At 39.5% G+C, this 141,377-nt stretch overlaps 1 protein-coding gene across 9 annotated transcripts; it reads right to left on the bottom strand.

Annotated features, from left to right (window-relative positions):
* Positions 1 to 34,357: 34,357 nt before the first annotated feature.
* Positions 34,358 to 124,140, bottom strand: PCNX1 (pecanex 1). 9 transcript variants are annotated; one of them, XR_011679224.1, is made up of 37 exons: positions 123,783 to 124,140; positions 116,009 to 116,217; positions 109,994 to 110,099; positions 107,295 to 107,340; positions 106,366 to 106,455; positions 103,032 to 104,732; positions 92,593 to 92,725; positions 87,919 to 88,103; positions 80,741 to 80,831; positions 79,013 to 79,070; positions 76,673 to 76,890; positions 75,435 to 75,588; positions 74,653 to 74,685; positions 73,446 to 73,617; positions 69,787 to 69,897; positions 69,226 to 69,317; positions 67,827 to 67,936; positions 66,009 to 66,114; positions 64,064 to 64,156; positions 62,396 to 62,546; positions 60,636 to 60,777; positions 59,061 to 59,238; positions 58,562 to 58,670; positions 57,833 to 57,962; positions 56,716 to 56,774; positions 55,720 to 55,935; positions 55,085 to 55,338; positions 53,844 to 54,074; positions 52,092 to 52,192; positions 50,872 to 51,022; positions 48,936 to 49,166; positions 48,289 to 48,563; positions 46,338 to 46,579; positions 44,869 to 45,305; positions 43,343 to 43,483; positions 38,073 to 39,962; positions 34,358 to 37,111 (listed from the first exon to the last, which is right to left on the bottom strand). XR_011679224.1 is itself a non-coding variant. In XM_071427202.1 (36 exons), exons 1-36 carry the CDS (start codon positions 123,933 to 123,935, stop codon positions 39,822 to 39,824), a joined length of 7,050 nt encoding a protein of 2,349 aa, XP_071283303.1. In that variant the 5' UTR covers positions 123,936 to 124,140; the 3' UTR covers positions 34,358 to 39,821. The 9 variants fall into 9 exon arrangements, 8 of the variants coding, with proteins under 8 accessions (XP_071283303.1, XP_071283305.1, XP_071283304.1 ...); XM_071427202.1 differs by having other exon boundaries at positions 34,358 to 39,962; XM_071427204.1 differs by having other exon boundaries at positions 34,358 to 39,962; positions 76,673 to 76,875.
* Positions 124,141 to 141,377: the final 17,237 nt, after the last annotated feature.

Raw genomic sequence — 141,377 nt, 5'->3', positions numbered from 1 at the left:
AAGGATGTCTCATACATCTCCATACAAGGCACCTGCTGCAGAGTCCAACAGCAGTATGGTTTTTTGCCAGTGATATGAAATATTACTATATAGCAAGCAGAAGATTTGCTTAGGACAATTTCTGTGCCTTAAAAATATACAGGGATATCAGCATATGCTATAGGAAAATATGAAACAAAGAGACTCCTGGATGTGTAGGATAAGATTCAGTTTACCTGGCTAGTCAGTATACAGCCCTGTGCTGCCTGTCAGTGTATGTCAGTATTTGTCAGGAATGTCAGTGCAGACATTCCTCTCCTCGTGACAAGGAAACAGGTATGGATACCAAAACAGTTGTGGGAAAAGAGAATTTTTTTAAAAATAAAGTACTACTTTGAGGTCCGAGGACACAGGACAGTTTTCAGAAGATTCAGTACAAAGGGTGGTTGGTTTCTGTGGGGTTTCTGTGATGGATTTCCCCAGGATCACTCCTGGCAGAGAGGGTGCAATCCATGGCACTAGTGGTGCTGCTCCCTGAGTGACTTTAAAATCTTAAGGACAGTGCAAAACTACCAGGGTTAGCTCACAAATAAATAATCTAAACACCAGCTGGGGCTTCTACACCATGGACAATGACAAATTCTGGAAGCAAGCAAGCTTCTTATGAAGTTCTGAATATTAAAATCCTCTTATAAAAGCAAATAGGCTTCAGAGAAAGCCCAAGGGCGTATTTCAGAGCACTTTGGATTTTAGCCTGTTTCAGCCTCTACTGCCAACTATCCATCTGTCCTGCTAATGTGCTTCATTATGCAGCTAGGTAATGAGCCTAGAGCTCCTTTACTGGTGGGATTATAATTGCAAGGGGACAGTGAGACAAACTTGTTATGTGGGCCGCAGGGGGAAAGGTCCAAAGGAGGGGTTTTCTTATTTTTCATTCAAACACAGTGGAGTACATATCATTCCAGTGAAGTTATCCCCATTAGTAAGAAATATGTCCCTTTTCCTCACCGCAGGGAAGCTAAACTCTGGTTCAAAGGACTTACCACAGGGACTATCAGAGGTGATGATTCACTGACATGAAGTGGTGTCTCTGGATCTGGCCATGCAGCCTCAACAAAGCTGCATGGGAATAAGTGGACTGATCAGGGCAAGAGGAACACACTTTTTCTGTTATGTTTTCCCTGCACATTGAAAGGCAAAGATTTCAGATACAGAGCTCAGAAATGCTCCAACTCCAGCTTGCCTTTTCTTCATGCCAGGAAACTACTCAGCTGGCTTCTTATGGTCCAACCACCATGGACAGGTACAGCAGGATCAAGCTTTGGCCAAGCATCTAGTCCTTTGCAACTCCCCTCACCTTTTACTGTTCCCCTTACTACCTGAAAAGATCTCTGAATGTCCCACTTAGCTTAACCTTCCTTAGCCAACCTTCCCTAGGTTGCTTTGTGACTATCCTGTTTTGCAAAGGAATGATGGCAGAAGACACTACTGACCTTTACCATACTCTACAACAGATAGAAACTGATCCTTGTAGTGCTTTATGGCTTTAAAAGCCATTGTGCTTTCAGTTAATTCCTTGATTTTAGCTGTCTGAGTCATTTATGACCTGACTGGTTTGATTTTAGTAGCTTTTGACTTCCTTGGAATGGCATTGCCCAGTGGTAGGTGGTTTACCATCTAAATGGGCTAAATATAAAAGAGTTGTTATATTTTGCAGTCCTGGTGGAGAAAGCGGATTTGTTTTATTTTGATGAGTGGTCTAAATATTATCATATCAGATTTTAGCATTTCAAATGCAGAAAGGGCTTCCTTTGAACTCTGCTTAGCTCCTGTGAAATGGCACTTCTGATTTATGTGGCCAAGGCATCATCTTCTATAGATTTGTAATAAGGTTTGGATTTGATCTACTGTGAAATCACAGTGTCAGAGTAAGTTGACTGTTTTCAAGTACGTGTGTCTCATTTAAGTGCTTACATTAGTTTAAAAATATGAGCTAAGCTGATATTTTAGTAATTTTACATTTCTCTTTGATTACAAGCTTCTTGTGATTAAAAAAGTCAATGGTAATATAGTCATGGGAGCACAATGATACAAAGCTGGTATAGCCAAAAATTAAAGAAATAAAAATTTTAAAATAAAAGGATTATACACATGCTCTATTTCTGGAAGCAACCACAAATAACAGAAGATGAAAACTGTCAGCAACATCTACAACAGAAATCAGAGTCTTCCAGAGAGGCATGCAAATAGTAAGACTTTCAAAATGAAAGGTTACTCAGAAAAGAGCTTGATCCCAATACTTTTCTCCTGGGCACAGGCAGGTTGACCCCACAGGCAGCTCAGGTCTCCTGACAGTCAGCAGCACTCCAGTTTCAAGGTAAGAGGTTCTTTCTCTTACACTATGGTACTTCAAATGGAATTGAGTTTCCTCAAAGCTTTATGCTTGATAGAGTGAAAGAATGTCCTAATTGTTGAAAGATTGGCTACTGGCCGTAGTAACTATAAAAAAAACTAAAGAGTCTGGATTATAAAATAGAAAAAATAAGTTTATACTCAGGCTGACTATGGTGCCACCAAACAGACAGTGTTAGCTGTGGCTCTGCCTTTAAATACCAGCTTGTACCCAGCATCATCAAAGAAATACCCCTTTGAGAGCACCCAGTTCTCCAGCAGGACTACTCTGCTGGGAAAATGTTGGAGAACAATGCTCAGATAGACATAAAAGGGCAAACTGCCTCATGTAGTCATCATAAGCCCTTTTAATTCAATAAATCTGATGTCTAATGACTATCACTTTTCAGGTGGATGTTGAGTACAAATGCCCAGGACATGTTGAGTAGTGACACAGGCACACGCATACCCTGCATTTCTACCCAGAAAGTGCTGTCACTCCTTCACCCCAGCTGGTGAAGCCTCAGAACCATAAACAGGTTGTTGACATCCCTGGGAGGTACTTTACATACAGCAGCATCTCAGCTTTGCCAGGCTGGTCTCTAGTACCATAGAGGGTCTAGGAGTCCCTGCCCAGCAGGGCAGCAGCTCCCACACACACTCACACAACCCCTTTTACAAGTAGTGTTTAAATTATTTCTCACCTGGATGGGACTTTGCAAATGGATGGGGTTTTAACAAATGTCTCAGAGCTTTTTCTCCCTTGTACATTAAGGGAGAATGATCTTCACCTGGAAGGGTAAAGCCTGGAACTCTAAACTTGAGATTTCCTTTTACATCTTCAGGCTAATCTTTGTAGGAAGAGTGAATGACACACACTCCCACCCTCCCGTCATTTCCCCCTCAGCTCAGGTTGTGTTTTGTCCTAAGCTAGAACCAGAATCAGCAAGCATGTCGAGGCACGTTCTACCACCATTTCCTTAATCCATTCAAGCAGAGTTTAGTCCTGCTGAGGACCACTGTAGACAAACCTCTTTAGACCTGTGGCGAGGGCACCAATCGCTCTCGGACAAAGCAGGAAGCCCCTCAGTGCCAGCACTGCTGAGGTCCGACCTGCCACAGATTTGCACCCTGTATCCTTTAGCCTTCCCCGCAATTTCCCCCGTGTCCTATGCCTGACCCCTCTCGGTCTTTTCCACACCCTGTGAGGTCATGCTGGCCGGGAGCCGCCTGTGACACACTCCGGGGCCGAGCTATTCCAGCCTACCTGCTGGCTGGTAAGCTGTGTGTGTGCCTGTGTGCCTCTCTCCTGCCCACATGCCAGCGCTGGGAGTTATCCTTCACAGCTCTGAGACCTCTGCTCCCTCTCAAATTTGTTTAAAATTAGCATATGAATGTAAAAGCTACGAGTGCTTGCGCGTGAGGGGCAGGGAGGGTAGGGCTGCAGAGACGTAGTTGTGTAAGCATAATTCACTTTGGAACACAGGCTAAAAATAATAAAGCTACATCATCACATTCTTTCACAATGCTTCAGAAGAACTGGAGTAGTGCTTACAGCTGCAACAAATCCCTATTAAAACCAAAGGGAAGTAGGTGAGGATGGAAAAGCAACCTCTGTGTGCTGCTTGCTCTGCCAGTTAACAATGGACCAGGATGCTGGAACCCCTCACCCATCCCACGGCGCACATCTCTGCTTGAATATTGGTGGCAGTACAGGTGCTGAGCAAAATCCTCACCTCTCTGCTCTCGGAGCATGCAGAGACTTTATTAAAACCTCCTTTCAGTGAAAGGCTCCCCTGCCTCCTAAACAGGTTTTTGAAGACAGCTCATCAGCAGACATGAAGCCAGGTGTTAATCTGTGTTCCCCCCAAGCAAGCTGACTAATTAGCTAAGTCCACAGGCTGGTTCTCTGGGAGCTCTGCTTGCATTTGTATGAAGGAGGATCATTCAGGATAGGAAAGACTCTAGGAATAGCAGGACTGGTCAGACTAAAGCTTTGTTAAAATTTAGGATAACTGAATACAAAATCATGTGTTTGTTCACCCCCTTTTTAAACACTGCTGCCCTAAGATGATTATCCCTGTTATTGCTAACTTTTAGTATTTTGTGATTAAGGAGACATTAATGAGGGAGGTGGCTGACAGCTACATGGAAGGTTCCTGCTGCAAACAGTTGTCACACTAGGGATAAGATAGGAAGAAGAGGAAGATACAGATATGAATGAGGCTGCAACAAACTGCTGAGACTGTACTGTCTGTACAGCAGACAGTGGTCTCAGCACACCAGGAGCTCAATCACTGTGAAGCACTCTGTAGCAGGGCGTAGGTACAGGCTAAGTAACATGTTCCTCAGCAGAGCCTGCAGAAAAAGAAGGGAGAAGCTTTGGCCATGAGGACCTGGCACAGCCTTACAAGAGAAACTGCTTAGCTGGATATAAATCCAGAGGTCAAGGGCTAATGGCTCTGTGGGCAGTTTGGATGTGCAAATCCAGCTCTCAGTCAGTGAGTGATGAGCAGGAAAAAAAAGGCCACTTGTGTTTCTGTACCCATTTTCTGACCCCTTCCTATGTGTGGAACTGCCCTTGCAGTGTAGAAAGGGATGGGAGCAGGGCTATGGTTGAGCAGCTCGAGCACCAGCTGAGGCATTTGTTCTTATTTTCCCTGTTGAACATTTACTGTACCTAATATGGATACAGTAAATGACAGACAGATGATTTTAGGACAGGTTACAGCTAATTCCTTTCCTGAAGCTATGTTTTTCTCTGGAGACTCTCATCTGGTCCCATCCCCTCAGCAATAAGGGACACTGCTGAAGCAGAGGCATTTATGTCCCTCATTTATATCCATCTCCTGGGGGTGTCTTTATGGCAGGTTGGTTGGTGCAGAGGAACTGAGCACCACGCTTGGGTGTCTGTGCTAGATGGGACATGAAAGAAAACAGGACAGATGCTTTCTGGTAAAAAGGGAAAGAAAAGGCTGACAATTCATGTGGTGCAGTGCTGTGGGGGCTGCAATAAAAAGAGGAATCAACACTTCTTTTTGACAGAGCCACGTTCCAATGGCTAAACAGGCTTTAAAGTCAAGAAAAAGCCACATTGACGCTGCAGTAGAAAATAGTGAGTGTATACTTTTATTATCTCATTAACACTCTCTCCCCTCCTCCCCAGGATCATTTGGCTCCAAGACTGGCAGCAGGGTACAATAATGTTCCCAGCAGAAACAGCTGGTATGGAGACGGGATGTTGTTTGAAATGGCCTGAGAGGCATCCTCAGCAGGTGGCATTTATCAGCTGTATGCAAACAGCCTGCTTCTGGGAGGCACTCTAAGAAAGTGCATATATCCAAAAAAATAAAAGCAAAGTGCAGCTTAGCAAAGGGAGGATTTGTAGCTGAAACCCCATTTTTGGTATAGATGGAAGGGGAGGGAGTAATAAACAGCCTTGTTAAGCTAGTCTGTTGACTTTAAACCAAGGTAATGAGGCATGTGGGTGCCTTGACAAGGAGCCAAAAACTGCATTTTGCCACCAATTTGACTTCTACCCTTTTTTGTCTCTCTTAATCTGACAGTAAATTCCTCACAGTCCGCTGAGCATATCAAAATGGGGCTCAGGCTAGGTCTAATGCCTTTTAAAGTACTACTAGGAAAGTAATTTGATTAATTAAATATTTCCAGTTGTGGAAACAACCCTCTGGGCAAATGGCACCATCTCTTCCCCCTTTGCACACACAAAACATAGAACAGCAATGGATATTCTCATTTTCACCCTAACATAGAGTCACTCACTCACTCACTCCCTCCCTCCTTCTCTCCTTCTGAGCTGTCCTTCCTGGAGGTTTTTCACCAGGAAGGAAGATTACTCTAGTGACTGGGTCAGAGTAGTGTGAGAGTCAGCTCCTAGCTCTACTGCCTACTTGTTTTGCAGCCTCAGATACATACCTTAACCTCTCTTTGAGACAGCTTCTGCATCTATATGGCCAGGAGACAAGCAGTGTCCTTCCACCCCATCACTCGTCTCACTGGTTAAGTGTTCACAGAGCAGTTTAGACTTCCTTTAGTAGGAGACATTAGATAGAAAAGGACTAAGTTTGTTCAGGCCAGAGCCCTGCCAGTCTGTTCCCTGGATAGGATAGCTCTGAAACCCCTGCCTTAGGGAAGCTGCAAACAGGATGACCCCACTACCTGATTGAAGGTGTAGGACCGTATCAGGAAGCCACTGGTGGCCTGCATTGGCAGAGTCTGTGTAGAAGAACAGGAGGCCACTGGAGAACAGACCCAGTGCTTTTGTACAAATTTGCCTGAGAATCTCACCATGAAAGAAAACTTGTGGTTTGGTTTGCACAGAGAAGCTTCTTGAAAGGAGAGCATCAAATCTTAAACATTCTTGCAGGAGTACTTTTTTTCTCTACATACAATACCATAACAACCAGACTGAAAATGTAACCACTGGGCCTGGATCTCTTTCATAAGATAAATGCAACCTTTCTACTGGAGAACAAAGCATGTTAGTGATCTTTTAATAACCATCTCTAACTAACTTGCAGTGCTTGCCCTGCAGTAAGATAAGCTCCTTGTATCTAAAAGGTGCCCTGCAGTGAAAAGATTGAATCGAAACATAACTGTGACTTTGTGCACAGTAGCTGTTCAGGGAATAACCTGTACCAGGTCCCCAGGCAGTTCCTAGTGCCTGTATTTTGTCCAAGGGCATGTCTATACTACCACTGATAGCTTCTTTATGACAGAAAAAAATTCCCTATCTCTGTGCATTTTGCCTGCCTCCTGCTAGATACCTCTACAAACATTTACAAATGATGGCTTGTAAGTGAGGAAGGCACAACAAGTCACACGTTAGATATGCTTGTACTGCTCCCAGGCTTGTCAGCTTGCTCTCCTCTGTAACTCTTCAAAGGTTGGGAGATGCTCTCTCCAGCATCCACCACAGCAGCAGCACAGCACAGAGATGATGCAAGCCCAGCTTGGGCACATGACATTACAAGCACAGCATTGCTCTGGGGGCTGCTGCAGATGCCAGGTTTGAAGGTAGCACCAAAACCATTTTGGGGCATCCTGCACTGTCAAAGGATTGTGTTCCTCAGCTGGAAGAAGATGCTCACCTTAGAGTCTGTTCACTCCTCAGGATGAGAGCACAGCCAGCTGCAGCAGAAAAACTGCATTTCATTTTTGCTTCCTTAAAACAAAGGAAGAAAGGCTTGAGGTTTTTTGTAACCGATAATGAAAACAAAGGGGAAGTGGGGAAGCCACATTTATTACCTGGGTCAACATTTTACTATCCACTCCAACAGGAAGAGTTTCCTCACAGGCTCTTTAGGACACCTGCTCTTCAGTGCAGCGCACCTCCCTGCAGTGCTGCCACTGTTGCTCACGGGTGTGTTTTGACAAGGAACCGTGTTCCTTCTGACAGTATAAACTCAAAAGAGGCCAGAATAATCTCTTTGCCTGACCTCCTGCCTCCTGCAGACCACACAAGAGATTGAGTTCTTTCATATCTGAATTTATTATACATGAAAAGTAGTCTGGACTAACCACTGCAAATTTTATCTTTTTTTGCCCTCAGAAGTAAAAAGCCTTCAGAAAGACACTGTTCTGCTGTTTCAGCGTAGGAGTAATTATTTGATCACATGGGACATTTCAGATCCTTGCATATGTAGCTGTTATGAGTTGTCCTACCTGTCCCTGTTTCTGAATGAGCTTCCATATGGAAAATGTGAGTCATTGGGCAAATCATCTAAAGCCAGTTGTGGGTCTCAGATCAGGCCACAGTGGAGAGATGTCAATGCCACAGATCACTCCCAAATGTTCATCCCACAGTCTAAAGGGCTGGGGAGCCCTCCTTTAAACAAGACCCTTTTACAGAGGTTTATGTAACATCTGGGTAGATGCCTCTGGTTCTTGGCCCTGTCACTGTGATGCCTTTCACTAGCAATCAGTTGAAACTATTTTAGGATTCAAGGGGGAAACAAACCTTCCAGTGGTCTCATTGCTTAATTTCTTTCTATTGCCTTAAGTACAATGGCTAATAGCTAAAGTGGACTTCAGGGTGCTGCCTACAGAGCTCTATAATGGTTTCCTGCATTTTTCTTCTACTTGGAAGCTATTTTAAGTTGTTCTACCTTCCCTGAACTGCCCAAGAGGAGCTGTGCTGCGCACTTTCATCAGCTGATTCTGGGAAATGTCAGTTATGCTGTTCTTCTGTTAGTAATATGTTTCTTGAACGATTTAAAAATAGCACAGTATGAAACATTTCCATCTCCTCTCTTCTGGATGAGAACTGAGGAGGAGTTAACTCTTTTCTGCTTCACTGGAGCAAGAAGTCGTGCAGTGTTCAGGTGCTCTGGGGCTGGAGCCAGTTACTGGTGCTGGAGAGGCAGCACTATGGGGCACCTGGTCAGAGCCTGAGCTAAAGAAGATCCCTGCTGTTGTCAGAGCTGCCAGCAGACCTGGCACATGTGGCAGCTGTGTCAGTGCAGGACACAGCAGGACTGGACATCCAGCTGCTGACCTGCCTCTGCCGCTTTTACAGCTTGCTTGGGGAGCTCCTCTCTGTGTACTGCTCCAACACACCCTAGAGACCAAATGTAAGCTGGGAACACCTCCCAGGCATCCACCTCAGTCCTATAGTGCCATTCCATTTTTACTCTCAGCTGGAGCACCTCACCACTGGCTACTTGGCTTATGTCTTGTGTTCATTGGCATCTCCTTCCTCAGCTGTTCAGTTTCCTGTTAATTTCCCCTCTATTTTCTTGAACCTTCCAGCATTTTTTCCTTTATTTTTTGGTTCTCCCCACCCCAGATTGTTTCTTTTTCTTCCTCCATTGCTGATATTTTCTCCAGTGGTATCTTCTCCTACACTCCCCATCTGAAGGCAGCTTCAGATGGGGAGTCACCTATGGTGCTGTCCTAGGGAGCTGCTTGGCAGCAGCCTGCTGTGACAACCCTGCATCTACATGTGTTAGACGCAGAAAAAGAAGAAAGATCCTTTTATCATCCAAGCAGCAGAAGCATACAATCATCAGACACAGGTTCCCCTACACATTTGCACTTGCCATGCACTTTTCCTCTGGTCTGTAGGCTCTCTGGGACTACTCTGGTAACCACAATGTTGGGAAATACTGTTTCAACCACAAAATACAGCTTCCTCTTTCAGATGAGGATTAACTTTCCCCCCTGTGGACAGCCTAGAAACACTTAAACAACAACTGGCCTTGTGTTGCCCACATCATCTGGAGCTGGAGGTGGAGTAGAGGCTGGCACATAGTGGCAGTGAAGGGGAGAAAGAGCGATGCAGTTAATTATGAATGACTTGTCTTGATTCTGGCCAAGGTTTAGTGCTGCAGGAAGGGCTACACAGGAGAGTGCTTGCTTTGGAGCCCATTCCATCAAAACAAATACAAATATTCCCATAAGTCTGGGGCTGTGGGGCATCTCGTTTCAGAATGATATCTAGAGGCACATCAGGGCTTTAAATTGCTTCCAGAATTGGTGTGATCTCATTCTAGTTTCTTCCTATTCTCATGAGCAAGTAATACTTGTGGGATGTCACCCTTGCTTTCTCTGCCCAAAGCTGCTTTAAAGTACTAATTAGATGGCTATAAATCACAAGGGATCTGTAGTGTTTTGAATGACTCCAAACTTTGGCATTATAGCTGAGGTCTTGAATGCATTTGCAAGCAAATCCACTCAACACTGGTTTTTGTTGATTCAGCAGTGATGTCGTATCAAACTTTCCTGAGCACTCTGACAGACTTAAGTTTATTAAAAGAAGTCCAGATAGCAGAGCCAAGTTTAGCTGCAGCCAAGTTACTCAGTAAGTTGAGTACAAAAGCAGAAGGACAACTCTCACCTCTGTGCTGGTGACTGGTGTGAGAGCCTGCAATTGCTTTGTCTGCAAATGCTGCCATGTCTCAGGGTCTGTCCTAAACAGGAATTTTCTATACCTACAGTAAACTAGGATTTCAACCTTAGGTCATGTTAAGAAGATACCTATGTGCTGTTTGTCTCCAGCTGAAAATAATGCTGGGCAAGATGCATTTTTCACCAAATAAAGGCCCTACAGACATAAGGGGAAACAGTAGTAAATTTTGCAAGAAAATGTTTTCCAGTGGAAAAATACTAAGTTGCTAATAACTCTCAAAGCTTATTTTCCATGGAATTTCAAACATGAAGGAAGATTTCCAAAGGTACTTGGCAAGCAGCATTGCATCAGTACCAGACATGGATTTTCCCCACAAGTTTCCTGGCTCCTCAGGAACCCACCAGAATTTACTGCACGTCTCCAGCCCTTCACTGAAAGAGATGTGATAGCTGGGAATGCAGGGCTTTTACACTCCCTGATAAAGTGTTTCCTGGGAGATATGGACTTAGGGAGCCCTTGACAACTGCTGACTAAAACTGGCATGGTCCTTGTCATCTCTACCACTCTCTGCAGCTGAATACGTGCACTCAGATCTCTCTACTACAACAGCAGAGATCCCATCACTTCAAAGCAGCAGCTACCCCAGATCTGTGAATTGTATCTCACCAAAGGGAATGCAAAAAATTAGCTATGTCTGCTATCATGTTTCTGGTTATTTCTGGTTCCTGGGGAATTGTGGAAAGAGTATCTTCATTTATGCATTGGACAAAACCCAAGAACAAGGGCTTAACACAAACAGTAATCCCCAAGTTTCAAGAAGCCCTTTGCCCATGAACATACATGTTCCCTGCTATGTTTGATGCTGCCTGCCTAGCCAGGCTGGAGGGGGATCTTCTTAATCCTGCTAAATCACTAGCACTTTTCCAGAGGGTTGGGAGCTATACAGAAAAGGGTAAAAGTAAAATATTTTCAATGACTTTCTAATGCACCTAAGACAAATGTACTAGGACTAATTCAGCTACATCTTTCTATGAGCACAGCATTGTTTTCCCAGTGGCTGTGAGTTGTGCTGCTCTAAGAGGGTGAGGTGTGCTTTAAAGGGCTTCATACTTGTTTGAAATCCCCTGAGAATGCCATGAACTGGTGTCCTTCCCGAGTGTCCGGGAGGGAGCCAGTGGCTACTACAGGGCCAGGGCACAGCCCCTGTTCAGAAGACCCTCCTTTTAGAGGGTTGTTGCACAACCCTAGCCAAAGCACTAAGATGTTGCCTGCCAGGCTCTCAGGCAGTGAATTAGCAACAGCACAAGTTGCCTTGCACAGGGAAGTCAGGTGAAATTCACTGTTTATAAAGAGCAAGCAGAATGTCCCTGGGCAGTATAAAATATTATCTTTTTTCCTTTATTGACACTTGCAGAAACAGTTAATGCTTGGTTTGGATAGAGCTGATGACACTGCTCTTGCTCATCATTTATCATCTCTAGATTATTGTGGTTGCAAATCATTTGGCAGATTCCTCTCTCTTTTTCCTGCTCCACAGATGGCAGGGTCCATGAAGCATGAGACCCTTCAGGCATCTGACTGTGAGGCTGGAAGCTTGAGGACCTTTGGGGGTAAAATGCCCCTCAGTATTATCTGACCTCTAATGTTCTTGGACTGATGTGCTGTAATCTGCACAGTTCTCTCTGACAAAAACTCCCTCTGCTGGGATCTTGGCTTGCAGACTGTGCTGCTTCTGAGAGGAGCCTATGTCTGTGAAGGTCCATCACACCTTAGAGTGTAATTTTATTGCTGTACCTCTAAATGTTCGTGTTTCATCTCCAGTTCAACCTCTTCCAGGGTGGGGGGTCTAAGGCACTTAAGCTGTAGCTAGACTAAGGGAGCATGGAATAAGCTCACCACTGTAATGTGCAGAAGCTGCACTTCTCCAGCTGATGTCCTGGTTTTTTTCCAGCTAACAGAACTGAGCAGCTCCTGCAGCTGCAAATGAGGGTATCCAGTCCCAAGATACACTGAATCAATCAATGTGCTGTTCTCCTCTGCTGGCTTATTAACAGTTAAAAACTAAGAAAACACCATGTCTTGCCCGAACACCTGCCTCATTTGCCTTCCCCTCAGCACAGCAACAACCCCCACCATGGACTAGCCCTCATTTGGCAGCTTGGGGGGAAGCACAGGTCAAATTCTTTTTCAACAATGAGCTGTAACCCTGTGATCTTTAATAGGATTTTACTGGGGGAAAGGACAGGACTCAGCCTTGAGATTGCAGAGCAACTTTTGATTCATGGACTGCGTGGGGTCATCTTGGACACGGCTGATGCCTTCTCCTCCTTGCATTTAGGTGTCTTTGCACTGAAACATGGGGTTTGTTCAGCTGTCCCTAACCTCAGTTCCTACATGCTGACCCTACATGGTCAGCACTGTCCAGCTGCCTGGGGCTGGGCCAAGTCCAGAGGAAGGATGGAGCAGCCAGTGAATAACAGAAGTGACCAGCCATGCTCTCTCTGGCTTTGTGCCCTGGGGTTAACTGACTTTCTAAATGAATCACAGTACAATTCACTCTTCCCTCCTAACCCTTCAGTTTTTTCTGCCTTACAGCTCTCCCCAGAATCATACTTTGGTGACAACATGCAAGCTGGCATGTGCTGCAGCACTGGTGACTCTCAGAGGAAATCCTGGGAACAATTTCTCTTTTCTCCTGCACGCAACTTTTTTTGGGAGAAATTTAGAGGACCGGTGCTATTTTTGGAGCCCCTTTCTGGCTGAAATTGGCTAACAAGTTTAATCATAAGGGTGACAAAGAGGGTAGCCCACAAGATTCCCATGGAAGTTCCATAAGAAACAGGTCTAAAACATACCTAAAATTAGGTGAAGTGTGATGTGTTAGGAAGCAGGGCAGGTTTACAAGACAGAGCATGTGCAGCAGAACATGCCCCTCTCCCAGGGGCATCCTTCAGGACCGCCTTCGCAGCCAGTCTATTCCAGCCCTCAGCTAGAAGCTCTTCCCACTGTTTATGATGGGCCTGTACTGAAGCATAAAGACCCAGGCACAGCTGAATCATGCATTTGCCACCTCCCACCATCACTAATGCACCATGCACCACTTAGGAACGAAGGTTTGGGGTTTCTAGAAATAGAGTGTAATAAAATATCATGTCATCTGCCTGAAGATTCAGCAGCCCACATGTTCTCCCACACACGCTGCTATGAAGGTACCATACCAGCGCTTTGGGCAGTCCTTGGGCTGTTGCTTTGGGAGCAGATTAGACTCAGGCTCCAGCTCCTGAGCACAAGTGTGCTGCAGAGAGACAAGCACTCACACCAGTAACATTTATCAGGGGTAGTGGTCCTTTCTGCATCAGGGCAACCCCTGCAGGAGATCAGGACAGAGGAGTGTCACCAGTAATATAACAAGTACAGCTTCTTTTTTCTCTCACAGAACAGGATGATCTTACTGTAACCAAGCCTGAATTCAAGCCCCTCTTCGCAATACACCCCATCCCATCATTGCAAAATACAAAAGCTGGTAAATAAAATTCCTAATATATCCTAGCAGGGAGAAGAGTTTCTTCAGAAAGTGTCTATTTAGATAATCTCTGCAACGCTCAGATACCATGGAAATTAGTAAAGAATAATATCATAGTGAGCCTGCTGCACTGCAGCTTTATATATCATTTGCTGTTGCCAAGATTAAAACTCTTTTGGGGTCTCTTCCCCCTGGCTTGGCCCAGTAAGTTGACATATTTTGTGATTATTTTGCACTTTCCACAAATTTCACCATCATATTGTTTCTTATCATCTTTCCTTTCCCTGAACCTACAGCTCCTTGCTGTCCAGTACTCTCCAGGAACAGTTTCCAGGTAATGCCTCTTCCCTCATTTGGTTCCTGCATGGGGATTTTTCTGAATACAGATTTCAGACTATTTAACATTGCATATCTCATCATCGCTCCCTGATTCCCTTGTGCTCTCCACTGGTACTTTGTTGCCAGCTATCCTATATTAGCAGAATCTTGGGCAGTTTTAAAAATGGCTAAGTCTATGTCAGAACCAAGGCAATTTGAATCATCTTTGATGAACTCTTTTTAAATGCTTTACTGAGACCCAAATATATTCCACCTTATCACATGCTCCTTGAATCTACTTTGCTTGCAATTCTACATGGTAGATTCATTTAAAATTCATTTTGCTGAAGCATATGCACATTTGCTAGACTGCTTATCCTATATTCAGAGGAAACTGCCTTTTGGGCAAGCTTTTGCTGCTGGGAAGTCTGTAGACCAAAATCCAAAAGGGTTTAGTTCACACCCAGCCCCTGCAATGGTTCACTCATTAGAAGCAATTTCATTTCAGTCTCCAAGTTTGTGCTGCCTTCTGATGGGTCACAGGCATGTTAGAGACTCTCATTTTCTTCTCCTTTTCTGTGATCAGTCAATTGTGATTGCAAGCTCCCAGCCCCAGTACTTCCCTTGCCAGAGTCATGCAGGAATATCTGATTTCTTCCCAGCCCTGGCAACTACTGTGGAGCTCAATTCAGGTAGATGGGCAGCATCCAGAGGACCTGCCTTGTGGGATAGAGACTAGGCTACAGACTTCCCTGGACAGTTTTCTAGCATGTTAATCTGATGACAAAGAAGTCATGCATTGTTTTCTTTAAGTGATTGAGGTAGGAAAAAACATCAGTCCAAGAACTTAGGAAAAAGCTTTGGACTGTCTGTAAATATGTGCAAAATATTAATTATTCAACCTTGCTGAAGATTTTGGGCTTTTTTTCTCTGTTTTTTTAATATCTGTTATTCAGGGAGTAGCCCAATTCAAAAACCTCTCTAGATGTAAAGAAATACCAGAACAGACAGAAATAATGGGTGACTTAGGCTTTATAAACAGTGCATTAGCAAAACACATGGTAGGTCCTAGCCCAAGGTGGCTGCCATGAGTACATGCATGTTGAAGTGGCAGCTGCATACCCTACAAGGTGAGAGGTATTTGCACTGTGCTTCCCTCACCTTGCAGATTCCTGATCAACCCAACTGTGTTTGATCCCTGACCTTTGTAATCTATTCCATGTGCCAGCATCCACAGTTGTAGATTTTCCTGAAGCAGGTATCTCTGTACCATGCAAGGTCAGGATTTGTCAAGAACATGGGTATCCTATTGGGAAGCAATAGAAAGACTGAGAGGGTTGCAGGTGGGAAGGTGTTTAATTGTAGAGAAGAGCAGATCAAAAATACTCAGATTCAGAACGGGGTAAGGGTGAACAATCAGTGACAAAAGGAATCTGCATCCATGCAGACAGCGACTGGTGATGTACCACAGTCAGTCATGGAAGATGACCTTTTAAATACCCCCAAGTACTCTGTTCTTCCCCTACAGCAATTCAGGGGATTCTGTTTGAATAAACAGATTTGTAAGTAAAGACCAACTCCCCCAACCAGCTACTGCAGTGAGTGTTTAACAGGAACTCCTGGATCCTGAGACCCCTGGTGCCCTTCACCCCTGCCCCAAGAAACATGGCACAGGCACCAATGCAGGGATGTGTCTTTCAACAGAGGCCAAAAGCGTGTCCTCAAAGTATTTTCCAATCATCTACTGTGGCTTCTAAAGCAATAAAAATGCAAAAGTAAGCATCTTCAAATGCTAGAGTATTTGGACTATTAACCTTCTTACTTTTGGATCTGCAAGCATTTAAAGATCTGCCTGGCTAAGCACCCTTTCATTAGCTAATGTAGCTGCAATTTAGTGGCGGTAGATGAGCAAACTAAACACAATGCAGTGAATGACTCCAAAAAAGGTCGAGGTGAACTGCTAAAAACAAAGCAGCTTTATTTTGCAATTTCTCATCAAAACTAACATTGATTACATGTGCTATTTCTCCAAAGAAAGAAAATTTCTCTGTTTGAGCTGACATGTTTCTTCTTTTTTTTTTTTTTTTTTTTTTTTTTTACTGGGGTGGTTCAAAAAATAATTTCCACCACTCTGCCTATGAGGCAGGTTTGAAGACTTGTGGTGTTGTCTCCTAAGCTGTTGGCAAAAATTGAATCACCTTCCCCAGAGCAACTCTGATAACATGACAGTGGATAGGACTATTTGCCAAGTTTGCTTCATCTTCTGCTTCTTGCTCAAATCCCTCTGAAGACAAACCATTCCCATCTGGGCTAAATATTAATCATGCACAGAAGCAGGGACTTCACTCAAATGTGGTCAGCAAAATCAAAGCCGACCATAGTGAGAATTTAATCTGAGTATTTAAACTCCTGAAGGCTAAAACAGCTCTTTTGCAAAGCTTCTCAGCCAGGTGCTGAGTTTCAGACAGTCTTAACATGGTGGTGAGCCAAGAAGTTGGGTGGGAGGCAGGGTCAACAGAAGCCTGCTGCAACCACTCACATCAGAATCTGACTGAAGGCATGATGTGATACACTGTGGGTCTGTACCTATTGCAGGTTTGGTGGATCCCTGACCCTGCATTACAATACAGAGACAACCCTCAGCAAAAAAGGAAATTGTTGAAAAAGCCTGCCATAACTCCTGAAGACAGCAGGCTTTTGAACAGGCACATAACAAAAGTAACCTACTCATTTCATGCACTTCAACAATAGCTGAGAACTTCAAGGCCAGGCTGTGCAGCAGCAGCACACCATCATACAGCCAAGGGATACTTAGAGATTGGACTCCAGCAAATTAGGCAGTTCATTTGCTGCCTGTTTCTGCTAAATACTGAGACTTGCACATGGGTAGGACATGATGGGAGGGAAAAGACACAGCAAGTTGGGTTTGTGCTGCTGCCAATGACTGTTATCACAGTAGGAGCATTGTTTAGATACTAGTCTGGGTCTTGAGATCTTGGTCAGAGTCATCCCAAAGCTGTGGGATAAAGCAGCAGCTTTTGATCAGCAGCAGGTCCCAGGGACCAGCCAGGCTGACAGCATCACTGGCTTTACAGGGAAAAGACTGGCAAAATGGAAGTATATTTTATGCATGACAAATGGTAACTACTAACAGTGATTGTCATCACTTTTTCCTCAATCCACACCTCCAAGTCTCAGGCTTACATTGCAATCTGGTTAATGCTCAGAAGGGAGAACCAGTCACACACACACACCCTCCCATGTACTTTTCTGGGAAAAGTCACACAGTTGTAACAGGAAAAATGGAACAGTACTGAAACATTTCTCAGCTACAAGCCCTGACCAAGCAGGGAGAACTGTGAAATTATGGGACAGTTTTCAGGCAGAAAGGACATATCCCAGTTTCATGCTTTGCTCAAAACTAGGTTACATAGAGCCTTGGAGAGCACACTGCAGGCAACAGTCTTGAAGGGAGTTCAGAGGACAAGCAAATAGAGCAACAAAAATTCACCATATATACCCTTCATTTAAATTTCCTCAAGTTCCACAAAACCATGTATGAGGAAACCTGGTTTATGCAGAGAGGCAATTTTGTCCATACCATATCTGTGCTTGTTCTCCTGGAAAACCATCTGGAAGTAGCTGGTACTGTGTTTTCCACTTGGCTTCTATGGCTGAAAAATTAGAAATACATATTTGTCATACATATTGGCATTCTTATTACCTCTGCAATTAATCTCACTACCTCCCCTGGCTAAGCAATTGCTTTCTAAAGCAGCTGACTGTACCCAATTAAGGAATAAGCTGGGTATATGAAATCACACATTCTCTCAGGAAAGGGGATTTTAAACTAAAGTTTATATTAAGTGAGGTTGGAAGGAAATCTATCCTGGCTTTTATCTTAATGGTCTTTTGAATGTCACCTTTCCATTTAGATCCTCTTGTGATAATCAGTGGCTTCCCACTTACACACAGAGGCTTTGGCAGCTCTTTTCATAATACCTGTCCCTTCAGGCAGCACTCTAATTCAGGCAGTTTGAGTGTCTATGCAAAGAAAAGCAGTGCTTATTAAAAAGAGCACACAAACTTCATCCACTCTGAGCCTTGTACATTAACCCCTGGTGAAAAGGATTTCCAGTTACTCTTCATGGAATTGGAGGCTCATGAATACAGAAAACCCAGTGGATCAGGCTGTTACTTATGCCATGTCCCCTAGCTTTCCTCTAGGACAATAGAAAGCCTCAATTAGGAACAAAATGAATCAGTAAAACATCAGAGAGTAAAATGATCAGACATCAAATATCTATGGGAGAATTATTAATGGTGCACGAATAATTTCAGAGTCACAGAATGAGTCAGGTTGCAAGGGATGATTTGGTCCAACCTTAATGCTCAAGTGGGGTCATCCTAGAGCATCCTAGAGCACACGGCATGGGATTGCATCCAGGTGGTTCTTAAATATCTCCAGTGAGCGAGATTCCACAACCTCTTTGACAACTGGTACAGTGCACACTCACCCACAGAATAAAGAAGTTTTTTTTTTCCTTTTGTTCTGCTGGAATTTGCAGTACATCAGTTTCTGCCCATTGCCTCTTGTCCTATTGCTTTCACAAAGAGCCTGGCTCCATCCTTTTGGTACCCTCCCTTCAGATACTTAAATACATTGATGAGGTCCTCCTCTCAGATGTCTCTTCTTGAGGCTAAACAGGCCCAGCTCTCTCAGTCTTTCCATGTAAGAGAGATGTCTCAATCCCCTCTTCCTCTTTGTAGCCCTTTGCTGGACTGACTCCAGGAGCTCCCTCTCCGTTTTTTACTGAACAGCCCAGAAGTGAACACAGCACTCTAGATACGGCCTCACCAGGGCTGAGCAGAGGGGCAGGATCACCTCCCTTGACCTGCTGGCAGTGCTCTTCCTAATGCAGCTCAGGATCCCATTGTCCTTCTTGGTCACAAGGGCACTACTGGCTCATGGACATCTTGTTGTCCACCAGGGCTCCCAGGTCCTTCTCTGCAGAGATGCTTTCCAGCAACCCTCCAGAATGAGGTGCTCTTTCCCTTTCCAGGGGCTCGTGTGAGGCTGAACGGCCAGTAGTTCCTTGGGTTCTTCTTCTTGCCATTTTTGAAGGCAGAGGTGACATTCACTTTCTTCCAGTCCTTTAGGCACCTCTCCTGATTGCCACAAAGATGATGCTGAGTGGCCTGGTATGGTATCTGCCAGCTCTCTCTGCACTCATGGATGCATCCTGTCTGGGCTTACGGCCTTGTGGATGGCCTCTAGCCCAATCCTCTTCAGCCAAGGAAAAGTCTTCCAACACTCCTTTACCCTGGGCTCACAGGTCAGGGTTTCCTGATGGCTGGTCTTGTCAGTGAAGACCAATGCAAAAAAGGCATTCAGTGCCTCTGTTTCAGGGCCCACCCTGATAACATTTGCCAACAGGCCTATGTTACCCTTAATTTTCTCTTTGTTATTGATGTATCTTTCCTGCTGTCCTTGACATCCATGGCCACAATTAATTCCACATGGACCTCAGCCTTCTTTGTCTTATTTCTACTTATTCTGTCACCCTTTCTATATTCACACTAAGTGGCCTGACCTATTTATTTTCATTTAGAAGGGTGCATCCATTATGGTTGCACAGACCAGTCCTGTCTGACGTAACCTCTCTGGACCATTAAAAATTCTACATTCAACTGTTCCTTGAAGGTAATTTTCTTCCTGTTCCTTCTACAAAGACAAAACAGCAGGTACTACCTTTTATTAATGTATCCATTTTAATATGTCTGCTACAAGATCCATTAAAAATGCACCCTCATTGGTAGAAACAGACATCTTTCTTCATCCCGTCTTAACACTCTTAACCATCACCTCCTTCTATGACTTCTGAAAAATACAGCAAGTAAGCAATGCAGGGTAGGCAGTAAATCTTTCTACACACCCTATCTAATTTTCTGCCATTACAAAAACAAGTTTCCAGGGATGAGTGCTTACCCCAAAAACAGCAGCAAGGCAAAGGTAGAAGCACACATGTTATTCCTTCAGGAAATGGTGTGGTCAGTGGCTTCCCCCTCTTTCTCTTCACAGACTCACCTGAGAGTGATTGCATTGATCATTGACAGCTGTGAGCAATTAATCTATCAGGGGCCTATTTTGGCAGTACTTTGAAGCACACGGTATTTGCAGGGCCCCTCACCCAGCACAAACTGATGTAGCTTTGTTGCAATGCGATGGTCTGGCCTAACACAAATGAAAAAGTAAGCATAGCTGCATGTTGAATGGAAAGATCAAGCTGAATTGCAATCTAATCCTTCTCTAATGTGGAAGCACAGTCCCAGCTTTACAGGGCACAGACACCAAGGGCACTGAGTTGCTGATTGAACAAATAAACCAGCTCTGATGAGCAGAGAAATGCTGAACTCTTCTATCAGCAGTTCACTGAAGCAAGCTCTCAGCACACAAATAAACAGATGCCAGATGCCCCCCAGAACTGTGCAATAATATCAAGAAAAATTCAGGTGATGGACAGATGGATGTCTAAAGCAGTAAAAAGAAAATAAAATCTATTTCCTTGCACCACTTTAGAGCAATAAAGGAAGTACATCTGACACAAAAACTGGCCAGCAGCACTGCAATGTTGCACTTCTGCCTGCTTCCTGCCCATTTTAGTTCATCAGCAAGATTGTCATGAAGGTCAATGCATTTTAATAATGACATCCAGAGAACAAACAGTTCCCAAATTTCAGTAATTGCTTTGTAAAATTTCAGGATAGGATTCCCATCCACTCACAGAATCATCATTTTGTGGGAGAACCTTAAATTGTGTGAGGGGTTCCATGATAAGCTTATGATGAAAACTCACTAGATGCAATGTTCATTGCTCTTTGCAAGGAGAGCAGAGCATTTCCTGCTATTCCTATACAAAAGGATACAGGGAGTGAAGCTCACCCTGCAGCACAGCAACCCTGCACTGCTGCTTTTACCTGCTGCCCCTCAGCCCCTGGCTTGCCTCATCCTGGGCTGTGCCTGTGCAGCTCCAGCTCACCTCTGCAGCTCCAGTGGGTTGTCTGTGTGGAGTGATGAATATATGGGCTTCAGTCTTGCACTTCTCACTGCACCTTGTGGCATAAATTATGGCAGCATGATACCACCCCTTCCTGTCTACTTGTGCCACGTCCTTTCCCAAAAGATTTATTGCCAAATGCTTTCCTTTTTTCTTGGTATTAACACGCTGTAAACATCAATTTATCAGAAACTGTCACCAGCATTTGATCTAGCCCTTGGCAACAGTGTCTCTCTAAGAGACCTGCACTGAGTATCAGCCTGACATGTTACTCTTTGGGGTTTTTGAAAGGGTTTTTATATTATTTGAGATATGAATCACACAGGTATGTGTGGTTACATCATTATGTCACCCACAAGTGGCATAAGTCACCAGTGAGAAGAAGCACAATCTCAGTTAGCAAACCTAGGAATTTTACAGGTGGAAATAAATCATCCCTTTCCAACCTCAGCTTTCAGGAGAGCACAGCTGTGAAATGACACCTTCAGCATTTATCCACATGGAAGTTGTTAGCCCAATTTTCCAAATAAGCTGTCACCCTGGAGCAAGAGAAAGAAAAACCTATCACACTCAGACTGACAGACATACAGACTTACTCATTGGAAGTGTTCATACCTGACATGTCCACATGGCCTCTGTTTTTCTTACTGATTGGCATTTTGTTTTAGTACAAAACATGACAACAAGGAAAAAATACCATTTAAAAGACCCTGGACATTTAAATAGGTATAAATCTTCCCATCAAATGAAACAAATGCATGCTTGCATACGTCTCATATACAGCCCAGACTGAGGGAACAGAGTCCTTATTCTTTTGATGAACAGCTTGCATTATGCTTACATCATGTTTGAGTTAGCCTTATGAAGCCTAATGACTTCACCTATAAGGTATTAGATATATATTTAGCTTAAATTGACAAAATGCATATGAATGATTTACAAATCCTAATACAACTACATGTCCAAGCTCATGGAAATCATTCTCCATCAGCAGAACAGTACAAGCATCCTCATGCACAGGAAGCACATTTTTTCTGTCTTTTGCCTTGTGATATAAGCACTTGATGCAAAATGTATGCAGATATAGGTATGTATGCAGATGCAGCATTGCTGACACAGCTTAGTTTACAGAGGTGCATGCATCTGAAAATTGCACAGGAATGAACTGACAGCTTTCTGTGGTGCCATAATTCATTCTCCTAGTGTATGTCTAGTGGGACTCTTAATGAAACAAAGATCTAATGGGGGAAAAAACCCCAAAACATCTCTAACTGTATCATTAAAAATGTGATATCTCAGTGCACAGACAAAATGTAGGATCCAGTCCTGACAGCTATCCAGCCTGGACTAACACCATGTGCCTTGTAAGACCAGCTGTGTTACCCAGCAGCCAAAAGCCCCTTCTCTAAGAGAGCCAGAGTTTGGATATGGTCACAGGAACGGAACCATTCTCATCTCCCTGTCTCCATCCTGCCGATGGCTGTCAAGATGCAGGTGGGTCCCTCCAACTGGATTGCAGAGAACTGCTGGGCAAGGCTCTGACTGATGAAATTGCTCATGTTGAGATGCTTTCTGTTCAGCATTGAGCTCACGGTCATTGAGCTGATCGTGGGTTGAGGTTTGAGCTACTGGTGCTCTGCTGCTCCAGAGAGAGGAGAAAGCTTTAACAATTGCATTAGGAAGCCTCTAGTTTTCCCTCCAGCATCTACAGCATTTGTTTTAGAGAGGATGTTTCCTTACCCTCAGAAAGCACATTTGGTCCTATAGGACACCATCATTTTTCTAAGATATGCAAAGAAAAGCAGGGAAGTAGTTAACAAGCTCAGTCTACAAAAGCAGAATTGCATGGGTCAGGTGAGGGCTTGTTCATACTTCCACAGCACAGCTGGGAGCTTCTCAAAGAGAGAAATTGCAAGAATGGTTTGTACTGAAAGTGAAGGCACCCTGAGCATGGAGGCTGTCATGACACTGAACACCCATCCTTCTGATATTCAGCTTAGTTAAAACTCATTAACAAGCCATCAAATAAAAAAGGGAAAGTATGTTACAGCACTACACTAAGGAAATATTGGTTATATTCCAAAAGTGCTAAAGGGTCATGGCAGCAAAGTACAACACGGCTCAGCAAACGCATATTCAACTAAATTGCATCTGTGGGAAGGTAAAGAAGATGATGCCTGAGGGGAAGGATGCCATCCAGAGGGACCTGGATAAGCTCAAGATGGGCCCCTGTCAACCTCATGAAGTTCAATAAGGCTGAATAATAAGGTTAAGTGCAAAGTCCTGCACTTGGACTGGGGACCCCCAGCATCAATACAGGCTGGGGGTGAAGGGTTGGAGAGCAGCCCTGTAGAGGAGGAGGTCTGGGTGCTGGTGGAAGAAAAGCTGGACATAATGGACAACAGTGTGTCCAGTATGACCAGGGCAGTGATCTCCTCCTGTACTCAGCACCAGTCAGGCTGCATCTCAAATCCTGCGTTGCGTTCTGGGCCCCTCCCAACAAGAAAGACATTGAGGTGCTGCAGTGTGGTGAAGACCCCACCTGCAGTGCTGCATCCAGCTCTGGGGCTCTCAGAACAGGAAGGACAAGGACCTGTTGCAATAGTTTCAGAAGACGCCCACAAAAATTATCAAAGGGGTGGAGAACTTTTCCTGTGAGGAAAGCCTGAGAAGACAAGGCTCTAGGGAGACCTCATAGTGGCCTTTCAGTGCTTCAACAGGGCTTATGAAAAAGATGGTGACACACTTAATACTAAAGCTTGTACCAATAGGAAGGACTAATGGCCTTACACCAAAGGAGGGTAGATTGAGGCTAGATGCAACAAAGAAGTTTTTTTACAATGAGAGTGCTAAGACACTGGAAGAGGTTGCCCAGAGACATGGTAGATGTCCTATCCCTGGAAAAATTCAGTCAGGTTGGACAGGTCTCTGAGCAATCTGATCTAGATGATGTTCCTGCTTATTGCAGGGCTGCTGGACTAGACGACCTTTAAAGGTCTCTCCTAACCCAAACTATTCTGTGCTTCTATGACTTTGTTCTGCTTGTCTCCCACCACTGACTGCAGAGGAACCCTACAGAACTACAGATCACTGCTCACTGCAGCAATCTAGTGGCTCATGCTGAGCTCTGAGCTTCATTGGGTAACCAGATAACCAGCTACTGCTACCCAGAAAAAACATGGTTGTGTGTGGGGGAAGATGGGTCGCTTTAAGGTCACTGGGGAAGAGCCTGCACTATTCAATGCAGTCACTGGCCTTTCTCCAGAAGGTTTGGGTTTTGAAAGCCTTCTGTTGCTGTCGCTCACTTGGGGAGAGAGGGGGCATTGAGGGAGAAACAACTGCCTGGTGAGCAGGTTTTTCTGCCCTTCATCAGTGCCGGTGAGTGTCTATCCTGCTGCCCCAGGACTGCACACAGAAGCCCTGTGGGCAAGTAATTCTCTCACCCAGAACAGGCCATGGTAAGCAGGGCAGTCCATTTTGCAGGCACTTCATTTTGTGCAGAAGAGAATTTGTGTGTTGTAGCTTGGGCAGTTAATTAAGAACTGAGAGCGCTTTTCCTGGGGCAATGTGCTTGTTCCTTAGAAAGGGTGGTTGATATTATTTATGGCTTGCATTGATCTAATAGCTTGCTGCCAAGGAGAGAAGTTCTACTTTACCCTCCCTGCATTGACACTAGCCCTGGCAGCCCTCTGAGCTGGCTCTGCCTCCTGAGCTGGCAGAGGCAACCTCTTTATGTCCCAGGGGAACAGAAACTGGGAGCAAGAGGACCCCTTGACTGGGAGCCATAGCAGTGGGAGCAGAGAGCTGTTGGATCACATTGGCTCCAAAGTGCAAATTTCCATTTGGTGCTAAAAGAGATGAGATGAAACCTGCTTAAAACATTGATCTGGCTTCTTGGCATACACAAATAACAATGAAGCTGTTTATGGCATTATTATCCTGCAGGACACCTGCCTCATTATCTAGGCAGAATGGGCTGTCCAACACTCTGTTTCATTCACTGCACAACATGAAGCATGTAAGGCAAGAAACGTGGGCCAAAGAGACATATAATTAAGTAATGAACCACCATTGTAGCAAACAGGCATTGACTGTCAAAGTTAAGGAGGAAACCACAACTTTATAAGTGCTTGAATTTGGAGTGCTTCCACTAGGAAATATGTCCTTTTGCATGTAGCTCTTAATGTAATTTTGATTTTACTATGAGAAACTGCCTCCAAAAAATGATTTACAAAACCAAACCAATGCCCAGTTATGCACAAGTTTATATGAGGGTGCATCATCGTGCCCCCCTTTGATAAACAGTCAGGTGTTTTAGCTAATTGATCTTGTGCTACCTGCACCACTTTAGGGCCAAGGAGTGGTGCCAGCACCTCCTGTAGCTCTGGTTAATGGATATGAATTTCTGCACATGTGCCAGCTAGCATCTTGGCACAGGTCTTGAGGCCTGAGACTTTGAACTGAAACACTTGTAGTGATCAGTAGTATCATGTAAGTACTTTTGTGGATCAGATCTCTGCTCCTGTTCCTATTTCCATGATCTGGAAAACATGAGTTTTGTGCACACACAGCATCACTGAGTATCAAGGTTCATTGGTTTTTTTCTGAATATTTGGTATTTTTCTTAAATCTCTTGCCTGTGAAGAATAGGAACATCTTAAATTCCATCAAACCCAAAAAAGTGTGGATTATTCCAAACCTAACTTAGTTTGGTTCTAAAGAAAAACTCACAGCCAGGGTGCAGCCTATGGGTGCAGTAGCAGAAGGCCCACTCTCCCTCTTCAGCCACTTGCCTCAGTACCAAATAACAAAAAGTGGTTTTAACACCTCTGCACAAGTCCAGGATCTAGAGACAGGAAATTGGCCAATGACAGGAATTACAGATTCGTGCAGGCACATTGTGCATGACAGTGCCAGGCAGAAAGTGGGTCTTCAGAGGCAATGAATGGCACCCAGCAAGGCACCTGTCCCACACCCTTGCCCTGAGGAATTGTCCTTCTGGAAGGCCCCATGGCCCCACCAGCTGGGCAGGACCTGCAGGCACTGGGAGTGGATGAGTTGGGCACCAGGCAGCTGCTACAGGCACCAGCAGGCTGTGCCCTGGGCGATGCTCCAGGCATATGCAGCAGCTCCAGATGTGTGGGGTGCAGGGGGCTGGGGTGCACTAATGCACCAGCGCACGCCTTTGCTGGGGGTGCTGCTGCAGAGGCTGCGAGCGACCTTCCAGCTTCATCCCATCACCAAGGACTACACTGCTGCTGGAAAGCTGCTGCTTTAAGGCTGACACTATAAAAATCCTGACAGGCATCACCTGTACTTTGGTGCAGCTTGTATTTAGAAAAGCCGGATAACAAGGAATCGTGGCTTCGCTTGTGATCCTGATTTCTTGCTGCAGTGATGCTGTGACTTGAGTCTGGGGGCAGCAGTCAGAGGCTCTCTGAGAGCATGCTGCCTGCACAGCCTGCTCCCAAAGTCTCTGCCTGGATCCTTGGCTGCACTGGCTTCCAACCAGCAAGGACAATACATGTCACTAGTTTTTAACACAGATGGAGTATTTATAGTTTAGGGCTTTTGTATTTTCTTCTATAGCTTAATTAGCAATATAATTTCCTGTAGCTCTCCCTGTACTTGTGGGAATGGAGGAGAATGGCAATTACTGTGGAAAGCCAGGGGCAGTGGGGGGAGAGGAAGAAAAACAGAGAGACACAGACACAGAGCCATTTCTTTGCAAGTGGCATAACAGGGAGATGGCTCTGAGCTGCTGCCAGTGGAGGGGACTGTCTGCAGTGGGTTTATGGAGGAGTAATGACTCATTTCTACTTCAGGAAGGTTCCTGTATCGCAGAGGCAGAAATCGCATACATTTTGAAATAAACTAGCTTCAGTCTGCATTGCCAGCACGGCCTGCATCAGCAGTACTTTCACATTTAAACAAAAAGGATCTAAACAATACTATAAAGGAAATCTGAACAGCTGTCAATGCCCTAAAATAATCATGTTACCGTAAGTGTTCAAAGGCCATATTGTCTAAGGAGCTCTACAAACATAAAAAAACAGATTTGTGTGCTGAATGTAGCCTATGGCAAAGTACAATAAGGGAGGAGAAGGAAAAATGAGAAGCAGCGATAGAGGAAAGGAGGTCCAGAGCAAAGAGTTCATGAGGCAGTGCTCCTGTGGTGAAAACAGCCTAAGTATCGCCCCTTCCCCCGGGCAGGTATTTCTCACAGAAAACCCTTTTCCTGTCTCCAGCCCTGTCACAAGCAACCTGACTTATGCTGGCACATGGGATGATTAAATCACTCAAAAGGCTTTTCTCCTGACCCCTGTGAAGTGCATGGGCTGCAAAGAGGCCTCCCCCTCAGAGGTGTGGCTCTGCTAGTGTAGGGAAAGGTGCTACTACTGCAGTTTGGATTTTCTTTGGACATGTTCATGGAGCTAGGCTGCTTTGCTGGTGGGCTTCTATCTCAGTGTTTACTGAGTTAATTCATAAATCCTGCCTCCCCCCAAAAATGAGAAAAATCTGAAGCCTCCATCTACATCAGTATTAGAAAAATCTTATAGCACAACATATATATACACACTTATATATATATATATGTGAATTGCCTCCCACAACACTTCTCTCTCATGAGGTGGATAAAACTGTTTTCATCTATGAGAAGGCACAAAAAGGGAGGTGGAAACAATTAAAATTAACCAAAAGTCACCATAGCAGGAGAGTTTTGACAGCAATCCTGCACCCTGTGCCTTGCTGCTCAGCTTCAACCTCTGCACAGGCACGTTCTCCCACAGCATTCCTGGCCCCTGCTACAGCAGCTGAGTTAGAATTCATATTTTAAGCTTTTCTTGCGCAGTTATGTGTTTTACTTGACTGTTTTGGAATTATCTACACAACGAAGGCACAGCTCCCTTCACTGCTGCCTTTCACATCCTCCCAAATGTCATTTAGAGCTGCAGGAAAACATTTAGAGAACAGTTTAGGAAAGGTGAGCCATCTGCATGTTTATGAAAGAAAGAGAGACCTGGTAAATCCATGCTTGTCCCCAGGCATTGTTTGCAAAACATTTTCAGGATGAAAAGGAAAAGGCAGTTTCAGCGAACATGTGAGCACCCTGTAGCAAATCCTCAAGCTGGGAAAGCTGGGCTCAGGCGGGAACACTGAGTTACAGCTACAATTTTCTTCCAGCTTCCTGCTCATGCAACCCACGTGCTTTGTGCCTAAATCTCTGTGTGATGCCTGGTTTGCTGCAGACATCCCAGGTCACAGCTCTGCAAGGCAGCCTTCATTTCAGGAGTGTCTGTATAGATACATATGCACACACTTACGCAGAACAGTAGGTCCTGGGAACACTTCAGCAAACCCAGGACTGCCCCTGCACTACTCTGAAAGGTCCAAGAGACAAACCACAAGGCTGAATGATTGTCCTGCCCCAAATGTTTTCTGCAGCTGGGCAAGCAAAGGCTCTCGGCTTGAACACACTGCCCAGATTATGTTTTTCATGGTGTGTGTAAACTTCCTCTCCTTGTCCTCCATCTCCCTACTCGTGACCATGGAAACACCTCAGCCTGTGACAAACTAGAGCCAGAGGCAGTTTCCCAAGGCACAGACAGGGACAGATGCGCCTTGGGCACATCATGCATGGAGATGGCACTTTGGCCATCTTTAAGCAGCAGCACTCAGGCTGCAGGTCCCTTTGTGGGGGCAGCTGGGCCATGGGCAGCCCACCCACCTGGAGGAGGGCAGGAGGTGCTGGGAGTGAGGGTGCCAGTGGTGGGAGCTAGGCAGCATTTTAGGCTTCCTTCAAGGCACTCTTTATATAGCTGGTTACATAAGGCTATGCAATTTGGCTCCTGTTGGGAAAGAAATGCAGGTGTAGGAGTACTGGTACACCAAACCTGACTGTAAAAGTCATCTGTGGGGTTTGGGTTTTCTTTCCCTGTCATTCTCCACCAATCTCTAGAACAGCCACTGCTAAATACCTAATAAAAAAAAGAATACCTTAGCAGTAAGTCATGGTGTGCCTCCAAAACCTGAGCTGGCAGCTGGAGAATATTCCCCATACAGTTTTCCAGACATGACCATGCCAAGGGCTCACATGGGCAGCACCACAGCGTTCACCCCCATTCCTGCAGTGGGGGCACCAGGCATGGAAGAGGGTGACAATGAGCTCAGGGGGGCCCATCTGCACCCACCCTTGAGGAGCTGTAGCAACCAGGGATGAGAGAAGCAAGGGGCCATTCCCCTCCCTCCTTTTCCCCCTGGTGCTGACAGTTCCTTGGCCACAGAAAAGGGTAAGCATGGGTTTTTGGGCTTAGAACAACAGTGGAAAAAACACCACTTCCCCCAGACTTGACACTGATATGTATTTACATGGTGTGTTTCATGCCCAAGATGAAGCCCAGCTCTGCTGAGCCACAGTGCATCACCGCTGCCGTCTCCTTCGGGGAACGCGTCTTCCATAATGGAAATCAATTGTGTTGAAAATAGTTAGGGAGCTGAGCAGTGTAACAGCACGCACAGACAAACTCGCCATCGCAGGCAGTGCCACGCTCCCAGCCAATTACTCATTCCACTCGCAGCGCTCATCGCGCGCTCGCAGCTCTCCTGATGTGCTGCACCACGCCAGGCGAGGCCGTGCAGTGGCTGGGTGCTCACAGGGATCATCCAGCACACACCCCAGGGCTCCAAGGGGCTACAGCAGCAAGGCTGAGGTGGTGGCAAGGCTCAGGCAGAGATGTACAGGGCTTTCATTTCACTGAATCACCCCTCAGGCAAATCCCACTTGGTTGTTTGAAATCAGGCTTAGTTGATGATCAGCTTTCTGATGTGTCGAGCCCCTGATTTCTCACACCCAGCAGGTACCTCATCTTTCATTGTATTAAGGGGCTAATGAGAAAGACAGAGACATTTTAACAAGGCCCCTAGTGAATGGAGGAAGAGCAGCAATTTAAAGCTAAAGGTCAATAGGTCTAGATTAGATATTAGGAAGAAATTCTTTACTATGAGGGTGGTGAGGGTGGGAACAGGTTGCCTAGAGAAGTTGCAGATGCCCCATCCCTGGCACTGTTCAGTGCCAGGCTGGACAGAGCTCTGAGCAACCCAGTCTTGTGGAAGGGGTGTTGGATTTGCTAATCTCTGAAGGTCCTTTTGCAACCCAAGCCATCCTATGATGCTAGCCCACAGAGGTACCCAACCAGTACAAGTTATCCAGGTGCAAGCTTTCAGGTGGCATCTAATCCTTACCTGGGCTGGAGGGTCCATACAACAAATGGAAGACCTGCCCATACACAGGGTGCCCATTTGACTCAAATATCACCAGTAGAGACACTTTCATAAGATGTAGTACTGTCTCTTCTCACAGGTGCTGGCTTCCTTGATCCTAATGCACTCTGCATAATGCCAAACTGAAAACTAAGGATGTCTCAGACCTCAGACATGGTTCCCTGTGAGCTGGCAGCAGGAAAATGGGCTGGCAGGCACTGTGGTCAAGTGTGTTGATGGGGTCTGGGGGGAGGTGCATACAGCATGTGCAGCAGTGGGGTGGGACAGCAGCAGGCTCCCTGGATGGCAGTGAGCTGTACCTTACCCAGGTACTTCCCTGACAGCAACTAACCTACTTTGAAGTACGAGGCATTTTTCAAATAATTTTTTTTTGAACCTCATGTAAGGTACCAGGAAAGCAGATCACCCAGGCTGCAGTCAAGAATCATTTTCAGGGATCATTTTCATAGATTCAGTGACAAAAGACAAGACTGCTGCAGGAAGCTACCACCCAGAGGTTTCCAAGCCTTAGGCAAAGGTAAGTGAAGAGCACTAAAATCAGGGTGCAGCAAGGAGGTTACCTTGTTATTCATAGGAAAGATCCTGAGAAGGTAAGAAATAGAAGCTCCAGGCTCTACCATGGCTGGGAAAGAGAGCTTGGGAGGGAGGCCTTTGCAGATCAAGGGGATGAAACAAGCCCAGTCTCACTGCAGATGTACACAACACTGATGGACCTAAACTCTCCATTAGTAACAAAAAATAGGGATAACAAGAAGCGTGAGGCTTTGGTATATAATTGCCCTAAATATATCTGAGCACTGCTTCTTCCAGAGACAGCTGCTGTCTTGCTGCCTGCAGAGGGACAAGCTACCAGTTTTGCTTTCCACACCTCTGAGTGATGGGCAGAACTTGCAAATGTGCCAGCAAAGACAGAGGATGCAAAAGGCACTAGCTTTCTCCCTCAGAGGAAGTCAGGGAGCACAGAGGGCTCACTGCTCCAGGTGCTGATAAACACAACAGTACAAGAGAGAAAAAGTTAATGTACCACAGCAATGACAGTGCAGGGAGGGGGAGCTGGTCTGTTCCAAACCTCTGATACTCCCACGATGAGGAAAGGAGGAGGGCTGGAACAGTTCCTGTTGCTGGGGAACATCGCTAAGGTCTCTCTGTTCTTGTCAGCCACTGCTGGGACATATAAAATGTGCTCCACTAGCAAGGTAAAAATTGTTTTCTACAAAGACAGCATTGACTTCCTGGCAACAACCTCCTGCCTGCCTTTTCTGGCACCTGCATCAGACAGCACAAGTAGGCTTGCAGGAGAGCTTCACAAGTGCCCAGGTCCCAAGCATTTGTTTCCACAGCTGAAGTAAAAAAGAGACACTGAATGCTGTGCAAGGTCACGGTACACTGCTCTGAGCCATCGTGTAATGCCTGCCACAGCAGAACAGATGTGGGGTCCAAACAAGCAGGAGAGGCTACTCAGAGCCTCAGCTGACATTTCTACTGCAGTTGCAGTGTGGATACTTATTTGGGTTGCAGGATTTAGACATGCATTCCTAAGAACCACATGTGGAACCAGCAGCTATTTCATTCCCAGCATCACAAAGGGGTAAGAACACTGTGCCCTTTAAACCAAGGTGTAATTTGTAATTTTACCTGAGTGTGACGATGCACCATAATATATACAACACACTGAGTAAAAGAAAGGTGCCCATTATGACTTTTTTTAGTAATTTCTAAGACTGATGTCTACTAAATCAAAATTACAATCAAAATTAATTTGCACTTTTGAGGAATTCACCTCTGGTTCACTTTGACATAGGGTAATTACTAGAAAGAGGATGAAAAATTATATTAGGTCTGCCTCCTCCATTTCCTTCAGCTTCTGGAGAGTCAAAAGTGGTCTTTCTCTTTCCTCATCTGTGTTTTCCCCAATATCTTTGTCTTCCTTTTTCTTGCTATTTGTTCCCCTCTTCTTCTTACCCTCCTGGTCATGGGATCACTGACGTGAAAGAAAAGAATTAGGCGGGTGGGTGTCTTCCTTTCTTTGTGATATCTTAATAGACATTATGAAACAGTGCAAAAGAAAAAAAAAAAATCAAACAGACAAATTCATTCATCCCTCGCTCCCTCCTGTGCAGAGGGAAGAACACAGGGCCGCGCAGGTTCCGGGGCGGCCCAGCAGCGCACTCACCGGTCGCTTTAGCGGGAACAGATGGATGCTGCGGTGAGAATGGGAATTGAAGCGGCATCTTTGGGAGCACAACCCCAAGGCAAGGCGGGAGCAGAGGAGCGGCCGGAAAGGCAGGTGCGACTCCCAGGGCGCCCGCTGCCCGCACAGGCCCAGTGCCCGCCGGCCCCGCGCCCTCACACCGGGCCCGCCGGCCTCCGGCGCCCCCTGCCGGCCGCAGCCGCCCCGCCGTGACCCGGCCGCACCGGTTCCGCGGCACAGCCCCCGGGACACGGCACGGCCCCCGGGACACGGCACGGCCCCCGCAGGAGCAGCTCCAAGGCGGCAGAGCAGCGCTCGGGTGCCGCGGATTCGCACCGGCAGCTCGGCGAGCCACGCCAGCAGCAGCGCTCTACCAAGTCATGGTGCTCTGCCCCAAGAGCTCGGAGAGAAACATAAACCACTTTCTGATGAACGGAGGAAAATCCACATAAACTGATTTAACCAAGGAGACCTATAAAGTGCCACTACCCAAGCACCATCTTTCTACATGAGAATTATGGGTCATAGAAAGTCCGGGTAAAAATAGGATAGAGGACCATCTCTGGCAATACAAGGAAGCCATGCAATAGGCTTCCAGTCACCCAGACCAAGTGTGTGTCGTAGAAGCAAACACACTGCTCCCAGGTCCTTGATAGGCTCACAAGGATACATTGTCTTGGAATAAGCGAACTGGATTTCTCTCAGGCCAAACTACCCTAAGAAATAGCCTCCAACCACTAAACAGGGCTCCAGTTCCCCAATTTTTACCAGTTGCAGGCCGTCTGCTGACACCAACAGCAAGAAACGGTGGACTACAGCAACAATCTTACCCCTTGCCAGCCCTACAGCAGTCTGGAAGTGCTGCTCCTCCTTTTTTTGATATTGTCAGCTGAAAGGTCAGCTGCCTCAAAAACACAGCAGTTACGAAACTTCTAATCTTTTCACTGAGACTCACTTGCTCACATTAAAAAATACAAGTTCTTTTTCCTTAGGAACACTTGCTCTATGTTCTTCTCTCTCATTCAGCTACGGGTTGTGTCACAGGCAAGCAGAAGTTCCAGATGCTTTGTTTAGGTTTTATACAAAGGAAACATCCAATCTTTAAAGACACAGAGTTCTCCAAATCACCATTGTTTATGTTAGAAGTGATCTTTTAAACTGTAAGGTGCAAGATACTGTTGTCTCTGTACAAGTGTGAAATATTTGAGGGAATGGACAGACAGCAGCTGGCTATTTTTGAACTAGCATCACTGTATCAAAGTGTTGAATGTAAACACAGTCAGCAGGAGGACTCCACCCAATGCCACACTTGGCTATCAGATCCAGGATGGCAGAAAATTAGAAATTACTGATTAAACCACTTTAGGTAAGGTGTTTCCCAGAAAAGTATGATGAGTGAAAAATTACTGAGGACAAAGACAGTACAAAGAGTGTTCTGGGCTTTGAAAAACATTCAAGAGAAGGGAAATCACTGATAGAGAAAATGCTTCAACAAAGACAAGACATTTTAACTGTAGAAGAGAGGGCATGTGGCACTTAGTTACGCAAAAGCATGAAAATAGGGATGATGCCAGCAGTAAAACAGCAATAGGTAAGGTTATTCTTTGCATAGCTACAAAAGACAATTTTTAAACAAGAGAATCCTTCATTAGAGGATTATTTGAGTAAACTTAAAACAGTCCTTATAGGGAATTTGTGAAAATGACATCTTAAGAGAATGTAATGGTGCAATAAATGACAACAAGTGAAAAAAGGTTCTTTTATTTCTCAGTGTTTCTCCACTGTCAATACTGTCCTTTTGCTGCAACATGTTGCAAAAAACTCTCTGCCTTTTCCATTTTAAACAGCTACAATATTTACAGGCTGTTTCCAATAACACACGCAGACACATACACACTCACAGACACGCAGGTACATATATCCCTATCCCTGGCAAGGTAACCTTTTGCTGGTAGAGGCAATACATATTTTCATTGTCCATTAAAAACCAAAGCCATCCTCTCATTTATGCTCTACTCCCCTCTCCATTTCCTAACCAGCAGCTATTGTCAGGCTTTCAAGGGCATCTGTGTAAGAAGTTACATATCCAGCTATTTGATTGCCATCTTTCAAAGTTGTGGCCTAAGTGTACTGGGCTTATCTATTCAAACTGTACATACCAGAAGTCATAAAAATTGCTCATATTCAAATGTTCATGACCAAGTGATAGAGGTACACTCCCAAAATCTTTTGGGGCAGCCATCTTAATCACCTTTTTAGAAATATGCATATCATGCTGGGGTGAAACAAGTCACATGCTTTACCTTCCACCAAGGTGTTATGTACCCACTTTTTTACTAAGGCACCAGGAATTACCAGTATAATTTCTGAAAGAGTCCAGCGCCACTGAATGTACTGCATTAGAATATCAAATAGCAAGCCAGACAAGAAAAGAATACATGCCTATATAATAGGTATAAAATTCCTTAATAAAATTAAGTACATAAAACCTGTGGTGGTACAACCCCAAATCCAATATAAGTTGAATAATATTGTTAATGGTAAGAAATGCAATTTATCCAGCTCCATTTTGTGAATTGAGAGTTCTGTAATTGAGAAAGGTCTTTAAAGCAGTGTCTTTCTTATTTACACTCCTAGGTTGCATGGTGATGTGTGCATTATCAGAGAAGGCGGAATCAATCATAAGGCATCTCTCCCCCCCTTGCCCAAATCCAAACAAAGCTTTATAGCCTCTTGCCAAAGGCATAGACCTGTGCCACGTCTTCATCTCACCAGTCATCCAGGCTTCTCAAAGAGTTCTTCAGTTCCCAAAGGAATCATGGGATGAGGAATGACTGGAAAACTGACATCACCACTCAGAAACATGTCAGATGTCCCATGCAAAGTGGCTGTAGAACCACTCAGCCTACATGGAATTACCTCAAGAAATAATCATCATCATCATCTTCCCCAAACTCTGAAACCATTTCACACATGCTGGATCATGAGAGATATCCCCAGAATCCAGCACTAGTATCATCCACTGCAAGTAGCACAGAAGTCTAGGTGTCATCAGTGGTGCCACATACACAGTTCTAGGTTTTTGGTTTTTTTAATCAGAACATTTTAAAAGATTTCACAGAGAAGTGAAATGAGAAAAGGTTTTAAAACATCATGTAGTAGCCATTTTTACTAATGACATTATCTGCTTAATGGGGTTTTCAAGCCCTTTTCTGCAACTGAATGTTTTAGGGAGAAATCCTTACATATGTACACATAGATACAATGTCCAAAGAAATCTGAGGAAGAAAATAGATTGGAGTCTACCTGGAAGCTACAACAGTAGGGCTTAAATGGAATGTTCTTATGGCAAGAGAATATCACAATGCAAGGGGACAGAGTAAAAGCAAACATCTGTAAGGGTTTTCATAAAAGTCTAGAAAGATCTAAAAAATTCTGCTCTATGGTAAGGTTCAATTTGGACTGACAGGACTAATTTGAAAACACCCATCTTTTCCATCCTTACAACAGCAGAAAAATATTACACATCAAGACAAAGGCCAAGAAAATAAAACAAAAGATGAAATAACTTTTATCTAGAACAGAGGCTTCCACAGATAGGTCTATCCTGTAGGGAGGTGTGCCTACATGGCCAAGAAGGCCAATGGTATCCTGGGCTGTGTGGCCAGCAGGACCAGGGTTGAGATCATCCCCCTGTACTCAGGAAGATTAGGTCCCACCCTGAGTGCTGTGTCCTGTTCTGGGCTCCCCAATTTAGGAAGGACATTGAGATGCTGAAATGCATCCAGACAAGAGCAACAAAGCTGGTGAAGGGTCTGGAATACAAATCCTAGGAGGCTGAGGGAGCTGGAGTTGTGCAGCCTGGAGAAGAGCAGGTGCAGGGGAAACCCTACCACTCTCAACTCCCTGAAAGGAGGGTGTAGCCAGGTGGGGATTGATCTCTTCTCCCAGGTAACCAGTGCCAGGACAAGAAGACCCAGTCTTAAGCTGTGCCAGGGGAAGTTTAGGCTGGGCATTAGAAAGAAATTCTTCACAGAAAGAGTGATTGGGCATTGCAATGGGCTGCCCAGGGAGGTGGTGGAGTCACCATCCCTGGAGGTATTTAAAAGACTGGATGTGGCACTTCGTACGTACCATGGTCTAATAGTTGACAAAGTGGTGTTCAGTTATAGGTTGGACTCTATAACCTCAAAGGTCATTTTCAACCTAGTTAATTCTGTGTGATTCTGCGTTAGAAAAAAAACATTTTTGTGTCACTTGCACAGTGACACAAAAGAAGAAAAACATTTGTGTCACTTGCACAGTAGAAACCAAAGATAAACTCTGTACAAACGAACATACAATTGTATGAATCTTAATGAGTTCAGGAAAATCTTTAGAGTTAATTTTCCAAAGCCTTATGGAAGAGTGAAATTTCAACTAGGTGGCTTCTGTTGAGCAGATCTGGAATAGGTACGAGCACTATGTGAATGGCTTCACAAAAGATGTTAGCCGAGTACCTGAAAGGAAATGTTAACCTGTTAGCTGTGCACATTAAAATCCATCTCCTGAAGTCAACATACCAAAAGTCTTATGTTTTATAAAAAATAGAAATATTCATTAATTCTCTTTGCCTTTAAAAAAAGTCTCTTTCTTTCCCTATCTGCTGTTTGCCCATCTAATTCCAGGCAGATACACATATGCACTAAAATTTCCACATTAACAAGCCGTTAATTCCTATCACATCTTTTACCAGCAATGGACATTGTCCGTACCTTACCCCAAAGAGAGTGAGAGATTGTTCAGTCAGGGTTAACATAATGAAAGTTTTTTCAGTCAGCTTCAAAAAAAAAAAAAAAACAACAAAGCAAAAAAATCTAACCTATATATTTTGGTTTTCAGTCATTTGTTTACCTCAAGGCTTCAGTCCAAGGGAAAAAAAAACCAATCCTGTGCAACTAAAGTCAAACAGGGGCTTATTTTCAAACAAACTTCTCCCTTTTAAATGAAGCAATGTTCCTAGTGATACAGAAAACCTGTATTAATTATTTAAAGGTATCAATTAATTAGAAGTATTTACCTGAAGGGAAGGACTTAGAATAAAATCTTCACTAAAAGGCCTTCAATTCAAAACATACACATTTTCTTTGATCCTGATAGCAGCATTACCAGACCGCTACAGAAGTTTCATCTTCTGTAGTACATTTTCATATATGCAGGAGATTAATTCAACTACTCTATAATGTGATACATACGATAAGCAATTTTGCTGTTCCACATAGTTTCAAGGGTGGCAGATCTGTGCATTTATACCATGATTAAATGGGACCATGTATGAATAAAGAGAAAAGTAATAAGCAACTTTAAGATACACAGCATTTCGAGAACCAGTTTGCATGGTCTACGATGCAAGCAAGGTCCCAGTATCATTCACTGGGAACAGTAGCTGGAATTGAGTAGCTACCAGGCACACAGACTTACCCTTTCATGGCCAGATGGCATACAGCGACTTGAGCTGGAATACCAGTGTTTCTTAGTAGCCGTTTCTTCCTTTTTTCTTATGCCATGTGATTTCACTCTTGCATTAGGTACATAATGGACAATGTTTCTCTGATGTCAGAGAATTAATTATAATAACCTCTGTGGTATATCAGAAATCTCTTCTAATTACAACACATATAAAGAAGTGGAGGTGACTGGGAAGAAGATGGCTGCTCCCAAAAGCTAGAACTGTATGCAAATTCCCCACAGAGTCCTATATAATTACAGGTCAGAAACAGGAAACAATCACAACAGGTACATTTCTTTCTTACAGATTAAGAAAAGTGAGTCATAGGAACTGCAAGTCAAGAACAAACCAGTTTCCCTCTCACACTCCCATGATAGTTCTGAGTTACTTGTTTCCCTGAATACACACTTTTAAAAAAATACAATAAAACCTAAGATATGTAACACAAGAATAATTCAACTTCACAGTTATAAATACTCAAATTACACTTACATAGAATATATAATCACAGAAAATAAAATTCAAGTCATAGAAAAGAATGAAGACTAAAGGGAAAGAAAAGGCAAGGTGGTAAAAGTGATACAAGTTTAGGGCTGTGCCTTCTATAAAAGATCATTGAAAGCAGAAGTCAAGTTTTATTGGGTTCTTTTTTCATTTTGTTTGGGAAGTTGCTGCTGTTTTTTTTTTTTTTTTTAATTGGATAGAATAAAAAAAAACCTTCAAGCATCTGTGAAGTAATCATGGACCTACACCTTCCACTACAAAACTAAAACCACTGTGTTTGCCAGAAAAGAGCCAATGAAACAACACAGCCAGCGCTGGGTGTAAAGAAGCAAAGTAGCCATGGCTAGTGAAGGGAAGACAGATGGAAAGTCATATTGGGGCCCTCTTTAAAGCTAGATGTGTTGTACAGGCTTGAGGTACCACTGCCACCACAATAAAGTCTGATGTAGCACAGGGATACTCAGGTGCTTTTCTACGCATTTGTTATTTTACCATTTATTGTGAAGAGGATGCAGCAAATGCACTTGTACGAAATACAGAACATAGAACCAAACCCATGGCACAGCCCTTACCATCAACATGTATATGGAGAGGGAGGGGATTAATCCCAAAGGCAATTTAAATAATGGTATTTTATATACTTATATTTATATATATAAATAAATGTTCTCAGCAATCTCAGGGTTGTTTTTAGTGCATTGCTGTAAAAAAATTAGTGCAGTTCTCATTAATGTTTAGCTCATAAGGAATAAGAATCTATACATCTGTTCAGTCTCTTCTTGCCACACCCGAAACCCTTACACTGTTTCACCAAGCTGAAGGTTTGTAGTCAATTTCATTAAAATAAGGTGGATGAATTCCACACACTCTGTGACAAGACATGGCAATTTTTGGCAAAACAATTAGAAAAATATGAGGTGCTCTGATCTTAGAACTGAAAAGTTTGTTGATTTAAAGCATTACGCAATGCATAACAAAATTTATAAACAAAAGATATGTCTCAACAAATCTATCCTTCATGCAAGTGTTTCTTCAGCAGCTAACAACTTAAAAAAATTTCTTACACTTGTTTATTTGGGGGAAGGGACTTAGACAAATCTGTGTTTCAAGTCCTTTCCTACAACCGGACCAAAGTTTCATGTCCTGGGAGCTGCTTCTTCTGGACCCCTCTCTCTTCTGAATCGTTGGAGAAGGGGAAGTTTCAGTCTCAAAGAGATTTACACTTCAGCCCCAAGTTCAAGGACTCCAGTTTCAACAACAGCAACATATTTATCTTCAATTTGAACCAGCAGGATGGTTTTATCTATATGTGACCGACTACTTGGATCTCTGCTGCAAGGCACCCAGCGGTGAATCACCTGGGGGAAAAAAAAAACAAAGTATAATAAACTGTAAGCTCCACAGGGAGAGCTGTCATATCAAAGTTGTGGCTTATGATAACTCAAGACCTTTACAGGGCCAAAGCAGAAAAAATATAGGTGCTATATGACTTAGCTGCACATTTTTCAATGACAGCATACCCATAGAAAAGCTGCACATTGAAGTCTTGCTGAAGGTCTGCTTCTTAAAATCACAGTTAGATCTTTTACAACCATGAGAGCAGCCAGTCTGATTTAGATTTGAGTAGGAACAACTTGACCCAAATCAAAACCAAACAGTTCATCCAAAGGGAGTAGCAACTACAAAAAGGACACACAGAGATTTGGGATATTTTGATGCTCAGTTTGTCTTAGAACACAGTGCTGTGCAGCGCAGAACCACAGTTCACCCTGAGTCAGGTGTAGACTACTGTCTCTTGCAAGTTAAAGCTCTTGCCAGGATTTTGTTACCTATGCACTGTGAATTCAAGGTTGACTTCTAAACCAAGTTATTAAAAGATAATTTTAAATTAAAAATATTACAAAGAAGAAGGGGTTCAGAAACAGTGCTACAAATTATTGTATCATACTTCCTTGGATCTACAGAACTCAAGTACTTTGATCTGCTACTTCCATGGATCTTGCCTGATATTGACTGACAGAAGGTCCCTTTTTTATACTTGTATGTCTCTATTTATCTGCCTCCTTAAAAACACACCTTTAACTTCTGGGTGCCCCAAAGGAACCATAAGGATGCTCCATTAACCTGGTTATAAGTGTCATCAGCTTTACAGAAATAGAATTATTTCAAATTTCCCACTTGTGGGAAAAGAACCCTTAATTCAAGACAAAGTAAGTATAAAAGCAAGTAAAACTAATTTTTACAAATTCCACAGCAGTAAAGTTTTCAAGAGTCCTAAAGATATAAAGAGAAAAAAATGACAGAAAACCACAGTCTTCCAAAATCAAATCCAGGAGACTCACTTATTTTTCATTATACACAGCTGGCAATTTCTCTTAACACTGGGTGAAGGACATTTAGCTTTGTCCATTGCATGAGATCTATGCTGCATAGATACAGGGCAAGCAGTTCAGCCAGGGAAGCACAGCATCTTTAGCTCCTCTGATGCAACAGTGATATTTAAGTGTCCGTTCAAGTCTGACTTCAAAGAGTGTCCATATAATTTTTATGCTGCTGTATGGAATGAGAACAGGAATATCCTGTCCCAGACACAATAAGAAGTGTTCCAATGAAGTCCCAAGTGCTACATACTTGTTGTCCAATTTAACACTGGTGCCTTTGAGATTACTACAGGCGTCAATATCATGGCTCCTTAAAAGCCGTGTATCTGCAAAAAGTTGTACACAGATTAAAACTCATCACTGCCATACTGCCACACTTAGTTTTACCATCTCTTCTATAATGACTGGCATTTATTTGGTACATGCAAAATGTTGTCACCGGGTAGTCAAGAGGTGGGAAGAATCTCTTGGAGGAAAAGGGCTCTTCTACACCCCAGTATCATGTACCATAGAAAGATAATGCTGGGCATACCCTCTCAAAACCAGGAAAAAATAGTTACATTCCAAAGAGGACTGGTAAATGTAATTTCTTCGAAGAAACCTTATAATGTCTTTCTGCCTTATACACATATTGCACTGCATACTTAGCAAGATAAACTAGATTAGGAAAAATGCTTTTTTCTACATAGCAGCAAAGTTTTAAACTACTGAGTGCTGAACTTCATACTGAGAGCAGACATCAGGTAAACTGATTAATGAGCAGCAACTCAGCAGGTAAGAATAATTTCTGTCTATTTGCAGGAAGGACCACAGTCACAGGATGAGAAAAGGAAGATTGTCCTAAGAGCTTTACTGATACTAGTATGTTTAACACCACAGGCAGCTGAAGCAGGCAGTGTCATCAAGTTAAATCCTTTCCTCCTAATCTCACACACAGGATAATCTGGTGCTTTCCTCCCTTTCTTGTTAGGTTAAAAGATGCTCTTCTAAAAGCACCTGCCTATATGCTGTACCAAAAATAGATGAGAAGCATTCAGAACAACAGCTTACTCTGACCTCTTGTTTTAATCTTTCTGTAGCATCAATCACTGTACATGTACATGCAGCATGCTGCAATTCCCAAAAGACACTCACAAACTCCTGAAAAAAATTGTCCAGTGACACCAGGCAAGAGGACATGTTTCAATATAACCCTTTACATTCACCATCTTTACCACATTCTTGATCTGCATCAGTATGTCTAAACCCAAGATAACTGAGGATATTTACAACAGCATTCTACTAACAAGCGTTACCTACAATGTAACACTACTGTCCTAAGAGTGGACTGTCAACTCTGTTCGCGCCATTTCTTACCTGAAGTTTGCACATATATCCACAGTGATGTGGTCTTTCAAATGGCAAAATCTATCCCTAAAAGTAATTTATAAATAATGCCTCCAACTGAGGTAAGCAGTCAAAGAAATTTGTTCAAAACTGATCTATTCCAAATGAAAATACAGTTGTATTGAAGAATAATTGTAGACCCACGTCAGTGACCCTTCCCTCTATCTCTAAGACAATACTAGAGCATCTTTACAGACATCAAGTTCTTGGGAAAAAAAAAGTACATCACAGTAAAAATCAAAAGGTTTCAAAGACCACACTGGGTTTTTTTGCTCATAAAAGGAGCCTAAATTGGGAGATAAGTTTTCTAGCCAATGCAGTGAATTTTTGTAAACTGCAGATGTAACATCCATACAGAAAAGAGAGACACAATTTCAAGTCATGGGCTTTCACAAGCTTTCCCTCTTAAAGGAAAGTAAACACCTACCATGTATCTATATTACATAATAAAGTGACATCTAAAGACTATCTTATTTAGGAACAACTAATAAAAGGAACTAATAAAACAACTAATAAAAGGAACAACTAATAAAAGCACGTGGAAACATAAGAACATAAGCTCTCTTTTGATCGGAATAATTTAAAATCAAATACTGTTAATCTTTCAATTAAGGACTTGTTAGTAAATTTGTTCAGGGATTGACAGTTTAAAGAAAGGAAAATGAATGCTGGATGAATGAGAGTAATGCCTGAGAGCTCATGACAAGCTGAAAGAAGGCAAGGAAGGAGTGGTGGCTTACAACATTTGAAAAATCATCCTACATCTTCTCTACAGAGTTGCAGAAATAGCTCTCTGCCTCAAATTAGGACTCTAGACCTGCTCTTCCAACAACAGAGACTTTGAGGACAGCTGCTCACCTAACTTATCTACTACACTGATCTTTTCATTAACAGAAATAAAGGCAGACTGCCACAGAATCAAGACACTGCCTTTTTTAAGGTTAGCTTGCCAACTTCCAAGCAAAACTTACATGGCCTTCCATGCCTTCCTGAGGACTCCAGTCTTTCCAGCTGTTTCTTCCAGCTTTTAGCCGTATCACCTCATCTGGCCACTGCAGCTCTTTCCTTTTTGACACGTTGATCCCTTCCAGTACTTGACTGGGATCCATTAACTATAAGTAGGAATTGAGTTTTGACTGTTAGTTCAGCTAAAATTTAAAAGGAACAGATAAACTGCAACCTTTTGCATAATTCCAGATAATTGACTTTAACCCACTGAAATTGATTTCTGACAAATTTCAAGGTTGGAAACTTGAGCTCCAGGCTCTCCAAGCCCAAACAGCACTGAATTTGGAAATGATGCTGTGGTTTCAGACACCAGTGAATATGGTGAATATGCCAGTTCACTGAAGCAACAGCTCTGGTTCCATTCCCCACCTCATTCAGTTATACTAGCTCATGGCAGGACTGGGGAGCTGGCACAACAAAAGCATTGGCAGCACACAGTCTAGTAACAGGGAAAAGTTAAGTGATGATGAGCTGTTACAATAGGTTCATTACTTCTTACAGAATATCTTAAGAAACTTGGGGAATTAATTGTTAGGCAGAAGTATTTATCTACTAGCATGGTTAGTTGAGACCCACTCCATGTTTTGAAGTAAACTGGCCTTTCCACAGGGCAAGCAGGAGAAAACTCCTGAAAAATTCTTCCTATTTAAGGACAGAGAGAACTCCATAATGTCCACTATCCAAGGGCACATATCCACTTTATCCTCCTCACACAGAGGATTAGCAAGCAGCTTCATAAAAGGGCCCTTGCTGGCAAACAAAAGCTATTAAGCACAGATCTGAAAAATTAACTTTGCCCACTATGACGCAATTTACGAAAGATTACTTAAACTGAGGTGGTAACAGCAATGAAATCATGTTTATTATGATCTAACCTCTTGAATAGGTTAGATCATAATAAACTTCTTGAGGTTTCCCACAAGTATAATGCCAAAGACATGTACGTGGGGCTAATAAGAGCTAAGAAAGAATGCAAGAATAAACATTCCTGGATTTTCACAAAACAAGTAAGGCTGCCATGATTAACTTAGTCAATAGTGAATTGTTTGCTGCTCAGTAAACCCTGAAGTGGGTATAACCAAAGAATAAATACATATGAAAGTGAAAGCAGGTATTTTACACTTACTTTTGCAGAAAATCTACTTGCCTTCAAAGAAAAAAAGCTTTCTATCCTGCAAATGAAGCTGTTTACCTTTTATACATTACAGCAAGTAAAGCTAAACTAAATATGAAGTGGAACTGAGTTCCACTGACATTCTCAGAGCTGCACTACAGGAAAAAAAAAAAAATTAAACAAGGAACATACAGGAAGGCTGCTTGTCCAGAACACCTTTTCTTTACATTAATTCTCCAAACATAACTGCACAGAAACTGTATACCAGATATTCTAGAACGTGTATTTGTAAGTAGCGATTTCAACAACATACAAAGGAAGAACTAACAAAAGCACGTGGAAACATAAGTTAACTTGTTCTTCTAGACTATTCACCTGGATTCTGTAAATAACGTCATCCTTTTTGGCTTGCATTTGGTTTGCAGGGCTTGCACTGCCACCTGACTGAGTTTCAGCTGCATTACTCCCTCCTTCTGTCCCTAGAAAGCCCACAAGGGCATGCTGTTTACAGGCTGGGATGCTTTGGCTGGAGCTGCTAGAAGAGGGCAGTCCATGCTGCACGCTGACCCCAGTCTGGCCAGTAGGTTCCATTTGGTTGACCATAGACAGGCGGGACTGGATGGATGAGGGGAGGTTGCGAAGGGATATCTGACTGGTGGAAGAGCGCCGGCAAGGCACAAAGCCCGCTGTGGATGTGCGAAGAGATGAATGACGGCTGCCGTAGCAGTAGGATGAATGGCTAGCGACTGAGGCACGGGCAGGGGAATGTCTGACAAGGCTGGACTGCACAGAGTGGGAGCTGTGACTGGTGCCTAAAAGTAAAAGATACACAATCAGGAAAGTTTGATAAAGCCTCCCACACACAACAGATTGCCAACACAAATGTTTTAGTGCACAGATATACAAAACTGATTGTCTAACCAACATCATCTGAAACAGATGTACTGCAGAAGATCTCTGCTGCATCTCGCATAGCAGTATATTTCAATACATTCCATTCAGCTTATCTCAGAATTCATATTCTGTTCAATTCACAATCCCTATCAGACAAGTACCTTGAAAAATGTCTTGCACTTTCTGCATGAACAATTTCTTACTAAACATTAGCACTTCAGTTTACCATACTTGAGGCAATAAGAAAGGTAGATGCCCATGTTTTAAAATAATATCCTTGATTACACATTCAAGGTTTGGGTCAAAAAATCCATTAGAACAAAGCTATTTTAAAACAAGTTCAAATTTAATACATTTGAAGCTATAAACAAATTGCAGTTTATGAGCATTGGTGTAATTATTTCTCCTATACTAAATATTTGCAGATAACTCTCCTCAGCTGATAGATCTAATTATGTTCATACAAATCCATACATCTGTATTTTCTTTGTGAGTAAAGGCAATGTTTGAAAGACTTTCTCAGCTTTAGTGTTTGTCACCTCCTTAACTACAGTTCACTATGGACCCTTGGATAGATTCAGTTAGAATACTGTGCAAATAAGAGAACTTGTTTCACTGTATAAATAAGAAATATAAACATTCCCAAAAAATGATGAGTTCAGCATTTGCAAACAACAGAAGTGAAATATCCAGTCTGTAGAAATCTGTTTTAAAAAGTTATTTAATCTACTTGTCAGCACAACTATATCCCTATTTATCAGATCTGTCTGGGAACCTTGTATTGCATAAAACAGTACTGTAGTTTGAGATGAATCCAGCAGCTCTTAGCACGACATAAAATCACATCACTTTAGTTTGCTTTTTCTTTTAACTTAGGCCAAAGAGCTGAAAGGCCTGTTCTAGCTATAGGACCGAATTTGTATGAAGTTGTCTCTTTGTTTCAACTTTACCCAGAGTGGAGGGATGAGCTGGTGGATGAGCTGCAGGAAAAGTTGTGGGATGAGCTGCCACAGGAGGGTGCTGTACTGCTCCAGGTCCCTGCCCTGTAGTTGCATTCCCTCCTCCTTGTGACATGCTGCTCTGTGACTCATTGATAGTTGCATTGTTACTTGTGCAAGAAGCTCCACCTCCAGCATCTGAATCTTCAATATTTCCACCACTATTGCAGCCAGCTCCACAGCCTTTCCTTAGTCTGGAAACACAATGCAAGTGATACATTAATACACACCTCCTAATCATTAGTATTCTAAGAAATGCTTCATGACATGCAAAAGGATCAGCACAATCCACAGCATTTCCTAAAATCAGTTAAAACCTGACTTTATTTTCTCAGAATATGCTTTGCAAATATATTTTGCAAAGCAAAATTGCAAAAAATTGCAGTCTCTTAGAAAGTCTCTGCTTTCTAAGAGACTGCAATTTTTTTCATGACAGCTATTCAGTAACATTATTTATGACAAGTGAAGTGCTCATATAAATTAGCTTTTTAAAAATTATTCCACCTCTGAAATACAATACAGTGATAAAATTCCAACTCAAATGCTCATAGAACATCCTGGTTATTTTGTAACAATTTAATAAAACTTATGCTACTTAACACACTAGTCATGTGTAACTGTTACACTGCAAAAATCTTTGTCTACACAGATTAGCAAGGAAAATGTTTCCTGGATTTTTAATGTATTTGGTTTCTGTTACCTTCAGTAAAGCACTCACAATTGTTTGAAGCACATGCTGAAGACTCAGACAGTAGGTTAGCCACCATTTTACAGCATACATAACCACAGTTTTTTCACCACATTGTTTACACTAATAAGCTTCAAATGGACACAAACACCACAGCACATTTCCTCCTCCCTTCAATTCCTACTTTCATTTTTCTTTTCTGTCACACTCAAGTACACTGAGCACTCCTTTCCAATTTTTTTTGTCCCAGGACACAGAATCCTGAAGCATAAACCTTGGATTCAAATACTGCTGTGTGTCATGCTTTCACCTGTTATTCTGTCAAGTTGGACAAGCTGATGGCAATAGGAGACAAATACCACAGACTGCAGTAAATGTGGCATTTTTGGCACTCTGGGTGAAGCAGCATGTTCTGTTCTGATATGCTGTAGATGTCTAAGATAAATACAACCATCAGAACAGCTACAGGACTGTTCAGACCACAGCACAAGCTCCTGGAACTACTAAGAACCGGGATGTACATTTCTGAATGGCACACAGCTCCCACTGTTGCTTTTGGAGCCAGTCATAGAGGGCCAGAAGTGCAGTAAAAGTTCTCATGGCCTATAAAACACAGCACAGCAAGAGTTTGTATTGGATTACCCAGGGGTCATGTGGGGAAACAATTATATCATTCCAGTTACTTCTTCTAGCACTAACATACAGCATTATGTAACATATAAGCACTTGTGAGATTTTGAACAACAGCTAAAGCTTGCATAACTATGGATGAGCATGCTTTAAAGCATTAACATAGGCACTCTCATGCTAAGTATCTGCCAGACAGGAATCCTACCAAACAGTCCTGATTCTGTAAAGATGGTATTAAGAGACTGCAAAAGCCATCATACTGAAAAAACACAGTACAGAATTTGCATTGTGTCTCATTATCAGACCTAACATTAGATCTGAAGTTGCAGTTCCTGCATCTAGACTTTATCTTCTTGTCTCTGAGCTCTCATTTACATAGTTTGTGGTATATTACTCAGCCTTGGAGATTAATCCTGTACCAAAGCAGTTGCCATATGTTACTGATGTGCCTAAAATAAGAGTCAAGGTTTATTTATTTTAATGTGACTGAATATTATAAATTACGCTGTGTTGGGCCTGTGCAAGACTAGTTAATGGAATGAGAGCATGAACACACACTAATGAGAACCCCTTTCCTCAGTTCACCTGTGCCATGTAGACACTATGAAGTTTCTGATGTTTCCTAAGCTGATGGCTCCCCCAAGAATGTCCTTTAGCTGTTCATGACTATCTGAATAGGAAGTAGTCAAAGGTGAGACATAGATTGGGTATCCAATTGGCTGGTCACAAGAAGAGTTGATCATGTTCCTCAGAGCTTGTTTAGCATTTTGGATACTTCCTCTTTCTGGATTACGATTACGCAGGAAGACAAGCTCCTGCTGTTGTCCTGCCCACAGGCCACGCACACACTCCTTATTGACCTGCAAAAGCCAAGAAGAGAGGCTGTGTCAGAAAGCGAAGCAATGAGAGCATGTGGTGACTGCTGCGTTATACCAAAGCCTTTGTGAGCACATGCAGTATTGCACTGCAGGACTGCCAGCATTCACATGCAGTTCTTTTACAGGCTGAACCTAGGGGCACAGGCTGCAACAGTGAGCATAAACAAATTTAAGAATGGGATGAGAAATAAGTGAGAGGGAACTGATTTTCTGATACAATACTTGCACTGTATGAGAAGAACCAGCCCTATTAATAACAAAACAGTAAAGATTTCAGTTGAGGCAGCAGTTTGGTATAGTTATTAAAATACACCTCAGCTTGCTGTCACACTGTGAAACGTACACGAAGCTTACCTTAATGACCCTGAAACTGAGATAGCGCTTATTGAGCATAATGATTTTATATTCATTGGTGCCATCGTCCATCACGTGGCGCAGAGCAAGAAGGGACGGAGAATTGGAAAGAACTGCACTTCGCCAAGCAGGGTCCCCTTCATGTGCTATAACTAGATTTTCTTCATGAGTTGTTATAGCTTCATAAAGGACAGAAGGATCATCATATTCATCTGGAGAAGTGAAGTGATCCTGTTTCCAATAATACATGTTCATTGAGCTATGATTAACATTTCAGATGTAACTACATATAAAAATAGAACATTTCACACCTCAAACTTTTAAAATGATCAGTGCATAACACAAAGTTAGCCTCCACCAGTAGCAAATACCTATTTAAGAACACTGTTAAAGATGACTTATTTTACAACAGATTGGTTCTGTTTGCTTGTATTTGCTTAAACTTAAAACCAAAATGATTAGAAGGACCTGCCTATCACTGATTCAAGTAAATTTCTATTTATACTGCTGGCAGAAGCTTTTTCCTTTTAGCTTCTCTTCTTATTCATAAACTTCCAACTGTAAAACACTCTTAAGTAAAGCACAGATTATTCACTGAGACTGTAATATATGAAAATAGCAATAAGAAGAAAAACAATATTTACTATGAAAAAGTTCACATTAATACTTGATGACAAATTTCTTCAGCATCAAGACAACTTACATTACTATAAAGACAACTTACATTACTGCCAAATAATGTAGTCAAATAAAAATAGTCAAATAAAAACTAAAACACAAAACAAACAAAACACAAAACCTGCAAGTTTAATTCAGTATTGAGTAACATTACTTTCTGGCTAAAAAAGCATTGTGGTTAATAGCTAAATTTTCACACTGACTGAAGCCTGGGTATGCTGATGCACTGCAAGTGAATTAAATCATTTTTCACAGATTAACAGAATAATGTTCAGAACTTTTATTTTTTCACTGTTACTGTGACCTGTTTTTCTCTCTCTCTCTTCATTCTTTGACTTCAATCAAAGCCGTTTTGCACAGCAACCCTCTGAGAACACTTAGAGAGTTGTTGAAGTGGTACCTCTGCTGGTTTCAACAACAATTTGGTAATTATTCTGCTTTGCTGTATGTACTCCTATCACACACCTTCTCCTAGATTCAGAAAGTTTGTATTACATGAATAAGTTAATTCAATCACTGCTAGTTTTGGGAGGCTCCAGACTGCAATGGAGGCAAAAAAAGAAACCTTTATCATAAATTTTTACACTGCAACTATGATTTGTTTACTTATTATGATTTTCAAGCAGTCTATTCTTCCTGATTACTAACACTTCTCCCCCCTTACAGAGTGCTTATCACTAAGTATATGTTTTCTTGTATTTGCTGAGTTAATACATGGACTGGTCAGAATTTGAGAATCTTTACACACACTTCACTACAAAGACAAATTCTAACTTCAGCTTATGGAAAAGCAACCTTCTCATTCTCACCTGAAACTTGTGATTACAACACTTCAAAGTTAAAAGAACAAGAAAAAAAACTCCCACTGGAGGAGAGGACTATGCAGCTTTGAACGCATAACCTTTTAAACCAATTACCTATGTGTAGGGAGGGAAGAGGGAAAATATCAGAGAAGCTGTTCATAAGGGAAATCTCTAGATAGGTATGATACAGGGCTTGACATCTTCTCTGATCTACAGTTAATGTAATTTTCAAGCTCTGAGCATAAACAGCATTCCCTTTTCCTCTGTATCACCTTCCAAAAAAAGTTGTAATAAATCAAAGGACAAGACACAATAGTCCCTCGTTTTCAGCAGTCAATTTCTATCACAGTCCTTTTATTATCATCCTCTTTTTCCTTTTTCCCAGCCACTAATTTTTAAAAGAAAAAATGCACAAAAATGAAAAACTAGACACAGTGTTCTGTGTAATCTCTCACTTGATGTAGCTTCAGTGACATCCGTATTCCAGGGACCACTACTTTCCTCAGTAATTCCATGTCAGCAAAGATCCATTCATCTCTAATTGAAGATATACGGAAGTCACCCTTAAATAGGGCATGCAGGCCATACAAGAAGGATTCCAGGTTACTGTTGAGGGGGGAAAAATGAAAACAACCCAGATATTAACAGAAGTACATATCCACAGTTATAACTGAAAAGAAACTACTGAGCTGCACAGAAAGGCACACAATTCTTCTCTACCACGGTAAGCTACAGGATAAGATGGGGAAAAAAAAAGTGTGTGTAAAAAAATTTGGTACATCAGATGTCTACCTGCACTGAACAGGTAATGAACAAACTATACATGCAACAGACTATTTACATGGACTACAGCAAACAAGTATCATGAGGAGTGCCTGATTTAAAGAAACTGTTTTCAATTACTAAGCTAACTTAAGAGTGAAGAATCATATATGCTCTGATGAATCTTGCAAATCCATATATAAACAACCTTCAAGATGGCTAGAACTTAGAGGAATTAATCAACAGTTGCCCTGAAATTGAAGTAGAACAGGTTTTATAGTCAGCATCCAGCTGACCAATAGCTTCCACATCCAATTATGCTTCTTTTCAAGCCATCACCTTGTGATTTCCTGAACCTTATAGCTGTATTTTACATTTGCTTTCTAAAATCGAGGCTGTCAGTCTGCAAGAAAATTGCCATATGACAACAGATTTGAGCTGAAGATTTGTACAAAACACAACTGTTTGCCACAGAGCCGCCTAAACTGTGATATTTACCACAGTGATCTCATCTAACATCCACCAAGACATATCAGTTTCTCATTTTAAGAAACTTTCCTCTTTTCCCCCTAAATTCCATATAGGACATCTAGTTGGTGCAGGAAATGGAGCTTACTTATAGATCTCAGACAGTTCTAAACTGGTTATAGCCAGTCCTTACCCATACCAGAACTCCCATCTTGAATTAGTTCAATAAAACAATACGCTTAGCTGCAAGTCCTCCCACGGTTGCTCTTCTATAGTTACATTTCAGTAGTTGTTGTAATGAAGTTACATAGCACATTTGCCCAGCTTAAGGCAAGATGGCATTAATTATCTATTTCTTCTATGAAAAGATACTAATCTAAAACCTAATCTAAGAACTCAGAGGGATTTTGAGGATAGGAAACTTAGAGCAAAAACATTTTATTACCTAGACATATGATGTGAAGCTGTTCCCAATGCTCTCCGCCCCAGAACACAAAGTCCATAACACAGTGTCACTAGGGGTGAGTCTTTACTTGAATCCAGTGGCTTGTAATAACAAAAGAAAAAATAAGTTAGGTGAATGGAAAAAAAGACATGGCCACTGAAAAGGAAGATTCTGCCAGATGAAGTAAAAAGACCCCAACACAGCAGTTCTCAAGTGTGTGTATGTACCTACCACAACAGTCACTCTTAAAAAAACAATTCTGATTTAAAGTCTGAGCAAGAGTTTTACAAGTATTTAAGAATACTTGTAAAGGTGAACACCTATATATGGTTATTTGAAATAAGAATTTGTAAGCTAAAGAGATGCATGCTACATTCCTCATGGTGTGTATCTTGCAGGCAAACTGCTGATTAGCTAAATTATAGGGTTTAGACAAAAATATTTTCTGTGCATACAGAGGATTATCACTGGTTATGAGTATTTAAGCCTGATTTACCTGACAACTTCCCTGGACTACAGCTTTAAGTCAAGGGGTTAGTTAGGGGAAACTTACCCTCAGTTCAAGGGCAGCAGTATAGCCAGGGTATATAATGCCCTAGCAAAGGGCATCATTCAATTAAGTGATTAAATCTGATTTTCATACATATACAAAATATTTAATGTTCATTTCTTGGAGGGAAATAATTTTCTTTGGCTGTTGTTTGTCCTTTGACCACAGGACACTAAGTCTTACCCCTGTTAAAACAGGCTTTAACTGATCTTTTATCTCCAAAGCAAAACTGAACCCTTAAGTCTTGGGTCCTTCACTAAACATATAAATTCCATTTGCTTCTCCTGATGAATGTCAAGTGTTTTGGGCCTGCAGCCTTAATGGGTGGGAGCTAAGGCTTGGATCTACCCCTGAGACACAGCGGAGCCAGCAAAGATGGGTTATTTTAAATTGTGTGGTGACAAGCCTTTTTTTCCCCCCCTCCCTTTTTGTTCCCAGAGGATAGCTGGGGAAGTTTGCTGTGCCAAACAGTTGGAATGTGTTTTTTCTCCTCTTTCTCCCCCTTCAAAACAAAAAGAGAAAACTTTATGCTGTGAATTCTGTTAATTGGGAAACAAAAATCCAAACTGTAGTGCAGCATTACTGGGCCTAGGCACCTATTTATATTCCTGTCGCTTTAATCTCAATCAATGTCTGCTTATTGTCAAAGGCAAAGTTAATTTGACACAGTTATTTTGTAAACAGTAAAAAGTCAAGGCATTCCTCTACAAACACACTAACACTCCTATTTAAAAGGTGGAAGGATTGTGGAAAGAAGAAAAGGTTGAATGTAGGATGATTGTTTACACAAGCCAACAATTCCAGTGGTCCAAGGAAATGGTATTGTGCGATCACTGAGAAAGAAGGAGTGAGTCTAAGCTGGAAATAGGTATCTTAGGTTTTAGGGATTTTTGTTTTGGAGTTTTTTTGTTTAAGTTGGGGTTGATTTGTGAACACTGATACCTAAGTACGAAACATCAATTCTGCAGACATACCTTTCTAATGTCTAAGATTCAACTGGTTCATTTGAGCTGGCAAATAAAATTCATTAATGAACTGGTTAAACCGTATACTGCTTGCAGAATCTATTAAATTCACATCTCAGAACTGGAAGATCAAAATAATTTCAATCAAACACTTTAATTATACATACTTATTTTAAAAATCAGCATGAAACCCATCTGTAAGTCAAACCAACAGGAAAAAAGTGACACCATCCTTACCTTTTCTCTTCGAGAGCAGCAATATTCTATCCAGTTCAAATATATCATACAGAAGCTCTCTCGTGAGATCCCTGCCAGACGGTGGTCATAATCCTCATCAATATTGGGGTTAAATGTTGGGTCTACATCCACATAATTGCGGTCTGTGCACAGCCGCAGGCCCTCCTGCATTGTCTCGTTAGCTAACCATTCCTCTAGCTTGGGGGAGGTTGTGACATAATAGATGATTCCCTGAAACAGTAGCAGTTAAAAATATGAGTCAATACTGCAATTTAAAAAAATCCCGTCAATCTCAATGTTTCAACTTATTTGAATTTTTGTGGTGAAAATGAACAGAACTGATACACAGTAGCATTGATATTGCTCACAGGTACAACAGATTTGCATAGAAAACACAATACAGGTGTTTTGAATCCAGTGGCTTGTAATAACAAAAGAAAAAATAAGTTAGTGTATAGAAGTATTTTTCAAAGACTGTCAGGATTTTGAAGCCTACACTGAAGGAATAAGGAAAGGAAAAAAAGGATGGGATAGGATCCTCACTGTAATTTTTGCAGAAAACAAATACATAGAAATTTTTATTTAGTTAACACAGAAGCCTACTTTTTAGTGCAGACTTTCTAAAGAATTCTAAATTTTTTTAAAAAGCTAAAACACTAAACAATTTAAGACCCCTGTGCTAGGGAACAACTTGTGTGCATGTGTGAGTAAGTATCTTGGAAATATATTAACCTGAAAATTTTCAGCTCTCAGAAAGAGTAGCTTATGAAAAAATCTCAATTAGTGCACTGATTGCCTAAAAGGATCTGAGGTTACAGTCATCTTAGAATTGGAAGAGAGGGCTTGTTTCTTTTTTAAGAACCGAAGATAGGTTTGGACAGCTTATGAAGACCAAAGCAGCTTGGCTTTCTCTTAAGAAACAAACTAACCAACTTTTTTTTTTTTACAACAGAGCTATTGTATTTCAGTAACAGTTTTAAAGTTCCTATTCCAGCTTCAGCTAGGAGGTGTGCTCTCTCTGATCTAAAGTACAGGGTCATTGTCCTGCTCATGTGCTGGACTTCTGAGTCACCGTGAGTACAAGAAACTGTCCTCCTTTGCAGGAGGTGTTCATACATCTGCAATTATCACCTCACCCCATGATCCTCATGTGACAGACATGATGGGTTCAAGACACTGAGCAGTTCCCAGGTGTAGCCCAGCCAGCCTCCCCCCACAGGCTGCACTGAGCCAAACCGCACCTTCACATAGTAAGTGGTAAGAATTTTCCGGAGATCAAAGACTTGGAGCATGGAAGCTGCACTGTTGTCAGTGATGCTGTAACCCTCCAGAACATACTTTGTTACAAGCACTTCCCAAGCCAGCCAACGCTGCCCAAAGGCTGCATTAAAGGAAAGCATGTGAGGAAGGTGGCCTGGTTCACAGCAACAAAAACCTTCATCTTCCTCTACACCTTCAGTGATGGCCTCTACTTCTCGTTGCTGACAGTAAGTTCCTTAGGAGAAAACAGAGGAAAGAGTTGAATGCTTTATATGATTGCTTTAATGTGAACTTGTGTTTACAAGACTTGAAATTTCAAGCTATTTCCAATTAAATTCTTTTAACAGGAAGTGAACTATCCACTAACAAACACAAAAGATTTAGATAGCTTAATTTATCACTCTAGGATCCCATTTTAGTTAGGTTTCACTAACAAGTAGCCATGTTGCACTAAAATGGAAAGAGGGACTTAGCATCAAATGACAGGAGCAGCAAGAGGCCCTGCAGGCCATTTTCAAAGCAATTTATTAACAGGACAGAACTGAAAATAACTTCAATTTCTAAAGCAGAAGCCTACTTTTTAGTGCAGACAACTAAGGACATCTAAGACACTCACCTCTGAATTCAAGCCCCCTCAGCTGGAAGGTGACCAAGCCATTTCCTATCTCTATAAGGTGTACTAGTGCATTGAGGTAGTCAGAGGCTAGGATGAAGCAGTCCCCAGTACTGTAGTTTCCCCAGCGACCCAACAACAAGTCTCCACATAAGCTGTGCTGAAGGGAACGGGTTAAATGCTCATAGAAGATAGAATTCAGGTTGTTATCATCTGAACCTGCAGGAAGATTGGATTTAGGTTATCTGAAACTGCAGAAAAACATCAAGTTTGATTTACTTCACATTGAATCCTATCTTATTCTTAACCACAATACTGTTTCAAGGTCATACTCTATCCCCCACTTTTTATGAGACAACTACTCCAAATGAATCCCAAGTGACATTTGTATTTTGGACCAAATTTTTTCTTAGTCACTCCTCCATTTCCCAAATTATTCCTTCAGTTCCATTCATGCATCTCCCATCAACCTATTCAAGATAATAAAGTGCAGAAGCAAATGGAGCACAGACATCTCAGTGATGTCTGTTGTACTCACTACCATAACAATGAGACACCCTCAAACAATACTTGGTACTTTTTAAATTACTGAAGAATAAAAAGCAAAACAGTTTAATGCCTGCTACAATTATAAATAAAAAGGTAAATGCAAACCTAAGAAATCAAAAAACTTATGGGAGAGCCTAAAGAATAAAGCAAGAGAGATGACAGAAGAAAAACTAACAGTAGACAGAGCGACAGCTGTTGGACATGGTTGGACAAGATCAGAGGGCAAAGTGATCATGAATCCTATAAAAATCCAATAAAAAGCCATTTACATTTGGAAAAAAAAAAGACACTAGAAGAAAACACACACCTAAAAAAAAAGAAAAAAAAAAAAAAAAAAAAAAAAGAAACCCAACAACCCACTTCCCAAATGCCACCCCCCCCCCCAAAAAAAAAACAACAAACCCCCCAAAACCCCCAAACCAGCTGTCAAAATCCATCTAGGAGAGCTACCTGGATTCCGATCCAGCTGCGAAGCCAGTCTAGTATTTGAATGATCCACACGTTTTGTGCTGTAAAGAATAAAATAAAACATACTTAATGCAAAATACATTACTGCAAGAATGTCTAAGCAAAGAACTAATAATACAGCGTTCAATATTCCCAGTGAAATAGTTTCAAAAAGTTATTTTAAAATAATTTCAGATGCATATTTTCTGCTCTTCTCATATGCAAAAGTATTTTTTGTGTATGATAGTATTATAATGCCTAATAAAGTCTGTCTACAGTAAATAGCAATACAATAATCTTGCACTTTAGATGAAAGTGCATACATTTTCTTGGGTACGAAGTTTTAGATGTGAGAATAAATTAGGACCAATTAAATCAGCCCAGCTAACATTTCAGTAGACTTTAGGGAAAGATTAATTTTTAGACAGTTCTTTCATTATCTGAAATTACAACTATAATGCTTTAATCTAAGATTTGGAACATTGCATTTAAACTGTTCTAATGTTAGAAGGGAAATAAGAAATACCAGAAATATCCGTTCAACTTGCCCTATTCTGTTTATATAATATTTTATTGGTCTGATAAGCTCTCTATTGCTGATAGTGTGAGAGAAATAAAACAAAAAGAAACATATTCTGACCTGAAGATTCTTTTACTACTGATCCCACCTTGAACAAAAAAAACCAATTACTTTGAAATATTTTTGTATTAAGTTCAGCCAGTTTTGCTGTGAGCAGAACAATAACGAACACAGGTAAAACACACCTACGAATTGGTCCCCAAAAACTTTTTATACATAAACTCACTTTTTGATTAAAATTACACTTCACAATACCATGAATTTCATGTTTAAAATACCAGGATGGCATAACACTATGTAGAAATTACTTTAGCAGCTGAAGCAAATGATCCTGGTGTAAAAAACAGCTGCTACAGTGTTTCAGAAACAAGTTCAGTGAAAACTTTCAGTGCTTTATACTAGTTTTCTCTGGGGAAAAAACAATAACAGAAATTCACAAGTTTAAAAAAAAAAACAACCAAAAAAACACCCCAAACCAACATTTCAGACATACCTAGTCTATTAAAAACAAATTATTTAAAACTTTCTTGTTTCACCTACTTGTAGTCTCTTTCCCAGAATTTGACAGGCCTGGCATATGAAGTGATGAATATTGCACTTCCCAGAAAAGGATTCAGTGGAGTAGAGAAGAAAGCTGACACAACTGCTTGGACAAATAACATGGCAGAATCTGTACGATACGAGAATTAAGGAAAGCAAGGCAACAACTACTTTTTTTTTAGTTTCTGTGATTGTGTTCAATACAGACAGCAACACTAATGAAGAGCAAAACAAGATCTCTATGAATTTCTATGCAGCAAAGATGTTTGTAGGATTTCCAGCATTAAGGGGATTCTTTTTGTTTTTAAAAACAGAAATAGATGGAAATCTGGCACTAGACACGACAGTCATTGCCAAAAATTCAGTTAAAATACTAACTCAACACTCCATTCAAACTACAGAAGTTTAAAATGCAAAACTCAAGGACTAAAACCATAATGACTCCTGCAAAAGGGAATGACTATCAAAAGGAAAATCATGTGATTTTCAGAATTACTTCTGGTTTCTTTTTTTTTTTTTTTTTTACATCAGGATGCTATTCCTACCATTACCATATAATTCACAGCATTGTAACACGGCAGAAAGTGTGCACAGCTTCTTTGTAAATACTCACTAGACAAACCTGCTCTTTCAGCAGTTTTACCCCATAACACAGAATCCATTACAATGCAGTACTCAGAAGTTATAAATAGATGACTTCAGAAGAAGGCTTGCATTTTCAAAGGATACGTGGCACAGCAAAGGGCTGGGCAAAAGCATGGAAGGCAGACCCCCATGTGATCTGCCAGGGAGCAATGTAGGTATATACAAATCTCAATTTATAAAAGAGTTCCCAAAGCTACAGGGAAAAAAAGAAAGAGAAAAACAATTCAGTATTTTCAATAACAATCAACATGCCTTGCATCCTGAGGAATTTACTGGTCATCCTAGAGTTCTTACTGATCTACCAGAAGCTTTGAGACTTCAAAAAAGGATGTAGTTACAAAAGCAAGTAACATAAGATGCACTTCCCAGTTCTACATACAAACTCAGGAGATGTTTAGAAACTTACATATGGTTTCTCAAGCCAACAGAAATGCTTTGGGAAAGAGAAGTCTTAGCTGCCTTACAGCATATCTATTACAGTACAAAAGACTGAGAATCTGCAAGATTACCTATCAGATAGGACTATCCATCTGTTTTCCCCTTTGGATGAACTGAAACACCTAAAAACAGAGTGAAAAGTTACCTTGCTGAAGAGTATGGACATGAAGAAGAGATCTAGCAGCATGGTCTCAGTAAAACTTTTGTAATCAAAAGTAAAGAAGAGCACTGTGAAAATAACAGTGACATACTGGCACGTTGGGCTACTGAATGATGAACGCAGTAACTTCAAGCCAGCTATTGTGATCATTAAAGCACCCAACCTGTGTAAGGAAGTCACACAAAACAGTTATTACCTGTTATCTGAAAGGGGTTTAAAGACCACTTAAGCTGTGCTGTCATGCAATATCAATCTCTTCAAACTTTGACTTGGGTTTGCTTTTGGAATTGGGGGCAAAGGGTGTTAATGATTTGTTGTTTTTTTAAAGATAACATCTGATTTTTTTTTTAAAAAAAGGTTACCATCTAAATCTTTTCATCAGTACTCTCAAGCCAATCAATGTTCAAGATTATTTCTAAGCATGCCACTAAAAAAGAAAAAAAAATTAGGAGATGAAATATCCTTGTGGTCTGAAGAAAAACCTGGTCTTTAGGTTATGTATACTAAAATCCAAAAGTGCTAGATTAATCATCAAGAGGATGTTAATGAACACTGGATTATCATTTCCTGCATGACTATACTGCTCTAATTTCTATTGAGGGAACAGCAATTTTTTTCAGACACAGCAACTGACATACCAAAGGGTTATTAAAAAAAGAAGTTAAAGTAACATAACGGCAATGTTCCTCCCAAAGGTCTCATAGTGACTGTGATAATGAGCCCAAAGCAAGAACTTACTAGATGCAAGGATTAAAATTAAGGAAGCCAAAAAAGCCACACACCACCCCACAAAATAAATCTAACAACTTGCCTCCCAAAATATTTTCTGTTTAGTTTCAATATATACTCTTTTATTCCTAAGAATAGAATATATACTCTTTTATTTCAATATATACTCTTTTATTCCTAAGAATAGAATTTCAAATCCAAAAAAGACACCTGGTTACTGTTTCTTGGAGGCAAAAAATGCAGGGCTTATTATTGAGCTATCATTTGCTGTGACAGTCAGATACACTGCTCAAGGGATTATAACTAAGATTCAATTCAAGAAGCAGTGTGCAATTCCACCTGGACATGGATTATACTTAGGGGCTAGGAAGCCTGGGGAATTCCTTAATGAGTGAAGAAAGGTGCAGAGGGGCAGCACGCTGGTACACCAACTCAGAGAGCAAGTCTGAAATTTACACTTGATAAACTACCAGAACATATCAACACTATCTTGAACTTGCCATCTGGATAATCATATTATAACTCTGTAGCTCAACAAGCAAACTTATCACAGTACTAGGTAATTCCACAACATGCCATCTTCACAGTATATGCTAGGAGTTGAATGATTTATCTTTGCAGGAGTGTCCTGTTTACCAGTCTAATACTCCAATCAGTTTAAGTCAGCTTTATACAGGTTTTCAAATAAAGAAAAGCTTTATTTATTCCTTGCCTTACTCTTAATACAATACCGTTAAGGTATTCTGTCTTCCCATTGATGCCAGAAGTCACTATTTAATTTCCCACCACAGCAGACATACTTAAGATTACTTAATAGCCTTTTCTACTTACTCAGTATCCAGTTTCTTTGGACTAGCAATATTCTTAGCGCTGCTACTAAGCTCATTGAGGACTATCAGTGGATAGATAACATTCTTCTCTACAAAAAGGAGCCAAATGTGAAGTTTCTCAAACCACATAACATGCGCAGCATCTGTCAAGATATATTAAAAAGAAGAAATCAGATGGCACTGTCAAATCAAAAACACCTGGTTATAAAATAAAGACTCTTTATTTAATCAACTTGGAATTACTGTTCTCTTACAATGAACTTTGGTAGTTTATTTAAGCAAAATAAAGAGAAGTTCCTGTCAGCAGCCCCAGTAGAATTTTTGCACTGTTCACACAACAACAGAACAGTTGGCAAGCTACTTGCTTACTGTACGCAGAAGGAAACAAACTGGGTTCCACCTCCCCAATAATTTCAACATTGCTATTGATGAAACTGTTTGAAACGATGCCTTTTATCTCACACAAAAGGATGTTTTTCAACCCTATTCCATTTGAAGGACTCCTGATTTACAGCTCTACAGAAGAGCCTATGTAACCAGCCAACACAAATGTCTGTCACTTGAGCAACTTCTTTCAAACTTCTACAAGAATTGTAAGGTGTGTTTCAAATTACTGCAAATTAAGATAAAAAATTTTGTTCTACAATATAGGCTAGAAGATTTAATGTCAAAAGTTGTGGTAAACATTGATGCCTACATAAAAGGCAACAACTGTAGCTTTTCTAGTTTTAGAGATTAAAGACTTGATGCATTTAGTTGCACTTCTCACTTCTTCCAGATAAAAGTCTGACATCATACTACAATTGCTATTCATATTTATCCATCTTTACATGCAATCACTGGGAAAAAAATCCCACAAGTTAGACATCAATGAAAAGACCACACTGAATGGCTGCTACAAAGGTAGAAAGTTTGTGAATCAATTCTGATAATTCTCTGCTCCTGAAAGCAGCAGAATGCTCTCTTGTTTTGACAATTATTTGAAAAGAAAAACCAAAATAGTTCCAATTTCATCCAAGGCAGTTTAGACAGGAGTTTCTTAAGTCTGCTGTTAACAATAAAAACATTCCAACAGTGAAGTCCCCACAGTCGACCACAACATTTATCCATTCTGGAAAACTAATAAGCAGTCTAACTTCATCTTTTTTGCATCTCTGGGGAAAAATTCCATGAAAACATAGGCTTTATCCTAATGCTAAAGCCTAACATAGGATAACAGCCTAACATGCTAAGCTGCAAGCACATATCTATGCAGATCAAGTTGTAAGACTGGTCCCTTGGTGTCTTCATCTATCAGTTGACCACTCACTATTTTCTGTGGTTAAACATGTCAACAACACTATTAAAAACCAAGTAAGTGCCAGAATGAAGTCTCCACCAGCACTCGCCACACCTAATCCTCTAAAACATCTGAAAACTTAATATGTTGAAGAAATACATAGTGAAACACACTCAATCTTTATGAAAAATTATTGAGGCAATCACAAGCACAAACTTCACCACTCAAAATTTTGAAGACTGTGTTTTAATGGAACTACTCTGAGATAATGTTAACACTCACATTATCATCATCAGTTAAGAGATACATAAAATGTCATGGAATCAAAGCATGAGGGACTGAGAAACAAATACATTTATAGATCAGAAGTTATGAAATCCAGTGGTGAGAAAAGTAAAGAGATGAAGTAAATCAATAGGTAACACAAGTTGGTCAGCAGCTAGCTACAGCAAGTTGAAGGAAGTGTTACAGACAATACTTACTCCGGACTTCAAACTGATGGTATTCCTTGGTTTTCAGCAGCGGGTGAGAAAAGCAATGCCAAGGAAGCTGCTTTCGGAGTTGAGGCAGAACATAATGGGTCACAAAGCCCACCGTACCCACCAATGCATAGAGAACATAACTTAAAATAGGCTAAAAAAAAAGAATTGAAGAAATTAAGATCTGTGTTTTATAAAAAACATAAAATATTACTTTGCTAATGTATTTTCCAGCATATGAGCGGATGCTCCTGCAATACTAATGCATCTCTTCATGAGAAACTGTACTACCAATTTTAAGATAAAACAAGAAACCCTGTGAGAAAAAAACCTTCATATCTAACAAATTTTCACTAAGCTGAAATGTACTTTCAAGTAAAAATAGTACACCGATCTTTTTTCACAGTCCATTGCTTCTGACCCATATACATTTCATAAAGGTATTATTCTCTAAAGGCTGAACCCCATTTACATTTCCATCTGCTAGATAAAAGGAGGTATAAGCAAATCATTAGTTTCACATTCACTTGAGAAGGTAAGAAGCCTCCCACAAGACCAATCCCTTCCACAGAAGTCACAAAGTACTGTAAAATTAACAAGGGATGATGGTTGGATTTCACAACAATGCTTTCTACATATTAAAATTTTCTCTAAATTTCTACATTAAGTCTAGATAATTGCAAAACTAGGATTGCATTATCTTGTGATAAGCTCTTGGTGAATTCTGTGAAGCCCAAGCCTATTGAAATATACAACTGGTGAAGAGCATACAGCCCAGTCTCTCAAACATGGGGGAAAGCAACATTCAGGTGGAGTGCTGAAATCCAGCCATACAATAATAGAAGGGATATTTTCCTCAGAAAGCACAAGTACACATGCTTAAGTAATGCACTTCACCATGAAAACATGAAATTACCTAAATGCATATGCTTTTAAAAATTAGTTTCTTACTTTATGCAGAATGTATTCTAAAATACATGCCAGAAATTTTCATTTGCCTTACATAAGGCTATTCATCAGCTAGCCAATGGTTTCATAATAGGAATACCAAAATAAGAAACTCAGTAACTGCAGCTCTTGGGGGAAATGCTTTACTTAAACTGAAGCACAGGATCTAGTCCTCCCATGCCATTATCATCAAGAGCCACAGATACACATTAAAAGTATCCAAAGCACTAGCTACAATGACAAGTCAAAAACTTTAAACTCAAATGATCTTTGAAGTCCTGTAAATAATCATTCCAATAATGGCATACTGCCCTATGCTACAGTCTACGAAGAGCCATGCCAGCATGGAACTGCTGAGTCGAGGTTCAGCCCCTCATATTTAAGGCACAAAACATTTTAAACATTGTTTTAAAGTTTCATTTTTCCTTATTTCAAAACAATTCTGACACTATCTGAGATTGATGACTCAAAAGAGGGTGTTTTGTGTCAGAGGCTATAATAAAAATCTAAAACATAGGAAGAAACTAGGAAAGAGCTAAGGAAGATGATCTTTTGAGCACATAAAAGTGATGACCTTCAGTCAGTCACGTACTTATCATGCTATATATTTAAATACCAGCTAAAATTACCCAGAAGATTCAGTGAACTACCAGAATACACTTTATATCACACCACAGTATTTGCATACAAAAGGCAAGTTGAAGACACAAGGTAACATCTTACCTGTAAAACTGTAAATACTGTACTGACATGAATTGCAAAATAGAGGACACCAATCACTATACACACTATCAGGTCAGACTGCAATCGTTCACTCTGTGGAGTCAAAATAAAATAATTTTAGAAAATACCAGCTTTGACTGACCTGTTAGAATCATTAAAGTTGGAAACTATCCCCAAGATAGAGTGCAACATTTCAATACCTCCTTAATACACAAATGCAGTAACACTGAAAATTATTAAAGATTTTTTAAAATTATGCTATTGTTAACTACTACTGAAGTTATATGAAATTTCACAAGACAAACCTTACAGCTAAGAGCATCAGTTCAGCTAAGTGAAAGACTCATAGTGGGGCAGGACAAATCAATATATCAAATATTTTCTCTAATCCTGGACTGTGAGGTGGGGTAAGGGTCCCCTGATGAAAGCACTGGAAGGGACAATCAAATTTCCCCTTTATGATCTAAGAAGTGCTTAGACTAGAGGGCAGTTAAGAGCCCTGGAGGAGTGCTGCTGAGGCCAAGGTACCAACCAGGTGAAACAACCAGGCTCTTTAACCCTCTTCTGACATTGTAGAAGGGTACAGGATAGCTTTGGAATGACCCCGAGGGACGAGTCTGAATTTTCCATGACTCCCAAACAATGAAAACAAGCCATTGATAACGGGCAAGCCCCGCCTCAAGACCTGTAATGCCAGCCGCAGCCACAAGGGGGCAATGCGTACTTAGGGCCTCAAGTGTAGATTTACCACTCTGTAAAAACAGCATCAATATTTACAGCCCAGAAAATCATTAAAGGATTATCTACTCCAAAATTGGACAAATAATTACACACAGCAATTATTGCTGTAAAGCCTTAACTTTCTGGGCTACAACTTGCTTTTTTTTAATCAGTTGTCCAGATTTTAAAAACCACAGTAAGAAAGACTATCAAAATCCTCAGCTCCTCTGCCCCCTTGGAGACTAATACCACAGTTTGAGAGCTAAAGAGGAGCTTGCAGCTCCTGTGGTAACTCTTTCCTGTTAAATGTTAAAAGAATTGCAGTTTCTCTGCTCTAAATATTTATTTGCAGTTTCCACACACTGCACCTCATCATGCTTCTAACTGCTGTATTATGACAAACCCAGCTACAGAGCTCAGCCTAAAGCTGAGCCCTACACAAAGCTAAATGCATATTCAACCTTCTTTGGTACAAGTTAAACATATTAAGCTTCTTAAGTCTCTTACTTATTACTACATTGTATCAAAAAAGGTTCAAATATTACTACTGCCATAAATATGGAAGTAGTAATATTTAAACAATATTCTTTAGTAGTAATATTTAAGCATATTCTTTAGCAGTAATATTTAAACATTATTCTTAGTATTTTTAGTGCATTTCCACTAAAAATTGAAAGTAGTGTTTAAGTAAATGGAAAGGTTACATTCCAAAGAAAGTAAACGTTACATTCCAAAGAAAGTAAACAACAAAACAACTTAGACCAGCCAAACAAACCACAAAAAGCCCCAAAATATGTTCAATTTTTAATTTCTACTTCTGGAACAGCAAGCACAAAGCTCTTCCTCACAATTATTAGAAACACTGAGTTTATATAGTTTTGCCACCATTAACTCTTTCCCACTAACTTCTACACAAAAACAAGCATCATCTATTATTATCCATGAGATAAGAGAAGATCCTCAGTGATACTTCACTGAATCTACACTAGGGAAATCCAACTTCCTCTGCTTTTAAATAACTTAAAATTGCAATATCAGCATTACACTCCTAGATGTAGCACATGAGTTCAGCTGCAGATTGAAAGGAAATGCTGTGATACCCATTCCAATTAGTACCTTGCTAGGTGACAAGGTGATCTAAGCAAGATCTGGACGGATGCTATATAAACCAACACAAAGTAAATGCTTAAAAGGAATTAAAAAAATAATAAAAAAGCCTACTTACCACAGAATTTCTAAGCTTCTCAGGTAAAGGATCTTTTACTTCAGACAGAGGATCTTCAGGGTTTTTGTCTTCAGAATTAGGAAAAAATTTTGATTGCACTAAAGAGCTTAAAAGAAAGACAAAAAAATCCCACTAAAAAGGATGTATTGTTCTATGTGGTTTTATAACAATAACAGTCAGAAGTTCTATTACAAATTGACCACAAAAAATTAATTTTGGCACATCAGTGCTTTCACATAGCTGAGCGAATTTACAGATATTTCAACTTTATAAAAGAATTAGTTCTCTGTTGTACAGAATAGTGACTATTAAAGAGCAGTAGCCAGATGTTCAAACTGCAGTTTCTCTAGTAGCAACACGAGTAATTGAACAAAACCTGAATTTTAAGCGAAATTTAGCACTCATGAAACAAAACTTCAACTCATAAAGTTTTGAGTTGAAAATGTTTTTGAGTGAAAATGTTTTAAGTCAAAATGCTTTCCACATTTTGAACAGAAATGTGCAAAATCTGGAAGTAGCCTATTTGGCAATGCCATTTAAAAAATCATGAATTCTTTGGTTTGATTCAACAGCAACAACAAAGGAAACCTATTCTAGCCTGTTTTAATTAATGAATTAGCCACGCTGACCAAACTTCTAAATTCTTAGCAGGCCTTGCTGATACTGAGGCTCCAAAACCTTACACCGAAGCTTTTAGAAGCCCATGTGCAATGTTACTAGTCTTAACAAGCTGTCTCACAACTTCTCAGTGTGATTTTTCTTACAACACCCTACTTAGTGCAGAAATATTATTTCATTTTATGGACAGAAGATTAGTACAGAATGAGCCCTAGATCTTCAAAGGAAATTACATATTGCAATGTATTACAATGCTTAACTGTACCGCAATCAAACATGACTATCCAGGCTTTAGTTTTTGGAAAGAACAAAAGAACAAGTATCCAGGGAAAAGAACCTCATATCAACTGAACTAAGAGTAACTGGACAAGGTTCAGTAGTCAATCCACAGATAAGAAATTTCCTCTGGTGTAAGTATTCATGAATCATTAGTTTTGTTGTTCACAGAGGAGGTCCTTCACCATCTACCCCAAGCCAATATTTATCAAATTCATCCAACATTATGGCTACATTTAAATCCACGTTCAAGCTCTAACTCACCTAGGTATGTGGCTGAGCTTTTATTGGTTATTCGGGGGGGGTGTTTTACCTACTGGAACTATTTTGTTTTACATGTATCATTATTAACTGAATCAAACACCTTCAGCATCAGATCAGTAGCATTCTCTACTCCAGCAGAGAATAACAGGAATACCTGTTTCCACATGCTATATGGGAATACTCATCACAAAAATATATCCTTATAATTTAGCATAATTATTTGAACAAGTGCTTAAAGCACACATTCAATAGAAGAATACATCAACAAATGAAGTAGAAGTATTCAAGAAGTCCCCCTGGGGACTTCAGCTTAAACCAGTGCCTTGAGCACCTCTTTAAAGACAATAAAGGTATATGTTATTCCCAACAAACCCAGCGGCACAAAGATGGGACCTGACCGACATTTTGGAGAACATCAGCAGGCAATTAAATCAGATTTTGGCATGTAAGCAACTTACCAGAAGTCACAAAAAAGGTCATTGCTAGAGAAGGAACTAGATGCAAAATGTGAGAATTTCTAACTATTGAACCAAGAATATACTACTTTTGATTAGTGCTGGGGAGTACAAGCTCAAACAATACTAAGTAGTAACATTATTTGTAGTTCTTCCTTGCAACTTGCTTCTTCATTAGGGAAGAGATACAAACTAAGTCACTTACAAAAGTACAGAAGGGTCACTGCTTTGTCTGCTGAGATGATATGATATTGCCACTAACAAACCACAAAATATGGAGAAGAGAACTGGAATATGCTGCCCATCCCAGGAATCCTGGAGACAGAAACAAAATCTTAATAAAAAGGAGACAAAGTACACACCACTTTACCTGACGCACAAGAATTATGTGTATCACAGAGAATGGAGAAATTAACTACAACTCCACAAAAATAAGCCAGGCCTTTTTGTACAAAAATATTGTTCCATCTTTACCTATGTCTAACTATAGATCAAGAACTCTAGCACAGTGTACATCCCTCAAATCTACACCATCTTAATCATTAAAAACAGTCATTATTTCTCGTAACCCTTATGAAGCATTTCCTGTATTCCTTGAGACCACAGACTATTAAGAGCTGCATTTAGCCACTTCTTAATTTTGAACGTTACATGTATGTTATGAACGTTACATGATTTATTTTTCCTAATGTGCTGGATGCAGATTAAACAGTGGCTTTATTTGTGTTTTCCTGATCTGCACTGGATCTACAAAGATGAATGAGTTATTCCTTGCTAAAGCTTGTTTGTCTTAAATGGATGTGTTTACCAAAGGCTAATGCGACAAGTGCACAAATTCACAGAAAGCTAATGACGTCCTGCAGGTGAGAGTATCATGGGAGTAACCCCTCTAGGAACTTTCTACTCTCTGTGATAAAGTGGAAAAGCCAGCCAACTCTGAATTGGACCCACATGTGCTACAATTCATTGTAAACTGAGCATGTCTGATTATTGACAAACACCTGAAATTAATAAACAGAACCAGCATCACACTCCATACTGTTTACAAACAACATTTCAAGCAAGGAAAAGAGGGTCGGTGTGGGGGAGTGTGTGTGTGTTCCTTGGCCAGCTAACTCTTTAACTCTCCCCTTCAGATAGGCACATATCTTCACTTTGACACTACAAACTATTTCTTGGTTTATTCTCAAATAAATATTAATTAGAAAACACTGTTTCACTTTTGCAGCACCAGAAAAAAATACTTACATGCGCCACTTTGAGAGGTTAACATACAACTACATGCAGACTCTGCTAGAAACAAGTCACCTGCATGATATTTTCAAGAATCGATGTAGAATGGAAATGATGGTAAATGTCATGTGTTTTCAATAAAAAAAAGCCCATCAGAGCAGGCACAAATCACACAACTTTTGAAAGCAAAAAAAATTGCTTTGCTCCTGCATTGCATCTCCTCTATTGACTTCACAGCTGAGCAAGAATAAAACCCTTGCAAATCAAACTAATATTTCTAGTTAAGTAGTTGCATACTTTAGTTACTTAATACAGAAGGAAGCAGAGAACAAACCCCAAAATAGATTTACTCTGCATCAAGTTTTTCTCACCTTCAGGGCACCATAGCACAGTCCATACAACAAGGCTACTGCCACAATACTACAGATAAAACTGTAAAGTGCTGCAAGCAGGCTTGTGGTAGCTGAGTATCAGAGAAATGAAAAGAAAAGAAAAAACATTATTACCATCTGAAGTTAGAATACAAAATATTTCCGTTTGTTTAAGGTATCAGCCCCCTAATTTCCTCTGATGGAAAAAAAAAGGCAATTCAAACCAGAACAGCTACTTTTATTTTCCCCTACAAATAATTTTTATTAAGAGCATTTTATGTGGCTTTTTAAATCTCCCTAGTTATTGAACAGCTTTACCATGGGAATAGTTAACTGCAATAGAAACCAGTTGAGGAAGAAGTGACAGACTTATTAGGACAGTAATTCTATTTCTCAATAATCAATCAGAAGACTTCTAGGCTTTTTCAAAACACAATTAAAGTATTCTATGTTTAGAGGGTAGGAATAAAAATAGTGTAACCACTAAATTTTTAAACTAACATACTGATCTTGGCTGCTCCACATCTCATACTTTTCCCACTGAAAAAACACAACACTCACCATTGCCACCAAAGACATGAATGTCCAGCTGTTCACAGAGATACATCACAAATGTATTCACCTGAGGCAGGAGACCAATGAAGAATACTATAGGGAAACATAGTGTAAACACTACAGAAAAAGAAAAGGTAAAAAAAGTGGTGAATATGAAAAAAACAGCATGGTAAGATATTTTTCAGTTTAAGTTCTATGGTATCACACACCCCATTTTAACTCAACAACACTGAAATATTTCTATTATAAATTTCTAAGGAAAATATACATTATGTAAAGTCCTACTTCAATGGCTCAGAACTGACTCAATACAGAGGTCATACTAATCAATAGTACTTTCCTTTTAATTGCTGTAGACATGGACACAAGCCAATTCAGGCATTCCATTTTTATTTAGCAAAGATCAGCCAGGAGTGTTTACAGATTAGATTAGACTTGTAAGTTTTCACCCATTGTAAGCAAGACTTATCCAAGGCTAACTGCCTGTCTGGAGTTGCAGGAGCAACCTAACACCAGCCACTCTGACAAAAGGGAGGCCAAGCACCCCACCTCCAGGCTTTCTGCTACTAATAGTATCTGACAATTTTACTCATTTTCCCACACCACTTCTGAACATTCTAATCCTAAATGACTGGGTTTTCTGGTTTTTTAGGTTTTTAAACAAGAACAGACAACTGTAGGAATCATGAAAACACCTGCAAATTACAGGATTTCGAAACACAAAGATAAATTAATGCCACCTAATTTCAATACAGAAAAAGCTTATGTCTCCACCTGTACATATATTTTTTTTATCATCCTAAAGAATAAAATATGCAGAAATAATCTTCTACGCATGTTCACATACAGTAGTTCAGATCTAATTCACATATAACAGCATATTAAAAGTTTTAAGTTCTAAGTTCTGAAGGATAGAAGGAATAAATAACAAAAATAACCCTAACAGACACAATCTGGCAGTTTCGGGAGGTTTTTCTACCATCTTATTGACTTGTAGCTCCAGTGACCAAAAGAAGAAACAGACTTTAAAGTATCTTGTAAAGCACCACAAGACTCAAATTTAATTTTCTAATTTTAAATGCACAGAATAGTTGGACACTGAAAGTCATCACATAAGAAATATCTACAGTGAGATAGATAATGAGAACCTGATCTTTTTCTGTACTCCACAGCAATGCTAAACAACAATATAATTCAAAACATGCAGGTTGCAAGCTGGGGGAAAACACTGAATCCTGTATTTTTACTGACACTAATTAGGAAATATAGGACTACAGATCAGCTCTTCAATACCTGACAAAAATACTTTATTAGACTTCTCAAGTCAAACCTCTATTTCAAATCATTACTCAAGAAAGCCAACATAGAAGGCAAATACAGTGTTCTGTCACTGACAGGTTAAAAAGTTTTTTCCCAAAAGTCTGTAAGTCAAACTACCTTGGGCCCATTGGAAACAAAATTACTACACAGATCTGGGAATACACAATTTTTAAAGACTAGTCCAACAAAAAGCCAATATTTATGATGCTTTTACAATCTGTAAAATCCTAGTTTTCTAACAGTGACCAACTAGGTGAAAAGATAAAATGATCATTATAAATATGGAGTAGATTTAGAGCAATTGATCAAGTGCAGTATGTGGGACACAAAGCATTTATACTAGTCCTCACTTGTCTGTTGGCAAGGAGAAAGATTTACATTATCTAAATTCAAAGTTCACCTCGCCCTGTTCATATTTCTTCCAGTAGCTTTGCCTGGGCACAGCAAAAAAGGCAGCTGAGATTTTTACCTAACAAAGTATGTTTGCTAGCAGCCAGCCTGGTCTGCAGTACACACAAAGCATTGTGAAACAGTGCTTTAGCAACGTAAGAGCTGCTCCAAGGGCAAGTGCATGACGTGGGGGGTAGGGTGGGATGTGCAATGCGGGTTAGTGGAGTTGTTTTTTTTTTTGTTTGGTGTTTTATCATGTTGGTTTTTGGGGTTTTGGTTTGGGTTTTTTATTGTTGAGGGAGTTGTTATGTTCTTTTGGGTTTGTTTTTTTTTTAAGTAGAATAAGCTGTTTTAGTAGTCTGATTTTTTCATTGGAAGAACTGCTAAGAAATATAAACCACATATGCTGCTGCAAGACACCCCAGACGAACAGTAAAATATAAGGATCAAAACCCATTTAGAACTCCTGAACTAAGAAGTTTTAAAAGGTAATGCCAAGATGGACATGGCCTGGTGAAAATGCCACCATATCTTTTAAAACTGGTAAAGACTCACTCTTCAGTACTTTTAAAAAGTTGCTCACTTTCACTGGAGGACACACCAATTTCATGTATATTTACGTATTACCATATGGGGATATGGGTATACACTATGGCAATGACTGACTCCATATGATAGAAAAGGGAAGAAAATATTTCCAAAACTGACCGAGCATTATCAAGAGAAATTAAGTTAGTTTTGTATCGTGAATGAGTCAAAAGTATCTTCTATCTTCTTGTTTTATTACTGATACAGAATCAAGTATGCCAGTACATGAAGGGAACCAAAGAATTTGTTCAAAAAGCACCTTTGAAAATGTCTGCACAATGTCTGGTCATAAATATGCAGCTTAGACATTTTCCCTCTGGGCATTTAAATCCAGAGTTATTAGCAGAGAAAGTTGAAGGGGGAAGCAGTATGAGGCATAAAATACAGGATGCTCCTATAATCAAGTAATAAGAACTCATACCCAAAATGCTTGAGTCAGTAATTCTTATTAATAAATTAAAATTTTTAAAAACCCACACTGAGACCAAGTTTTCATTTTTCTTGGACAGAAGATGGTCTGGGGGCACGCAGACACAACATTTAACTGTTGTAGTCTTTCACAAACCTTTTGAAAACATTTCACAAACTGAAAAGCAACTGCATTCAGTTTAGATGAATTCTTACACATTTTCTTACTCCACCCGAAGCAGGGATCCATAGAAGATCACCCAAATAACTTTGCTCCATTAAAGCACTGCACAAAGTTCCCACGATAAGAAGGTCTTCAAATGTTTATGTCTCTCTCTCCTTTCTATGGGCTCTGTTTGAGACTACAGGGCTGTTATTATTTTCATAACAGGGGAAAGGGTTGTTGTTTTGGGGTTTACATTGTTTGGTTTTTTGCATTAGGTTTAGGGGGGTAATGGAGTTAAATGTTATCAGTATTCTGAATGCACTGCGCTGCTCAGAAAACAATGAGATCACCTCAAAATGGAAAAGCAGCTCAAAAACTGTATTTTTGGTATTGCTGATAGGACTGTTACGAGAAGAAGCACATTAAATAAGACTTAAACTGTCTATAATGTTTTTTAAAATTCTTTCTGTACTGTTCTGCCCAATTGCTAAATACAAATAACCTAAGAGAACTCCTACTCATTTGCCACAAGCCCCTCCAGAAAGTGTGAAAGACTCCAAATCAAAATATTTTTTTAACTACCGAGCAGCTAGGTCCTAGCAAAGGGTAGAGTATGCAGGTCCAAGTCAGATAAGCAAGTTCAAGGATAAGGGCTAAGATATTAGATAATGCAAAATTTTAGTAGAGGGCATATCTGCCATTTGTTACAGCAAAGCTACAGAAGGGGTAAACGTTCCCCTAAAGTTCTACTGTTGTAAAGCAAACAATTCAAATCCATGAAAAAGCCACTCACCTATAACTAAGTCCCTGGCTGACAGCAGCAGCAATGGGTTGGTGAAAGCCATTCCATACAACCTGAACCTTGTTGTAGATATGTTTCTGCTGCCATAATCCAACAACCAAATCAGACCACAACACAAACAGAAATATACAGGCCTACTATAGGCTATGATACGATTGTGACCCTGTTTAAAAAGAAACCACAAAAACACCAATATTTGTTCATTATTAGTGGATAAAGTAACTTTTACTCTTCTGCTACAGATACCTTCAGAATCGAAATTAATCACTGGTCATCAACTAGTATACTGTGACTTCATCATATTTTAAAGTTTTCTTCATAAAATCCTTAAAGCATTGCCTTGCAGTGATACCAGTCTGTGCTTTTTCTGGCTTTGATATAACAAAGACACAACAGTTAGATTAAGTTAGACTAAGCTAGGTATACCCTTAGTCTCAGCTATATTTTATGCTATGTTGCTTGCAGTACTAAATGCTAGAGAAGCTCTGACTAGGCATGGTAAGCAACTGAGAATCAATTTTAAGGAAAAAGGGATTGAATTTATTGCTTAGACACTGCTTCTGCTGCATGGGGCGACAGAATCTCTATCGGTATTTATCAAAATACAACTTCATACACAAAATTAATGATTCGCTGTAGAGAAATAATGATTTTAAACATCTTATCTAGGACATAAAGGTAATATTTTGTCTTGGCAATCTAGCAGATGCACAACAGAACATAAACATATTGTGCAATACTAGAATGTTAACATTTCCATGCTCAAACATTAATGTTCACTAGAGCATTGCCGACTCAGCTTATTAGAGTGAAAAAATAAAGCAGTGTGCACACTAGGACACTGAATGAGCTACACCTCTAAAACAGAACATCAAAGATGTGTCAGATCATACCACCAGAGCAAATTACAACATTAAGAATACTTCTCAGTATAATTGCTAGAATAATAAAGACTCTTCAAAAACCTTATTATGACATGGCTCCCTAGCATAAGCTAGGCTCAGGAAGGAGGACATGATTTGCTAAATACAAAGAGTAAGGCAGGTCCCTTCTCACACACTAAGACAACTACAAGCCTTTTGTGCCTTGTAAGAAGGAACATAGGAGAAATGCCAGAAAAATCAAACCAAAATGATCAATTCTCTGCGGGAGTTCTGCATCTGCAGGGTTAGTACAGTGGCACATGCCCATGACTTACATGTCGGGGGGAAGAAGAATCTGGCTGAACACTCTGAAACCAAAATAAAAAGAGGAAAGTTACCCAACTACAGATAAGTGTGTTCACCTACACACATCCTCTTGGCTGAACTTCTTTTAACAATATCTACAATTAATTGTACAATTGTACATTGCCAAACTACATCACAGCCTTTAAATAGCACAATGTTGTAAACCATTAAATCTACTTAAAGAGTAGATGTCTATAACCAAAATTCAAAAAAAAAATCCCCAAGTCTCTTATTTTTAGGACTTCTACTGTTTTTCAACAGCATTAGGAACTGTAATTTTAAATATAATTTCCATCCTAATAGTCCAATCAAAAAATAATCAATCATTCTTAGATTACAGTAAACCATTATTAGTCTAACAAAAATTAATTATCTGATTAAAAATATGTTTAAATATAACAGCTTCCTATAAATGCTCTGAGTTGTAGACACTACAGAAAATTAAAACCTAAACCAGTAAAACTTCAACTTGAATATGTAGTTGGTTTTCAACATGTAAGAATGTGCTCCTCTTCACACACCAAAAAATGCATGAGAACAATAAATAAAGGATTGTTTAACAAGCATATGTAGAACCATTCTAGTGATGTGACCTTGCATTACCATCTATCAAACTTCCCATGAGGCCAAGTTTACTCATTACTTTATAAATTATAAGCATGCACATTTTTCCTTAAAGCCCTAACTAACCTGCAACACCCAACTGGATTTATATCTATTGTTTTCAGAAAGTAAAGAGAAATTCAAGTACCTTCAACAGTGAGTACTGGCAACTGGCTATTACCAGGCAAAACTGGAAGACCCAAATATCCTTGAAAAAGCCCTCTATAAGAAGTACAGAGCCCAGAAATGCAACTAGAATAGCTAGGATGACAGCTAATACATTTTCAAGGATCTCACGATTCCTGTTTTAAAGGGAGAGAAAAAAAGAAAAAAAAAGGAATTTAAAGCTAACTATGTCTAGAAAAATCTGCAAAAGAGCAGTCAGAGTCAAAAATTAACAGGGGTTATGATACTGGTAGCAAAGTAGTTAAGAATAAATTTGAACTTCCATACTCTACTAGCACAATGTCCTTTAGCAAAACTAGGAGCTACCAAGATTTCAATGACAGCTGAAAGTAGTTATTATCTTAGTATCTTAGGGAATTTTACTTTAAACAGCAGAAGATAACTTCAGAAGATAATTTTAGAAATAAATCAAATGTTCCACCAGAAGCACGGTCTGTAATGTAAATCTATATTCAAACCCCATCCAAGATGATGATAAGCCTAAGAAAAAACACAAGTATGATAACTTACCTGTGTATATAATCTGTCATTCATGATTTTCTAATGATGAAACTAAAAATACTCTTGCTTGAGTAAGATATGCCAAGTGGAATACAGATAATTCCCTATGATATTGCTAGTGCTTTGGAACAGAGTTATGAGTATTCCTCCCTGGACAGAATCACTACTATCCTGTTTATTTCAAGGAGGTTCATTACCAAAATATAAATACTCTACATATTCCAAAAGCTGGTAACTGGAGGATCAATTTCATTTTATTCCTCTAGGTAAATGTACAGGGACAAGAAGTCACAGTATTAAACGACTCTTGGAAAAAATGCTCTGGAACAGCAGGCAAATTCTTTCTGTTTACCAAAAGACTAAGTGCATGCCAGGTTGTAGACTCTTTAATTAATTTTTGGAGAAGGCTATATTCTAGCTTAAAAGATTGGCAATGAATCTTTCTATTTGATCCTTCAAATACATTATTGCCCCACACAGGTAAAGTGGGGGTTGCTTTCCTTTTTCCTTTTTTGATTGCTACAGAAGAAAATGAGAGTAGCCTCCATTATTTTAGAAAAACTACATTCAGTATTATTCTTTCATATTCCAGAGTACAGTAAGTAAGTATAATTCTCTAACAATAGTTTTATCTATATTACAGTTTAGTAACTGTTTTCATCTTGCTTTCTAAGGTCTGGCAACATACAAGGATCTCACCTATCAAATAAAGCCAGAAGAGTTAATCTATCAAAATTGATGCTAATCCAAAGTTTAGGCAGGATCCAAAAGCGATAGTACTGCTTGACTTTTTGAGCTGCTTCTTCTTGAGGCTGCATGTGGTCCTGAAGGTCAGGGCTCAGGTCAATATCTTGCTGCTCCAACAGATCTGTATCCATTGTTAGCAGCCTGTTCAACCTGATCTGAGGAAGAGAAAGCTAAAAGAAAGCTAGTATTAACAAAAACTCCTTTATATCAAATCACTGTATATATACTGAAAATTGCTTTGAAGAATATTGCTGGAACTCTTAGTTTCACTTTCGAGGAATTACATGTTAAGCACTGTCACAGGCTTCTACTTACTTTTTCTGTCCTTATCACAGCACATGAATAGGACTAGCAGCAATAACAGTTTGCATACAACAACTCTTTGGCATTTCAGCATATGCCTTATTTCAAATGAATGCATCTTCCAAGCACTTTATCCCATTTACTCTGAAAACTTCAAATTTGAAGACAAGTAAACTGATACATGGACAACAAACATGACAAAAATAATCCAATTATTAATTTAAATAAATTACAACACATTTCTTACAGTCAGCTAATCTGCATGTAAACCCATGCTGAATGGTTCTTTTTGCATGACAATGCAACATACTCATGCACCAGCAGTCAAATTCAAACTCACTGAATCCAGAATAGACTCAGAAATGAACCAAAGAAAAAGCTCTGTCCTAAACAGTCAAGTACTATTTACAACTATTACTTATTTTGTAGCTTGTTTAGAGTTCTCATGAAAATCACAGTAATACTAACAACCATGAAAGATACTAAGGAGAGTAGAGAGTACTCAATGCTAATAAGACACTATAGTACATATTGTATAGTCTAATCCAGTTTCTAACAGGCCAAGAAACATCTTGATGTACTGCCCTTTATTCTTAGGCATTCTAATTGTTAAAATGTTCTTTATTGAAAAAGCTTCACAATGCATGAGGCAGAGTAAAACTTCAATACTCATGCCACCTTCAAGTGTCAAAACTACCGGTTTAATGTTTAGAGGGGCTTTTTCCCTACAATCATCTAAGTTTAACATTCAATATCTTGATTTATAAAATTTTTGTCATCACTCCTTAAATCATCAGTGTACTTAACTATGCTTAGCCAGCTTCTCCTTCCTAGAAAAATACTAATGAAAAAACAAGCAGGAATACTCCCTTTCTAAAGGCATTTAAAAAACACAAACCATACTATTTAAGGCAAGCTGTGTCAGAAAACATATCCTTTTTCGACAATTTTTTAAAAGCTTCGTTTCTTAAAAGATAGAATCAGCATAACATTCATGGCACTAATAATAAATTTCAGTGGAAAATTCCCTTTAGGTGCATGGGCTGAGCTTCTACAGTCACAAATTTGCCTTAAAACAGAATCATTCCCTCCAATGGCACTACACTGGCAAACCAAAAGCATAGAAGAGGTAATGCAGCCTTTTTTCTAAAGGCTACATGTGTGAGGGGGACTGTGAAAAGCAAAGCAAGTTTCTCTAGCAGACACCAAGTTTAAAAAGCACATTCTTGATCAAAAGCATGGTCAGGCAAATGGAGGTCTCTTGCTCCTCTGCCAAATCCTAAAGCTGTATTTCATTTTCCCTCTTGATTATATATTAGTTACTTCAACATACCTCTCTTTGGTTTGCCAGCTTAAGAATCATGCCCATTTGCACTGTTGTCAGAACATATATTGACTTCAGAATTAAGAGTACAGGTATGCCTGGACTTGACAATAGTGCAAAAGCTTCCAAATCATAAAACTAAGGAATTATAAAGCTATTTGCAGTATGAAACAGTGTAAGCTTCTGCCTTGTTTTGCCAGCCACTTCCCACATACAAATTTGTATTTTGTACATCAGACTCCAATGACAGATTTCTAAATTCCTTTCAGGGAAATTACTCAAGTGAAGTTTCTTTTGGTCAAAATACAATATTTAGTCTTTCTGCTGCCTGCTAACCTCAATAATGCACAGAAAGAAAACTGTCTAAATTGTACACATCTTTGGAAACTTTTACAAGGTATCTTAGAATAATTTCTATGAGTGTTTTTAAATCACTAGTTTTTAGATCAGAGGAAACCAACTAAGTTTAAAAGTGCTATGCAGGAAGATTAATTTCTATGTAATATATGAAGGCACTACAATACTAAATACTTTCTCTTCATTAATCCAGACAAAATTCTTTCATAAGAACAGTGAACTACCACACAGAATGATTAATCAGTGCTATAAAGCTGGATAGTCCTCTGATTCTTTGCATGCTTTAAAAATAAGTAAGAAAAACTTACTAGATCATGTGGATAAAAGCGAACTGAGGTAGAACTCGATACGTGAGAGTCCGTGTCACTATAAGAACAGGGAAAATACTTCAGATTATAAACTACATTTTATTTCATCAGGTCACTCTAATTTTCTAGTGTCCCAAATTAATTTTGATACCTTTTGAATTTTATCTAAATATCTTTAAGTTTTTCCTTCAGTCACTTATTATAAATACAAGTAGCCACTTAGTCTCATGTATTGTGGTACATTCCACAGCTATAGTAAGCCAGGAGACTCTTCAATCTTACACTTAACATATTCTCAACACCCACTCCCTAAATCATCTTAAAAAAACCCTACAATGATAGCCATTATTCCACTTGAAAAACAGAAATTTTATAAGGTGTTAGCTACTGATTCGTAAAGATACATCAATCACATCTCTAAAGAAGTTCAGAGGCCTCTAGTTGTTCACATGCAGTTTCTCATAATTCTATACTGTTTTTATCAATATCCCAAGACTGCCAAAAATAGCACATACTTAGCACAAGTAAAGTGAGCTACTTAAACTGCTTTTTAAAAACTTAAACCTCTGGTAAGAAGAGCAAAATTACTTTGCAATTTCCATTCATTAGAGATGAAATTTCTCTTACTGTATGAGAGTCCATATCCAACCATTGCTTTTTTCCCCAATTTTGGGTAGCTTTTGGATGTTTGCTTTCCATGTAAATCACATGGTTGTAAGACTTGTATCAAATTTATGCAACTTTCCTTCAGTTCCTTGCCTTAAGATAAAAACATTCTTTGTTATCAACTTTACTTCACTCAAACTCAGGTATTCTCTACAGCCGAAATCTGATTATCTGAAATGGCCAGTTTGTTCCTTCCATTAGCACATTCAACTTCATAACAGCAGCCATCAGCAAAGCCATTGCATCTGGAACATGCAAGCAGTAGAGGCAGGGATTGGCAGCTTTGTGGAAGGAATCCAGAACTTTTTGTCAAAGTTCAATTCTACAAAAGGCACTTGCATACTCTCACAAGATTTGAAGATGGGATCTTTTACATTCCTTACTCCATAATTCCAAGAGCTATTCCACATACGTGTGGTAGGAATTACAGCATTCAGCATGGTGCAATAGCTTCAGAGCAATTCTACACAGTGAGGTGGATTGGGGGCAGGTGGGAAGGCAAAGGAGGTTTTGGGTTGCTTTTCTTTCTTCTGCCTCCTATCCCTTCAGAGAAAGAAAGTACATCTTTCTAACAGCAGATGAACTTTCCAGTATGTAGCTGGCTATTTCAGCCGCAAGTCAAATTTTAATCTCAGGCATGTTAACACTTCCATTTACTGTCTGATGCCATCCATGAACTTGAGAATAAATTTATCAGTTTACAACAGCTTCACAGCTGGAAGTTCCATAGCCATTTTGGTCAACAGCTACCTAGCTTTCTCAAAAATGGCTTAAATTCTTTAACAAAGACTTTCTATAAGCCAACAAAAAATGCATTTGTCAAGTTCTCAGTTTGGAAGTATACTGGTTAAGCTAGTAGTAGTACTCATTTTCTGAGATAAATATTTAACTTAATGTTATCTTCTAGTAAAAATCACTTGAGTCACGAAAGTAAAAGTATATGGTTAATAGATTGAATTGATTTTTTTGGTAGTCCATACTAAATAACCTTTTAAAATTAAAATAAAATATTGGATTGCAGTAAGACAAGAATCATCACTCTTGACTGGCCTTCACACACACCAGATGTTGGATGCTCTTCTTGCAGCTGGCTCAAAGTTCACAAGCGACATGTCGCAGCCCCCTGTCTCGTAGAGCGTAGAACTGAACTTACCTATTAAAGAAAAGGTCAAAAGCAGGTCAAAATTTCCTCATGTTTCACCCCATTGGCAGCAGCTACAATTCATTAACTTACTACAGAGATCAATTCAGACATCTAAATTTACATCAGTGTCAAAATACAAAATGTGATTACTCATTAATGTGCCACCAGGGCAGACATCAGCTACACAGCTGTCTTTCGTACCACTTTACATAACATATATACTGTAACTGCAGTACTGAATTAAAGAGTTTGTATTTACAAGATGCCATCATTAACACAACAGAAGGACAGTGTAAGCCTTTTTCCTCTTAGAGACTAACCACATGAAAAATTTGCAGTGCCCAGCTTCTTCAGTCCTTCCCACGCCCAAGAGAACCATCAGTAAATCATTCACTATCAGCATCTAAGAACATTTAGCTACAGCAGTGATAACACAAGTATCCTGAATAAAATTCTTTTCAAACACCCATGTCTATTTGAAAAGAAACACAGAGACTCAAAGAAGTGGCCAGAGATGCTTCTTAACTTAACTTAGGAAACTCAAAAAAGGAATGTGCAGAAGAGATTTATTCTACAAGCTAGTGTAAGAAGAAAGGACTGCAAACTAACTTCTTAGATAAACTATTTGGACTTCTCAAATATTTAATTTTAAAAAGTAGCCAAAGATTGTAACTCAAATGATAAATTACCTTACTCAAATATGTTTTCACAGCACCCACCTCCCAACACTGGCCTGACCAGAGAGATAAGCATTGTAATTTTCCCTGAAAGCCAGGTTTAATATATTTCAGCTCTGAATGCCGGGAACCTGATTTTGAAACTGATCTCATATGAAATATCTGCCAATTTCTCCACCTCTTCTAGCTTAAAACCCTCAAGTCATGATGCAAAACATGCAATATTCCAATATTAGCTCATATAAACAAAAGAAAAAAATCCCACTTGGGAGCGTGTGAAGAAAAACTGTATACATCTCTCAGCTGTATGTCTTGCAACTTTTCCTTCTGCTGATACAAGATACCAAGCAGTCCCCAGAAGTCCCTAACAAAATCAGAGCTTCCAATCTTTCCCACTTCCGTGAAAGCACAACCTGCTAATACCATGGATTTTGAATGTTTTTTTAACACAATATAATCCTGCAGCAGCTTCTCTTCAGACCCACAGACATTTAAGTTTGATTCAGAATTTGAATCTTAGCAGGTTAAATCCCTCAAGCTAGATGCTTAAAACCAGTGAAACAAAGAAAAAGAACTGGTATATTGAAAACATCTTCATAAAGCTTTCTACCCTCAGAAGGAGCACTTCAGACCAACCAGGGAAATACCACAGCTGTGCTCAGAGCCACCATTGTGACAAGACAGTCCCCTACATAGCTCAGGAGGCACAAACAGCATGCACAACAGCTCTCTCCCGATACTCAATTACATCTGCCACAGGCCTAAGTACAAAGCTCACTTGTTAGAGATTTTTCCTCATTGGATAAGATTTTAATGAAGTGCTTTAGCTGATTATCTTTTGGTTTTCAATGCAGTGTGTAGTACACAGTTAATACTGAAGCTTATAATTTAAACTAGTAGATAACACGGGTAATCTTCCCACAACTAATAAAAATCCTTGGTTACAAAGGTATATTTATTAACTCTGTCAATAAAAAAGTTTCAGGAGCAAACATGGAGATACTGGACAATACAAATACACTTCAGGTTCTACTCAGGACAAAAATGTGCATTAATTAGTATAGAAAAATCGGGGCAAGCACCCCTTAAAAAAAATGGAAGTTTGGGTTAAATTCTTCATGGTCTTGCATTACCGAATAGAGATCCAGGAAATTAAACTTTTTAATTTTTAACTTAATGAAATTCTAGTCACAGAAGTTAGAATATACTACTTGGACATACAACTTCCCTTTCTCTTGGACTGAGGAAAACACATCAGGCATTTATTTCAGCGGAAGTTTACTGAACTATTACACTTTTTCATATCTACAGTTCTCTCTCACCCAACTTATCTGTGAATCTACTAAAATTTGCAGCATTTATATTGCTGCTGTAAGTATTGCACTGCTGCAGTGGGATATAACAAAACTGATTTACAGAGGTTGCAAACAAACAGAACACTTAATTCCTATTGCTTATACACAAACTACAAAATGGACTCAGGATATGTCATGCTTGCAATTCATCCACCTATTTAAAGAGGTTTCAATTCAAAGTTAGCTCCCTGGCAAGCACAGCTTCTCATTAATACAAAAATTTTTCCACCCCCTTTTTTGTTTTTCTTTTGCTGTTTTTGATTTGCTTTGGTTTTGTTATTGTCATTCTGTTGGGGTTTTTTGGTTGCTTGGTTTAAATAAAAAGATTTTTCAGAAAAGCCTCAACTCATCTCAGTAGAAAACTTGACAGGGACTGTTCATTGCTATTGGTGACACAAACTCAAAGTCTGACTGGAGATAATAAAATAGGCTCCAAAATCCTTAATTTTTAAACTCTCTGAGACAGGAACAGCTTCCTCACAGTACATAAATTCTAATGAAGAACTTCAATACTCAAGATTCAATACATATGGACATACCTAGCATTTTTATTTACTCTAGTGACTCTTTCCCATTCCTGTCTCCCACAGCATTCTCCATGGGATACTTGGAACAGCACCACATTGAATAAGCTTAAGAACATATTTTCTCTCTCTAAAGCCTGCAGTTTTATCAAGCTGTGAACAAACAGGAAGCTCCAAAGATAATGTTACAAATCAAGAAATATGATCAATAGCATGTCTGCCTGCTCAACATAAATGTCTAACTTCTCTGCACACAAACACACACAAAAAAAAGAGACCTGTAAGTTCTTAACAAATTAAAGTCACCCAAAAATATTCTATTTCGACCAGGTTACAATAACAAACCAAGACACTGTGATACTCAAGCACACAAATCCAAAATACATCTTCATTCTGACATGGAGAGAAGATAAATTTGTGTTCTTTGAAGCAAGTTTCCTTGTTCCAAAAGACCAAAATATCAATATCCAGAGACAACCATGTAACAGTTCACACTGTACAAACTCATATTCCCACAGTTATGGGCATCAACAGACAACAGCAACAGGCTGATGAGCTTACACAGACAAAACCTGGAATACTAAAGTGGCTCAGGATTTAACTAAAATGTTGCTCTGATGGTTTCCTCAGCTAAGTTATCTCCAGTGTGCTTCCCAGTTTTACATCCAATATGTACTACTTTTTTTCAAACTGCTCAGACTAGTTCACATGCAAATGCTCACTGATATGATGAAATTACATCATCATTAGATCAAGATATATTTGTCTACTGCTTCAGTCAGTATTTTTAAAATCCTAGTTAGCAAAAGCAAAGTCATCAGAATTTGACTTCTTGGTAGACTGCTAGGAGCTTTATTTCCAAAGGTCAAAATTAGCTATGGTATGAAGGCATCCATGTTTTCAGTTAGAACACTTCAAAGTAGGTCATTTTTTGTTCCTATATGAAGTTTGTCAAAAGAGTAACTTACCTATTACCCCAAATTCCAGATTACAACATGAATATTTTCCATAGCAATAATGGGAAGTGAATATGTATTTTCCATATGAACCTTTGAACATGCTCCCACATCCATCCCAAATAAATCACATCTATTGAATTATCAAAAGGTACTGACTGCTTCTAAATTGGTATTAATCGAATAAGTAACCAGTGTATATGTCTTATCTTTACATAGAAGTTTTGATGTTCAAAACCATTCAACTGCCTTCATAAATTAAAATATTTAAATCTGAAAGATTATTGGTTGTTGTATAGACAAAACAACCAGAGATCCACCATACCACCATAATTGTCTTGTAAAGCTCTAGATGAGCAGTTCTCTTTAAGCACAAAAGCAATTTTAAAAAATCATCTAGCCAAGGACAAGAGTCTGTTATTTCACCCCAGCTTCAGACACTGGGCATCTGTTCTACTAACTAGTACTTGGATTTGTAACTACTTGACAAAATCTAATTTTAATTTAATCAATCTTCACTGCAAGGGCCAAAAAATCCCACCTACCTGTCTAAACAATCAGCTATCAGAACAAAAAGAATCAGTACTGCCACACTCTGCTCTGAAAACTGTAATTTACTTAAGTCATGGCACATGTTTTGTTGCTTTTGAGATTTGTATTATATTAATCCTGCCTATAATCATGGCATTTAGTTTGCCACCTTTCCTTTCCATCCTGCATTCCTTCTATGATTTACTTCATGTGTACCACTCCACATCAAGATACTCTTCCATCCTTTCAAGTTCCTTTCCCCCTCAAGCTTCCTAACAGTATAACTGATAAAAATCTTCCTACTTTGAACCTGGAAGACTGAAGATAATGCCTTAAAGCATCTCTTGCCTTACTCTCAGGGCAGTGCCCAGTTAAAGATAACTGTATAATCACCAGACTGGGTGTGGGTCAGGTATAATACAGTGAGGCTCATCCTTGGTAAAATAAGCCACCAGAATAAAATTATAAGACAAGAAACTTTAAAGTAAACAAAACCAAAAATTGTGTGTCTTGTTAAGTGCTGCATCTTGACATCAAAGTGAATAGAAAAAATGTAGAAATAGATAGTGCACTCGTAAAGGAAAACATGAGCCCAATATGTGAGGCTTTTACAGCAAATGAATACGTGCCCTGTTTGCCTTTCCAAGAGGATTTGAATTAAGAAAATAAACTATTCTATGCACTGTACAGTGATATACAACCCCACCTATGTTTGTCACTGATATTTCCAGTTGGAATAAACCAGGATTTGTTTCCAGGTATTTCCCCAGCCACTATGGGTTTTTTTGCCCTGGGCAGTCACAATGATTTCCACAGCAACAAAGAACTGGTCATAGCTCCTTCATTGTTTTTATTTTTATTCTGATGCTGATCATGGGAAAATCAAACTACAACCTTCTCCCAACCCAAACCACAGACAAACTACAGAGTCATCTTTCACTGTAAGGTATTTTGGGATAACATAGCAAAACCAAGAGCCTTAGACTCAATGGAAAGAGAAAAATAGTGTTACTTCATCCCTGACTGAGGGTTAAAAAAAAAACAAAACCCAACAAAAGCGCCCAAACAAACTAACCACATACCACTTATAAGGAAAGATACTTTCTTGTCAGACCTGGTAAAGGGATCATACACACGAAAGCTTGCACCATTTTGCCAACTATTTTACAATTAACAAAAGATAGCACCTGTTCCACAAAACCTGCTACACAAACTAGAAAATTTTATTTTCCTAAAATAACACAAGAAGATCCTGCCTATAATAACTCCTTTCTCTCAAAGGATTCTAAACTAGATGCTCAGAGTCTCAAAACAGGAAACAAGTCCCTGTTATACATCAGATTCCTATCTAGCAGATCCCAGAAGTTTTGTGCCTCCCAAAGAGAACGTGATGTCCCATATAAGCACAGTACAGGTAAAGTTTAGAAGAATTGAATCTCATTAATTTCTGAAGACTCCAATGCCCAAAAAATACAATGAATATGCCTTTCTACAGATTCTAAATGCCATGTTGAATTTTATATATGATCTCCTTTGATTTCTAAAAGAGCAAATAATACAATCTCCTAAATAACATAGACCTAGACTGCATATTAAATGACAAATTCTACAGAACTCAACCGTATTGTTTTGGGTAAGAGGAACAAAATCCTTCAAATACATAATGGTGGCCTCAAGAATATAGCTTAACATTACACTTGGACAGAAATAACCAGTATAACAATTTCAGAGTTATATTTCAAATATGAAAGAAGAGTCCAAATTAAATTAAAAAACGGGCTTCATGTAACAAGTTTTCATAGCTGAGAGACACAAGCACTGAGACTGAAACAATAAGACTTCTATCTAAAAAACAGTAAAGCAACAGAATCTTCAACAAATATTATTAGATAACTAGATCATGTTTATTTATTACATTTGTAGTTAGGTCTTATAAAACATCTCAGAGTAGGTAAAGGTGACTTTCAGTTTTGCTTCTATTCCATTTTTCCTGCACTAGATGATGCAGAAGAATGAAGACTCAGTCAAACTCACATTTAAAGGGTTACCACAGACTCTCAATTCATGGAGTCTTCCCCTCTAGTGGGGTAAGAGACAACTCACTTATCTTTTAGTCCTGGATTACACAAAGGTCTGAAACACATGTTTGTTCAGTGTTCTGATCAAACCTGTACTTTTAGGGTATTAGAGCTGACAGCTGCTCAAAATTCCATCACTAATAATTGTCAGTGCTCAAGATGCCAATTTTAATAATTCAAAGAAGAGTTAGGTATTAATGATGAAGTCATAAGTAATTCAGGCCATGTATAGATAGGTGCAAAGATCCCTGCCAGGAATTTTTCCAAACTGGCCCCTGCACTATGTGGCAGATCAGTCATTTATTAAGACTGTCTTAACTTCATCCTAGCAATTTTATTAGCTGCATAGAAGTTAATTAAGAAGTCAATAATCAAGAATACCACATAAAATGGACCATGAAGAACTAAGAAGACACTATAAAGCTCCATAAAATGATGACATTTGATATATGAAAGAGTCCAGATTTATTTCCAATACCAAGCTCCTAAATTAAGGTGTACATTCAAAACAAAGCATTCATTTACATAAGTATTTCTTTTTTTGAACAGCAGCTAAACAACTTATCTAAAAAAGGTAAGATCAAGAATTCTTAGGAGCCATAACAAGTTGGTTTTTTTCAGGAACCAGAAGATCCCCAAAGTCTCCATCTCTGCTCAACTGCCTGCAGGACCATAGGAAAGGTTTATTACTTGTGTCACATTATTCAAATCAAGAAAGCTCTCACACCATCATTACTTGTATCTATGACTCCTTATTTCTTATCACACATTTGTTAGAGAAACTGCCTGGAAAGGTGATTGAGCAATATAGCTCAATATAGCTCAATGAAGCAAAATAGCTCTTAGTTCTTCCTAGAAACACACCTATAAGATTCAGAAACAATGCTCAGATTAGCTGGTTTTCAGTGCATTATTACCAAAAAATCTGCTGTATTAACACTTCCATGTCACCAAGGTTACATAAGGCCTGCATACCAAGTTCATCGTGCAAACTGCTACCGCCTACAGCAGATGCAGTGGCATGTGATGCTTCTAAGTGGACACTCCCATTTCTCACCAGCAAGGAGGCGCTAGCGCCGGGCACAGCTGCCTGGGAAGGGGGGCAGGACTGCACTCTGACCTGGGAGGAGCACTGCTGGCCTTGCTGACCATCTTGAAGGCTACGAGAAAACACGCATTGGGGACACATTACCAGGAAGAAGTGCAAAAGAGCCAGAAGTGAAGCAAAACAAGATTTTTCAGTTTAAAGAGGAAATCTTTTTTTTTAAATAGTAGCATTAAGCAGTCAACAATTAGGGTTAAAATAACCCCTACATTCTATGTAACAGTATTTAGGCCCTAGTTGAGGCAGTAATCTAGAGATAGTGCTCCTGTCAACTTCTTAGAAGTAGTATTGCTTTCTAAGATCTTCCCAAGTCACCCAACAGGTATTTTCTTCTGTGTCTTAATTTGTGGGTGCAAAAGCAAATTAGTGCCAGTTAGTTTAACTACAGGCTAACCTGAGCTATCACCTATATTTACTACTGACTATTCCAGTCTTCTCACAATAATTTTTTGCTTATTCAAGTATGACCTGAGCAGCTGTTTAGGACTTTTTTGTCATATTACCTTTCTTATTGTTAATTCACACTAACTAGAAAACGTCTTTAAGCTTTGTTAATAGCCAAAGGATAATACAGACCTTGAAAATTACTGAAGTAATACATTTGGATCCAGAATTATTTTGAACATATTAAGACTCTCTATATAAAGTTATTAATGGCAAAACTAAAGTTGATTCTGAAGTTATTTTGAAGTTACAGCAAAAGCTTTATTACTCACCAAAACAAAGGTTTTAAAAGCCAACCTGGCTTTCAGAGAAATTTGTACATTTCTCATAGCCATGAGCAGACAATGTTTAAAAATGTTAATTCTCCTCTTCACAGACTTCAATTGCAAAATTAACTTTATAAAACTATTTGCAAAAGGTAGATTGTTTTAATAGCTTGTTTAATATCAGGTATGACAGTGTCAGAGTACATTATGTTTACAGTTGATATCACACCATCTTTGCAAGAGCACTGGTTTTATTATCCTTCATTTTGTGGATTTAAAGAAGTTACAGTAGCTGAGGCACTATCTTAGACTTTGTATTTTAAAGACTGGAAAATAGTTTAAACACTCTCTTTTGAAAAACAATATATATCACCTGTTGGTTTTAGCACTATTTACAGCATGATGCTAGAGTTGGCAAATGAGGCAACTAAAAAAAACAAGATCTTACTAAGAGTTGAAGGGTTATATCTGATGTACTTGCTTTTAACAGTATTTTCTACATCATCTATTTTTCAGTTCTTTTGTTAGAGCATCACTGGAAAACAAAATACGGATATAAGAATATATGTTAAGAAAAGCTCATGCAAAATAATGCAGACATGCACACAGCTCAGGAAGAAAAGAACTGCAACTCATTATTTACTGTGTTCTAACATTTTAACCTGAAATTTAAATTCAGTGTTTTGCTGCAGTACACAAGGCTTTCAGTGAGCTGTGCAGCAAGAGAAGCCCTAAGGAAGTTCACGGATGTGCCAACTTTCACTGCCTTCCTTAAGCAACACCAAACTAATGCTAAACAATACTGCTTTCCCATAAATAGCAGGTACATCTCAAGAGACAGCTGCCCTTTGAATAGTTATCCACATCTGTCACAATTTAAAAATCCCATCAAAGTATCGATGTCAACCAACTGCAAAAAAACCCCGGCTTATTCTCTCCCTGATTATTACAAGAGCAAAATTCTGCTTCATACAGTCACTTACACACATGCATACACCATTGACTACATGGAACACCAGTGAACACTTACTTTTGAAGTGCCCAAAACACTATTGACATTTAGACAGGACAAAAGCAGGGGTGGATGGTGTTTTATGGTGCATTTTGGGTTTGTTTTTTTAGGTTACCAGGCAAAACAATCTTGTGTCTAATTTAGCATCCAACCAACAGAGTTTACTAGACCTGGTATACTAGGTTTAACTTGTCTACCATTGCCAAAGGCACGCATTGTCTCTTTTACTAAATATTTCACAGAGGAAGTGAAAGTAATTGCAATCATGGACAGGAAATTAAAAAAGAAATCGGGTTTAACTCAACAGGTCCTAGGGAACATTCCCCCAACATCCAATTTTATGACAGAGTTAGAAGATTAAAGTTTTGCTGGCAAGAATAAGAAACACAACATCAGGGCAACTAAAGATTAGTAAATCTAATACTCTTATAAGTTTAATATCTGAAGTCATGGATTAGCAGTATCAGAAACTAGACTGGGGCAGCTCACCAACAGCATACAGGTGTGATGTCAGTACAATTGCAGCGACATTTTGAAGACTTTTAAGTGGTACCTGCCTAAAAAGTCTCTATATTTCTTCACATTTGCTCCTTAGGCATGATTTAATTAAATATTTCTTAAGGGTTTCCTCTTTCCAGTAACACAAAATTTACACTAAAATTAAGCTACCCATGTAAAGGAAAGGGTATTTTTAGACTGTTCACCTTGAAATTAGAACATTAATACATATTTTTTTTCAGATACATTCCACAGTTGACAGCTGAAATGGAATTTGTGTCAAACAAATATAAAAGCACTTTGGTGTTTGGTTAGCAATTTAACTCCACTCCAAGGGACAGTCATTTAGCATCATGAAAAGTACTTTGAGTAAATTACCCTCAATAAGTATTCAATTCTGACTATGTTTATATTATAAAGCATTTTTGATAATGTATGTCATTATGTTAGAGAAAGTACAGTCAGCAGTGTTGGGTGGCTTTTAATTTAAAATAGAACAAATTTAGATAATGAAGATGCTTAGAGGAAATACAAGGCTAGAATGTTTAATCTGCTTTTTTACCCTTGAACATCTTGTCTGATTAAAGAGATACTCCCACTTCACAACATGAAATTCATGATTCATAAAGTTCACAAAGTTACTTCATAGTCTCTCACTGAAGTCAAGCTTAAGCCATGGGAACCTTAATGACTGCACTAGCATGTGGAAATAAGGCTGCTGTCAACCACAGTTTAAAACAGTCTTTCCCTTAGTCTATACCTACAAGAAAGAAAACACTGTTTTCTAACTAATACACAGTTAAGGAGCTTTCATTAGTCTGCACAGCCTCTTATGTTGCAATACACAAAGCTGCACTACCCTCCTTTACAAAAAAAAAAAAAAAAAAAGGAAAACAAACTCAGAGCCAAGTGAAAGCAACCAGATAAAGCAAAAGTGATCTGAAAGACAAAGTTTTATCACCCTTCACTATGAAGTAAATCACTAGCTTGAAGTTGAACACCCTACATTCAGCAAGACCAAAAGCCTAACAAAGAAAAATCTAAAATTACATGATTACTACTTCATATTGGAATAGCCACTAAAACCACACCTAACTAGTTTCAGTCCTTGATATGACAGAAGTAAATCCTTCATCTGTTAGATTTTTAGGTACCATTCTTACACTCCCCCTGCCTGAGAAAAATTTGCAAAAGTAGTCCTCAAATATTTTAGTGGTGCGACAAAGATGGCACAATTCCTCTGTCACCCTCTATTGTAAGGTATTTTCTTTTTATTTGTTCCGTTTCTACAGGTTTTCCTAGTTCAAAAAATTACATAAATATTCCCAAAACACAATGACAGTTTAGCACATGAAGGAAGATCATTAAGAATATATAAAATATGCAATTACTCCTACATATTTATCATGTAACTGAAGGAAGAATTACTTCAATACTTATAGGGGACTGTTCCTTCTTCTATAGGCCATGTTCTCCTCACCAGATTCTCCAATTCCATAAGCAACCAAGAAATTGAAAGACTTAAAACACATGTTTAAAAACTTATTGTGGCTGCTGTTTCTACTGTTCAGGCTGATGGATCAAACAGAGCTGCTGTATGTAACAAATCACTAGGCTCAGCCTTGTAAATACAGGGGCCAGTAAAGGCTGGGGGACTCCTCAGACACATGTACACAGTACATTTTAAACATTGCCAAGGCATGCAAAGTGCCACACAATTAGATCTTATACTAAGCAATACTGGGCATTCTATTCACTTCAGTATTCCTCTTTTGCTGTAAAAAGATGCAAGATCTTCATAAACTTTTACCTGTATTTTAGATTTGGAGTCTCTTTTGGAATATATATTTAGCTCTTTATAAAAGTTCTGTCATTTTGCTTATCTCTCACAAGTGTCTACAAATGTGAAAAGTGATCACAGTACTAGTCCCTAATGCCTACATTATTCAAGAGATGAAAACCAAAATGGGGAGTGCTGATACTATTTTCTTGGGTCTCTCTTCTTGATTGAAAGTAAAAGTTTTCTAAAAGTTCCAAAAGTTTTTTGATTAAAACCACTGAGGCTAAGTTTATTAGCATTAGTTAATTTTTATATCAATCTGAAAACAGCTATAACATGTTAGAGACTGACTATCCTGACCATTTTTAAAATAGTGCCACATATACATGCACAATTCAACAAGCCCACAGTGACATGCAGTGACAGCTCAAGGAGGTTATGGTGGGGAAGGAAGTAAAAAGTGCTTTTCTGGCAACACTGGTGGGTGTGGGGAAGTGGTCTGCTGCATGCATGCTAAATATGGTGGAACATTTAGATACCCTACCTGAGGGGTGATCCGATGAGCAATGTAGGAGGGGTAGGGTTACTCCCTGCATTGTGCCGGCGTCGTACTGCCTGACGCCTAAATGTGCTGCGTTCACGGCGAAATGTGACAGTCTCCTCGCTGGCTTGTGCTGCTGCATCAAGACAGACTTTAGGTCAAATACGAACCCATCCTAGTTACGTCAACAGTAACTTAAGACTCCTTTCTTCCCTCTGACCCTCCCCAAGTTAACGAACTTGACTCACAACAACACAAGTAGCTTATGTCCTAACTGTTCAAACAAGCTGCCTCGAGACAGGATCACAACACACAGTTATTAGCAAAGACCTGGGTGGTTGGGGGAGTCATATACAGCTTACATTTTTTTAACCCCAGATCCAAATAGCTAGGTTGCAAAAGAGGTTGGATATCCCATTCTTTGCCGTTTACGCATGGCAGGAAGAGATGCCCGATCTCCCCATTTATCTCACCGAACAGATCATTAAGGAGAAGCCTGAAGAACTACCTAGCAAAGTTGTCTACCACTCCTCACCACAATCTCAATTTTTTAACTTCTGCCAAACAGGCAGGGTTGAGGTCAACCTCATCACAACTCTTTCAGGGGACAAAATGAGTAGCTTTTTTTTCTCATAAGCATCAAGGGATACACGTTGCTCCTTCTACGCTCATTACAATATAATTTACAGAGGCAGGAGGTTGAGAATAAGTAAGAGAATAACTTATTTTTAAGGACTGATGGTTTTGTTATTTCAGGTCCCCAAACAAAAGGTTTGCTTCAAATTTATAAAGCAATATCATAAGAAACAGTTTGTATGTACTCAAGGGATTAAAATATTTATCCACATGTTATCCCCCAAAAAAACACCTGTGCTTCTTAAGCTGTACAATCTGAACAATTTCAGATTTGGACTGCTTCATGGTGTGTCTACAATCTGAGAAGTCTTCCTCCTGAGCCAAGGAAGCTCCTAGTCAATTTGAATGCAGAGCACTAAAGAGCTCAAATGAATGGGCAGCAGAGAAAATAGGGTTTGGCAGGCAAGTGGAGCAGAAAAAAAAAATTGACACGATGTCAGTGCAAGAGGAAAATCACAATCTTGACAGGGAAGTCTCAACTTGGTGGCCAAGGAGCCTATTACTAGAGTTAGAAAACCAAGAATTGTGTCAAACAAAGAAAAACCAAACACCACCTCTCCCCGCTACAGAAAAAACCCCCAAAAAACCCACAGAGAGCAATGGCAGGAATACTACAGGCAGAGTAGCCCATATGCACTTCAGCACACTTCAAGTTAGAACACTACTGCCATTAAGCTTTCAACACTTACCAGCAAAGACTCTAATGCTGGTCAACAGGGAACAACAACCTATAGCAACCTAGTACTGTCGTGTGCTATTGCCATAGCTCAAGTAATATAGGCTGAAACAAGAGTTTAATTCACACATGAACCCCAGGTTACCAAATGAGTTCTCTGTCTGAAACTTCAATTTCTAGCTTGCTTTAAAACAAAAGAAGCTACATAAAGAGATTTACTTTAACACCAACATTCAAGCTACAAGGATTTAATTATCAAAATTATAGATGTTAAGGGCAACACTAATTCAGTCTTTCCTGTACTTTCAGAAAAGCCAGGGGTTTCCTCATTCCTCCACAAGTGTTTTTACAATTCTAAGCATCAATAGACTATACTACCTTTTTAGGGTATTTCAGCAAGAAGTTTCTTGTGTGGTTTAATATATAGCTTTATTTTAATACGCTGCCTAATTTCTTTAAGCATTTCTTTGCAGCTCTCACATTTGAAGTACAAAGCAAGTGAACCACACTAAACAAGACAGACTGAATCCTGACACACAAGGTCAAAACCGCCCATTAATTTCGTATTACAATTTATAAAGCTCATTTTTTTTTAGGATACACATCAACATAAAATAATTCATATTCACAACACAGTTTCCACTGAGTTCAGATGCAAAAAGCAATTCTGGTAATCAGACCACAGTTAAGCACCACGAAATAAGGGAACAGTGACTAGTCTTAACTGAAATGTAAATATCTGAATTACCATTAAGATGGTCAACATCAGCATCGTATCTTAATTACTACTTGTAACTACTTAGCAAAAGCAGCATTCAAGTGCAATTCTTTAAGGTAGCATACTTAACACTGACAGATACCTGTCAGCATTCTGCAATAACTGAAACAGAGATTATGAAAACGCGATAGGTCCTCCCTATATAGTTCCAATTTAACACTAAAGCAAGTCTCAAGAACTAACAGAGGCAGTGTCCTGTGAGAAAATGAGGTATACAAACATGCTTGAAGTTAAGAAAAAAAGAAAATTAAAAAAACTAATATATAGTTGGGGATTCAATTCAAAGCTGTAGAGGCAAACAGCTTTGGCATTTTCTAACCATTTATTATTTCATTTTAAGTTTTAAAAGTCAAAGTAGATTTTGGTGTAGCTTTCTACCCGTTTTACCGCGAGATTCTTATTTATCATCTTGAAACTTTTGTTCAATGCACATCTTTTATACACATTCTTCCTGAATGCAGGTGGTGCCATTCAGGGTCACTACACAAGTTTACAAGTTCTTTTGAAAAGACTGCAGGGCTGTTCAGACCAACAAGCTCAAGTCTGCTAACATTACACAACACTGCAAGAAGCTGCATGTAGAAAACATGACCAAAGAAGTTAAAAAAAAGGCTAGCTGAGCAGAGAGGATTAGCATCAAGTGTAGAAAGCTAAACTGCTCAAAGTTTGCTTTTGGTTGAAAAGGAAAACCAGAGGGGCTGTGGTTTGGTTTTGTTTATTGTATTGGCCCCTTGGGTTTGCTCAGTCTTCCCCAAGACTTTTCAGTCAGTTTTTGTTTTTAATATAATTTCATAGAAGACATACAATTTAAAATGTACACATACCAGTATGGAAAGCTCTTTATGTTAATTTGTATTATTTGTGTTTCTACTTGCCTTTAATGAGGAGAAGGGCAACTGCTTGTGAGTTCACCAGTAGGAAGACAAAGTTCCTAACTTACCCTCTACCATGATATGAGAGCAGTTCTATCACATTTCAATATAAATAAGCTTTAATATTTATCATGTCACATACACTTGTCCAATACTGCTTAGAACTTATCCTAGACTCCAGAAATGTAATATCCAGCATCTAGTCATGTACAAAATCTAGATGTAACAGGAAGAAGTAACACAGGTAATACTTCTAAAGTTCATGCCTACTTCAGTTTAATCAGTAGAGGAAGATAAGTTTTTCAGCTTACAGAATGTTTGTTAAAAGGTGCTCTATATTGTTTTATTCTGTTTTTTTTATTCTATGCTTCTATGCTGAATCACTGCACTTAATATCAAGAAATGCTGTCATTTGAATATGAGTCCCCAGCACTATCTACCCTCAAGAACACAAAAATCATGTTTGAAGTTCAAGATGCACGAATTAAAAATATAAACCTACACCCCAGAGATCAATCAAATAAGAAGTGGAGACCTAGTGACAACCTTGTAGTAAACTTAACCCCTCACATGCCTATTTCCAAATATAACACAACTCTTTTCAAAGAGGAAATAATGACACTTGCATCTGTTAATGAATATGTGTTTGCATGCAGTTGCATTAAAATTAACTTGTTTAACACTTCTGACTGGAAACAGTTACAGGCTTAAAACGTCATGAGGATATCATTTTGTCATCAGACACTTGGAAAGATGCTTTATATTGAACCTTTTTATGCTCACTTCTGCCATTTTACTAAGTTTTAAACAGAACCTGAAGACTCACAGTTTTATTCTACAACTGTCCAACTGCTGTATAAGACACCTAGCTTTAAGAAACAAAGTACAAATATTTTCCTTTGAACAGGAACATTTACATAAAAACAAGCCAAAACATTTGCAACATCTCCCTGCACCTACTTAACGCTGCTTTTAACCAAAATTTAGAAGAGAGAAGCCTAAGAAGCAAAACATGAAAAAGCAGAACTGAAAACATTTTATTGCATCAATAAGACCATTTCATTTTGCTACAAAAAAATGCTAAACTCAGTGCCTTAGATAAATTCTGAAATACAGAAAAATTTTTCATAAGAAGATTCCTGGAAAGATGTGGTATGAAACTAATACAAGGGTGAAGTATCCATGTGGAAAACCATAAAGTTCATAGGATAAAAATTGCAATCATTCTAACTAGAAAGCAAGCAAGAAAAAAAACTACCACAGCAGAAAGTCTCCCTCACTCTTCTCAGAAAAAAAAGGAAAAAACCCCCACAGCTGAAAAACCCAACACCCCTCCCCCATCACTTAAAGCCTAGATGGTTTTGAATATTAGTCAGGTTAAGCATGGTTAAAGGTACACACAGAACCTGAGTGATGCTTGGACACTCCCTTTCTCACCCTATCAAATGAGAAACAGATCTATTTTCAATCACTAATTACTAAGCCTACATGTTCTCAGCAAGAGCTGGAATGAATAGTTTATGGCTCATGTACTCACATAAGCAATGAAATTTGCAAATGCAAGTAAGCAATAAAATTCTTCGAAGACAGAACATATTTTGCCAAACCAAACAGCTGAAATGCTGTTCTCCTCTATTGTGCATCTATATCTCATTTGTGTTTGAAATCTGAGATGTACTTCACATGCATTTATGGGTTAGCACTACTGTTCTCCTCATGGCTGAGGCATTATACAGTTTATCTTCACATGCCCTACCGCTATATTAAAACCATACTTGAAAGATACCCAAGTAGAAAGAAGCAGTCTGTTCAGTCCATATCTTCAGTATGGAGTTGTTAATCAATATGTTATTATGCAACTTAATAAAACCAACAGCTGCAGGGATTACTTACACTTCTCTGATAAAAAAAAATCAAAGTATTGGCTCAGAGTATTATAACTTACTGTGGATATTTAATGAAAAATATCACTAATGACTATTTCTGAAGAACAGAGATGTGTGCAGCAAAGGAGAAACAATGAAGAACAGCGTGATATCTCCAAGTTACAAACTTTTGCTAGAAAATAGTGCAGAAAAAAACAACACACAATTCAGGAAAGAAAGTAAAGCCCAGGAATTCAATTTTGTGGTTTCATTTATAAAAAAGAAAAAAAGTAAGTCTGAAACTAGCCTGAAGAAATATTTACAATTATGTCAAAACAGTCACTACAGCAACCTGAAAAGCAAAACCCTATCAAGGAAGGAACAAAGCAGGACAATAAAACCATCTGGTTTGAATTCTGAACCAAACATTTTTACAGACCAGCTTGACAGTAAAATTTTTATACTAAGGCCAAAGATAAAAATAGGAGTCTTACTTATCCTACTTCATTGAACTTCCTACTTGAATGATTCCACTTTTAAAAACACTGGGCTGCTCACATAGACCTCTTGAATATAATGCTGATGTACTTCAGGTCAAAAAATTAAAGCTAAACTCCATCTGACCCCCTGTCCAATGCAGACCCTATATCCCAGAGTTTGGGTATCAATACCTAGCATTATATTCATGTAGCAGACAAATGTTCATAATTGACATTAATCTTTAATAAAGTTAGTTCTGACTTTGTGTTTAGATTTATTCACCTAAAGGAAAAGATGCTGTAAATCTTCAAAACACAGTGTTACCAGCGTATGTGGCAGATGATACTAGCATATCATACACAGAAAGTCATGTTTGCATTACATAGCCTTAACTAAAACCCCAAACATTAATTAGTGGCCGACTTCAATAAATTAATGAGTTTTATCTCACAGCTACATTTTACAGCAATGTGAACAATTCCATCACAGCTGATAGATTTTTGATTTTTAATCTAATTCCAAAAATTCCTATTCAACTCCTGTTTGAGATGAATACTTAGCAAATACATGAACAACACATGTCAACAAAATGGAACCACTCTTCCCAAATCAAGCAAAAGTCATCTAATGAAAGCCTCTGTGTCCTCCATAGGGGAAAAAACACAGGACTGAATCTCCACAAAACTTACTAAAATTCTGCTTTACTAGGAAGTGGTTAACAATTAATAGATGCAAGATGCATTTCAAGTGTTATTTCATTGGTAAGTTCCAGAACTGCAGGAATTCTACAGTAGCCTCATATATAATTTCTAACACTGCCTACATCTTTAAGTGCTTAACGGTAGCAATCTGACCTCGACTGAGATGACAAGATATCCAGCATCAGAGGAAATTCTGTAAAACTCACACACAAAAGCTGTGACAGTACAGTAAAATGCTTATAAGATGAGAGCCCTTTCTACTGCTGATCTGCTTACCTGGGTCCAGTTACAGCACCGTTCTGCGGAATACACGAATAGAGACAGCCAACATACACACAACCTGATCACAGGAACTTTACATATTTTTCAGTTTCTACCATTTCTAAACTCCAGTTTCTCATGCAGGACTGTTTGGTTCAGTAGTTTGAGCATGAACTGGCAGACGCACAGAAAACAGAAGACCCATCTTCTGTAATTATAGTCATTCTATCTGCAGGAAAATGTAGCAAAAACTAAAGCCATCAGAAGCATGGAACAGCTCTGCAAAACAGGCAAATCAATGACACAGACCATGTGAAACATCAGTATAGAAGGGAAAAGTCATATGTTGCCAGCAGCTGCCATGACCATTGGCTGAGTAACAGAGAACTGCACTTTTTAATTGCAGGCAGACACACTAAGCATATATGTACAAATACAGACTGAAGAGGTGAACAGGTTTCCATGTGTCATATGAAACACAAGACTAATCCAAATTCACAAAGCCTTATTTTGCCTGCCTGTAGAGATGTACTGCAGACCTCAAAAGACAGAAAACAGTATGAGCTGTTACTTCAATATTGCTATGCAATGTACAGAAGGAAAAATGCGTCACACTACATGCAGTTTTATTTACAAAAGGGTATGTATCTTAAGAACTAAAAGTAAGTAAATAAACCTTAAATTGCAGCAAGCCGTAAATCAGAGCAGCAACTTAAAGAGCACATCTTTTACAATTAATATAGAACTGGAAAGAACACTTGATTTTTCAGGCCAGCTCAAGTTTTACAAAACATCACTGTGTTACATACAGCATTATGGTGGTTCTCTAAATGGTTACAAACAACAATCCAGAAAGAGCACACATCTGACAGAAACCAGGCACAAGACAGTGCAAAGAGGGTATTTCCGGAATATCACCATACAGTGGAGCAACTGCAACTAACCCATGACTCATCAATTCACTAGCTACTTTTGGAGTCTGAATAGCTGAACAAGGATAACAACTACCATAAGACGTCTTCCATTTTTTTATTATATATCCACCACACACACATAATTTCAGAATTTCCAGATGCTGTTTCTCTGCATTTTAATGAATTGCAATTTCTATTCAAATGCACATACTATCTCACAGCAAATGAGTCATTCACCACTTCCTGGCATAATAATACAGAAATGAAAGTACTAAGTTGTATCTGCAGAAGTGAAATATGTACAAGTCTGTACAACATCCTGCTTAGTAGAAGATTAGTAAAGACCATATCCATTAAGATACACATTTTAGCAGTTACATGAACAAAAATGTAGTTCTAGTCTCTAAAGATTGAAAGATAAAATGAAGTTATAATTATTGATTTAAATAATATTTGAAAAACAGAAACTGAAAGCTGCTCACTGGAAAAAAGGAGGTGGTATTAGTATCAGTCTTTTAGTTATCCTGTGTGCATCTGTTAATTATTTATTTCAGAAAGTTACCATAAGCAGTCACAGACATTAAAAAATATTTATATAAAATTATAAAATAATCCTTCAGCAAAAGATTGGACCAGACCACTTCTAAAAATCACATTCAACCAATATCCCCTGATCTTATGAAAATCCAAACCAAGTTGATTCTGTAATTCCCTTGCAACAAGTAAATAAAATAATTTCTTAATGTTCTCAAAAAAAATGCTATACATATATACACATGACATGTATCTATATTACACATGTATGTCTTTAAAAACCCCCCAAAATATGAATACATCTCAGTAGTAAGAAATACTGGCTATAAAGCACTTAGATTCTAAACAGTTAAAACATTTTCTCTCATTAATATTAGTCATGGGTAAGCCTAAAGAAGAAATCCACAATTAAAGATACAGATGTTACAAAACTTGTAATATAAGCTATAAATTGTGGGGAAAACTATCCAACAAACCCACACAAGAGAAAAACCAGTAAAGAAGGACACTATGAAAGAATTAGATTGATCATGAACAAATAAATGCAATGTAATTACTACCTTGCTGGTAGACAAGACTGAGTAAATGTTTAAGCAGTGCTAAAGAAAAATTTGTTCTGCTTTCAAAAAAAAAAAAAAAGGGGCAGAATGACATTCATTTCTTACAATCATAAAGCAAATACTTCCTTTTCTCTTAGGAAGAACAATAAGATGGAAGGTAGGAAGAAACAATATACAGCTAGTGTTATTAACCATATCATGTCAGCAGATGCAGAGAACTCAATTCCAGATTGTTTCTTAAAGACAGCCTGCAATCCATTGAGAAGTACAGCTTGGATATTTGCCATTTATTAAAAATACTAACAACTAAAATTTTACATGATGGTCATTTGAAAACTGGAAATGGATCAGGCCAGCAAGAATGACAGCAAGCCTTTCAAGCTTAAGCTGCTATAAGTTTGTACCTTTAAGATTACTTTGAAATTTCATTCAATGAAATGGTGGGGAAGACAAACTTTTTCAAAAGAGCAATTAAAGTATTTCACGATATTCAGCATCTGTCTTACATTAATTCTTTCAGCCTACTGACAATTAGTAAGCACGTACGAAGTACAAAGTCTGACATGTTCTAAACTTAAGTTATGTTAATCCTTTGCACGTAAAGGGAGAATCTTAATAGCTTTAAGCAGTAACAACACAAAACAGAATGAAATCAAATTTTGTGCTAAGGAAAGCATAGAGTCAAAATGGTAAATACATAAGAGAGACCTTTTATTAGTCACATTACTCTCAGTAAACATGGAGAGCTCTCACTTTAACAAGGCCTTAGGAAGAATATGTGTTAAGTGTTCAGCTTCTAGGGTTAGTACTAGAAGAGTAACCTTGACTCTTTTATTAAAGCTACTGCAACAATCTGTTCCTAGGAATAACAGAAAAAGTTAAAAAAACCCAAAAAACAAATTTGCATACATCAGTAAAGTGAAGCCATATAAATAGGTCTGAACTAATTGTAAACCAGTCAAAATTCATCAATAATCAATACACAGCTGAACTTCAGTGTAGCATGCTTTCTTTTACCCCCCAGAAATTAATTGTACTGATTTTTATAGCTGTTTTGTTAATACTGGGGGACACACCACAAAAACAACTCCACAAAAAACTCCAAACAAAACCAAAAGAAAACCTCACTATTGGTCATACTCACTGTGGGCTGGAAACCTTTTTAAGATTAATCACTATATATTTTAGGCAGTCTATATAATAGGAACAGTCAAATTAGCCATAGTTTGTTAAAAATATTTGTCTTGATCTAAAATACAATTTTATGAAGGGTTTGTCCACCTAGATGTAAAGATCCAGATTATCTGGTAGTTATTGGCCTTTGAAAATTCCAGAAGTCAGACTGAGTTAATTAGCAACCTTATACTGTCCTGAAAATGTATTTTAAAGACACTTATCTACCTCGAAACAAAAAGTCTTCCAGTTAAGGCAGCAAATATAGTTAACCAAGAAAAGAAACAAACATTATAATAAGCAATAAACAAAAAAAATATTAAGAGTTCCAAATTTTGTTTTAAACGCCACTACTAATCTGTATTAATAATAGCTACTCCAGGTAGATTATTGTTCACATTACACCAAACAAAACAATAGTGAGGGAAAATAAGAGGAAACTACATTCCTCTCCAGCATTGGAAGGTTATTGTGTTCACATAATCAAGACAAAAAAAACCCAAAAACTCAAAGTAAACAAGACCGTCTAGCCAGCAACGGCAAGGCTAAGCAAAAATTAAATCCCTAGGAGAATTCAACTTAGTAACTAGACCATTGTAAGAATCCACAATTAAAGGCAGCATGGTAAGAGCTTGGGATTGGTTTTATTTCTTGACACCACCTCAAGTCATGCCAGAGAGGCTGCAGTCATTTGTATTACTCAGTATAATGGAGCAGATTTGATTTGATCACAAATAATAGCTTTAAGATACAGCTCTAATTAACGAGGACTGATGGTAACAAACCCCTAACACCTCTACTTATAGATTTTGGAAAACCTGTTTGGGTTCAACACCCATTTCAGTAGATCTTTCACGATATTGCAAAGGAAACGCTTTTTCAGTTTTACTGTGCAAGAGTGGAGAAACAGGGAAGATGCTTAAGTATAGTTTTAATTTAAGTCACTCATTAACAAAATATGACAAGGTACTTCTGGTAGGTCATTTACTTACCTCCACTTGCTGATTCTTGCTCTTCCCCTTCAGGAAATGTAGCCTGGCTTGGTAAGCTATTCCTAGAACGAGTGACTGACTCTAAGTGTGAAGCCCTTCCCAACAGAGATAGCTCATCTAGCACCTCTCCTTCTTTGGCTTCCAAATCAGATTTTGAAGTGGTTAACTGTTTTATGTTACCTGGTGCCATTAAACTATTTGGGTCATTTAAACAAGCTACAGTACCACTGTCCAGGCTTAACACTCTGGCACGATTCTTGGCACTGTTTGTGCTAGAAGTCCGTCGTGTAGATCTTTTTTTGCTAATTCCTTCAGAGCTAACGTGGGTTTTGTGAGCATTTTCAGAGTCTGTGCCCCCACGATCTTTAGAAACGTATTTGGTCTTTAAAGCACTGTATTTTCCCTCAGGAGACTGGCATGAATGGGAGGTGGTGCTGGAAGAGCTATCACTGCTGAACTGGTGAGCTGACTGCATGCTTGATGTCCTGCTCAAGTCACTTTGATCACTGGAGTCCTCATCGTGACAAAACACAGCACTGTGAGGTTTAGTACCAGATACACCTCGGAAGGAAACATATTCCCTGTGCCGACTTGAATCAAAACTACTAGCCCGCTTTTTTCCTGTCCTTCTCCGGCTTGATTTGTGGCTAGAGGCTGTTCGATGTATCAAACTAGAAGATTTTGGTCGGACATCTCCTTCTTTTTGTTTTCCACTAGTTTCTTTAGCAGCTCTTGAATCTACTAACACAGCTAGTTTCTCACTCTGCTCATCTCTTTGTTCAGCAGCCTTCCCATGCGGCCTGTCAGCTTGTGTAGTCAATTCATTGGCATGTGGGTTCTTATTGGCCTCTTCTGAAGCAGAGGCACCAAGACCTTTCTGGCTGTGCATCTCATCAGATGCATTAGAACCCTTTACCTCTTGAACACCACCCAGAGGACTCACTTCCACAGCAGTCCTTTCGCTACTAGTCCTTTTGTCAGTAGTAGAACTACTGTCATCCTCTGAGTTGACACCACAGTCTTTTTTCTTACCATCCTTTTCCTCTTCTCTAGGAGACTCCTCCTCGTGCTCTGACAATACACTTTCTATATGCGTTGAACTAGTATGTTCACTTTTATAGCTACTGATGGTGCTGTTGGTGTCACGATCAGTCCCGCTGCAGTAGCTTTCTGTTGAACCACTGCTTCTAGTACTCAGGCTTCTGAGACTGTCCATACTTTTGTCTGCTTTCAATGATTTGCTCTTCCCACTCTTAGTCAATGGTTGAGGGCTGCTACTTTTCAGAATGTCATCTAATTGAAAAACTCCTGAAATGCAAGAGTTCTCACCCAAAGACTCTCGGGATCCAGAAGGGGGTTTGGAAGCTTCTAACTCACTGACAGGATCTAGTCCTCGTTTTTGCTGATAGAGGGGGAAGTCATTTAGTGAAGCATCTGGAAAAGCAACAGCAGAGCTAGAAGTCCTTGGTACACCTCGAGGTCTATGATCCTTCCTATAGGAGTGAGAATGCAGAGTTACCAGCGAAGCTACTTCTGTGTCACATGCACCATTTTTAGACTGGTCCACAAGCTGGTTGTTCGAGAGGCACACTTTGTCACCGCTGTCCCTTGGCAAATCCTGTCCAGAGGACAATGAAGGTTGGATGGAGACAAATGAGTCGTTCGACACCAGACGAAAAAGCTTCCGATCAGTTGCCAAATCTGTTTGAGTACATATTTAAAAATAGTCATGTAGAATGTTCATGTAAGTCGTATAGCTTCCTTTGAAACTGTTAGTTTATATCAGACAAAGTAAATGAACTGGAAAATCCAACTGCAAATACTACAAATTTGTCACATTACCATTTAAAAATATTTTATAACATTTGGGCAAATCTGACAAGCCTTTTTTTAATAAAAAAAAGAAACCATCACTACCAGCTTATCCCTAGCAACTGATAAGACAAGGCAATTCTGACAAGTTCCCAACTTCCTCTATTGCTTATGTGTCTCAGACTTAATATTTTTACATATTCCAAAGTTTCTTAATTATAAAAGAGTACCCTGCCTTTCTTTTTGGTTTCTACATGCATTAAACAAACTTTAAAGTTATTAATGAAAACACAGTAAACTCTATTAACTCTGAAGTCACCAAAAACCCAGCAAGAATCACCTTTCCTACCAGATACCGAGTAAGTTCAGTTAGCAAAGATGCAATCACTGTCACAGGTCTTTTTGTACTATAACAAAACTACCTATGAAGTCACTGAGTTTTACTACCTCTACAAAAAAAAAAGGTGCTTTTGTTGTTAAAGCAAATCATGAAGATTTACTGTTAGCTCTTGGTTAAAACAATCATTCCTGTTACCCATCACAAGCAGTCTCCCATAAAACTGTCCATCTGCAGGCAGTACTAAAAATCAGGCTACTTTCCCTTTTGCTACTGTCACTAGCAGATCTGAAGGCTAAGTTGTCAAATTCCTGTAGAATATATCTGAATGCATGTAACTTAAGAGACTTCACAGTTACATTACTCAGCTGAAAGTTGCAGAACCCTGCTGCCTATTACAACAGCATGGCCATCTGTGATGCTCCATTCCAAACACACTTTTTGCACCGAATCACACAGTAATGATTGAATCATCCATCTAATGGTTCTAATCACCCACTAGTGATTAGACTGGCAAAAATGAAAGGTATTCTCAGAGTTAACTTCCTCCTAATCACCAGAAAATCGGCAAACAAAGATTTCCCTTTGGTTTTATGCTCTGTTTTAGTCTGAGCAGGTCTTTTCTGGACAATGAAGCTAAACAAAAAATTGTTTTGTTTTGTTTCAGAACACAAGCTAACAGTTTCCTTACATAGTAGAAAAAAAAAATGTAAATTAACCAAGCTCTGATAACTTGCATCTTGGAACCGGCCTATAGGTCTAAGAACATAGAGCTCTGTATGGGGTTATTTACTTTATAGAAAAGCTCGCCACAATTTCATTTGTCTGTACTCATAAGGAAAGCAAATTAATCTACAATGAAGTCCATTAACCACAGGCCACCTGTAGTCCAAGAGATATTGTCTAAAGAAATCAAGTTAGCTATCTTTCAGCAGTAAGGTGACAGTAAATATTTATTACCTGCTGGAAGATGTCAGAACAAGGAACACACAGTCAAAGAATAAAGTTATAAGCATTCAAATTATGCTTCTCAGAAGCTTGAGTAATTAAGAAAGGAAACAGGGAACTTCAAGATAGACTCCAAGAAAGGGTATCAGTAAACTGCATGAATTTATTTAGCATATTAAGCAAAGGGTTTTTGGTAACAAAACACCATGTTTAAATATGGAGAAGAAGAAATTTTACCTTGTTCTTCACTCCCTTCTTTACATAGGCTAGAACTCTGGCCAAGACTCAAACTGATATCATCAGAGGTCTTGGCAGTGTCAGTATCACCTGCAAGTTTTAAGAAAAAAAGAGTACTAGTGCTCAAAGTATTAACAGATACACCTACATTCTCAACTGTCATGGAAGACTGTTGCTTGTATTTCTTCATCTATAGGTAAGTAACAGTAGTTACAAAATTAGAATAACACAAGATTTCTTTTAGATATGAGTATTGTCTACTCTATTATCTTCCACAGAACTCAATGGCAATCAAGATTGGGTTTTTTTCCCTTCAAAGTGCATCTACTGGAATATTTCTTTTTTCAGGGTTGTCCATAAAAAAAGGGTAGACTAAGAAAATACTTCTAATGGTCAGAAAAGCAAGGAGGAAAACAAAATCAAGGTGACAAAAATTTGCATTCAATTTTTTTTTTGGCCTTATTATTGGCTGGATAAATTTAAAAGAAAATACTCATAATATGCAAAATTGTTATCTTTTCATCTTAGAGGAGTTCACAAGGGCTGGAAATTACTTCAGCTAAATGTCAAACAACAAGAAGTAATCAAGTCATTGATATGCAATACCAGAAGGGTAATTGGTTTCACTGAACTCAAAATACTAGAGAGAGGTCTACCCCAACCAACCCTTTGGCTCTGCATTTATAGGCAAATGGAAAAGCTGTCATTACATGGGAAGTAGACTATGGACCCCAGATTATTCTCTCCTTATGCTTTGGTTGTATCATTTGCATGTCCAAAAAAGACTTCCCCCAACTAGTAAATGCTATGTTTCACTCAAAAAAGAAAAATCGTCAAGATAGAGGGCAGACAGTATTTGGAAACAACACAGTAAACAACAGTGATCTGAAGTGCTTCTGCAAGGTAATTTAACTAGCTAAAAATCTCACCTTTGATGGTTGCTGCTGTTCCCAGACGAGATAACCCAGATCCAACCTAGAAACAGGAAATTATGTAAAAAGCTGTACACTTTCAGGAAATAAACAATTGTTATTTCCTATTAGTCCAACTCATGCATTTGCCTATACACCTAGGAGAGGTTTTTAAAGCCACAAAAGCATCCAGCAGCACAGTGCTGTAAAATTCTGACTATGTTTCCACTACAAAGAGATGAAAAGTCATATAATTAAGCATCCAAATACATCACAGCACTATTCAATTCAAAAGCCAGTGTTCATGGAGACTTTACTATGCTAATTTTAAAAAGTTTCTAATCTAGGAATTCTCCTGACATAATGTGGCAACAAAGTACAAGTGCAGTGTGACAGTAATAATTGCTGTTGTAAAACTTAACATTTAATGCCAGGATTCTGGTTGTCTAAAATGCTTAAAGAAAACATAATCTTAGTATAAAACTTATCCATCTTAGTATAAAACTTATCTGTTCACAAAAAACACCAAGCTAAATCCAAAAATTGCTCCCATGTGAAAAGATACATATTTTCCCAGTTAATTTCACATTCAATGGCAAACCAGCAGGCATGGTACCTGCTCATACAAAAAATTTCACCATTTAGGTTTGCAATCTACCTTTCTAAATATATCCTATAATCCATTGGAGATTACTTTGCAGAAGTGCTAAAGAGAATTTGGTCTTAAAGTGCATTTGCAGAAATGCTAAAGAGAATTTGGTCTTACCTTCAATAACATTTTCAATACAACCTCTCAACTACAAAGAGCATACAACAATGCAGGTGTCAGATAATTAAATCACTCAGAAATAAAATAGAGGAAGAGCACTCAGGCAAAATCCAAACCTATAATACATAAATATGATGGCCATTTGATTGATAGATGTATACTTACTGGGATGCTGTTTTCCAAAAATGCCTAGTTAAAATTACTCTGGGGAAAAGAGCAAAATTCTACTAGTTATTTTCTGTAAGCACAGCAATTTCAGGTAACCTGAAGATGCGTGCAGATCCTATTCAGCCATAGCACAGAAGAACAATGGCTTTATGTATAATCTGAAAAAACAGCTAAGAGCTTGTTTAATACATTTGCTTCGCAACATTGTCACACACACTTTTAGTAACTCATTTTGTCATGTTTCAACAGTTTTCCATTCAATAATATGTCACTGAATACAAATGCATCATCACAGGAAAGCTATTTCATACAGAACAACTGAACAGAACTCAGATGCTAACTGTTCATGCTCCCTTTTGATGCTGCACATTCAATCAGAGGACAAGTGAATACTAATTTTCTTAGAACAAATACACTATACTTTCTTTCACAGTAGCTTGAACTTCTTCACATGCTTTAATATTAAAACTGTTATGTTTGGAACATATTTTTTCCCAAGACCAGTCAAATAACTAGTCTGGGCATCATGTTTCTATCTTCCTACATGGACTATCACTTCCTATTCCTTTGCACCAGCAAATGCCTTCTCCCTTGAAGGAAAATCTCTTAAGAGTATCTATGCTGCATAACTGAGCTTGATTCAGATAAAACACCAGCATTAGTATACCACTGCACTTGGTTATCTACTGCTTGCTCAGAGAGCTAATTAGAAGAACATGATATTGTAATACCATGCCAAGGACTTCCATGTCATTTGAAGACAGGTTCTGTGTCTTTACCAGGATGCTGCATTGTTCATTATCAACATAACTGTACAGCCTGACCACTTCATCTACTTGTCCTCATGAAGGGTTGATAAAAACTAGCCACAACCAGCTAAATGTCACAAGCCAAACAGAAGGAACAGCACATCCAACACTATGGAATTTGAACACATAGACCTGGTAGACGTAATACGGAAACAGAGTAACTTCCCCAGTGAAATTCAAGGCAACTAGAGCATAATGAAGTTACATTAAAATGTAATAAAGCCACATTCTTCAGCACTTCCATCTGGCAGGACTCCCTATTTATTGCTTTCTTCCCAACCCTGCTGAACAATCAAGGAAGTGAAGATTTTGCAGAGAACATGCAAAAATTAAACAGTTTTAGTCTTTCCATTTCTAGCAGTTTATCTTTCTTTATGCTTCAGCAAACTAACTTTTTTGACCCCCAAATCTGACCTATCAGGAATAATAATCTGCAGAAAGCCATTCACAACTGCAAGAGATAATCAGCAGTGGAAATATTCTAAGATAATTTAACATAAGCTTCCTCAAATACAGCATTTAAATTTACAGATTAAGCTTTAAATAGTAGAAGAAACAAAAGTAAGGGAGGAAGACAAAGTTAGAACATCAGCATGAAGATACAGCTTGAGCTACCCAAAGGGACAAGGGAATCCCACTACCTTCTTAGTACTTAGCTCACCATACTCTGAGCCATTTTGATTTCTTAAATCAGAAGAAAGCTAACTGAGGAAAAGGGAACAGTTACTGATGGGACAGTAGGTTCCCTTTCAAAATCCAGCTATTCCTAATTTAAGTACAAGATGGGTTGAGAGCTACGCTGCTGGGAGAATGCAATGCCTTCCTAATAATGCAGTTACATACAGAAAAGAAAATTGTTTTTAATCTAATATAAATTACCCAAAACCCCCACAAAATAACAGGAAGAGGTTATCTACGGACTGCAAAGCCAACAATACTAAAGCAACAACTGTAGTAGCTTTAATTCTTACCTGGTTGTTTGGATCTATCCCAGCATAAGAATTGCGTGAACTACAGCCAACAGGGGGAGTTGCTTCTCGTATGAACTCTGACATCTCAATCCCTCCACCAGGATCACTGAAACATTAAAAAAAAAAAAAAAAATCAACACATTATCCCCACCAGTTAAACAAAATTTTGTCTATGTTGAGCGCATATTCAAAACAGATTTTCCTTTCTCAAAAATCATGGGCTCAAATATATCCCAATATCTTGGATGAACACTGGCTGTTTGACACAGGAAGCTCAGTCTGAGCCAGAGCACTCTATACACTCTCACAGAAACTGCTGCCCAAAGTCCACTGTCACCAGCCAACACAAACTGTGAAGACTTAGGCCCTACAAGGCATTCCAAAATGCTGACATTTTAAGTTCTCCCGGTCTTTATGTGCACATGTTACTTTTGGATCAGCTGTTCAAACATAACACCCAGAAATTCACCTCTAGAAGAAAATACTACATAGAACTCAGAGCATGGAAAGGCCTCTTGGTCCTTTCATTAGACTGAATCTGGGAGCAAAAGCAAGGATGGCTAATGAAGAAAGCCATATGTGAAAGCTTTTAAACATGCAGAGATATACAGGGTCATAGTATTTCTTCCAGGGATGCAAACCACATCTTTCTACTCAAAAATAACTTCCCTTCAGATACTTTACAGCTCCTACCAAGCAATATTTTGAGGAACAACACATATATCATTGCATCCTAGTGATCTCACCCTTTCAGGATTAATAACTATTGGTTTCAAAGTATTTCCTAGAGCAACACCATCAAATTGTAATTCCACAGAATTCAGCTTGCCAAAGGCAAATATTTTATGAAAAAAAAAAAAAAACAAGTTGGATTCATCCATTATGACAATGGGGTCTGAAGTCAGTTGAGGACTAAAACACAAGGATCCAACCCAGCACTGATTGTTAATTGCAAAGAGGAAGCAGTTGAGGTACTCTTTTTCCTATCCCACTAAAGTTCTCTTCAAGCACCTTGATCCAGGAGTATCTGCAGGGTAATTTGACACTGATCCTCTCTGCTTCTTCCCAGGTATGAACAACAGCTTCTCAACAATCAAATTCCAGCATTTTGCTTAAAGTACTCATGCACAATGCTCCTCCGTCAGACCAAATACACTAAAGACAAAGGCCCTCTGAAGAAGGGAACACAAATGGACAGAAGCACTGCAAGGCTTACTGAACAGACAACTAGTCTTATAGGAAAGTCTTACACAATAGGAACAACACTTAATAGGGTGGCCTGTGCAGGGCCAGGAATTGGAATCGATGATCCTGATGGGGTCTCTTTCATCTCAGCATATTCTGTGATTCCAATAGTTTCTGAAATACATGGACATCAATCAAGGATATTGTAAACAAACTGTCTGCACACTAAAGGACCTGACACATGATTCATCCTGCAGCACAACATGTTAAGCTGTTGTCATCTTGGAGAGGTGTACAGGCACAACTTTGGGAATCACTCTAAATAATATAAGAAGCACATGATTCTTCCTACATCAGAGATGACAAAAAAAAGGACAGTTTGAAGTTAAGAATATCTATATTCCTTCAGTAAAAATAAGTTAACTTAAAAGACAACCAGCCGTTAGCTAGCAGAAGAACTATGGTCCAACTCCAGCAAATTAAAAAAAGAAGTGAGAAGCCACCATTTTGTTACAGCTGAACAATGAGACAGGCATACTCTTGGAGATGGCTGTTTACAGAGCCCTCTCTGACCTAGTATTATCAATTATGCTAAGGCAGGTAAGGAAAATGAATTTTAAAAGAATCAGCACCAGCTTCAGCCAAAGCATTCCTTCTGTAAGCATCTTAAGAATACGTAAGGACATAACATGAATTTAAAGACTAAACTGAAAAATTCTCACAATGCTTAAGTTCGGCATACATTACAACGTCAACTGAAGATACAATAAAGAAGGCCTTTCACAAAAAGATGAAATTCCTTTCCTGTTTGAATAATTCATTGAGAAACATTGCATGTGATTAAAGTACATCTTATGAAGTAGAAAAATAAGTCATTGCAAATAAGCTTCCATGCATAGAACCAGGTCGTTAGCCAAAGAAGGCAGCAATTTTGTCTAAAACGAACCACCAGATATCAGCATAAGCAACAACAAAATCCATCACTGCCACTCTACTCACAGCTCCTATATTCTGTGATAGCACACACAAATGAATGAACAAAAGCTAGTAAAAAACATCAACAAATCAAGTCTGCAGGAAGAAGCAGGAAACAGATTTCTAGGATTGACCACTGTATGCCTAAATACCCAGACTTTTGCAACATCCAGAGTTCTTTAGGAGCTACTTGACACTAGTGCTGTGGCCAGGACTTCCTGATATGAAATTCTACCATCTGTTTCTTACAGTTTGCTGTCTTCATTCCTTAGGCAAGTGTTACACATTACAGTTTGCAAACAAAATAACTGCAGTGAAGTTACAACACAAATCAAGAAGACTGAAAAAATTACAGCCAGCAAGAGAGACTGCTGTGAAAGAGGCACTCAAAGATGACATAAAGCAAATTAAAACTACTGTTTCTAATTATCAGTAACTCTGAAGGAAAATTACTATCTGCAGGTATATCTCATCAGCATGTCAGAGACTAACCAAATGCATGAAGAGACCATAAGTCTACATGAACTCAGGTTTAAAATCTGACTTAGGTGATTGACTACAGAAATCTGACATTCAGACCAGAACTTCAAGGGGTAATCAGAAATAAGTTTCTTTGATTTCTGGACAAAGCAGAGGAAGAGTTTTATTATCTTTTGAAAATCATCATCTGTCCTTAATGTCCAATAAAAGAGTAGGGTAACTAGTCAGGAGGCTGCTGTCGAAATACATAAGAACCACGGCATGTACTGCAAATGCTAGATCACAACAGATTCAAGTATTAAGAGAAATTTTCTTCCAAGCCTGAGTCACTAATGATAGTCAAAAATAAAAACTAACTCCAAACTCAAGAACATGTCTGCCAGCCACAGAAAACTGCAAGGAGAATAAATAGCAAAGGCAACAGTCTTTGAGAGAGATGACCTTTTCCAAATTTTATTTGCTCAAATTTAAGTAGACCGTAAATATTTCAAAGATGCAACATTTTCCAGCTACTAGCTTTACTTGGTAGAAGTAGACGTGAAATTTATGTAGCATCATTATTACAGGTGCTGATGGAGATTAGGAACACCAGTGTCACCAGATGAACACTTTATGACACTTTGAACCATAACAGCCACTGACAAGAAGCTATACTCATATATCCAAAAAAAGATTGACTTAAGTGCTTTAAATTATTTATGTGGGTCCACTGATACCCAACAAAGATCATGCTTGCACTGCTTCTATATTCCTATGAGACCAAGAGCCTCTATCCCCCCCCCACTTGCTTTCATGAAACCTCACACAAACATTACCATACTAACACCTGAAGTACGAAAACAGCAACTCACGTTCCTTTCTCTAAATTAAGACTTTCTTTCAAAAACATTAACTAGAGAATTTCAGCTTTAGAAAGAGGAGAGAAAAAAAATAAACAAGGCATTTCTAAAGGAATAGTAAGTTGTTCTTTGCTTAAACATACCAAAGTTTCATGGAAAGAAACCCCCATCCACAAACCACAATTAACTGAAGATAAATGAGCAGTTCAAGCAAGCCCACAAACGACAGCATATAATTTGTTAGATACCTGAAAGCACCACTTGGATGATAAACATCTTCAGAAAAAAAGAACAGCAGTTCTTAGAAGCTAAACAAAATCCTGAACACAACCACTGCTTAATCCTGCAAAGAAATATACTAAGATTTCTATCTAAAGTGCTCTCCATGACTGTATATGTGGCAGGGAAACAACTCAAGGATGGCTTTGCAAACTATACTATATGCATATCTATTCAGTATCACATGCTGTAGCCTAAGCTATCAAAACTAATATTCTGATTATGCAAATATTTTAGATAGTATCTCTGCTCAGATCTCCCCTATATCCACCTTGGATTAGGGGAGCAGAGTTTAAAAATCAGAAAATCCTACACACACATTCTCTTCCCCGACCAGTTTGGGTTTTTATTAGTGTTCCAATTTTAACTTGCTAAGGAGGTTACAGCTCAATATTAAACACTCATTCTACATCCCATCTACTGGTTTGAATGCTACCCCAGAGTTCTTGTCAGCTTCCAGGCAAAGATTAGTGTATACTGTACATCCCACTTACCAAAAAGTAACTCCGTAATTTCTGCATTGACCTTGTTCCCAGTTCTAGTTAAGAGACCTGAAAGTGGGAACAAGGATCATATAAAAGTTAATGAAACTTTAGTTGGCAAGCAGGACACACAGCATTAAACTAACCTCTACTTCTGAGCTCACAATGCTTATAATGTAGTATCTCGTCCCATGTCAAGTGCTCCCTACAGACAAAACAGAACTGAAACAACCAGAAGTAATTCACAACACTAGCAGAAATTCCCTTACCAACTCTGGGCCCGTTTTGGAAGCAAAAGCTACATAGCAAAAACACCAAACAAAAAGAAAAACCCCTCCATAAACAACTCAGACAAAATGCCTAAAGGTCACATCTAAAACATGCATCACCAAGGTTGCATGAGAAAGAACAGACCACTAGTTTACTTCCATGAATTTTATTAAGCAGAGTAAGCATTAAGATACAATTAGGGAAGCAGCCTGCCAAAATACCTCAGTACAGTGTTGGTAAGGTATAGGGTGATCTAAACAGAGTCACAATTAATATCAGCAGCTTCAGTTGCCAAACACATCATGGAAAACAGGTCAGGTTTATAAAAGATTGATACGAGAAGTTACTGTATATCAGCTTTAGAGGAATCTAAGACATCGTTTTTGCCAACAATACCTGAGCTGAGAGAAGACCCGCAAGAACCTACGACCACGAGGAGCTACCCCATATATAGACGGGAATGTCCTTTTACTTCTAGGCTTATCATTTTAAAGAGCAGCAGTTGAACACTTCATCTCTTTAAAAGCATCACAATAAATACACTCAAGAGGCTTCTTTCAACCACGTTTCCTTAGTAAGACACACAATCTTTTAAGAGTCAGGACATACAAATCATCTCTCTTTCAAAACTACTCATGGCTACTAGTACCGGAAACTCAGAGACAAGAGAAAGGCCATCTCTAAAAGCTAACAATTCAAGGTTGATTTATTTCATGCAGTTTAACTTTTAAGATGGTCTCAAATTATCTAAGGCAGGCAGAGGCTTTGATATTAGAGCTCATAACATCCATAGTCTGATCAAACTGGTCAAGCCAGCCTTGTTGATGAGTCATCTTTTACTCTTCTTTCTCCAAATAGTCTGGTCAGAGGAGGAAAACCTCTGGCATTGTTTTACGATGGCTACAAAGGAGATCTCTGGAAAGGAATCACCTCCTATTGACAGTACTTGAGAATCATTATCGTCATTACTGAGCACAACATTTCCAGAATTTCCAAATTCACAGGACAGTATTCTCCTTGAAAAGACTGACTGGAGTCAAGCATTGTATCCAACTCCTGGTTTTGCAACACTAAAATTGCAACCCAATCAGACACTCCTCCTGGTGAGGAAAGAATTAGCATGTAGTATGTGGTCTTTGACAGCTAGATTTTTAATACTACATCTACTACTGAAATTAGATTACTTGTACTAATTATGTTCATTAAACATTTAGTGACCTAATCGGCTCACATTTCCCATGCTATTGTTTCCAGCATGTTCAATACTGCTCTTGAACTCGTTTGGGGGAGGAACTAGGAAATTATTGTGAATGCATTATTTCAAACCTAACACATAAATAAGCCTACTTTTCAAGACCAGACTTAAAACCATCTTTCAGAACCACAGAGCTCTGTATCTACATTCCCTAGTGTTTAATGTCAATCACAATTCCAGTTACACAGCTGATGAAGACAGGACCAATTAGTCATTTGAAGCAGGATGCAAAATTCAGCAGACAACTTACCTGGGCCCATTGCTGTCTTTCCTCTTCACTGAAACACTGCTTTGTTCTGTTTTTGCACCTCTGTCCATATGCTCACTGGCATTCCTCTCCACAATTTCTCCCTCATCCAGTGCCCTGTGCAAACGGTAATTCACCATCTTCAAAACGATAAAGAGAGCTGCTATCACTGGGCAGTAGACAGCTACTATCATCATGGAAGAAGGAAGAGCCTTTCAAAAAAAGAACAAGAAAAAGTTAATGAACACAAGGTCAGATATCCATAAGAACACTCCCTAGATTTTAACTGTTTGTTTCATGAAGAAAATATGATAATTCTGAAAGTTACACTACCTACAGCCAGTCTTCATGTGAAAAATGTTAAAAGTCTAGCAACACAGAAGAAAGAAAGCGTTGCACTAGCAAAGATACTAAATCACCACAGCATTGTACTAAATAAACTAGTTTGACTGAAGCTTGAGAACCAAGCTCAACTCTCACTCTCTCCTTCTATACATTTGCAATGCAAGACCTAGACTAGGAAATTTAGAGCTAGCATGTGTGAGATATATATTTTTAATTGCTATGAGTAGAAAAAAAGGGGAAGATTTTAAGCACATAAAAAACCAACAAAGCACGGGGTGAGATCTTATTTCAGGGCTAGTACACAGCATCAAGTCCATTTCAGAAAAACTTGATGCACGTTTGACAGCATGACTGGACAGGAGAAAATCTGCATAGATACCAAACATTGGTGTTTTGACTTCACTTGTCAGCTTCCAACAGCTACTGCTGCATGACAAGACACTGATCAGTCACAAAAGCCAAACTGTTTCCTACTTGCATACATAAAGAGGTTGCTCACATGTGTGACTCACACACTGCACAGCAGAATCCAACCTGCAAGACCACAGGCAGCAAAGATTTGTGCTAGATCATTGTATGCCCATGGAAAGGTAGTCAACACATGTTCTGAAAAAAATTTTTAATCTGTATGAAAGGCGGCCAGAAGCCACATTAAAAAAACCCCTCAGTCCTGAACACAACATTTGAAATTCTGCTCTAAGCTAAGAGTGCAATGCATGCAGCTCTTGCAGAGGTAAGTAAGGCTTTCACAAATCAATCACTTCAGCAATAGGTATTGACAAAGTCCAGCCTGACACCTATTGAGGAGAAGTGTTCGAAGTACTGGTTAAACTTCAGATTTCACTTCAATGCATTCATCCTTCTAAAACACTTTATTTGTGTTTTTAAATTTTGCCACTTCCCTAGGCAGTGATTAAACAAAATGAGATATTAAGTCTCAGTATTCATCCAAAATTTGACCATTTCCTTTACAAAAGCAACAAAAGTTTAGGTTGTGAAGTATTTCACTGCACCACTATCCTTTACCCTGCTCACAGTGTAGTTTGAGATATACCTCCAAAATATAAAAATACACACGGACATATGACAATCAGGATTAAACATCAGATATCCAGCTTGAACATTAATGTACTAAATGAGTAGAACAAATGAGCTGTCTTTTTAGACCTCACGGCTGAAGGACAATTCCAGCTTATTTTCCTATCTCCCTAGAGAGACCATGGGAAGGGAAGAGTCATCATTGATAAAAAAGCCCCAGGAACATCTTGCAGAGTCAAAACAATGCTCAGAGTGGAAGACAGCAATGCCTCTCTAACCAGTGCATAGAAACATTTTGAGCCGTCTAAAATTGACTGGCTGATAACACAGTGTAACATTATGCAATGTAACAATCTCCTACCTAAAACTACTGCCCTGAATCCTAGAAGGATTTTAAGCATAACTTAACCACAGTAGTCAGCCAAACAATTTTAAAGGACTCAACCCGGTCATATGTGCTGAATAGAGAGGCCTACTTTTCCTTTTCTCTACTCATTTCCCCTTCTGACTCTTCAAGATGCCCCTGGAACTTTGATCACCATGATGACTCCTTGTAACTTAGGAAGATATTCCTCCAAAACAAGTCAAGTCTGACAACCATCATTAACACCTACCTTTTCCTCCAAAACAAGTTAAGTCAACACTGAATATAACATTTGAAGTAAGCCAGGCCAACTAAGCTGAAGTTTGCTAAGTTTTATTTTGTATGCTGAGCTGAAGATCACCATGATGAACAGAGATTCACTCACCGAGCACCAGCTAAGGAGGAGAAAGAGGAAACCAAGCTATTTAAAACCAGCATCAATAAGCAAACAGGATCCACAATGATATGGCAACCCTACAACCCCTGAAGCCATGCTAGAATGGTTTCCTCAAGAAATGAGGTGCCTCCACTTCCAAAAACTTCAGAGTCGGTTTCCTGCCAGCCTGTTAACTTTGGGAAAATGCATGAACTTCCTGTACATGCTAGGCAGTCTGCTACCTCATCACACACAGCTTCAACTTTCCTCTCCTCTATAATACCCAGTGCTCAGGAGGCATTACCAGAAGAGCCAGACTAATGCTAGATAACAAAAGCTAGAGTTACTCCATAAAAGATGTGCCTCTACTTTTCTGTCTAGAGAGCTCATCAATTTCTTGCCTCTACTCTGTCAGCAGTGAGGTCACAGTATATTCGGGTTATCTTGCAAAATCTACACTTCCAGTTTTTCAAAGGAAAGCTTTAAGAACAAGTACCGAAAAAAGGCAAAACCTCATGTAACTTACAGCAAACCTCACAGGGAATTCAAACTTTTTCCTCATACCCTGTTTTCACAGGATTGCAGAAAAAAATTTAAAAAGCTAAGGTAACTGATTACCTTTTCTTCTTCATATTTGTAGTAGGTTTTCATCTCAGAATAGGGTATATATTCTGGGAATAGAAGGCATTTTAGCTAGCTTAGCCTGCCATATGAAAACACTTGACATCAAGTATCATGCTGTGGTGCAGCACTGCCACCCATGGCACCAGCAACTTGTCTGCAGCACAGCCTCAAGAGGAAATTTACTGCAGCCTAAGCTAAACCACTTGCAACTTCTGTTTTTCTAAGCCAAACTTCGAAGCATTCAACATAAATTTGGGGTCTTCTCTCCACAAAACAAATCAAGTTAAAGTGAGACTTCCATTTCCAACTGTGCTCAGCACTTTACCACATTTGAGGAGAGACATGTTTGTCACCAGCATCCCATGTGATCCCACCTTCAGGACTGGAATACAAATCTGAGTCATAGAAATTTCCCACTAGATTACATCTTAAAATCAAAATAATTTCAAATACTAAAGCATTTTACTTGAGCCCAGCACACTAAAACCTTCAGGCCAGAGTTGTTACTAGACACCAGTTGGCCACAAGGCTACAGCTGCAACAGTATTTCAGAGAACACCCATTTTTACTGCACATTTCTACTCACTTGCATTAGCACCAAAAGAACACATACTCCACAGCAGTCATCACAACAGAAGCTCTTGTACAATATAAAGAGCTAAACAGAACCATATAAAAACTGTGTGCTTTTAATTATGTTCTGTTGAAAACTTCAGTTATCTAATTACTGAACAAACCCAACTATTAGATAAGTTCCTACCCAAAATTATTTCTCTGAATCTTAAAGGGAAGCTAAGTAGTTCTCTCAAATATGGGGGGCGGAGAGAAGGACACTGATTTTCTACCACCTTTCCGACAAGTTACTTTCCAAATTTAGATCTTTCAAGTGAATTTAACAAAAGCAAGATATTCATATGGACAAAAGTAAGATACAGGAAGGCATAGTTAAGGAGGACTATGTCTTCTGAAACCTCCTGGCTCTTAAATTAGCTCACTTGTATCACAACACACCTTTTCTAAAAGAGTAGGTAAAAAAAGGTTTAAGCACTCCTAGATTCCAATGTTCAAAATAGAAAAGAAACCTCCCACCATCACTTCCAGCACTAAAATATTTCCATTCAAACTACAGAAGGTCACTGTATCTCAAATGAATGTTTCCAGCACATATGTGCCAGGAACCAGAGGAAATTTCATTGATTACAGGCTGTACAACATCCTTACGAACAAACTAACACTATATGGGTCCTACCTAATCTGATTACCTGGCTTTAGCTAGGCCCCACAGATGTAACAAAAATTCCAGATTATCTTCAAAAAATAAATGCATTACTATGAGTGTTTTTAACAGATAAGTCTTCAAAATAGAACCAGATTACAGATCCCTACATAAAGGTGTTATCACATAAACATTAAGAAGTAAGTCATCTAGTAAAAAGAGTTAAAAGTACAAGTATTTTGAACCCAGTATTTTATAGAAACAGTTTTACTGGAGAAGACGACGAATCAGGAAACAACATAGTTTAGTCCTTAATTCTTTTTTATGGACAGAGCCCTTAAGAACTGCCATTATCCGGAAGAAAGTTCAGTCACAAGTTATCTAGTTTTTGACCAAAACCTCAAAGAATACCACTGAAACTTGAGTAGCAAGAGACTGCAAGTGTCTTAGAACAATATGGCATATCAGGAATTGCTATCATAAATTTAATTTCAATTATTTAACATCTTAGTTTAAGAAACAGGACATATTTCAACAACTTCAGTGGAAAAAACTTCCACGTGAAGCTACATTTATATGACCTACTTCTATAACTATGTACACAAGTCAGGAAATTAAGTGAACTGTTGACTAAACGAGCTCGACTTTGACAGACAAGTTCTGTAGGTACATGCGAGCCCATCACCCCAAGCAAGGTACAGTCCTGGCTCCTCTTCAGTCACTGGCAAAATTCCACAAGTGCCAGAGCCAAGACTTCACCCCCTCATGCACACGTGGTGGGGCTGAAACAGCATTCCGACTAGGGGAAGTGCTTTGGCAGCCTCCTCTCTTTCCCCTCCCCCCTGCAACACTGATGCATCACATTGGCCTCTGTATTCAGGGTATTTTTTTCAACTCTACCACTAGATTTTACAAAGTGATTGGACAGCTTCCCCATATAGAAAGCACATTTTCTTCTCCCAATTTCAGCTTTGCATTAGAGTAAAAGCAGGGATCAGCTCTTACAATAGAAAGGCACATCAACAAGCACAGCTGAGTCTGTTACTGAATACAAGTACACAAACAGGATAGACTTAACTAGTCCAGAAAGCAGAATTTTTGTATGTGTACTGCCAAGCCACAAACGCAAGAACACAGATTTCAAGCTGCTTCCCTAAAGCAGGCATAGCTTACTCTAGACCCCAGGTCCTTCATTATTGACATATTGACTTTGCAACACTTCCAACAACCACAGTTTAACTGTACACACAAGAAAAAGTATCCAGATTGGCAAAAAAGGTACATTTAGGTATACACTGTACAGTGTACAACACTCACTTGCACACGCTTAAGCTCAGAAGGCAGATGAGGGACCAAGGAAAAAAGGTTGGTAATTGAATTCTAATGTTAGTTTTTCTAAGTTGATTTGTACCACACATTAAATCCATCAACCCTAACAGTACAGGCATACACATACAAAGGAACACACAGATTTATGGCATTACTTTCTGACCACAATCATTACCAGATTCCATTCTGAAAATACCAGAGCAACAAAACAAATGCACAGAAAAAAAAAAGAGCAATGTTGGATGCACTAAACCAAGTCTTAGAGCAGTAAGTGCACCTAAATTCCCATATCCTAGTGCATTTTATTCCTGCTGGAGGTTAAATAACATTTGGGGGGGGGAAAGTGATTAGCCTACTGTTAAATGCATTAAAAGGCAGCTACAAGCAAAATTCTTAGAGGATACTTTTGTATTTTGTCTTTGTTGCTACAAACAACTTGGAAATAACTACAGTTATTGCTGATCCAATGCATAAAAGCAATGCTATGATCTTGTAATTCTTTACATGGGGAAGTTTTATAAGTAATACAAAACCTATCAGCAGTCTTTCTATAGACCTTGATTTTTTAAACACACAGGGTTGTCTGCCAGCAACAAGTCACTTGAAGCTAGTTTAGAAACTCCCTCCTACACACCAGTGAGCCATGCTCAGAATTCAGATTACAATTACCTAAGACTTTTTAAGCAAGTTCTGCTTATTTATGTATGGCCTACAGCAATGCAACACTTATTGCATTTTATTCTGAAAAAGAGCTTACGAGATGCTAAAGGGCTAAGATGACCAACACAGTTCTGCCTGTTTAGTTTATGTCTAGACAACACTTAAACTGTAGAGGGTGGAAAGAGGGAAAACGGCCAAATATGATTCAATCTCCTTTAACTTGTGACTAATCTCCCTACTTATTCTCAGGGAAGTTGGCACTTGTTGCATCTTTAACTTGTCCAGAGCTATGAAGCAAGAGAATTTCTCTGACCTCAACAAAACCCAAAGCAGCTTGCTGCTGTCTGTCTTTTCCCTTTATACAGGAAAACTTATTTAAGCAACACTGAAGTGTACGCCATTCTATGGGTAACTGAAGCCTACCTACTGCTCTAAGAGCAGCAGGAGACTCAAATGCTGGCCCAGATTTCACATTTGTCAATTTATTAAAAAAATTGTAAAGCTATATTTGAAACCAAAAGGTGTCTCCTCTTCCCATATTGTGCAGAACTTTCAATAGATACAGATTCATAGTTCTCATACAAAGTATCTGCTTAGTTAAAAGTTTTATCTAGCTGTTCTCATGCAACTTCAATTTTAAATGCAATTTGTCTCAGCCTTTAGTTTCCCTGCCAGCAGCCCAGAAGTTTTCAAACAAAAAGCATTAGAGCTGCTTTTTCAAGACACTGTAAAGTGAATTAAAAACCATAAAGTTGTAACCTTCTTTTCCGCACTAGCTATTTCTTAGTATGAAGTGTCTCATACTGCAACCTTACAAATTGCTTTTAAACAAAGCAAATGCCTGACCTCAGAGCTCTCAATTTCTGCAACTGCACTTGCATATGATTTTATCTCCAACATTTCATTCACTAACTACATTTTCACAAGACAGCATCTACTTTAGGTTGTCACAGCATCTGGCAATCTTGCAAACGATGTTCTACCTCATATGCACAAAACTGGTCAAATACACATATGAACACACTCTTCTATTGAAAAACCCAAAGTAAACTATTAGCATTTCATAAGTTAAACACAGTTTACACAGGGAAAAAACTACTACCCAACAGGAAACCACCCCCTTTTCTTGTATCTGATCACACCTCTCCTCTATGTGCTTTTAAGTCCAAATGTCAAGAAAGTTTCTAGGTTTAAAGGTTAGTATTTTAACAGCTTTGACTGAAGTGTCAGTTACAAAGATATATAGGACAAGAATTCTCACAAACCAAGTACACTGAAATCTGGACACAAACAAAAAAGCCAGACGAACTTCTTGTCGATAACACACAATACAGATACACTGCCAGCCAACACACCACACTACAGCCAATTAAAACTTTTAGGTTATGGAACCACATCCCCCCACCAGACTCAAAAGTCAGAAACTGATATTGCTGCCTGTCAGAAACACTGGCTAAATCTGACAGTTCGTGTAGAAGCTGCTTTTTACTGACCTACCAGGAGATCAGCAGCGAAAGCTGCCAGAGGTATTTCCAATTTTTAAGGAAAGTAAACAGAAAGACGCAGGCAAAGTGCCAGCGCCTATAGCCCCGCCGCGCCCCGATAGCGCCCACCCACAGATTCCCAGGAAAGGGGTAGATACTCCCGAAACGCCGCAGTCCCGATGGCGGGGTCGGGCCCGCTCCCAGCGCAGGGGCCCGGGGCCGTTCCCGGGGCCGCGCCGCGGGCAGGGGGCGCGCGCGCGGCGGCCCCTCCCGGCCCTCCCCCCCACTCCGGGCCCCGCCAGGGCCGGCCGAGCCCCGGCACAGGCCGGGGCTGCGCTCACCATGTACAGGGTGAAGGGGAAGCCGAGCAGGAAGAGCCACAGGTAGAGATGCAGCGCGTTGACCCCCGCGCCCTGGTGCGGGTCCTGGTACCAGCCGCCGCTCAGCGCCGCCCACACGCCCTGGCGCAGGATCTGCAGCACCTGGGAGCCCATGGCGGCCCCGCTCCGCCGCGCCGCCCCGCTCTATCCGCCCTGCGAGCCCGGGCAGAGCCGCGCACCGCCCGCGCTCCGCGACAGCCGCAACCGCCGCCGCCGCCGCCCCAGCAACGCCGCCGCCATCTTATGTCCGGGCCCGGGCCGCCCGCCCGCCCCCGCGCCGCCGACGGACCGGCGGCCCTTGCGGCAGGGGACGCGCGCCGCCGCCGCCGGGGGGGCAGCGCTGCGCCTGCGCGCGGCCTGCCCGCAGCCCCGCCCCCGCTGCCCGGCGCGGCCCGCGCAGCGCCCCCTGGCGGCCCGGCGCATAGGCCCCGCCCCCGGCGGCCCGCGGGGCTCTCGCCTTGTGCGGGTGCTGTGGGACGTGGGGACACGGCCCTCGGAAAGGGCTTCTTCAGTTGGGTTAGAAAACACTGCCGAGATCATCGAGTCCAAGCTATGACCAAACACCACCGTATCAACCACACCATGGCACTATCACATCCCGTCCTTCCTTGAAGGCCTCCAGGCATGGTGACTCTTACCACGATGCTGGGCACCCCATTCCAATGTCTAATCGCCCTTTCTGTGAAGAAACTCTTCCTGATGCCCAACCTGTACCTAAATGCTGCAGGCATTGGTGCAGAAGCACATCAGGTGTGCTACGACACTGCCCCTGACTCAGGCACGCCGTCTCTGGGTTCACCTCTAAGGAGCCTGGTCCAAGGTCCTTTCCCCTTCAAAGCTCCTTTCTTCCCTTCTCCTGGGGCCTGACTCCTAGCAAAGTGCTGCATCCTCTCCTTGCAGCAGAGCAGGAAGAAATTTGTCCAGCATACACTTTTAAGGCTCCAAACCTACAGCAAGATAACCTCACCATTTCTTGAGCTGCCCCCACCCCCAACTTACTCTCAGTTCATAATGCCACCAAACCCCTGGCATGTCTGTCCCCATCCTACAACAGGATTTGTTGTAGGTTGCAACACCTGAAAAAACAGAACCACTAGGTTTTACAGAGAGAAAACAACACAGCCAGCTATGGGTGCACCCCAAATCTCTCATGGATTTAAATTTTGACATCCATATCCACCTATTTTTATTGGTCATCAGTTCTCATCAAGTGCTGGCTTTTCAAGCTTTCCCCTGAGACATGCACATCCCAAAAGACACATGTTAATTAGAAAGGGACAGATTAGGGAAGAAGTTCAGACAGTGCTCTCAAGAAGGGACAAGAAGAGTCCTCTTCCTACAAATGCTATGGGCTCCAAAGATGATGAAGGGACTGGACCATCTCTCAAGGAAATGCTAAGGGAACTGGGCCTGTTCAGCCTCCAGAAGAGATGATTGAGAGGGGACTTCATCATTGTCCGTAAGTACTGAAGAGAGAGTGTCAGAGAAAAGAGCCAGGCTCCTCTCTGAAGTGTCAAGAAATAGGACAAGAAGCAACAGGCAGCAACGCACAGGAAGTTCCAGTGGAACATGAGGAAGATCTTCTTGACTGTACAGGTCATCACACACTGGAACATGTTGTCCAGAGAGGTTGCAGAGTCTCCCTGATGGGTGATATTCAAGATATGTCTGGATGCAATCCTCTGCCACATGCTCTAGGAGGTCCCTGATCGAGCAGAGAGGTTGGACCAGATGACCCACTATGAGGGTCTCTTCCAGCCTGACCCATTCTGTGACTCTGGGTCTCTACTGCAGAAAAATCGCAGGAGTGAAATAACCCGAGCACTCAGCCATGACTCATGATGATCATGCATTTGGGCTGGTATTTTCAAGAGGCTGCATTAATTCCTCAGTCTCCACTGTCTCCCTGACAGTTAGTGAGCCAATGGCAGCATTTGGCTATTCTTGGAAAACCAGAAGACAGAAGTTACTGACTCGAAGCAAATGTATTTCATCTATTTTTTGTTTCCTCTGTGAGAAAGTAGGGAGAAGGGATGGGCACAAAGCCTCAAACACAATGGCTTTCTTCCCAATATGAAATAATAAACCTTTTAGGATAGTGCATTTTCAAATACAAAACTGGGAGTAGTATGTTACAAAAGAGCATTTTTTCACTCTGTCAAACAGGATTGAGATATTAAAGGAAATAAAGATGGGGGAAGGGAAAAACCAACAGTGAAAAACTACAGAGGATTACCATGGATGAAGAGGGAGGATTCCCTTTATCCTTTTGCATTAAAGCCAAGCATGACAAGCCTCACAAGTTATAGTATGCTCAGAAAAAAATAAAACTGTTTCAACTGCAATATTTGCGAAAATACCATTTAAAAGCTAAAATTATAAATACAGTTGTTAAAAGATGTACTTGTTAGACTGTGTTATCCATACATATACTTTGATACTGTGATGATCAGGATTATGAAGTGTTAGTTCTTTCAGCAGCTGTTGTATCAATGTTACATAAAAGCTGTTCACCTTCACAAAGGGAGGCAAGAGGGATAACATTCATTAATAACATGTCTGAAGGCTACAGTAAATGCTTTAGAAACCTTTATGCTCCTGTTTAGGAGCCTTTGATTAATACTAGACAGATTAGCCTCAGCATCCTAGTAATGATTCATATTAAACAGTGCCCCTGTGTAAGAGGCAGAATCCTGAGGAAGCTTCCAGCTGTTTCCCCAGCCCCACTAGGAGTTGTTGTACCATTGGGCAGCCATGGTGTTATAAAGGCTTGGGGGGTATTGCATGGCAGGGGGAGGGAGGGGCACAGGGGTGTGGAAGTTAAAAGCAAAAAATAAACAGAGGAAACAAAACATAATTAATACATATATATATATTTACATCAAATGCAAGTAAAATTATGGACTCAACCCTGATCCAAAACAGCATAACCTATGTTCAAATGCACATCATCATGGGAGAATCTGCTCTGCAACCAGTAAAATAAAGAAGAGATTATCACATATTTGAGAGGACAATAGAGATTTCATTGTTTAGCTATTTAAATACAGGCAGACTAAAAACATTAAGACACAAGGAGGGGGAAATGATATTTTTTAATCCATCCATGCCCAAAGGTTAAATTGATAACAAGTCCAGTTGTAGGCACTATTAACAAAGCAAGAAAAAAGAAATTATTAGCTTTCATGGGGAAACAAACAATCAAGATCTAGATAGAAGGTAACAGCAGTAGATTCAATCTGTGCATGCCAATGAATAAGGAGCTAATCATCTCCACTGTACTTTAGCCTTATGGTTTTTCTTCAGGATGGGTCCAGGAAAAATAGCTTGCTCTAGAAAAAACAGAGAGTGGGCATTAAATCAAGTGATTGGAGACCAACCAATGCGTGCTATTGCAAGAAGAGGAAGTTATCCAAAACAGTATTAAAACACTGAAACTTGTCACAAAAATGCTTCAACACATTGCTATTTCTAAGAATAATATTATGCCATGCTTTGCACCATTAGAAGTACATTAATCTCCCATCTTCTCATGCAGGGGAATGAGGTTCTACACTTTCCTTCCAGACATCTTTCACAGGATATCCAAAGTTATCATTTTTAAATTATCAAGAGAATTACTAAGTTTTATGAGAACATAACTTATAATTAGGACAAGAGGTGAAACAGAAAATTTTAAAGACTATTTTGCCTACTAAATTGGACAAAACTTATTAGTGTCCAGGAAAAAAGCTTATGACTTGGAAATTTTTGTTACAGTAAATCATCACTGTATGATACCAATCTGTGAACAGCTAAAAACATAGTCAGCAGAAAACAAGAAAAGCACCAATTTACTCTCTTTACAGATCTAAGGGCTAGCACTTGTCTCTGTGCTGGATAAAGTATTTATTCTCAGGTGAAGACTGACAAACTAGGCCTTGGTGGCTCACTACCAACTTTTATATATGTCTTCTTATTGATTCTTGACTTAGGATCTGTAATGAGGCATCAGCATTTCAACCCCAATTTTTGGATCCTGCTGACACAGACTAGTCTACATGAATTGTGTACAGTATCCAAAGCAACAACTTTGGCTCAAAAAACCGCAAACAAACCAAAACAAAAAAAAAAATTACAAGAAAAAGACAGAAGTCAATTTTGTATATAATTGATTAGGCTAGGAGTAAAGTTCACCTACTTTTTGCTTTTCTGAAGAAAAAGTAGTAAAATATATACTTGCTACTAAGGCATTAAGCTTTTGGGTAATTTTATGTCTGCACTTTTTTTTCCCTACCATTCCCTATAATTGCAACAAAGTTAGGAAATGTTTTAGCTGAATTTGAAACACTGCCATAAAGAGCAGTGATGCATTTTATTCTCTGATCTTTCATGAGAGTTAAGAAGCAAACTTATTTTTAAGGGTGAGAGAAAGCAGAAAGTCATTATACAATAATATTTACTAGCCTAGCTTCACTGTAAGATGGCTAATTTTCTTGTAAAGCCTATCAGGAAGTTGTTCTAGGTTAACTTTCAATTACAGTAGAGTAGTTTGTAGCAACTACAGGACTCAACATGTTGCCACAATATCAGCAGCTGATGGCAGCCCGACTACTATTTGCACAGGTTTTAAAGTTCTAAGCATGGATCAGATCCTCCCACAGACCCCATTTCTAGAAGTCACACCAGAGTCAGCCTTGCACTTTAATGGAATTCTATGAAATTACTTCACAAAACCTAGTCCTATATATCACCCTGACTCCCAACTAGAATACAACTTTTAGAAACAACATGAAAAATATGCCTATCCTTTATTGTTTTAGTACAGACCAGAAAGGGATTTACTAGCAGGAAGATCCTATAGTAGGAGACATCCTCTCCATCCTATGCCAGCAGACTTACCAGAAACATCACCTACAACAGCCCCAGCTATATATCAGGCTAGTCGCCACACCCACCTTTATTGCAGAGAGCCACATGACCAATCACATTCTCAGATCCACATGTGCTTTCAGGCTACACCCTTCCCAGCACCTTGTAGGAAAGGCCAAACTCTTCCCTCTCAGTGTGGGAGGACATTGTTCTTACTATCACAATAGAAGAAAGGGGAAAAAAGGTTTAGGTTTGGTTTGGGGTTTTTGTTTTTTCAATTTTTTTTTTTTAAGTTATCACTGTGACTAATGCAACTCTTGATATTACCTCACAGTGCTACTGAGGAGATACTGGTGCTGCTGTGTGGAGGATGCTAATTACTCATCTGCAGACAGCTGAGCTGTGGAGTCTGCAGTCCCACTAATCCTGCCCTTGCAGTTTATCTCAGCTGCCTGCTGCACCTTTTGAGGATGTAAGCTCTGTTTGTACACTGTCTGAGCCCTTTGGTTTTCTCAAGACAAAATAAGAAGAGCAAAGCGAGAGTCTTTCCAAATAAGAGCACTTACATAAGTTTCCTATTATCAGGGAGTGCTGAAAGGGGAAAACTGTTTAAAATAGATCCACACAGATAAAGAAATCCCGTGACAGCTAATAAAAACAAATTCCAACCAACGTGTTGATATCAGCTTTCTGTAAGTTGCCACTCAAACAATAGTATCTTCAATTCCATTCCTTTCATTTAATGTTAGAATTTGTATTTATGCATCTTTCTGCTCCACACTTTTAACAGCTATGTAGGCCACAGTTTCCCTATCCTAACTTCTTGGTTCAACCAACTTCTTGGTTGAAAAATCAATCAGAATGGTTGAATAGTTCCATTGCTGGAGAAAGAGTGGAGTTTTAACATGGATTTTCCTCCTAAAAATAGCTCTGTCAGTGCATCTTACAAGAAAATTGTAAGGCCATCATGGACTTTTACATTAAAGGACTTAATTGTGTGAATGTGTCCATACAGAAATCACAATAAGAAGTATCATCAATGTCCTACTGACCGTGAGGTCTCTCTGAAAAAGAAGAATTTGCTAGCATTGCTGGTACATGAATTGCCTAAAAATGCCATGGAGATGAAACATAATAAACAAGGCTAAAATTAGAATATCCAAACACTCAGCTGACAGTATTTTAGGAGCATTTATACCACATTCTTTAAAGTACAGCAGAGTGGTGCCTCACTGTAAGAAATTTCTACCAAACAATGATTCATGATGTCACTGGGATAAATTGCAATTTAAAATCTTTGCAGTTAAAGCTCTCTGTCTGAAGTACAAATCTTCCATAGTATGATAATGAGCCCCCAAGAGCATCTTCCCAGTTTTGAAGGATTTTCTCTCTGTTATGGCTTGTCTTAGCCATTTTTCTAAGTTCAGCCTTTTGTATTGGTCAGTCCCTGCCTAGGAAACAGTTCTGGTTTAAAGTACACTGCCAGAGGCAGAATTACAACATATGTTAAATGCCTATCGATTTCAGGGTACTAAAAAGAGGCAAAGATTGGGAACTCTGAGGAGGAAATGTGGGCAGAATTTGGAGAATAGTGTTAAGACACCTGGCTTGTCAACAGGGAGCTGTGGAAATCTGTGGAATAACTAGTGGCACTGCTAGGTGAGAGTGTGGAAGTGAATATAAGTCACAATTTCATGTAATTACATTTCTTTCAATTATTTGCTTGGGAAAATTAGTTGAGAGGTCCTGCAAGTCTTAGCAGTTTCCCTGGAACTTTCTTGGATTTTAAGTTCATTTTGAATAATTAGAAAAGTAACTTCATATTTCTGTCTGATTTCAACTCCTTTGCTAAGTGTGTATGCAAGACTCCTCACTGAATACAGCCTTGTCTGAAGTGGAACATGGCAGTGACTGTGTGCTTTAGTAGGAGGTGTGAAGAATAATTTTGACATTCAAGACTATTGGAAACAGTATGTAATTCATTGCCTTGAGATGGAATGTGGCCATAGTTAACAACCTGAATTTGAGAAAAGAACTGCAGAATCTCAGTTTTAAATCCCTTTTGGAAGGTAGCATCTCTAGTCATATAGTGCTTCAGTGCCAGTACAGGTTGATCACGGAAGAAGTGGTACTATTTTTTAAACAACCAAGGTTTAAATTCCCAGAGATGTTGCATGATTTATATTGGCAAAAAATCTCAGCTGCCTCACAAGATCTGCCCATTCCTGTACTCTTCTTTCTGTTCTCTGGAGGTCTCCCAGAAAAATTCTGAGCAGGTCAGACCTGCTTAGTGTAGAACAGATTAAATCATGCCCTGAGGTGTTGTGAATACTCTTTTTGTATTTGCTTGAATTGGCAGTGCCTGGAGGTATAGTTGACAGATTTCAGAATGTGAAAATTATTATTCAGGATGGGGGGGCAGGGGTGCCCCAAAACACTGCAACTTTATGGCAGAACTAAAATAACTTTTTGTTCCAGCAACCCTTTAAAGAGCTATTTAGAAAGAAAATCCATATGAGCTAACCAGTGAGTACATTTGCTGTCCTAGACAATTGTTTCTTCTTCCCTAGGCCATGTTTTCTTTGAGCACAAGCTGAAGAAAGCCATCATCCTACAGTTGCATTACTTCATGAACTAAATGAAATCGAGCATAAGTACAGCAGAATGATGGAAGCCTGAAGGAGGTGTGATGAGAGCTTTCTTAGACAGGACATATGGCCTCTAAAGAAAGGGCCTTTGGCAGCCAGTTGGAGATGGCACAAGTATTCATCAAGGAAACAGCAGAAACAAAGCTCTTCTCCTTCTTGTGCTGGCTGAATATATTTGTTACAGCCATTCAATGGGTAACTGGTTTTGGCCAACCTCCAAAAACAGCTTTCCATGTTAAACTGATGTGGGAGGAAGCTCTTAGTGCAATAGAAACCCACAGCTATAGAGAAACACTTGCACACGTTCGACTTGTCTCTCCTTGCAGGCTCTGCCTTCAGCCAGCTCTCTGCTGTAACCCAGTAAGGCAATCCCTGTGAACAAAGATGTACCTGCATCTATGGACCCGTGTGCTCATGCACAGGTGTAGATACACCACAGGTTCTCAGACAGCATCATTTTTCATGCAAATCTTCTTTCAGCTGCATGACTTGATAGTCTTCAGCCTCTTCTCACATCAGATTGGGTTTGACTGTTTATATTTATCCTTGTGTCCATGAGGTCTGACATCAGAATTCTTTGCCACACAAGTACAGCCTGATGATACTCATCATAAGCAGTGTCACAGTAGCACCAGATTGATTAGAGAACTATATGCAGCCAAGAAAAGTGGACTTAGAAATAGATTAACTCTTTGCAATTCAAAGTTATCTGCTAAGTGGCACTGATACCAATGCATGTTGGTATATTTTTTTAATCTGGATGAAAGCAACCTGCAAAGAAGGTATCCTTAATTGCTTTGTACAGATGTTAAAACTGTTACAAATAATCTGCTCTGGGTCATGATGTAAATCATAGGCAAATCCAGCACATAGATCTCCTGATCCATTAAACAGAGTTAGGTTTTACATGAACATAACATCTGCACAAACTGTCACAGCTTCTGCAGAGTCAGTGGTAGACAAGTGAGTTTTTCTGGGTTCAGAGACAAGGCAGTGGGACAAAACTAAGGCTATTCTTTCCCCTATGCCTATTAATCCCATGAGTGTTCCCTAGCTCGTATGAGGAGCAGATAATGACCAGCACAGAAATGGTGAAGTTCACAGGTCAGAGAGTAGCAGGTAGGTGAATTCCAGCTCTCAGCCAGTCTAAAGGGTTTTCTACAAACATTGCTCATTTGTCCGTCCCTTCTGTGGAAAAACCCACAGGATGCTCTCTGAGAAGGTGCAAGCCTTTGAAGAGTTTCTTCCTGATCTTTTGCTCAGAAATGAGAGAATTTACCCGTCATGGAACAGCCTGTAAATCCCTTATGGCAGATCCTTAGGAATTCTCAGGCATCCAGAGATGCTTGTATTTCCCAACACCGCTTGTATGGGTGCCTTGTGCAGCTGCTGTGTTCTTCACTCTGGAGCACTGCCCAGATTAATAGCACTAGTCTTGGTGCATTCTTTATTAGTCTGCAGCATGGAAAGATCTATTCAATCCTTTGGGAAATGTTTGATGGATTAAGCAATGAAAAATGATCAGGCAAATGAAAGCAATGAAAAATGATCAGGGAGAAAACTATTAGAAAGCAAAGGAATTAGTTGTAGGTATAGGATGCTGATTGATAGTTGTATATTTCTGACCACATCTGCCAGGGAAACATATAACCTTCCATTTTTCATAGGCCTTTCCAGAATGGTGGTGACTGCAAAATGGTCTGGAAACACTTTTCTGGAGATAAACAATGGAAATGATCTAACATTAAAAATAACTCTAAAGGCAAAAAAAAAAATGAAACCGCTTTGAAACAAAGGAAGGGTGGAGTAAGCAACCCTTTTGGAGAGACTTATACTCTGTTTTGTGCTGCTTACAGAACCAGAAATGTCAATGAAGGTTATGTCAGAAATCTGTAATCCATATGCCTATAGCTGTTATGTACAGTGTTCTGAATGTTATAGAAATTAGGGATCCTGTTACAGCATCCCTAGTACAACCCATTACAAAATTTACAGCAGCTAAAATTAATTTTGCAGTAATTTATCTTTTTGCCATTGTTTCAGCATGTGCTGTGACATGAAAAGACAAGGTTTTGTTACAAAAAATATTTTAACCACAAAAAGATATTTTGCAGTAGAACAAGTGTTCCAAAGATTTAATTCACTATTGAGCATTACAAAAATCATAGGAAAAACAGTTTCACTGTGGTAACAAGAGAATTAAGTACAGGTAGCTAAAGTAATTTGACTCTTGGACTACATTTTGAATTTTTTCACAGTTAGCTTGTAGCAATGCAACTAAATACTTTCTTGTAAATCTTTAAATTACATATGATGGAAAACAAGCAAAGCATTTTAGAATTTTTTAAAGTCAAAGCTTCAGGTGTAATTTTGAAAGCTCTAGATTGAAAAGCCTCTTTATTCATAACTATTACTTCTACTGACATCAGGAAAAGTGTACCTATCTCTGCTTTTCTTTTAATACAGAAAGTGCCTAGGATCTGAATCTTAAAAGTAAAGAGTTTAGAACTTATAATTATCCAGCTTTTCACTGGCCTCCCTTCTGCCTTACTTCTTAGAACTCATCTAAACAACACATACATTCTCAAAAATACTTCTGTGTGACTGGCAGGCCTGGTAGGAGCTTCTGTCAGATGCTATTCTCGCTATCTAATTTTGTCTCCTTGTTCTGTGTACCTCATCATATCACAAATTTTGAGACAAGTGATTAAATTGTCAGATTTGCTCATAAATACAACAGAGAAATTATGAGGGACTGTGTTTAATGGAGTGATGGATGAATATCAGCTCCAGGCTAGAAATGTTTAGAAGGAAGAGGACTGATGTCTCCAGAAAATCCATCAAATCCAATTAGCTAGAATGACCTTCAAAGAAATTCAGTAGGAAGTGGCCACACACTCTGCATGTGTGGCCTTGTGTAGTCTTAGGAAAAGGAGAGATTACTGAAAGCTTGTATTTTAAAGTAATACCTCATCTTTTCCCCACCAATGAGATAGCAATGGCCATTGTGTGTGTGACCCATCTTTCTTTCTAACACTCTCTATAAAATAGAATGGAAAGAAGTGAGCTGAGAATTAGTCAGTCTTTGAGTGTACAAACCTGAACACCTGTGAATCTGAATCTGAATCCATCAGTAGCAGAGCTGAGGAAAAAGACAGAAGTCCTCGATGTGCATGTACAGTTACAAATGAATTAAGACTATTCAAAGGTCAAGTGAAAGTTAGTTAACCTGCCTTACCTTCTGCAGAGTTTTTAAGAAAAGGAAACAAGGTTACATCCAAAATGCATATGTTTCTTTCCTCACTCTTGCATCACTCTTAGGATTTGTAATGGCAGTCCTAAAATCCACAGAAGGTTAAAAGGGATAAACTGGAGAACAGAAAATAACTGAAATCAGTTCTGAGAACTGAACCCATTTCTGAGCATAAAAGGCCTTGTTTGAGGGGGAAGCTGGAGAAAAATATAATAAGAGTAATACGAAGCATGGACCATAAAAAGGCGTCTTCCAAGGACAAAATGGGTGTTTAGGGGAGCCTGTGGACCTAAGTCTGCCAGACTACCTTGTGAACCTAGATGGGCCTGGTGGTGTTATTTGTAATAAAATGAAGGTAAGGAGAGTTGATGCTTCTGCTGAAGGCAACTGTGATATGGTTTCTTATACATGCTAGGGGATTACTTGATACAGTTCTATTTTCAGTGCTGTACCTCTGGCAAGGCTTACTGGTTGTGGGATGTAAGCAGGGCCTGGCAAATTCCCTCCTGGATGGTGCTAACTTCACCAGATGAAGTGCTCATGAGCGGGATGACTCACACTACCGCATTTCTTCACTATTACACAACTTGCTTTTTTCCCACAGTTAGGTTTTCTTCCACATTTTTCCTGCGATTTTTTTTTTCCCTTTCAGTAAAAGCGCCTGCCTTTATCATGATTTCACCCTGAAACAGGCCAGGGAATTCAGTAATGCAGCCTGGCAGGGTGTCAAAAGTCCATTTTCTCAAGAGGAACAGGAAAAAGGTAATAATGGTTTGAGGAACTGGAAAACAAATGCGTCCTATGTAGACTACAATTGGTTCATCTAAGTGAACAAAAACAATGAGCTCTGAGCGCTGAGGAAACAGCGCAAGGCTCCCAGCAGGGCCAAAAATAGACCGGCCGAGAATCCCTCCATTTTTGAGCGCGGAGCGGCCGGAGGCGCTGCGGGGCGGCGGGCGGGACCGCGGGCTCCCGGCGCCCCCCGCAGGGCTCCGGGCGCTTCACCGCCACCGCACCCGGCAAAATTTTAGGTCCTACCAGCAGCGGAGCGAGGAGACTTATGGTCAAGCAATAGATCCGTGCAAATATTCTGTCATTCATACGCTCTTACGGCTTTTTTAGCAGCATAATTAGAAGGGGAAATACCGACACCACGAGAAAGAAGAAGGCATGTATCCTTCATAAGGTAGTCATGTTTATGTTATATTTTGGAAACTGCTCAGGTACTAATTAGACTCAATGACACTGACCAGTCTGTAGTCTGGGACTGAACTGTCTAGGCTCACTCCATGAATCACGCTTCCCTTGTCTTTCAAAAGCTTCAGCTGTACAGTGAACTGTACAATGCCTTGATGCATGACCAAGCCCACTAATTAGGACCACCAATGTGAGAAAGACAATAATGTTAAGAGATAACACAAATTATTTCTGGATTGTAAAGGCAGAGTTCTTGACATGGCTTCTACCCTGTAAGAGTCTCTGGCTGTCTGTGGATCTGGTGCTGCCAGTACTGAGAGATAGCATCACAATAAAAGCATGATGTGTCTCTCTGCCCACACTTAACTAAAAGATCAAAACAGACTTAGGTCTATTTTCATGTAAGTATGAGGAAATCTCCTTCTCGTTGCCTTATGAAATATAGAATGGATACAGTATCATATCTGAGCTTAGTCACCAGGCATAGAGTAGACACTGTAAGGGGAAATCAAGACAGAAAATATTCCAGTAGTCATCCACTTTTTAAAAGAGGTTCCTCTAACTAGTTATGCTAAGGATTTTAACTGGGATTGTAAATAAAAGGAAACAGCAGGCAAAAGTCACCTGTTATCTTAAGACAATGTGTCAAAAACCAATTATAACAACAAATGAGAGAAGAGAAGGCTGGGGGTGGACCTTATTTGCAGCCTTCTAGTGCATAAAGGGGGCTCCAGGAGAGCTGCAGAGGGTCAATTGACAAGGGCAAGTAGTGATAGGACAATGGCTTTAAACTGACAAAGGGTATGTCTAGATTAGATATTAAGAAGAAATTCTTTAGTAGGAATTTCCTAGGAAGGTGAGGGTGGTAAGGCAGGTTGAATCTTAAAAGTTGCTCAGAACAGGTTGCTCAGGAAAGTTGTGGCTGCTCCATCCCTGGAATTGTTCAGCACCAGGTTGGATGGGGCCCTGGATCATCTGGTCTAGTGAAAGATGTCCCTACCCTTGGGACAGGGGACAGGAGGGTTGGAACAAGACGGGGGGGGTTGAAACAAGAGTATCTTTAAAGTCTCTTCCAACCCAAGCCATTATATAATTCTATGATAATTACTACTGCACTGACCTAGTTGGTCTTATTTTAGATTGAGGTTTATTATTCTGAATAGTAAGTTAACTCAGTAAATACAAATTAGGGGGAAAAAGACATCAGCCTCAATCGACAAAAGGATTACGCTACTCCAAATGAAAAGGTTATCTATTCTATGTCCATAACTTTATAATGGCATATTTAGCAGAGTGATGATTTGGGTATGAGGCTATGATTTGCATGTGAATGCTGTTATCTAATGAATGTTGTGTCTTTGTATGTTTAGAAATGAAGTTTGCATCTGTATGGTTTGAACTCAGATGCTCCATTTTTTGTGTTGTCTTTCTGAAACTATTCAAGGGTGGCTTTGGTGATCTGAAAACTGTCCCAGAGGTTTTGTTTGACAAACTTAAAACCTAAACAAAATACCTTGTTTTCCTTCATGGTTTTGTTATTTCCAAACAAAATCTCATTTGCCCTCACAAACAAAGAGACTTGGTCATTGCATGGGCAGGAGGCCTTGAATGGGAGACAAGGTGCTGGAGGCAGTACAGAGTGCTCTGAGTGAGTGCTGCACCATATGCTGGCCATGACACTGCAGGGTAGTCTGCTGCTGCTTTATTTTTCACGTGAAACATGAAAACAAAGATCAAGGCTATCAGCACCTATAAAGATTTCAGAAACCTGAAAAGTTTTCCTGTAGTGTCTCTCCTAAGCTGTGGTGAGAGCATTTGCATTGCGCTAATCACAGTTCTGCAAATAAGTTAAATATTTTTTCCACACATTTGTGAAACTGTGGCACAATGTTGCCAGTGTGGCAGCATGGTTCTGATATTCCCTTACAGGAACAGCAACTCAGTCTATGACTAATCAAACAAGAGCTGTGTGTGTGGCTTGGTTTGAGTTAATACACAGTGTGCAAATGTTAATCATTACTAAGTCAAAGTTAACCATTATTTCTGTTAGGCATATATCTTCTAGTGCAGACAGAAATCTTACTTGAAAGTGTTCCTTTGTTATATTTTTCTTAGAGGGATGCAGACATATGAATGATTCATGTTGCATGTGAAATTATGCTGTGACCTATAATAATAGCCATTGCTCTATTTTGTTATGAAACCAGATCCAAACTAAATTTAAAATCCAAGTCTGTCTGTAAAATCTACTGCAAGCTTCCAGATTTTGGCCCAGAATTCCCACTCTCCAGTGTTTTTATCTTTTATTTTTCCAGGTCATCTGTTTTATGGAGAAAGAACACATAGCCATCTGGGAGATTAGCATATATATTTTATGAAGCAGGGTAGAGCTCTCTCTTTACTGACTCAGATGCTCAAGACCCAGATTTGCAGCCTGCCTCCTAGCTAGCACAGCACAGTTCATAAAGCTTCTGTTGCCAGTGGCTTACCCCTCTCCCCCTCATCAAGTCAAGAACAAACCTACACTAAAGTGATGTTGGAAAAGCAGTACTGTTCTAAAGTGGGGGAAAAAACCCAGTCCAGCTTTACAGCCATGTAGAGAGGCAATTTTTAATGATAGAAAAATCCATTCATCAGTAAAGCTTACATTGTTTGAGTAGAAATTATCAGCACTTGATCAAACAAATCTGGCTACTGGAGTGAGACTCATCTCCAGAGCAGTATATATGGGGATATAGTCATGGGACAGATCTGTGGTATATCCTCTGAAATGTATAAAAGCCAAATGAGAGTGCTGTGTTAATTTAATATGCAATATAAATTACCACAGGATGTAAAAGGAGTGAGCTGCAATAAGATGTGCCAAGGGGCATCTCCTTAATCTTTTATACTTTCTAACTGTGCTGGTAGAGACGTGCTGTCATTGCAGCTATAGTTGGAATTGCAGTATGTTTCTAGTACTGCAGTGTAGTTGGATGGTGCCCACAGTCTTTCCTTTTTTTCTGGACATTCCTGTAGGGGGATACAATATAAGAAAATAGAGGTAGTATAGAAAGTAATCTTACCCCTTAAAGAGTTGCAGCTGAGCCAATTATTAGAGATTTGGAACAGGCCAGACTTTACCAGGCCACAGCTGTAGCCAATCAGAAGAGTGTTATAAAAGAGTGGATTGGTTGGTTGAGGGGAAACTAGAGTCAATTAGCTACTGTGAGAAGAAGGAAGAATCAGTCCTTAGAGGAGTTGCCTACATGAAGCATCAGGGAGGTACGAAACTCTAGCAATATGGGACTTTTGCGATATAATGACAATAGAACTCTTGCAATATATGACAACGCATTCCTCTTCATTTTGTTTTTAATACCATTCTGGTTTTTATCCTTTGCGGAACACAGATACTGGGAGCCTAGACTTCCAGCATTTTGATATCCAGTTAGATTTTTAACTATGTACTGCCAAGTTTTAATAAGTTATAGAGCTGCTAAGTCCAGTGGTAGTGTGCACAAGCCTCTAGGAAACACAGGATAAAAGCCAAGATCATAATCCTAAATTTGTATTAATAATGATACTGAATAAGCAGAATGCTTTCCATTGCTTCTTAAAACAAAGACTGGGAATAGACTGGCCTTTCTGTTAACCATCTAATAATTTGTTGGTACTTTTAAAATGTAGCTGAAGAAATGAGTATGAATTCAAAGCTTTGGTTCAAAGTTCTCAGTTTGAAGAAAGTTTGAACTAAATTCAGAGTATCATCTGCATTTTGCAGGTTATTCTTTTTTTGAAACACATTATAGCAAATCCATGTCCAAACTTTAAGAAGCACAGTGTGTATTCAAACACAGACATTAAGAACTGGATCTGTTATATCTAGAATCTAATTCCCATTATTCAGATCTGCTGAGTAATAATGGGAACAGATACAGTCTTACTAGAAAATGCATAAGAAAAAGCTTTCAATGTAGTGTTTGGGCTATATGTTTGTCAGAAAGGCATGCACCATTTCAAAAATCTGTCTGTATCTTGCCAATGCTAAAATGTCATCTTTCAAAGGCTGCATGTGGATAGTCTTTAACCTTCTTTTCATCTACCGTTTGCCAGTTACTGGAATATGAATTTAACATTAACTGACAGTTGTATTTACCTTGATGTTATGAACAGCCTACCCAATCTGGCCAGATCTTTTAATTCAGAAACCAGTCTCTGACATGGCTGGTAAAAGATGCCAAGAGAAGTCTACAAGAGTGGGAAAATCCTATGATGGCTCTTCAGAGTATTTCCCTGGACACTCCAGGCACAAATGGCTTCCTGAGCAGTCACACCACTTCTGTAGAAACGAACATATGGTCATGGGAAATAAGAAAAAAAAAAAAAGGTGGTATCTTTTGAGAAGCAAAGCTATGTACTTTGATATCAAGGCATTCCACAAGATGGCAGGGTTCTGTCTTGGCAGGTCACTACAGCAGGCAACCTGAGCCTCCACAGTAGCAAATTTTTTCCTGTCATAGTCTTCACCATCAGTAATATAGCTTTCTACTTTAAACCTATCAGTGCTTTATAGCAGTGATCAAAATAAGTGGCAAACAGCTGAAAGACAGGAGGCCTCTGTTTTTTTATGTCTCACTTTTTTTATATTACAACATGTCAAGTGCTGTATTAATGTAAAGCATTGTAATTTCTCACCTGAATTTTTTTTCTGCATAAAATTAGACAGAAAATTATTGCATGCAACTGCAATTACTTTAAGTAGCAGCATCAATAGCAGTCTTTCACATTCCCTCTCAGTAATCTATTATTTGAATTCCAAAACCATAAATACAGCTATTTGTTACCCATTGTCTTCATGATCAAGATAAGGTAACTGAAAGATGGGATGTTCCTGAAAAAGCTAGGGGGATGTCCCTTTCACCTGCCCTGCTTCCTTGTGCTGGCTTTAATGTCTGTGTGTACAGTCCTAATGCAAGTCAGATCAACCTAAAAAGCTGATTGAAAACTAGCTGCTTTTACTCAGAGGCTTAGCTTTCAGCCAGGTGAATGAGCTGAAATGACTCCACAGCCACACAGTTGCTACTGTTGCAATCAGGAAAGCAGGTCAAGTATGTGACAAGGGGCAGGAAAGTCCTTTCAGCAACAGAAAATAGTATTGGATAAGCTTACACTAATTGTGAAAACACACCCTTAAGTAACAAAGGAATAAGTGGAGAGGATGCATCCTCAGTTCTGCCCTCGCTGACAAGAGGCAGTGGAGAGAGAGGAGAAAACCTAAGGCTCAGTTCTTAGACAAATTCAATTGAAAACTTGTGCTGAAGCATGCCTAGATCTTGCATGCATCACAGTGAAATGTCAGTTCTGACCTCAAGTAGGCATGTTTTGGTCTCTATTTGTGAAATAAGGATACTAATAGACCAGCTCTTTCTAGACCGTGTCTGTTTAGCTTCTGTGATAAATAAAGGCTCTGAAGTTTGGGGGGAAAAAGAGAGAAAATAGAATAATTGTAGTTCCCAGTAGGGTTCTCTGTGGTACTTGTTACTAAGGCTCAGTTGGGAGGAGGTGTATTCCCAGTGTAAATTTAAGTAAATTCAAATATTTTACAAACAATGATAAGGATTTTGA

The sequence above is a fragment of the Agelaius tricolor genome, unplaced genomic scaffold (assembly GCF_023055355.1).
Source record: "Agelaius tricolor isolate 1412-34295 unplaced genomic scaffold, bAgeTri1.0.p SCAF_5, whole genome shotgun sequence".
Lineage (NCBI taxonomy): Eukaryota > Metazoa > Chordata > Aves > Passeriformes > Icteridae > Agelaius > Agelaius tricolor.
The sequence above is the reverse complement of the archived record's forward strand: the minus strand, read 5'-3'. Positions and strand labels throughout refer to the sequence as shown.

What these genes read in the sequence shown, in the direction of transcription:
- PCNX1 (XM_071427202.1), bottom strand. Translation starts at nt 123,935, where the DNA reads ATGGGCTCCCAGGTGCTGCAGATCCTGCGCCAGGGCGTGTGGGCGGCG. An exon ending in GCAAGAATCAGCAAGTGGAG is followed by an intron (nt 92,726 to 103,031) that starts GTAAGTAAATGA and finishes GTCTTGATGCAG; the next exon opens with CAGCACAAGCCAGCGAGGAG. An exon ending in AGAAGCTTAGAAATTCTGTG is followed by an intron (nt 64,157 to 66,008) that starts GTAAGTAGGCTT and finishes TTGACTCCACAG; the next exon opens with AGTGAACGATTGCAGTCTGA.